At 37.5% G+C, this 133,771-nt stretch overlaps 1 protein-coding gene across 24 annotated transcripts; it reads right to left on the minus strand.

The window, feature by feature from the left end:
• Positions 1-32,103: 32,103 nt before the first annotated feature.
• On the minus strand, positions 32,104-117,976 carry EPB41L2 (erythrocyte membrane protein band 4.1 like 2). Of its 24 annotated transcripts, none has more exons than XM_087886993.1 (22): positions 117,769-117,902; positions 90,638-91,077; positions 87,564-87,755; positions 78,648-78,752; positions 74,482-74,524; positions 71,202-71,277; positions 70,171-70,389; positions 68,941-69,028; positions 66,752-66,904; positions 64,266-64,363; positions 56,067-56,239; positions 53,599-53,756; positions 52,277-52,342; positions 49,564-49,596; positions 46,781-46,927; positions 41,838-41,891; positions 41,083-41,622; positions 39,842-39,964; positions 38,776-38,868; positions 36,929-37,009; positions 35,398-35,503; positions 32,104-33,515 (listed from the first exon to the last, which is right to left on the minus strand). In XM_087886993.1, exons 2-21 carry the CDS (start codon positions 91,061-91,063, stop codon positions 35,399-35,401), a joined length of 2,973 nt encoding a protein of 990 aa, XP_087743119.1. In that variant the 5' UTR covers positions 91,064-91,077; positions 117,769-117,902; the 3' UTR covers positions 32,104-33,515; position 35,398. The 24 variants fall into 24 exon arrangements, with proteins under 24 accessions (XP_087743119.1, XP_087743123.1, XP_087743127.1 ...); XM_087886997.1 differs by having other exon boundaries at positions 117,563-117,805; XM_087887001.1 differs by lacking the exon at positions 117,769-117,902 and adding an exon at positions 117,045-117,326.
• Positions 117,977-133,771: the final 15,795 nt, after the last annotated feature.

Raw genomic sequence — 133,771 nt, forward strand, 5'->3', positions numbered from 1 at the left:
CAAACTTCCGGTAGGCCTGTTTTTGGCCCTCCCCAAGCCTCCGCGCACACCATGCAATTACCTGCATTCAAAATGGGCTGCGTGGGGACTCCTGGGAGGGGAGGGGCAGGGTGGGTGGAGCCAGCCAGGAGTAGGATTTGGGAGTTCTCTGAACTGCACAGAATCTTAGCTAGAGGTTCTCCCGAACCCCTGTTAACCCCCAGCAGCCCATCCCTGATCTAAGCAATACGGAAAAGGTTGGTCTTTTGTTCCTGAGGGCCTCTGCAGGTCAATGTAAACTTTGTAGCAATAGTTCAGCTTTATAGAAACAAAATACTAATGTTTATACCTTGCAACTCAAAGAAATTTTTAAAAAAACAGGGTGGGGAAAATTTGTTTTGCAGTACTATGAGCAGTGGGTAGTACAGCAAGGACAACATGTTTCATCCAGCTTCTGCAGATATCAATAGTGTCCCCTGGGAGATCCAAGGACTAAACAGAGTTTGTGTTGAGGTAGTCTATTTACTATTTATAGGGCTCTCATCGAGTGGCTTGCAGGTATAAATATGCTATCTACTGTATCAGCATTTTTGAGTTATTCCTGATGTAGTGTAACCAATGCTCTGGAATCTGCTTTTAGTCCCAATTTGTTTGCAAATCTCTGTTTTTGTGTTAGTATTGCCACAAATAACAAAGCTTTTTCTCTGTTTTCTATTGTTTGCCCCTCTGTGATTAAAAATAAATAGATAAATGTTTTCTCTAACAGTGAAGAAAACTGTCTTCTGTGATACTTCTTTGCAATGTAAAGCAACACTATTTGGGTATTTATTTAAGCAACAAGGAACATTCTTTAGATATAAGCCAACAGAGACAATTACTGGAAATCTTGGAGCCCACTGTGAGCAATTAGCACTGTATTTTATAGATAAATTTTTTTGCACCCATGCCAGCTTGGATAAAACGTTTATGAAGTCAAAGATTGATGCAGCCAGAATGACTGTCTGGTAATGTTACAGATTCTTTTCAGTTTTTGTAGCCCGAGGATATAGACAAGCTGCTTGTTCTATTCCAAATCAATGTAGTAGAAATATTTAATCTCCAGAATCTAAATAACTCATAAACTTTAGCATTCAATCCTCGGAATGAATAATTTTAAGCCTTTGGAGGGGGATTGGGAGAAAAAAAAAATAAGAATCCAGAAGGCAGATACCATTTATATTTATTTATTTAAATTTATTTATATTTCATGTTTCTGAACTGCCCATCTCCCTCAATATTAAATATGCCAATATTAAAGATTTCTGAGTTTTTTTCCCCCTTCTGGGCATGTGCACATGTAAATATTTGTGTGTATAATCTGTGTTATTCTTTCAGTGCATGTACATAATTCCAGTTGGATTTTATTTTTATTTTACCGAACTAGGGTTGCCAGGTCTGCTTCCAAAAAATAGTGGATAAGTGGGGGGGGGGGGGGTTAAGTAGTAAAAAAATAAAAAAAAATTACAATTAATTTATATATTTTCTTACAAACATTTTAACACGTATTAAAATAATCACTTCAAAACTTTACTTAAAATTCAAAACATCAAATATATTATAATAATATGTAAAATATTAAATTACATTTTACTTTGCTGTCATGTGTATTTTTTATTTGACTGCGCAGCTTTGATCAATTCTTCGTGTTTAAGGAATAATTCTTTAATTTCAGTACAACATTGAGAAATATTTAAAAATATACAAAGTTCACTTCGAACTGATACAAGCAGTCAGTTACGTTCGTCAGTCCACAAATTTCCCATGACGCTGAAAATTCGTTCAACGTTTGTATTTGATACCGGAATTGATGCACAATACTGGAACAGTTTCAGTAAACTCGGAGCTGGCTCTTTCTTGAAAAAGTACGTCCACTTATCAAGGGATGAATCGCCCTGCAGATGAACATAAACTTCTTCTAAGGCAGAAATTTCATCTAAGAGAGTGTTGGGTGGAAGTTCTTCTCGCCATGGTGATAATAACCAGACGTTCGTCATTTCTTCTAAAGTTGGAGGATTATTGCGATCAATTAGATTGAAACAACTTAGTGTCTCATATACTGAATCGGTGAAGTTATACCACTTTTCTAGGTACGCAATGGCTCTTTGATACACGTTGATAGCTTCTTTCTTGAACTTTTGCATGGCATTCTCAGGCAAATGTTTTTTACGTAAGGCAAATAAAACTTTCATTCCCAAAAACTGCTCATCGTATCTTTTTTGCAAAGAATCACGCAGCTTACACATGATAATGTGAAGATCACATGCAAGAATTTTCTTGCTTTCCAGCTTCAGTAGGGTGTCTTGCATTATTGACATGAAGAAGTGCGTGAAATATAAATACAATTCTGAAATTGTTGGTTCATCGTCCTTTGTGAGTTCATTTTCCTGATCAGAAATTAGATTCCAGATAACCTTATGGCACTCATCAGATCCAAGAGAAATAAAATACGATTTTAGAGGTATCCAGTTTAAAAGAAGTCTTTCGACCGCTTTAAACAAACTTAACCAACGTGTTGGAACATGGCGCAAAACTTTATGGAATTCTGACTCGCAAAACTCAAAAAATGATTTCAACTCTTCTCGTTTCTTCACAGAATTCGAAAATTCGGCAAAAACCTTCAGCACTACATTTTCGATATCAAAAGATAACTGCTTTAATGCCTTTTTTGCGCTGTTGTGTAAAATGTGATTATTGCAATGAGCATTCGATCTTTGTCTCATTCTAACTTATGAAAAAAAAGTCAAAACACGATTCTCCTATCCTTATTCTCTTAGACTGTACAGCTTTAGATTACGTACCATTTCATAATAAAGCTTTTGAATAAAAAAAATGTCCACTATTTTGTGAAAAAGAATAGTGAACATAATGTGAAAAAAGTGGACTGTCCGCTCAAATAGCGGACACCTGGCAACCCTTTACTGAACTGATCTCAGGGACCAAGGGAAGTATGTGTGGTGGATGGGAAGAAAGAGGATAAGGTTGTAATAGCTTTGAAGTTTCTTTTCCATGAGTTGTCTTATCACAGGTCACATTGGTTTTATCATGTCCCCTCAGAGTGCATCAATGTTCAGAAAAACATGGCTGCCACGCTTTCTATGGTGCCTCCAGTGTTGGGGGGTTTGTTATAGGAAGAATCAAAGATGTCTGCAAGATTTGGTCAGAAAAGTCAAAACAGCATCCATGCTGGTATGATCAAAGTCTTAACATTTTAACTTTTGGACAAGCCAGATAAAAAATACTAAGTATAGCACTGGTGGGTTTCAAATTTTTTTACTACCAGTTCTGTGGGTGTGGCTTGGTGGATATGGCATGGTTTGGTGGGCATGGCAGGGAAGAATACTGTAAAATCTCCATTCCCACCCCACTCCAGGGAAAGGATACTGTAAAATCTCCATTTCCACCCCACTCCAGGGGAAGGATACTGTAAAATCTCCATTCCCATCCCACTCCAGGAGAAGGATACTGCAAAATCCCCATTTCTTCCTGATCAGCTGGGATTTGGGAGGCAAATAGATGTGGGCGGGGCCAGTCAGAGGTGGTATTTACCAGTTCTCTGAACTACTCAAAATTTCTGCTACCGCAGTAGTAAAATCTAAAATTTGTTACTACCAGTTCTGTGGGCGTGGCTTGATGGGGGGTAATGTGACTGGGTGGGCGTGGCCAACTTTTTTTTTTTTTTACTTTTAAAACCATTTTTTCTACACCAAAGAGGTTGTAAAAAAATTGCTTTTAAAAGCCTCTTACGATCCTAGCTGAGCCGTGCGATCGCCAGAGGCTTTTTTTTTTTTACTTTTAAAAGCATTTTTTCAGCCGAAGAGGTTGTAGAAAAAATGCTTTTAAAAATTAAAAAAAAGCCTCTGATGATTGCGCGTCTCAGCTGTGCAAGTGGGGGGGGCAGGGATTTTTGCTACCAGTTCTCTGAACCACCCGCCGCCATCACTACCGGATCGGGCGATCCAGTCTGAACCGGGAGCATTTCACCCCTGTGCTTACCGGTTCTCCAGAACTGGTCAGAACCTGCTGAATACCACCTCTGAAGTATAGAAGGAAGACCTGATGCAAATGGACACACAGCAGGTAGCAGCATTCAGCCACAGTTCTGTGAAAGCTTCCTTCAAGCACTTGGAGGCCCTGTTTACTCTTCATACTTCTACACATCACATTAAGGCAGCTAAAATTTGGCAGCAGCTTTGCTGGAATCCTTCCCATATTTTTTTCCTCTGTCATCTCATTGAGGACTTGGGGTATACTGTCATTAAAACTATCATTAAAAAGTGTGTGTCTGAGGGGCAAAAGCACAATGACAGTAAGGAACAACAAAAATCCCCTTAAGTGCTCATTAATGCTTACCATATGTACGGTACACCAAAGGTTCTTTGCTGCTTCACAGAACAAACAGCAACTAAAAGGAAGTTGCAGAGCTTCGTCTCATTTGGCTCATAGCCAACTGTTTTCAGGCTGCATCAACACAGTTTTCATTCACTTCAGTTGCCATCGGTAATTAAGTAAGCAAACCAGAGATTAAAACAAGCTTTAGTACTAGAAATTCTGAAATTGGAGCGAGAGGTGGGTGATGGCAGATGGGCAGGGTTCCCGTGCCCCCTCCTTGCTCCTTTCTTCCATGAGTGGGGAAGAGTGTTCCCCACAGATGTTGGCAAGCTGGAGTAGGTGGCTCAGTGGCTAAGAAACTGAGCTTGTCAATCAGAAAGGTAGGCAGTTCGGTGGTTCGAATCCCTAGTATAGGTCTCCTGCGTCAGCAGGGGGTTGGACTAGATGACCTCCAAGGTCCCTTCCAACTCTGTTACTGTTAAATAAATAAGAGATAACAGGAGACTCGTCTTCATGTGAGCATAACAAAGCTGTGAACTTCAGTATCTCATCCTCTACATGCAGTCCTTGACGTACAACAGTTTGTTTGGTGATCGTTCGAAGTTACAGCAGCACTGAAAAAAGCGACTTAGGACTATTTTTCACACGTACGACTATTGCAGCATTCCCATGGTCACATGTAAAAAAGATGCTTGGCAATTGACTCATATTTATGACCTGTTGCAGTTCGGGTCAAGTGATTCCCTTTTGTGACCTTCTGACAAGCAAAGTCAATGGGGAAGCCAGATTCACTTAACAACCGTGTTACTAACCTAACAACTACAGTGATTCACTTAAGAACTCTGCAGTGGTGGGTTTCACATTATAATAATAATAATAATAACTTTATTGTCATTGTATGTGTATACACAATATACCCATACAACAAAATTCACTTAACACCCAAAGACCCACCACAATTCCCCACCCCTAAACCATCCAAACATCCACACAACAGACCAAGTAATGCTGTCCAACAGCTCACTGATGGTGGCTCACTGATGTTACTACCAGTTCACCGCACGTGCTTGCCTTCCACACATGCGCCCAGCCTTCCATGCATGTGCTTTTCTCTCATTCACCCCTTCTGCGCATGCGCCCAGCCTCAAAAACATTCCTAAATAGGATGACATAGAGCCGGGGCGGGTGGGCGGACTCACTTGCGATTTCTGCTACCGGTTTGGGCAAACCGGTCTGAACCGGCTGTATACCACCTCTGCAACTATGGCAAGTGGAGCAAAACTCACTTGACAACTGTCTTGTTTAGCAAGAGAAATTTTGCTCAGTTGTGGCCATAGGTCAAAGACTATCTATGGCTATTGAAAACTGTAAACCTGTAATATGGGACTATCAAATGACATACATGCCAACACGTCAAAGAGTTGTTTTCCCTAAACTCTCACTTAAAGGTAGACCACCCACTTGCATAAGTGCAGCCTCTCCAAATGTTCACCGACTAATCGAAAGGATCTTGTATGAATGGAAAAGGAAAGCCAAGAGAGACAGGAGGGATTGAATGAAACTTAAATGCTCAGTTTTTAATAGCAGCCATTCTTATGATGCAGTTAAAGACAAATTGGAGGATAGATGATAATGAGAAATTGCAGTACTTTTGGAAAGCAGGCGCCTCAATTCCCATATGGAAAATGTAGAATCCATATGAATCCATTGCTCCAACTGGAAAGGGAATCATTTGACACAAAAGGAGAACAGCTTGCTTTCCCCCATCACTCCATAACATCTGGCAACAGCTGGTTGGAGTGTCAGGTCAAGGCCTTAATCACATTTTTTTCTGATCCTTGCAAAGGCAGATGGCAATGATTTTATCTGGGATCTCCTTCACGCAAAGTGTTTGTTCCCCTGAAAGCTATAATCCTTGCAGGACGGCACTGCAGATGGTCTACATTTTTATCTACAGATACAGAGTCTCTATATTTTTAAGCCATGATACTGCATGCAGGAAGGACTAAAAAGGTTAAGCATGCAGGAAGGACTAAAAAGGTTGGAGTAAATTGTGTGAAGAATATCCACTTCCTTAGCCAAATGCTCACAAGGCTAAATGGATGAGCTAACAGAGGGGTCAGCAACCTTAAACACTCGAGCCACAAAGGTCCTAACCGGAAGCTCCCCATTTAATTCTGGAGCTGCCCAGAAGTCTGGTTCCCCCACCATAGAGTCTGCCCCTAGTGTGGTGTCCTTTTTCCTCTACCTATCCTAACCAAAAGCCCTATCAATTGTGGAGCCAACCAGAAAACCTGCCCCTTGCCATAGAGTGTCCTCCTATGGTGCGCTGTGCTCCCCCCCACCAACCAGAAGCTCCTCTCAAAATTGTGGTGCCGACCAGCGACAGGGAGCTGCAGCAGAGGGATGAAAGAGCCACATGCGGCTCCAGAGCCACGGGTTGCTGACCCTTGAACTAACACATTCTATGAGGTGCAGTCCTAGATCTTTGCAGAAGGTGGCTCATGGTGCACTCATAGGCTGTTGCACTTAACAGACTAATCACTCGATATGCAAGACGACTAAGAAACAGGGAATGCTGTATGGTAATGGATGTCATGATCTAGCAATCTTCAAAAACAATACTTTCTTGCCAGTGGTGAGTTGCTACCAGTTCACCCCGGATCGGGCAAACCGGTAGAGGTGGTGGCAGAAGGCTTTGCCCACCCTCCTGGATGCTTCTGTGAATGTGCAGAAGCTTCTACACATGCGCAGAAATGTTGTGTGCGCATGCACCCACGAGCAAACCAGTAGCGACGGGTTTTGAAACCTGCCCCTGTTTCTTGCATAGGAAGAAGAAACCAGCACTTTCGAACTCCCAGTTTCTCTCAGTGAGGGAGGAAAAGGCTACCAGTTGAACCAATTTATCAGAATTTATCAGATTAAGCAGGTAGGAAAGGAATGCATGGGTTGAGCTTGAGCTCTTATGTATCTTGCTTAAGGATCCATTAACCTTTGGAACTCCAGTGAAGTAACAAGATCTTTCACAAACACCTGGCAAAGAAGTTAAGCTTCTTTAACTGTGGACAAATGAGGACTCTTTCATAAGTATTATGCAAACTATTCAAAAGATTTGTCATATCAGGATCTTGAGCTTTTTCAAAATGATGAAAATGGCATCATCGTAACACCCTTTCTTACGTCCACTAGTCAATACATGTTCCTTTGGCTCACCATTTCAGAGATATTTCCTTACCTTAAAAAGAGAAATAGTATGACCCCCTATTAGGCCAAAATCAATGGAAGCAACAGAAACGTCTGGCTTCCTGCTAGTTTCCCTATTGAATTTCCTTGTGGGAAGCTGGACAGAAGTATCAGAAATCTCCATTCCCTTCCCAATCCATGGGGTCACAGGGGTGAGAAGCAGAGGTGGGTTGCCCCCGGTTTGCACCGGTTCTATAGAACCAGTAGTAAAATCTGCGGGAGGCTCCACCCACTGACCCCGACGTCATCAAAACACTTCTGACAGTCGCCGCTGCGAACCGGTAGCAAAGGTAAGTAGAACCCACCCCTGGTGAGAAGTGCCATACTGGTCTAGGATGGCACAAGGGGGAGTAGCATGGGTTGGGAAGTATGCCTGAGGGTGCCTGGGAATGCATAAGAGGCATCATGCAGGTCATAAGTGGTATATGGCATGGCAGCGCAGGATGGGAAGATGTCTGGGGTTGCTCAAGTTGTGTTGCATGGGTTGTGGGGGGTGCACTGGAGGGGTGCAAGTGAGGGTGGTATGTGAGGGTGCACAAGAAGCGTTGCACAGGTTGGGAAAGGTGAATGGGGGTGATGCAAGGTGGGAAAGACCAGTGGTGAAATCCAAATTTTTTTACTACTGGTTCTATGGGTATGGCTTGGTGGGCATGGTGTGGCTTGGTGGGCGTGGCAGGGGAAGGATACTGCAAAATCTCCATTCCCATCCCACTCCAGGGGAAGGATACTGCAAAATCCCCATTCCCTCCCTACTCCTGGGGGAAGGATATTGCAAAATCTCCAATCCCACCCCACTCTGGGGCCAGCCAGAGGTGGTATTTGCCGGTTCTCTGAACTACACAAAATTTCCACTTCCGGTTCTCCGAACTACTCAAAATTTCTGCTACCAGTTCTCCAGAACCTGTCAGAACCTGCTGGATTTCACCCCTGGATAAGACAAATGACTGTATTGGGGATGACAATTCGTAGGATTCCTTCCTTCATCTTCCTCCCACTTGCTCCCTCCCTTCTTTTCTTCTTCCCTACTCTTCCCTTTCCAGTAAGTACCGTAGCTACAGCTGGAAGGGGGAGAGAGAGCAAGGGACTGTGAGACTGCCTGGGAAACTGCCACGGAACATTGAAAATAAAGATAGTGTGACCAAGCCAGCAGCAGCACAGTAGCAGCCAATAGCACTGAAGCAGCCACAACTTCCCCAAACTTAATTTCTTAGGGAATCATGGGTCCTGGATTTCGGATACATTTTGTAAATTATAAGGTGACCAACTTTTTTACAATGAGAAGGAGGACATATGCTTGTGGGGTGTGTCATATTTCGGTAAGAAATAAACAAAGCCAATTGTGTGCGGTGCACTCTTGCACACGACGCACTCTCTCAAAACAACTCTGTGCGGAGTGCATGCGTCTCATAATCGCACCGCGCCGCACTGTACCAAGGCTTGACAAATCGTCATGTCAAATACAAATACGTCACATCACATGCAACGGATCGGCTTGGCATCGATTGAATACGGTCAAATACGGAGATTTACAGATTAGTCTTCAAATATGGAAAAGGAGGACATGTAGGAAGACACTTTTCGAGAGAGGACAGAACTTACAAAAGAAGGACTGTCCTCCCTAGGACAGTCGATTGGGAGGACGATTGCTCACCTTATAAATTAGTCCACAAACGGAAAATTGTTGCCATGTTATGCACCATTTTGCCCAGTTAAAGGTCATGATGAGATATTCAGTAGCATGTAGATGAGATGTCATAACACATATACAAACACTGTAGGCAAGGCTCACAAGTTGCTTTGGAAGCTGCTCCTAGCCAACTCTTGCAGTGAAACAAAATGGCTGTGCAAGAAACCACAAGTGATCATGGATAGAAGTCACTAGAGTTTATTAGCAACAGGCCAAATGAATCGACCTGTTTACTGTTTTATCTCTGCTACAGAGAGAAAAAATTCCTGCTAATTTCACCAAGAGATGAGTCAGCGCATTTTGCTTATTATTTATTGGCTTGTTAGCTTCAAAAGGGGAAAAAACAGTTCTTTGTGCTTCTAAACAAGGAGCAGATATTGGGATTTCATACAATTGCAAGCCTCTAGCAAATAATATTTGATTACCAGGAAACTCATCTTGTGCCAAAGTGGAACTGCACCTTTGTCTAATAACCTTTTTTTTTTTCCAGACAGAACAAGTGTGTTTCTACCCATCTATCACCCATCAGAATGGCTGAAAAATGCTAGTATTTCTTTCAGGAAAAAAACCTCACCCTTCCCAACATTCTTAATCTTTAGGAAAACTTTAGGAAAAACTGGTGAGCCTCTGGCAGTGGTGAAATCCATTTTTTTTTGCTACCAGTTCTATGGGCATGGCTTGGTGGGTGTGGCTTGGTGGGTGTGGCTTGGTGGGCATGGCAGGGGAAGGATACTGCAAAATCTCCATTCCCTCCCCATTCCTGGGAGAAGGATATTGCAAAATCTCCATTCCCACCCTACTCTGGGCCCAGCCAGAGATGGTATTTGCCGGTTCTCCGAACTACTCAAAATTTCTGCTACCAGTCCTCCGATCTGCTCAAAATTTCTGCTACCGGTTCTCCAGAACCTGTCAGAACCTGCTAGATTTCACCCCTGGCCTCTGGCCTATTTTCCGGTCTTTCACTTTGCCAACGTGGACTGGGAAAATATCTCAAGAGGATTCTTTGAGCTCACTTTTTTAATGCAAGGAGCTGATTGGAAGGAGGAGGACAAAGGTTGTGTAACCTTTGATGGAGCATCTTGAATTCTTCATTAGGAAGACGAAATAAGTTGGAGATATTGCTCAGGGGAGATCGCGACTTAATTAGCTCAGAAAGGGCAATGCTGTGAGGCTTAATTTAGAACTGCTCTTTGTAAAGTGTGCTGAGACTGCGCTGACCGTGACAATGGCTCTTTGCTTTGGAAAACACAAGTGATTTCTTCAAAGGTTTTCCCCTTTGGGAGGATCCCAAGGATTCTCTGGCTTCCACTTTCTTATCATAAGCAGCATTTCCAAGCACCCTAGAAATCGTAAAAAAATACACTAAGGGAAAGCCTCAGGAAGCAGTCCATGCATTCCTTCTAGTGGTTTATTTCTATTATAGAGAGCCAAAGCATAATTTTGCCAGAAACCACACCTGTTATCGAGTTCTGATGACTCATAAGAAGCTTCTCAGTGGAATTATGCCCAGAGATTCTGAAGGAATCCTGATTTGAAAAACAAATCTTGCCGCTGACCCATGATGCACTATTATTTCCAGAAACAACATTTATCTACCCTATTGGAGACCAGCCTTGGATTAAGTCCAAGTTCAACTGATGCCTAGAACATGTCTTTTATGAATACTTTGGTGTGAGTGGAGCCAAAATATGCAATCTGGTTTGTAAAGTTGAGGCATCGGGGCTTTAAAGGAATAAAAATAACGCCTTGGCTGGTAAATGCCTAAGGAATAATTTTTATCTCTTCAAATTTAAAAAAAAAAAAAAAAACATTCTCCCTCCAAAAATAGGGATTACCCCAGTGTTGGAGTGAAGCTTTTGATAGGCAGAGGGAAGTATGACTCATCATTGTGTTTTGATACATTTTAAAAATACAGCAAATGGCTCAGTTTATATTTTGTGCCAGAATAGTCTATCTGGCGTTGCATATTGTGTAAATGGCCAGGAATTGGTCTTTGGCTTCCCAATAGCGGTACATAAATATAATCACAAGATAATAAATCTTCATGGTAAGAGAATATCTTTTCCATTTTTGGCAAAAGGAAAGAAGTACCTTCCTCACATCCTGCTGACTCCATCAGGCCCCTTCTTTAGGGCTCACTTGTCCTGCCTCAGCCATGAGGTTTGCCCACAAACCTAGAATATGCAGGCAGAGAGTAAAATAAGTTTAAATAAAGTGAAGGCAGATAATGCCGGCACAGAAGGCACAAGGCAAGATGCGTCAAAGTCCAAACCGGGTCAGAGTCCAAAAAAAAACAAGGCAAAGGCCCAAGACAGAATTAAAGAGCTAGATACAGGAATGTGTAAAGTACAGAGATTGCTTCCAGCATTGGGCTCTTCTCAAAAGTGGTAAATTCTATACAAAACCTTTAAGGCAGTGGTGAAATCCAATTCTTTTACTACTGGTTCTATGGGCGTGGCTTGGTGGGCGTGGCAGGGGAAGGATACTGCAAAATCCCCATTCCCTCCCCACTCCTGGGGGAAGGATATTGCAAAATTTCCATTCCTACCCCACTCTGGGGCCAGCCAGAAGTGGTATTTGCCGGTTCTCCGAACTACTCAAAATTTCCGCTACTGATTCTTTGAACTGCTCAAAATTTCCACTACCGGTTTTCCAGAACCTGTCAGAACCTGCTGCATTACACCCCTGCTTCAAGGGTTTACCTCCAGCACAACTAGTATGACTAGAAGAGGGGTGTCAAACTCGATTTCATTGAGGGCCACATCAGGGTTGTGTTTGATCTTGGGGGGATGGGTGTATCCAGAGTGGGCATGGCCAGCTTGATGTCACTCATTCTCATTCATTCTCCAATCTGGGGCTTTATGTTGGGCATGATTCAGGGCATTCTTTGGTTTCTCAGGTCTGCCTGGTCCTCCTCATTTTCAGCAGACTATGATCTGCTCTGTTATTTTCCTTTTAATGCAGTGGCCCATTTCATCTATCATCTCTTTTGACCTTTGACCTATCTACCATTAATGTCAGCAATTTAAAGAGCCCTGGACTAATATAGGGACCGCTACAGAGGCAATCAGTTCAGTTCTCCTATGACTCATCTCAACATATGTTTGACTAACTTTTAAAGGATGACATTTAGCTCCACTTTTTTTATATTTTTGCTGAACTTCCTAACTTGGTTAAACTAATACGGACGGCTGGGTAAAATCCCTGTTTACTTCCACAGGCTTTGTGCCTAATCTCAGCTACAGCTGCTAAACAAATAGTATTTCCCTTAAGGCATCCCTAACAAGCCCCAGAATTTTAAAATGTCAAAACCTGGCACAAACGAGGTACACTCAGGAACAAAAAATAAATTAAGGAAGCCAGCGCAGTCTGTCAAGATGAAGACGACACCCTGAACATCTGAAAACAGCAGAGAAAGCAAAACCGTAAAAGCTTCAACAGCGTTACTTTTCCATAAAGAAAGGTGGGGGATGGCAAAAGACTTCCTCCCTCCTGAAGAAAATGAGCAATAGGAAAGATCAGGATACAGGTAGTCCTTGACTTACAACCATTCCTTTAGCAACCATTCAAAGATGCAAGGGCACTGAAAAAAAAAAAGGGAACTCAATCCTTGCGCTTATGACCATCTCAACATGATCCGAGTTTGGACACTTGGCAACCAACATGGATGTACGATGTTTGCAGCTCCCCAGGGCCACGTGATCACAATTTGCCACCTTCACAGCTGGTTTCCAACAAGCAAAGTCAACGAGGTAGGGGTGGGGGTGTAGGTTTATTGGGATTTGCTTAATTACATGATTCACTTAACAACTTCAAGGATTCACTCAACAATTGTGGCAAAAAAGGTCATAAAGTTGGATGAAATTCTGGTTGTAAATCGAGGACTATTTGTACTTTCTAATCTGCCCTCTAAAACAGGGGTTGCTGACCCCCGGACTGTGGCCCAGTATCGGGCTGCAGCTCGTTCAGAACTGGGCCACATAAGCAGTGGACAAGCACGGGCGCAGCTCCACCTGCATGAGTGAGGATGTGGGACAGGGGTGGGTTCTAAAAATTTTTACTACCGGTTTTGTGGGCGTGGCTTATTTTGTGGGCGTGGCTTATTTTGTGGGCGTGGCTTGATGGTCATGTGACAATTCTTTAGGATTTAGCAGAGGTGCTGGTCTACCAGGCTTTTAATTGCTTGCAGAGCTGTACCGGTCTACCCATTTGTTTTTGGAGGCACTGGTCTACCCATTTATTTTTGCAGGCACCGGTCTACTCATTTATTTTTGGAGGCACTGGTCTACCACCACACTACCTTTTAACACTGATCAGCTGTAGGGCAGCTCTTTGAAGCCCTGCGGCAAGAGTTTAAACAGTTTTTTTCCTTCAAGCCGATCAGCTGGGACTCAGGAGGCAGCAATAGATTGGGGGTAGGGCCAAATTAAAGGTAAGAATAACACAGGGGGGGCAGGGGGGTATGGGGGGGCAGAACGGTTCGGTGACATCATATCGTCACCACTACCGGCTCGGCGGGACCGGGCAGAACCGGGAGGAACCCACCACTGGTGTGGGAGCATATACGGATGCAAAGCTCCATTTGCGCAAGTGGTGTGCATGTGAGCTTGCCACTTGCGCAAATGGAGCTGCGTGTGCACTTGCCGCTGCTCACGCAGAACCATCCTCTCTCTCTACCACCGCTGCCAATCCATAAAGATGGGAAGGTTGGAGACCTCTGCTCTAAAACACTGAAAAGTGATTTGCTAATACACTGATGGGCAAGGCCTGAAAATGAAAGAGGGGTTCTATGCTCTACACAGATACCTGCTCTGGATGCCTGTCTGTCCACAGAAGCTTATTAGTACCGAAACTATCCATAGTAGAAGGAGTGGGGGGTTTGGTGGGAGGTTTGGTTTGGGGTGGGGGAGAAGAGGAGATTAGAAATGCATGCGTCTCTTGTTGTCAATCATTTAGAAAAATGCCTGAAGCTCTAGTCTAAAGGCATGGATACTAACCTATATAGCAGCAGCAGTAGTAGCAACAGCAGGCTTGTTTTATTAGCAGCAACTTTTTATCACCAAGCAGTTTTCAGTTTGATCCCTTGTTGCATGACTAGTTGGCACTTGTGCTTCTGTCTAAATCCACTATGCCTGCCAGCACCCTTCTTAGAATGCCCCTCTTTGGAAGATGCTTACTAGCACAACTCCTTTAATTGCATTTTAATTGCATTTCCTGGACTATTTAAAGTTTTTTTTAAAAAAAATTACTAACTTGGTATTGTTCTGTGTGTAGCCTTTATCAATCGAAAACTGGACTACTTGCTTCCAATAATGTGACAAAAAAAGACAGGAAAGAAACTTGCTGATGCCCCTTGTTCAGGGGTGGGTTCTACTTACCTTTACTACCGGTTTGCAATGGGATTGTGTGCGCGCGTGCCTTGCTTCTGCACATGCGCAGAAGTTTCTGCACATGCGCAGATCGCTGATGACAACATCCAGGGCAGTGGGCGGGGCCTCCCACCAGTTTTACTACCAGTTCTTGCAAACCGGTCCTAACCGGGGGCAACCCACCGTTGCCCTTGTTAAATTGGGAGAAATATCAAAACTCTTTCTGGAAAGAGTCAATTTGGTAACAGTTAACACTGCAGGGTGGTGAGATAATGTGGGCAAAGCCCTAAAGAGGGATCCACTCATAGTGGTAAGATGCAGCTGCAGGATGGGGGGAGGAAGAAGGAAGAAAGGTTGGCCGCAGTTTGATCATGCATTGTGACGCTGAGTTGGAGAGCCCTGAAGAAAATCTCAGAAAAGATATTCTCAAGCAAATATGATCTGGCAGCATTTCACCTGGTTCCAAATGAAAGAGGAAGAGAGAAAATTTTACAATGAGGATGTTTCTTTCATCTTTACTCCTTGCCCCATTTCTAGTCAAATACCATGCTTATGGACAATCATGGGAGTTGTCATCCAAGCACACCTGGTTGGGAAAATCTATTCCATGATTTCTCTTCTTTGCTTGTTCTGGTTTAGGTTTAAATGGCTTTAAATGTTTTAAAATACCAATCAAATACTAATTGCTATGGTGGTGAAGTAGTTAGAATGCAGTATTGCAAGCTAACTCACTGCTCACTGCTAGGAGTTTGATCCTGACTGGCTCAAAGTTAACTCAGCCTTCCATCCTTCCCAGATCAGTAAACTGAGGACCCAGGGACAATATGCTGACTCTGTAAACCACTTAGAGAGAGCTGTAAAACACTGTGAAGTGGTATATAAGTCTAAGTGCCATTGCTATTGCTAATTGCCATATTTTGATACAATTGATCATAGTATCTTTCTGGATCGTCTCAGAGGATTGGGAGTTGGTGACACAGTGCACCTCCCAGTGGCTTTTGGTGAGATGGGCAACTATATGAATTTGACTAATAATTAAATACATAGAATAAAGTAACGTACGTTGTGATGATATTAAACTGAAATACAATTACAATTACAAAGCATAAAAATGAATAAAACAGTCCTAATAAAAATATTTGGAGACTTATAAATGTAGCATGGAAGGAGTCCACTAGATGGAGGTGGATTTTCCACCTTCCTTTGAAGAATTCCCATCCTCTGTTACTATTATCTGCTTCTCAGCAGGATCCCTGATCCTGAGCAGAGTAGCAATTTGGGAAGCTAGAATAGTGCCTGTGTCTATGCACTCAACTGACTCCAACTGACAATCACTTAAATGTGCACCAGCCATGTGTGATAGCAGCCAAAAAAGCCAATGTCAAGTTTCCAAAAGATGCCCTAATTAATTCATGAGCCATGATCCAAACTTCAAAGGAAATATAGTCATTTATTAGGAGCAACATTCCGGCAATACTGGGATGTAGTTAGGACTGACCCTACCTAGATTTATGTTCCCCTATGACCCTGTCTATCCCCTCCTCTCTGGCCATGTCATAAATCACATTCTCCAATTAACCACTTTGGCTGGCTGTGAAACCTAACGCCCTCCTTCTGATTGCGGCCAGAAAGAATGTATGGAATTCACTTCAGTTCTCCCTCCCTCCTGCTCATGGCAACTTGAAAGCTTTGCAAGTTGACAGCCAATGCATTCTAGATTGCATTAACAGAGGGACAGAATCAAGATCACATGGAGTATTAATACTGCTTTATAAAGCCTTAGTAATACCACACTTAGAATACTGCATTCAGGTTTGGTCATAAAAAAAGATGTAGTGACTCTGGAACAAGTGCAGAAAAGAGCCACAAAGATGGTTAGGGGGCTGGTGATTAAAATACACAAAGAACAGTTGCAGACATTGAGTTTGTCTAGTCTAGTGAAAAGAAGGACTAGGGGTGACAGGATAGCAGTATTTCAATATTTCAATATCTCCACAAAGAAGAGTGGGCCAACCTATTTTTCCAAAGCACCAGAAGGCAGGACAAGAAAAAATGGATGGAAACTAATCAAGGAGACAAGCAACCTAGAACTTAGAAAAAACTTCCTAACAGTGAGAACAACTAACCAGTGAAACAGCTTGCCTTCAGAAGTTGTGGGTGCTCCATTACTGGATTTTAAGAAGAGTCTGAACAGCCACTTGTCTTGAATGGTATAGGATCTCCTGCTTGATCAGAGGATTGGATCAAGGTCCCTTCCAACTCTGTTATTCTCTTAATTCCATTACTTTCTGTTATTTATAATGGTTTGGTGCAAATAAGGTGCAAAAGCCTTCCCTTAGAATCTACTGTTTTACTCAGCTTAAACCTCCAATATGAGTGGGGTTCCAAAAGAAACCAAGACTGAGGTTTTATCATTTATTATTATAAATAATATTGAATTGAGGATGAAAAATAGGATGAGGCTCAAAATAGAGCCTTTCCTGTTGGGGAAAGATTACGAACAGGCAGACAACAGAATCTCATTGTGATGCAGAACTATAGTACTAAGGGGTTGAAATGTGATAAATTAAATTAGCATTTACAAGAAATGAATGGCATGCCATGATGAATGCCAAATGCCATTTATTATTTCCTGTCACATTACACCTGCAATCGGTAAGTGTCAGAAGGTATTTAATTCACCATGGCTAATAATTGAGTGAACTACAGCATTTATATCAAACTTGGCCCTAGCAAGAGTTTCAAGGGTTTAAGGGTTTTGACCTCAGTTTCAGTCAAGAAACAGACTCCAACATATTTAAATCAAGCCCTCTTGGGTCACTGGGGGTCCACAAATATTACCCCCACCAGGTTCTGACAGGTTCTGGAGAACCAGTAGCGGAAATTTTGAGTAGTTTGGAAAACCAGCAAATATCACCTCTGGCTGGCCCCAGAGTGGGATGGGAATGGAGATTTTTAGGTATCCTTCCCCTGCCATGCCCACCAAGCCATGTCCACAGAACCGGTAGTAAAAAAAATTGAATTCCACCACTGATCCCAACCCTAACTATACTTTCCTTTTGTATTGCCCTTTGCAAGTTTAAAAGAAGGTAGTTGCTCTCAGCTGCTATGAGATTTGTTGCAGAGCACAAACTGTTGGATTATGTCAAATCCTCTCCCCATCCTAGAAATCAATATTGTTGGCAGAAGCAAATTAAACATGAGAAATCTCAGGTTCATTGCACAGAGCAACTCTCTGCGCGCAAGAATGTAGAATGTCACTTCACTTATTATTTGGCTGAGTCACATACATATTCTACACTAATAGAATGGGGTATTCTATTTCGATAATTATTCAGATTGCTTTCCTTACACCTTGTGTCACAGCTTCTTTATTTTAGCTCAGAAGAATAATATTATGTTGAATTCTATATAGATGCTTGTGATAGTTTCCAATTTATTTCTTTTCCAGTTTTGAGGCTGTCTGACTCCTTAATAGCTCTGGGCTGCTTACAAATAAAACAAATATTGTACATATAAAAAGGAAGCACATCCAACTGAAAGCACAGTGCAACCAGTCACAAAACCAAAGGCAGCTAAAGGGGATTCCATATTCATCCTATTCCAAAATTTCTGGCAACAACTGTTTTTAATGTCTTAAAGGAAGAGGATGCAACATATGTTTGAACATAATTTTTAAGCACTTCTATATAATTGAGAATATTGAATGACATTATAATCTCTAACAGACATTATATGTTGACAGCTACAAAATATTTCAACCAGAAATCTGTATGGCTCCAATTCTAATGTTGTGAAAATATTTGAAAACATTTCAAATGTTGGGAGTAGAATGGTTGGTTGTTGTTGTTGTTGTTTTGTTTGTTTTGGGGGGGGGACAGGGAAAGAAGCACAAATACACAGAGCCTCTACATTTAATGAGAGAGGGGGCGGGAGGGAGAGGGGAGGGAGAGGGAGGGAGGGAGAGATCTCGATCTCAGGAATGTTTTTAATGAGGCCATAAAAGTTAATCAGATAAATAGTAACTATCATTACTATGAAAAAGTAAAATGTCCCTCACTACCACAAAGTTCATTAAGACTGCTGTTAGACATAATAGTTACCCCATATGCTTTAATTGGATATCTGCTAATACAAATTTGTGTAATCCCAAATCTAAGCTTTAAAAAAAGTTTTCATTACTTAGAATATGTATTTTTTTTTACAAATTTAACAACATCTGGTTGTAATTTTTCCCAGGTTGTTATACATTTGTCCCTCTTTTTTATTAATCTAAGCCGGTTTACATTCCAGCAAGTACTTTAAATGCCATACTGTACTTTCTTGGAGTCAAAATATTTCTCAAGGTCATTTTCCCAGGGTGAAAAAAAACTTAACACTGTGGTAAGCCTAACAAAGAGGAAAGACATAAAGAAGAAAAGATTTAACTATGTTCCAATGAAGCAATCCTTTACTGAAACTTGACCCTAATACAGATAGCTATCCTAATTCTTACTCTAGCTCTTAATCCCAATGGTATCATAAACCTAAAGCAACCAATAACTATTCAACTGCTTAAGCTTTGAATCAAACATTGCATACTAATTGCCAGCTAACTGGAAAGATGGGAGAACTTTCCTGCAAGACCTATTCTTCTAAGGACTCCTGAAGAAGATTCTTAATAGACTGCCATCAGCCAGGCTGAACATCCCGACTCCCTGTAATCCCATGTTTTATCAAACTTCTCCTAACCTGAGAAAGTCCAGACATCTTTAAGATTGGCATCTTAAAGTTGCCAAGTTTGAGATCTGAATTCTGAATTTCCCAGCTAGCATGTTTCTGAAACTTATCAACTTTAGTGTGGACTTGACTGAAGAATTCCAAGATTCTAAAATTTGCAAAGTTTGAGAAATATCGCTCCAATTTATCCAGCTGGATAGTTTTTCTTACCAGACATCTCTTCCTTCAGGCCAACTCTAGAAAAATGGAAAGAAAAATGTTTTGGATCTTCTTGTCCAGAAATAAAAATTTAACAACTCTTCTGCCAGCTCTGAAATATCGGGGATATCTTTAAAGCCGTGAAAAATTAAATGAGGTGGATCTTTTTTAAAGCCAATGGAGCCAAATCTCCAGTTATAAAAAGTTCATTAAGGAAATAGAAATATAGGAAAACCTAAGGGGAAAAAAAACAAAAATCACACAATTCAGAGGTCCAAATAAAATCAATACATCCAGCCTAATTTAATTTAGTACCGTCTGCTTGACTACAATCTTGGGATCGAGCACCTAGTCAGAGTTCATTGCAGGGTGGATACCTGGGAAAAGTTAATTTGGACCTACTGCTTAGTGTTAATAGGCTTTCTTTACTTCTTCTGTCTTGAGCCAGTATCTTCAGTTTGCATGTGAAAGTAGAACTTTGTGGGGAAACTAACAATGGCTCATCCAATGCTGACGACCTATCTTGAGTTAGCAAATAACAAATTATTTAGCAATTGAATCCATTTTCTTATGAGTCCAGATGGAAAGATAATGGTGCAGGTTATTCTGTTATATAAAGAGAAAACAATGTATGAATTTCATCCATTCAGGCTTCTCAGCATGGATCAGCTTATCAAATGCTTTAAGGGGCATTGTTGTGCTGCACAAAAAACTAGGATGTTCTTGTATTGTCCAAACTACATAACAGTACTTACTGTCGTATACATCTTCATTATATAAATATTTTAAAATCCTAAAATTGTTACATACTATATTATAGAAATGGGGACACAGTGGCTCAGTGGCTAAGACGCTGAGCTTGTTGATCGAAAGGTTGGCAGTTCAGCGGTTTGAATCCCTAGTGCCATGTAACGGGGTGAGCTCCTGTTACTTGTTCCAGGTTCTGCAGTTCGAAAGCACATAAAAATGCAAGTAGAAATGACAAACATCTCCTCGACTATACTTAAGGCAGGAAAGAAAACCACCTCCAATCCTACAAAAAGTGCAAGTAGAAAAATTGGGGCCACCTTTGGTGGGAAGGTAACAGTGTTCTATGCGCCTTTGGCATTTAGTCATGCCAGCCACATGACCATGGAGACGTCTTTGGACAGCACTGGCTCTTCGGCTTTGAAATGGAGATGAGCACCATTTCAGTATAGAAAGTGTTTCCCCTAAAGAATTTGCATGATGTAGGTAGAGAGACGTCAGCAAAAATAGCAGATGTAAGAGATGAATGCAACAAAAGCAGAATGCAGACAGACCAAACATGAGCAAATACAATTACATTTCTATAGGCATAACATCAACTCAATAAGTGTCTAAAGTGATGCACCACTTGTATACTGAAAGACACGAACACCATATAAAGTAAGAAAGGCAAGTTCAAAAAATACATTGTCACTAAAATACACCCATGAAGGAAACCAAGTAAAATTTCTTGCTAGGTGTTCTGTCCTCACTACACGTTAGTCTGTGTGCAGCTTGACATGCAGCTAAAGCCACCTGTCCTCCAATAAAACAGACCGTGTACATAGATCTGGATGCTTTATTGAAAGAACAGGATATGGTGAAACTGGGGAAAATAGGAATACATACAATGAAAACCAAATACAAGATAGGCAGTATTGAGTTACTGCTGAACATAACAATTAATAAATACAAGTCATCTAAATCTCACCAGTGATGCTGTTTGTGTGGGATATGGATTTGTCCTTGAATGACCATGTGCCAAGGATTAAGATGGATTCTTCTTTGTGCTTCTGCCTTCTTTCTCCAAATGCTGAAAGAAATGGAGTTTGGCTTCCCAGCATGCACTCGTTTGAGAGTGCAGGCTGATGAGTAAATGGATTGGGTCAGCTTCAGACAATTGGTATTTGTCTCTCTGGCCACTACATGAGGCTAGAGAGCAACAACAGTATATAAAAGTTATATGCTGGGGCATTACACTAGATGTGCAATTTTGAGCAAGAAAGTAATTGTTTTTGACATGACACAGTAATATTGAGTTCCATAGCCATCTAACAGAACAAAATAAAAAATTCATGAATAGGGTATTTATTTTGTCATATATATTAAGCCAGTTGCTTAGTAAAACATGTCATTGACAAGATGTTTTTGATTTGTCACTTCTGTCAGCACAGCAACATTAATATTACAAATACATAGAGCATGTGGGATCCATAAAGGAAGCTTGTCACTCTATAAGCAATCAATTGCCTGATCTCTCATTCTGATTTTCATTTGATCAAGTTCAGTCTTCCGTTGCTTTCCTTGCTTACAGGCACCTTACAGTTTAGAAAGTTCAGCAGCAATCCTTAGGGAACTTGTTTTTATGCTTTATTTGGTTGTGAATAGCCAAATAAAGGAGCTTCAAGAGTAATTAGAACAATGCAGAGCATTTGTATTAATTATGTGGAAACTAATTTTTAAATCTGTTTAAATCTGTTCTGTATCTGGATATGTCAATATATTTTAATATTTTTATTTGATTCTCGTTGAAGAAAATGCAATGTAAATAAAAGAGTTTATTTAGCTCAGAATCAAAAGCACTGTAATTAGAGCAGAATAACATGAAGGAACAAGTTGATACATCATCATATCTGTTCCTGAACATAGCAGAAGAGATGAACAAGAGACACCAAGCAGAGTTCAGTGCTCAATGAATTTGTTGGCATTTTATGTATGATTAAATTTAACTTTTAAGGGGTGGGGGAAACAATCCTAAGACTTTTATCTTTCTGTTTACATCACTAGTTCTATTTAAACATCCAAAACATTATTTTGGATGGTAACCCCACTTTCTTTGGCAGTACCATGCTTCAGAATTTCTTAGAGGCAGTCAGTGATAGCACCTGATCCCGAAATATTATACCATATTTCTGGAAACAGAATGAGAGATAAGAAATAGCAACGTTCACCCCTTAACTGTGCAGAAAGATAGCTCTCAGCACATAGCAATGTAAGGCAAGTGCCAAAAACCCATCTTATATAAAATAATACTCTCATATTAACTGTCTTGATTATAATAAATGATCAGGGCAGAAGATATCCAAAAAACGATTGACCTCAGAAAAGAAAACAAGAGCCTCTTCTTTCAGTCTAGTTTAGTTAGACCATCAGAGTAATTCCAACATGCTGTTTTAAACTTTGCACTGAGTAACTCTGTAACTAAGTGGCCGTCTTATTAGGAATTGCAGGATTGTATAAACAAAACAAAGTCCAGAAAAGGGGAAATGTAATAAGGACCGAGCAAAGGCTCTTCGGCAGAAGCAAGGATTATCAGGGAACGCAAACACATGAAGACGGTGGTTTGGTAGGCCTACGTTTAAAAAGCTGCTCGTGTTTGCTAGGCCATGGGATATACTCTAGGAGTGTTTCTGAGCAAGGTGCCTGGCTGGTTTCTTTTCACTGGAATCTTCCTGCCCGTAACTTTACTTCTGTTACTGCTCATTGCCTACCTCCGGATCAAGCTGAAAGAAGGTAAGTCAGTCACCATTGCGGGAGTCTGAAAGGTGAGCAAGAAGCAGTGGTGGGTTGTTCCTGGTTCTGTCAGATTCTTGCGAACCGGTAGTAAAAGCGGAGGGAGGCTCCGCCCACCTGCCCGGATGTCATAATGGATGATCTGCGCATGCGCAGAAGCGTGCGCATGCTCCCGTTGCGAACCGGTAGTAAAGGTAAATAGAACCTACCCCTGGCAAGAAGGCAGCAATATCATAATATAGAAGGCTTTGCTATAAAGTTATATATCAATTACGATCGAATAGTTCAAATTGCCTGTTTGAAATGCTAAATACCCACTATCTTACTTGTAGTTGTGCTGAATACATTCCAACATAGAGTAGCTGTTCTGATAAGGTATGCTGATACATACAATGCCTTCATACCTGACTGCTGGGACTCGTGGTTGGAATTGATGGAAGTTGGAAGAGTGTTTGATGAAAAAAATAGTTTATCCATCTTCAAACATGGGGTGAAATGTACTTACCTTTCCTATTGGTTTGCTGATGTGCACGTGCCGCGTGCGCCGTCATCTGCGCATGCGCAGATGGTCAAAACCGGGACATGACAACGTCCTGGTTTGGGGGGGCGGGGCCTCCCACTGCCGGTGCTACCGGTTCGCCGAACTACCCGCCACTGGCGCTACCGGCTCCCACGAGCCGGATAGAGCTGGCAGCATTTCAAACTATCTTTTTCGAACCCTTCGCCTCATGTCCACTTTGTGTTTCGAGATCTACCAAAAGAATTTGACTATCATAATGTGCAAAGTGTTTTTCTGAGATGTGAAAGTCATTATTTCTTTCATGTATTTCTATTCTATGCTTCATCTTAGCCCCTAAAGCCAAAAAGTAATCTAATCACAACTGTTCCCATTGTTTAAGATGGGAACTATGATAGACATATTATAATTCTACTTATAATAGGCATTGTGGAACTTTTATCTAAGCTGCCTCCAATGCACTAATAAAAATGTTTTTCTTTAATAAGTTAAATATTCAAGTTATATTTTATCGGAAGGGTTCTCTACTTAATTGTGTCTAATTGGCCTTCTTGGCACTCAACACCTGCAAATATTTTTATTCTTTTCAGTGAACAAGCAATTGTCTCTGGCCAATAATCCGACAGATGCTGTCCTCCAGTACTATGCCAAATGCAGCAAATTGAGGAATTCAAAAAGAAAGCAAGATCATCAGTAAGAAGATGACAATTTCTTTAGAGAATGTCACTTTGGATGATAGGTTCAACTTCAGCTATTTACTGGAAAAATTCAACTGCAGCTTACTGTTATTTAAAACCCAGGAAAGATATTCCGTTGATGTGGATAAGAAAAAGATAAAAAAGAAACCATTATTTAAAATGACTTTTAGTTATTTTGCTTCTTCTGATGCGGCCACAGCTTTTTGAACCTAATTCAGAAAATAGCTTCATGTTCTCTCAGGGGGAAAAATAAAACTTCTCACAAGATAGAAGCATTCGAGTTTTATTCTGTTTTTCCGTATTTTGAAATATTTGCAATTGTGGTAAGAAATAGAAATAAATGAAATGTTTTTATACAGCATAAACTGCTCTTATACAAAACACTATGAGATGACAATAAAAAAATAAAAACATCAAACTCTGCTGCTTTCTTCTGTCTGATGCTTTAGTCTTTATCTTGCTTAGGTCTAATGAATTGATTTTGGCTTTTGTTGCAAAGTATTGACTTTCTTGGTTACATAGACTTTGTGGTAGAGCTTTTTTTAATACAAATACAAATACTTGCTGTCATTGGGGGTTGGGGAGGAAGCAAATATTTCTCCTCCAAATCAGTTCTTGCAGCTCAGGCAGTTGTGACTCAGTTGGATACTTCTGATAAAAAGGAAACTATACAAGTTGTTGATTTACAGAATTATTGAGTCTACATAAACTACAGAAAATTTATGAGAGTCAGTGTAATGTATTAGCCCGAATATTGGAGTAGTAAGAGGTATGGGTATAAAATCTCACAAACTAAGCAGCCAAAGGGACTATTACATGTTGAGAATGGCCAGTCACAAACTGTTAAAAGGGGAAATTCTTGATTATTTTACGTCAGGCGTGTCAAACTGGCGGCCTGCAGGCCGGATGCGTCACGCACAGGCCACACCCACTCCAGCTCCACAAAGGCAAGAAATGTCACGATACGCCATTTGACGTGATCGAGTTTGACACCTGTGCTTTACATCTTTTCCATCTCCTTTTTTGATTTAATTGAAAGACTTATCCCCAAAAGGAAGTGGATCACGAAGCCCAGCAGGCACAAAAGCAATTCAGCTACCAGCCTTAATTTAAATTATGAGAACCAACAAAATAATGGTCCATGGGTTTTAAATATTTTGCTAAATACATAACTAAGGGGACTCATTTTTCAAGCCGGAGCATCTGAAATTAAAAATAATGGATTTCAACAGCAGGAGCTTCTATAGGATCTACCACATTCATCAAAATGATGAAAGTCATTTTATGCTGTCACCATACAAGTTGCTCCATTTTTCTCCATGCAAAGTGACAACATGACACAGTGTTCACACAGAAGCATTGGAACTTGCACTGTATCAGCATAGCATTATTTTCATCATTTGCATACCCTGCCTTGGATGCCAGCAAGTAATAGTTGAGGCATCAGCAAAGAAGAGTCGGAATAGAGTATGGATATGTAGAGAATCAGGGCCTATTTTTTGTCTTAGGGCACAGGTGTCAAACTCACAGCATCACGTTGCTGTCACGTGACATTTCACGACTTTTTTCCCCTTCGTGGAGCTGGGGTGGGCATGGCCTGTATGTGAGGCATCCGGCCTGCGGGCCGCCAGTTTGACACCCATCTTAGGGGGAATTCTTACCAATCCTAAGTGGGCTTGCTTTCTAATCAGGGAATGTGTGTTGCTAACCCAGTAAACTCAGTAACCTCACATAAGGTAGGCCCCAAGGCCTTTTTTGCAGCTCAAGACCACCTCCAAGAATTACCTTGAGATAAGAGAGCGGCCTACAAATTTTATAAATAAATACTGTATTTTTCGGAGTATAAGACACATCTTTCCCCCCCCTAAAGGGGGGTGAAAATTTAGGTGCGTCTTATACACTGCATGTAGCCCCGCCCACCCACTGGCCCCCACCCTTTGGCCTCTGCCTCGCAGCAGTTACTTCCTTGCAAGCAAACAGCAAGAAAAAACAGCTCCTTTCAGCTTCAGCACAGGCTAATTAGCACAAGTTGATTGGATCGGCCTCCTGACTCTCAGCTGATTTGCTCTCAGCTGTTTTGCACAGGGCTCTGCTGCTTGCTGCAAAGAGGTAAATTGCTGGAGCAGATTTTTTTTCCCTTGTGCTAATCTAGCTATGCTGAAAACGAAAATGAAAGTAAAGCAGGCTGTTTGCTGCATCGAGGCAAAATTGCTCAGAGGCAGAGACAGAGGGAGATTTCTTTTTCTTCTTTTCCTCACCAAAAAAGGTAGGTGCGTCTTATACTCCGGTGCGTCTTATACTCTGAAAAATACGGTAAGTTACTACTAGTAACTATTGATGATGTATTTTCCTGTCATTTTGAGGATGTAGATACACGAAAATTCTGGCCTGAAAATAAACTTTCATTTTAAAAAAGATACATATTTGTTATTATAGTTTCAGGTTTTTTTTTTTAAAAAAACCAATAATTACTGAAAAAGAACAGGAAAAATGCTTACCATTGCATTATCATTCCACCAACTGCAGCTCTTAGATCCACAAAATTGTTAGATTTATCACGAAGCTGAACAAATGATGTATAGCCTTGAGTGTTTTGGAAGAAATCCTTTTCAATCTGGGTTATGGCCTGGCTTGGGACTGGCTAGCCTGATAGATGACTTATTGTTGGAGAGAAAGAAGGGAGAAAGAAAGGTAATTTTACTCTACTGATTTGCTTTGTAGCTCAGCAGCTTTTGATAGTGTATACTACACTATTTCCTGGACCATCTGTGCGAGTTGGGAATTGTGAAAGAACTATGCTAGATGGATTCCAATCCTATTTGAAAGGAAATTTTCAGAGAAGAGCATTTTTTGACCATGTCTCTGCTCCCTGACTGCTGAGATGCCATAATGTTCTATTTTGCTCTCAGTGCAGTTTAATATCTACATGAAGTATAAGGGAGCAGACATCAGCAACAGAATTCTGCAGTAGCATCCTATACAGACTATCTGGCATACAGGTTAAACTCTGTTGAAGTAAGTGCACTGGCTAACAATTAGCTACCAAACCAGGTTTACCTTGGGCATGTAAACAGTCTCTTGAGAGATCACTTGAGAGATCATTTCCCCCAATAGAGTCCTGCACAATCAGTAAGATTAAAAGGCAATCTGCTGCATTTGCTGTGATTTAGAGCCTACAATCTTGTAGTCTCTTGTCCTCTTTGTAGTAGTACCATCTGTATAGATTACTTCCCTTGGTATCTGTGAGGTGCTTATTACTATTTAATAATTTTAATTCTAGTATTTGTACATTGCTTTAAAACTAGGGAGTATCCAGGTTAAAAATCATCCTAATCCACAAAAACTCATTCTGAGTACTGTAAATGTAAGAATGCAGGACATAGGGTTCTAGAATTTAGCAAAGTGAATTCATGGTTCACTGCAGCCTGTTTTAAGCAACCAAAACACAGGTTATATCCCTGAGTGTGACTGCTTGGAAAACTTTGGAATACAATTGAGAATATACTAGAGAACGCAAGATGGGGAAGTAGAATCCAGTCAGTCAGTCAGTGCAGTGTGGGGACCAGTTCATGAATTACTGATGTCAGATGTACATATTAGATAAAAAATTAAAGGGGGAAGATATTTAAGAGAATTTAAAAGATTTTATTTTGTTTTATTAATAACAGCAGGTTTGTTTTGAAGGTAGCTCATGTCAGAATTTGAAAATAAAGCCAATGGATATACTGGAACATTTGGTTATTCTTTGGAGGATTCTTTACAATGAGTAAGAAGCTACTGTTAATAACAGAGTTTGGAGAAACACATGGCTCAGAATAATGTAGGGAGTAAAGAGAAGGACCTATACTGTCCCTGAACTTGTTTAACTTACACTGATTGTAAGAATGGTGGTGTGGGCGAGCGGGCTGCTCAAATTGCCAGCACCTGTGTTGCTTCTGGCCCTTCTCTTTAAGCCCTTTTCTGTGTGGCTACACAGCAGTTGCCTATAAAAGCTTTGCTGTGAAACAGCTGAGGGTGTGTGCTGAGAGGAGTGGCGGAAGGGGGAGAAATGTTTGTGTGTGGAAGTGAAGAAGTAGCTGCAGCCAGAAAAGGATGTTTCCAATAGCAATACTCACAATGAGTAGGAATAGCAGCAGTAATAGGAAGAGTGGGGAAGAGTGAGTAGTGACTATAGTAGTATGTGAATGCTTGTGTGTGTTGTCTAGGGACCTGTGCTGTTGTTGGCTGTCTTGTGGCTTGAGCACACCTAATTGTGTGTAGTTTTTTTTAAAAAAATCCTATGACAAAGTAGTGGCAGTGGTGGCATGTCCCAAAAGGCGTGGGATGCACTGGTGAAATCCATTTTTTTTACTACCAGTTTGTGGGTGTGGCTTGGTGGGCGTGGCAGGGGAAGGATACTGCAAAATCTCTATTCCCACTCCACTCCAGGGGAAGGATACTGCAAAATCTCCATTCCCACCCCATTCTGGAGCCAGCCAGAGGTGGTATTTGCGGGTTCTCCGAACTACTCAAAATTTCCGCTACCGGTTCTCCAGAACCTGTCAGAACCTGCTGGATTTCACGCCTGGTGGGATGGGATACCCAAACCTTAGCTGCAGGAAGTGAGATTGGCCCTTGCAGAGTTCAGACTTTGCAATAGCCAACAATCCTGGCTGCAGAAACCGGACCTCTCACTAGAGCCTGCACCAAACAGGAATGGAAAAAGTAGGAGCAGGTTCTCCCTTAAAAGAGATAATTATTTTGGTAGAGACAGATATCTACCCTAGCCAAAGAAAAGGTAGACCAGGCAGAAAAATGGCTAACCTCAGATATCATTGCAGGAATGTTGAAACAACAGCAAATGAAAAGGCCCTTTTAAAAAGAAAGCTTTTGAAGGGAGACTGAAAATACAGGCTGGAATGGGAAGAGTGAAAGGGAGGCAAGGAGGGAAGAGTGTCCACTCACCAGGATGGGGGGGGGGACATTCACCTCACCTCTAGGGTTTTCAGAACATACAAAGAAGAGAGAGGGTCCCAAAGATATCAAAATCCCTAGGTTAACAGAAGAGGAAGATACAGAAAGCTTTGTCATGCTTGAAAGAGTTACTACCTCTTCTAAATGGACTGTGAATGGGTGGCCAGATTAGCCCTATGTTTATCAGGAAATGCTCTCTTTTAACAGTCTTTCAACCAGGGGAGTAATGTATAGGATTGCTTCTTTAATATGATAATCCAAGTATTATATAACTCCTTACACCTATAGGCAGAGGATTAGGAACTACACAGATGACGAACAGGAAGGGATTCATGTATTGTGGGGAAGATGGGAAGACCTAGGTAGGAAATAGTTGAGGCCAGAAGAAAGAAGCAAAGAAAAATTGGGAGAAGTAATTTTAAAACAGTTTCTACATGTACTCCCTACCAAAATGAGATTTTGGGTGTAAGAGCACCACCCAGAAACAGGTCAAAGGGCAGCAAAAAAATCAGAAGAGGTTTGGAAGACATAGCAGAAAGAACAAGAAAGCCTGTTTCAGAAAGTAGAAAGAATTAAGATCTGGAAAGGTTAAAGAAGAAAGGTCTAAAGAAGCCTTTAGCCCCTACTCAAATGAAAGGAAGGCCTTTGATAAAAGATTACATTTAATGATGATGTCTGTATATTTATGTTTTTAAATTGGCTGTACACTGCCCCGAGTCCTTCGGGAGAAGGGCGGTATATAAATAAAATTAACATTAACAACATTAACATTAACCCACGCTGTGTGTGAAGCCAATATTGAAATGGCCTAATTTTAACCAACCCTTTGTCCTACAAATAGACATATCTAACGGGTTTAGGCATAGTGCTCACCATAAATCATGAAGGGATGGACAATCCTGTAATTTATCTCTCTAAGAAGCTCCTCCCAAGAGAACAAAAATACAGCACCATTGAAAAAAGAAGCCTGTGCACTAAAATGGGCAATCAATACTCTACGTGTATATTTATGGGGTTGGGAAGTCATTGTAATACCCATCAACCACTTACTTGGCTGAAACAAATGAAAGATACCAATTCACAGCTAACCCAAATGGTGTCTCACATTACAACCTTGCCAGTTCAGTATCGTATATCAAGATATGGACAGCAAAATGTCATTGCTGATTTCCTACCATGGCATAGAAAAGACACAGAAATAAATGGCATTAGCCCCATTAAAAACACAGGGTTGATTTTTTTTTTTTTTAATTAAAAGATGAGGTATGTGGTAGGGTGTTTAAACAATTTCTGTGCTGCTTCTGTCTCTTCTCTTTAACCCACCTCCCCAGTGTCAGCACGACAGATGCCTATAAAAGCTATGCTGTGAAACAGCTGAGAATGTTGGGAAGAGGTGTTTGTTGGAAGTAGAGAGGCCGGAAAGAGATGTTTTCTCTAGCAGTATTTATGAGGAGTAGGAATAGCAGAAGAGCGAGTAGTATTGAGTAATAGTATGTGTGTTGTCTAGGGAGCTGTGCTGGTCTGAGTTGTTTGTTTCTTGAGCCGACCAAGCTAGGTATAGTTTAAAAGAAACTGGCAGGCAGAATTGAAACTTGGAATCAAATTTGGAGGTTAGACACTAATGAAATATGCAGAATATGCTATTTTATTATCTGAAAATAAAAATGATTCAGAAGAGCTCATTGTGAAAGTAAAAATGGGAAATGAAAAATCTGGGCTAATATTAAATAACAAGACAACAATTGTCAACCAGCATGCTTAGTGAACCCACAATGAAGAAAACAGACACTTATGAGGTTTTTTTTTTGTGTTCAGCAACAAAAATGGGTATAAAGCATTAAAAATGAGATTAGTCCTAGGGAAGAACGCAATTTACAAATTTAAACAAGGTAATGAAGGCTAAGGACATTGCCATGACAACAAAAATCAGAGTAATTAAAGCAATGGCTTTTCCAGTAGCTGTACAGTATATGGCTGTTGAGTAATAAGATACATGTCTTTAAATTATGGCTTTTAGAGTCTGTTAAGTCAGTTGCTAACAGAGCAATGGATTGGGAGAAACATATTTTGGTCATGTGATATCAGCAGGTGATAATTAGAAAAAGATATTTTCCAAATATCCTTTGAGGGAAGCATAAAAAGGGAAGGGAAATACATAAAATTCGAGTGGACCAAAGACATTATTGGAATGTCACTGAAAAAGATGTGGATCATCACATGGGACAGGACTGACACAGTTGGCAATCACCAAGTTCTGACTCAAAAGTTTGTAACTCATAAACAAGCCGTGTTCTTTCATTACTTCATTATTTGAATTGTATTTCTTAGAATTGCTCCCACCTATAATCTGAATTAATGTAGCCCACTTGTTTCAATGAACTAATAAATTCTTCATAGTTCTTCTTTAGTCATGTTATTTTGTTTATAAAAATAACTTTCATGGAAACAAATGGTATAAATACTACGTAACACTAACTGTAAAACATCAATATTTTCAACAGGTCCGCTGCATGTTTGAGATCTGAGAATGGAAATCAGAGGTAGAGTGTCGCCGACACACTAGTGACATTTCAGTCCAAATCTTTTGGTTTTTGGAAAAACTGACAAGAGCCACAAAGGCGATAGAGTGGGCCACAACTCCATTTTCCCACTTTTAAGTGATCCTCTGAGAGTCAGAAAATTATTTTCTCTAAATATTAGAAAGGACAAAAGCAAAGCACTTGAGATATGTATTTAAGTATGTAAGAATATGTTCCTATGAAGTTTTTTTTTAATCCCAACACAACATCAACACTAAGTTATGTTGATAGGTTTACATTATTTTTAATGTCAAATATTAAAAGCAGAGAAACATTTAGAGAATAAAGAAACTTTATTTTATAACAGTATTATGCAAGCAAAATATCACTTAATACAACTTCAAGCTGCTATAAATTTAATATGGCATCTTAACTATACAGTTCATATGGTGAACAATGGAGAAAAATGGATATAGTCAACAGGTTTTCATAGAGACCTCCTCAGTAGCAGGCACCACTGATAATGGGCCTAAGGCCATACCCTTGGTTCCTTCTGGTTCTCAAAACCTGTTCCTATTATTAGGCAAGCTACTTAAACAATAACTGCTCAACAAATGTCAGTTATAACAGGAGTTAATGAGTTTTTATTAGGGCTGGGCAGCACTTAAGATTCAAAGACAAAAAGGCACTTCAAAGAGTCCGAGAGAGAGACCGTCTATGGTGCTGGACTGCAACTCTTTAAGTGAGATATGTCTATTCCTGGGATCATACAGACAAACCTATGGAAAAATCTTGCTTTGTTAAGGAGTTGCAGAGAGATATTCTGCATGCTGCTTTCAGTGTGTGCTCTGAAACACTTTCTGCATTTGGATCAGAAGCGCTGCCAGCCCTGGTTTTTTTAGGCAAAGCAACCTTTTTCTGCAGATACATTTATATAATGGGAGTATCTGACATTTAGCATACTAAGAGGAAAGCGTTAAGTTTTAAGCTGCCTAAATTTGCTGGAAGGACAGAGCAAAGTCCTTCCAACTGTGGAATGTTGCAGACCCCTATAGGTCTCTCTCTGAAGGGACTGGCTGAGGACAGTGAAGTGCAAACAAAAGGCTACTTGAACAGTGGTTGGTCAGTAGAAATATTTTTTTTTATAACTAAAACATCGCTTCTATATGATATCAGCACCAGTTCCCTCAAAAAATAGGAGATCATCAGAATAAACAATTTTTTTTATATAGGAATCTATATAAAATCATACAGATTTTCAGTTTACTTTCCCTGCCAAGCTATAAGAACATTTTGTATTTTTTAATAAAAAGAATATTTTTCTTGTATTGTTTGATATTTATCTGAAAAAGTAAAATTTTTCCAGTTAAGTCTTTGAGACATTTTTGAAAAGTCTATATCTAAATTAGTCAGGGTTCCTTTTCCCTGCATATTAAAATTGCTTAAGTAAACAGTGCTTTCTAAATATTTTTGCTTACTTTCATGCAAACAAGAAATCAGTTATACAAAAATAGCCGGGAATTGAACACAAAAAAAATTCTCTATACCTCATTTAAAAAAAAATCCAAGAATGTTAAAAATCAGTTATAAAAACAAAGACATACATTAAAAACTGTAAGGTTGGTAATTCGGTCTAGAGAAGTTTGGTCCCTGTGGTGAGGCTTGGTGAATTCAGTGAAAGACTGGCTGGGATATCAACTTGGAATTATTTAAGTTCTTCATAGTCTCAAAGCATTCTTCAGAAATCTAAAGAAGCAAGCAATTTAATACAATTATTGTTATAAATCTTAAACTATATTAAAACATTTTTTACTAAATTGCCTTTTTTCCTCTTTTAAAAACAGTTTTCCTTTCCAAGGCCTCATGCAATATTTTTCCAATAAATTTCGGACTATAATTGGTCCAACCACCATTGAACTGGAGATGGACAGAACCTGCTACTTTATTCTATAATTAAAAATAGCAGTATTATACTTAAGAGTGTAGAACCTAAAACCCATCTATTGTTAAAAGTCCTCTTTAGATAACTCCTACTTTTGGAAATATCTCCTGTTTGTTTTATTTATTTTTAAAATTATTTGCTGCCAATCTGGCCTCAAGTTACTAAAGCAACCACTAGTCAAATGGTAAATTTCCTCTCATCACCAATGTATCGCAAAATAGAATATAGGATATGAAAATTAAAATCACTAGGTATAACATAATTTTTAAGGTAGGCATGCCCAGTTCTGCCTGGCTTAAAGTCAGAGACAAAGTCAGGTATTACATGTTACTACCTCTTTCCACATCTGGGTAATTTTGGAAAAGCTGTGGTGGGAACAGAGAGACTTGATTTCTGCCAATCTAGACCACAAATTGCTTTGAAATCTGGGAATCTCTCAAGGTGCTGTCATACTAATCCACAATTCTAAGGACAGGAATATAATGGATACTTCCCTGACATCCAAATATAGTTGTGACTTCAAGGCAGGATCAAGAGCTTTTTACTACTTAATTTATAGTAAAGTCAATAATCAGAATAGGATGCAAGAGGTAATGCTTTGCCTCTGTTATGCAGAAAATTGGTAATATTTTTTTTTAGTATTATCTACATTAAAATTCAAGGCTTGCAATTTAGAAAACACAAAGTTAGCATAAAGCTCCACGTTTCCATCAAGATCACTGGTAACGCTGGAATACAGTATACTGTTCTTATACTGTTCTAGCTTATGAATATTCAATTTGATATGTCAAAATTATTTGAAAATCCATATTATTAATTCACTTAAAGCATTTACATGCCATTTAAAAAAGGCATGTTGTTGACTCTAATAATGCAAAACTTTCTTACCACACATTGGATTTTTTTTTTTTAAATGTTGAATACCATCTGAAGGTTAGTTCCAAAAGTTTACGAGCTGTGTGATAAATAGTCATACACAGGAAAACCTGCCTAGTTATTATTAAAAAGGCCTGTGTGGCTTTCACATGAAGGATAATGCTTTCTAAGAGCTGTGTTATTTAGGACGATGGTAAAAACATGATTCTTTCATCAGAAGTTTGTTGATTATTCTAATGATCATTTTAAACTGATTATTTTTACATTTTTACATTTTCTTTGTTGCTGTGAATGCTGGAGTAAACACACAAAGTATTATGATATATATAATGTGTCTATGATACACACACACACACACACATATATATATATAGTTTAAGTAGGATTTAAATCTTCCTGGATAAAGAAAACAAAAAATACTATAAGTTGGAACAGAAGATTGCATGATATCTTCATGGACAAATATTTAATATACCACTAGGTGGCATCAAATATTTTGATAGTATTCTCAATAGACAGGGTTTTTTTTGCCATTTCTCCATGTTTTGATACTGCAAACTGCCTCCATACCTTTTCCCTTTTTCTCTCCTGTATGCGTTTCCTGAACCATTCTTTTTTTTTTTTTTTTAAAGGAAAAATACAATCACTGCAAAATCAGAAGATCCATTTACCTACCATAAGGAGTATGCAAGTTGAGGTTTTCATATGGCTGGTATCAACAATCAGCATTTCTAAAGCGGTTATGAAGAATTTTTCCTACAACTGTTATATCAACGATTTCTGTATACATTATGGGCTGAAGATTCATACCTTAATGGCCTTCCTCTTCAAGTTCACTCTCCTTATGCACCACTACTCTTGTTACAGACATGTCAGGGTGCTGCTCTTTGGCTTCCTTAATGGCTTGTGCCAATGCCTGCAATGCCAGAAAAATGGACTAATTATATGGCAAATTAAAGTTAACAGAGTTTAATGTGTAATGGCTAGCAAAGCTTTAATGCTTATCTTCCTGGAACAATTTAAATTAAATATTAAACTAAGCATATCATTCCCGTAATAAAACAACCAACTGTAGAACAAAAAAAACTTTTAAAGTGTTATATTGAAAGCTATAAATACAGTACATTTATAAATTTGCTGAATGATATCAAATGTTTTAAAGTATTAAAAATTGTACTTTCCAATATGCCTTGTTCTAATGTTTACCCTGTTTTTCCTACTTGAGCTGATCTACAATCTCAGACTAATGAAATACAGTTTAGCAAACAAATGGCAATTGGAAGAGTTAAATGTTTTTTTCTTGTTCATCATTTCTACTCTATAATTTTGTCCTTCTTTCTCCAATTTGTGCTAATGTGGTAAACTGCAGAATTTGGAAAATGTGTTCCAGAACACTAGACAATAATTTGACTCTAAAATTTTACTTATTGGTGTGGAAAAGGTCAGCAATCTCCACATAAACCCTAACCCTAAGCCAAGATTAATAACTACTTTCTATATATAGTTACCCTAAACTTCAGCTGAAAAAAATGCAAAAACAAACCCTAAGGAACAGCTCAAAGAAATATACGGATGGATATTTTTTTTTTCTCTGCCTGACATTTCTTTAGCAATAAATTTTTCAAAATGCATGGAAACAAAAAGAATACAACTGTATAAATAATGATTCCTATTTAAAGGTCTATCCCAGAAACAATGACCGGCATACTACTGAAAAAAGCACCCATGTATTTTACACACACACACACACACACACCACACACACACACACACACACTCTAAACATTTATGGATTAAATTCATACAAATGCATAGGTCCAACGGTAAAATTACTTTACAATGTCATAATTTTATAGACTCCTAAATAGAGATGATAATTTTAAATGTTATTAAAACAAACATGTCTGACTTTTTCAAATTCCCCAGCCATACTGAGCATGTGTTGGGAAGGATATCCCTCAGATCTAATGCTAAGCAGTTCTGCCATTTCATTTCAAGCTTCAAGAAGAGATTGAATTTGTCACATCCAAATCTCAGATTAAATTTATTTGGAGGCCTTGATACATTACCATGAAGAAGTTAAAATTAAATCCTGGTTACATTTATTTATGAAGAGTTTAATAAGGACATGCTATGAGTTTAATGAACATTCATTATTTTTTTTTGTTTTTCTTTTATCTACAATAATCAATATTTTTGTAAACAAAGCATTTTGCAAGTTAAATATTTTAACTATTGTTCATGTTATCATAAATTCCAATTCTTATACCTTATATGTATTCTTAAATCTTCCTTTCCTCCATATATAATTCCTTCATTATAAGCATTCATTTTGTCTCACCTGATCATGATCAAGATCTGCATCTCCCGTGATAACAATACGCTTTTCGATTCTGGTTTCTGACACACCATCTTTTACCATCTACAGGTTTCACCAGAAAAGGTTTATTTAATGCTATAAAGCTGTGAATTTACTTGACAAATATTGCAATGAAAAAGATATTTAACAGCAATCTATCTGTGCAAAATTAGAAGAGCTACAACACACACTTCAAATGCCGTTGGGAGTAAAGTTAATGCATTGTCACTTCTAGATTAATATTCCTGCTATCTAAAACTGTTTCTGCTACAAGTGCATTTTATTGATAACTGCAGTCATTCCTAACCTCTCTTCACCACACCCTCCTCTGAATATTAGGGAAAAAGATGGCTACAGAACTGTTAATGGTATGTTAAAATGTCCAGGTGAAAAAGGGTTTGGAACCATTTTGATATTTTACCAGCCTATCATTTAAAAAGCAGAATTAAAAATGTGAATTAAAATAGTTCTTGCCTAGAAAATTTAATTGTGCCAAAATCAGGGCATCCAACACTTCTGTCTTCACTAGCCAAATAAAAATAGGCCTCATAGATGAAGAGATAAAAATAGGTTTTTGCCGCCATCCCATCAACTTGTGGCTATTTGTTTGATCACTGGCTTCATTTGATTCATATTTTTATCAAGGACAGAGGAGGGAAGGGGAATTCTGTTCAAAGGTGAGCTTGAAACCCTTTCTGAGATGGAAACCCATAAAAGAGGGACAGATTGGGCTCTTGAGCTATATATACCATTCCCTATGCCAGATTAGAAAGAGCTTTTTTTCTACCAGTTGCCTAGTTTTTATTAAGTTATTTGGAAATTAACATTTCCTAGAAAGTTCAGAAACAGTAAAATAGTTGGGGACGGGGGAGGCAAAAAAAATAATCTACTCTACTTTAAGATAGTCAGCAAAGTTCCATCGTTGCAGAGCTTTTGGAATACTCTTCTGTAAATTCTTGATTGGCTGCAACTTTTACAGAATTTTTATCAACTAATCTATAGGAGCATGGCGGCTCACATGACTAGGAGACTGGGTTGGAGGTTAGCAAGCATGAGTTCAAGACCCGAGTGCTGTTGTGGGGCAGATGAGCTCCTGTCCTTCCCTCCAGCTCCTGCCAGGGACAGGAAAGCCTCCAACTGGGCATCCTCCAGGCAAAGCTGATGTCATTGGTTAATTCTTTCAACCCCACAAGTGCCATGGTGCTTCTGATATGAGTGTGATACAATCAACTTGCTCTGTTGCTCATTAAATATTATTTCACTTTTTATTTCTGACACAGGTCCATACTTTTATTAAGTTAATATATTATTTTGTATGTTACTTTTGTTGTGCAGTATCTATAGAAATATTTGCTAAAATACTAAAAAAAGGAAACGCCTTAGCAAGAACTATGTTTCTTAGCATACAGTAACATACAAAACTATAAAGAATCTTCCAAAACTAGTATTCATGCATGAGAAGCCAACTACACAACCCATCTCTAACCAAGCCAATTACTATTAAAATAAATATTCTTTATGGAAGCATAAACGTATCACAGTGAGCAAAAATGCTTATGTAAATGATTACTGGCTTCATGCATTCTCTTATAATAGCATATTAAAGCAAATTTGATGCTTTATTTACATGAAAATGCAAATATGGCTTCCAACTCCAGTTAGGAAAAGAACAAGGACCATTACGAACTTAGATGCCCCCAAAGCAGGAGGAATCAAATAGAAGCAATTAAACTTGTTCATATAAACCAGAATTATAAAGCTCAGAGACTCAGAAAAAAAACTGAGTGACAAAAAACTTCAACACTCTTAAATTATTTCTTTTCTCCTACCTTAGTAATATGTGTAGTTGTGGTAGTAGAGACCGATTCTGATGTGATTGTCTGCGCACTCAACAACATACCAGCATCACCACCATCATCAAACTACATAGGCAAGAAAAGCACACTGATTAAAAATTAAATAAAAACACAAATTTATGATTTTTTAAAGCAGAATCAGTCTGGTAAGAAATCAAATGCTGCCTCTCATCAACTAGACTGCATTCAAGCACAGTGTCTGCTTATATCCTGATTATGAAAGCAATGCCATTTCTTCTTTGTGACCTGAGTAGTAAACAGTATGATTTTCTGACAGAAAAATATCCAATTCCAATCCTTTTCAATTTGTGAGGCCTAAGATATCAATGTGTAGTTGATTTATTTCATCTTTCATTATGTTGAGCTTTCCCATGTTTGTGCTTCTTCTATTTCATGATTGCTCAATAGTTCTCTTTGCAGAGAATTCAGGTATTATTTCCTGTTAGGTAAAATCAATGATTAGCTATCCCGAAGACTTGAATTCATCAGTGTCATTGAACAACACAAATACTCCAAAATACCGTCAACAGATACTCCTGGCATACACTCTGGACATTTTTTGTGCATGTTTTTTCAGGCACATCCCACCACTACCACTACCACCACTATGAGGCAGCATAGCAGGAACTTGAGGAGGAATGATTCTATAGAAGAGTTCAATTTATCAAGGAACAGAACAAATATGTCTTGTGCTGGGGATATACGAAGAGGGAAGCGCTTATAGCGAGTAATGTAATGTAAAGATAGGCTGGTGACAGGGCTTACAAACAGGACAGTAATGTTGCAAATGTACTAGGCATCCCGATTTGTTTAGACAGGCTAATGCACAGTGTATGGAAGAAATCAGTAAATGTGATATAACTTATTCTGTCATCTATATAGGATAAAAAGCAATTATTTCTCTCAAACATTTGGGAAGTATATGGAAAGAAAGCCATGACTGTTGTAATCACAACTGTTGTGATTTCTATCTTCTTAAATTCTTATCTAGATAGGCAGCATTCATTAAATGTAGCTATTTTAATTTAAATATCTGTACCTGAGGAGATTCATAGGTGATTGTTTTAGTCTCTGTCTGAACAATTGGGACTTCTTTGGTGGATATTTCAGTTCTTTGTGAAGCATCTGAAATCGTCACCATCTCAGTTTTAATAAGTGGAGGCTAGTGTTCAGAAAATACAGAAGGCTATATTCAAAAGTCATGAAACAGTGAAGTATACAGCATATAGACTACAACCAAGCTTGACATGAGAAAATAATGGTTATTGTAAAGATATCTTCTATTTTTAAAAGTCAAATCTTAACACCAGGTGCACAATCCGGACAAACAATAGTATCAATAACCTACCTATAAAACATTTTCAAACTATATTAGTAGATATTCCATTCTATATTAATGGATAATGTTAGCTTATTAAGGAAAAAATATGTCCAAGTTCTTTAAATATGTAACTCCAAAAATACCTTAAACAAGAATGAAGAACAGAATAAATCAGGCATTGTTTGGCTTTTCAATATACCAGTAATGCCTGACCAGGGATGGTCAAGTAAAATCTACTAAAGATGACATTCAGTTATGAATCTATGCTGCTTAATCCCTGCACCTCCATATACTCAGATTTAGCCGATTGGCACTATTGTTTTTTTGACAAGAATGCTCACTACACCTATTATGTGTAATACGATACTTTAAGTTGTTTTACTCCCTATCATTCACTATAATTTGACTGTATATTTTGGACTCAGAAAACTTTGATTTATCACCTATTGTAATAAAGTCATTACGGATCTGCTAAATGATATAAAATAATGAGAAGTGTAAATGCAAACAGCAATAATCTGATAATTATCACATCAATGATGCTTTATGAAGCACAAATATCCATGTACGAGTGAAGTGACATTGTGCCAAGCTTTAAACAGTAACTTTTCACAAATGTTTAGAAAATTTTGTGTTTTAAGAGATAAATATCATATTAAACATGCTGGCTGTTTTTGCCATACACCTTATAAAGCTTCATATTTTGTCATGAAAGATCAATCAACTAAATGTTTGAAGACTCATAAAGCATGCAAACAGAAGAGGAACACGAGAAACTTAAAAAAAGAGAAAAAAAAGATGATATAATCCCAAACAAATTCCTTCTGAGAGAAATGAAAAATTTGACTCGCCCAATCTGCAATATTATGAAATCTGAATAAGATAGAGAAGAAGAAAGGCAGAAATATTTGACCCTATGATGAAGACACCTCTGGGTCACTTCCTCTTCTACCATTTACCTCTGAGCAACAAATTAATTGTGGTGAAACATCAATGTCAATATGCAATGCTTCTCCATTTAGTTTGGGTAGATCTTCCTCCTTTTCTTCTTTCAGGTCTTCATCATCCAATCTTCTTAACTTTTCTGATGTGTTTATGGAAGCTTCATTTGTTTGGACCAGAGCTTCAGTCAACTGCTTGTGCTCAATTGCTGTTTGAATTGGATTGACTTCTTCTGAAAATTTAACACAAACTTCTGCTGTTGAGCTCTGTTCTTCCTCTTTGGTAGTTTCATTTTCTTCCAATTCTTCTTTTATAGTATCTTGTATAATCTGCTGGTGTGGCTGATACTCTCCTACTTCATCTTCACTTTCACTACTGCTGCTATTGGATGACAGTGATGAAGAGTCTTTTTTTGCTAGATGTTCCATCTTCTGACTTTCCCCACCACCACAGACAAATGGCATTTTCCCCCTGTTGGTATCATCTGTGACTATTGTCTCTGCTATCCCAACCTCTGCCTGTTTCTTCTCCACTATGTCCAGAGTCTCATGTGAACTCTGCACAAAACAAATGGGTGAGAAAAAACAAAAAGTAGAACACATGAATAAACAAAATAACGAACATAAAACTAAAGGATAGGTGGGTCAGGTCATATGAAGAGCAAAGATGACTTGCAATTGTTAAATGAAAAAAACACAATAACAAACAAAGAAAAGACAAAAGAAGATTTTGAAATGTAAAAGCTCAATGGACTATGGCAATATATTAGAACCTTAATAGTCCTGCTGGTTCCAATGGAAGGTTCTTCTGTTTGGAAAGTAAATTTCTGTGAAACAAAAAAGCAATTGGAAGAGATATAAATACATTTTACACTCAACTGACACAAACATCTGCCTTTACATTTTACAACAGCACAGAGGGGCTGACTATACATTCATACATTTATGGGGCAACTTCGTTAGATCACAAACAAGAACATTGAAAATATATATAAAAAAACTTGGGCTGTTGATTCTGCCAGGGCTTCATTATGGGTTATGTTAAACACCAATATAAAATATCTCTCTCTCTCTCTCTCCCTCTCCCTCTCTCTCTCTCTCTCTCTCTCACACACACACACACTCAAATAGTGGTATTAAAATACTATTTCTCTCATAAATAACAAAAGCCAAACCATCCAAGCTAATGCTAACCAGTACAGACTTCATTCAGTCAAATCAAAGAATTGTTCATAAATTTCATACATGTACACACAGTATTAGTTTCTAGTTAACTGATAGGGACTTCTGACTATGTTGCTACAACTACCAAAATATTCATATTTCAGTGAAAGTAACAAGATTTCCTAAATTAATATAATGTAGAAACTATAGAGCTAATGTAGCTCTAAAGAAATGTGAAATTTGTCCATAACAATACTGCATCAGGTGAAATTTATTTAATAATAGAAGCATAAAGCAATATGACTAGAACATAATAATGATTTCCTGCTATACAGAAACTGACATTAATTGTTAACATAAACATCTTTTATGACCTATGCCACAGGTCATACGGTATAGACAAATTAGTTAACAGAGCTTAAAAGCTAAATGATATAGAGATATGAGCAAATAGAAAAATTGCATTTTTGTTCAATCTAGCACAGCATGTGTGACATAATAGGGAATTTTGGTTTTAACAAGTATAAAGTTTGATATAGTTGACGTTTATGGGTTTTTTCAAGGCATTATATGTGTGTGTTTATATCTATGTATACACACAAATAGTGAAAAAGAATTTTTAAGATCTACCTCCAAGAAACAGATTTCTGGTAAAATATTTTACATTACTATTCTTTGCTCTACAAAACATATTGCATTTAATATTTCATTAGATTTTTTTTTTAAAAAAAAAATGTAAGTGCCTGTTGTCTAGTCATCTATTCTCAAGGCATTTGGGGAGGTAACTCTGAAATAGCACTGATGGAAAAAGCCCACCATGCAAATGTATTCAGCATATTTTGGTTCCCATTGAACATTTAAGCTTTTCAAAGTAATTTCAGCTTACATATCTTTTAAAATATGATAGGACATTGAATTTATTGGACATAAGCATTTATCTGACATGTTAAAAATTGCCCATCCACCCATCCACAACTCTATGTTTTGATTTGGGAAAAGGAAATGTGTAAGAGCACCTCAGGTAATAGCTGAGAGATGGATGAGGCAGAGTGTTTTTCAGAAGGTACATTATCTTTCCCAACAGCGCCCTCTGCTGTCCACGAGAAAGCTGAAGTGAAGGCAGATTTCATGCTAGTGGAAAACCCCTCTTTACTAAATAAAATGGATGCTATCTCCTCTTCTAGGCTCTAGACAAGTTAGAAAGTGGAAATCAACAAATTAACACTAGAAGACAGAAGTCAGCTGAAAGAAAGAAAAAGACAAAGAAACGGAAATAAAAGGGAAAGATCATGCAAGAAGAGAAATACATAGAATGGTATATTCAAATGTGTTTTCCTAAAGATAGAAATTATTTTACTTCTATACAAAAATATATTTTAAAGTTAATTCAATATTTGCCATTGCTTTTAATCCTCTTCTATTTTTAAAACTATAAATTTCAAACCAAAGCACCCTGACATGGCATGTCCATTAAAATTTGATCACATTTTCAATTCCCCCCATCTATTAGTTGAATTTGTTTAATAAATTTACTCTCATTGTAATATTAATACTACAGTAGGTTCAACAATGAATGTGTGTAATAAACTTGCATAATCAATATGAACCAAATGATTTTATTTTGCTTACTTCTGCAGTTTTACTTAAAATTTTTACCATTTTGCATATATGTACAACACCTCAATATGGAAGATGGACAGTAAGCTGGAGTTAGTTTGTAACACGAATACAGTTGAACTAATGCTAAGTTTTGATAGTCTCTTTAATTATTTTTGAATAAAAAGATTTGCATATATAAAAGAACAAGTTGGATCAAATAGGAGCATTTATCAAACAACTGTAGTCTGTTTCAAAGTACAGCAAAAAAAGTACCTTAAGATATTTGGATAGTCCTTGAAAGAAAGAATTACAGTTTCTGAAGGGGAGGGGGGTAAAACCACAATTTTCTTTAAAAAAATATTTAAGTACTACAAAACATATAACTTCTTTTGTAAAGCTTTAACTTCATTTTCTTAAGGCTGGAAAAGGTCTACATTTACATTTATTGATTAAACTTAGTATATTTGCCATACACCAAAATTTCTCAGTATGTCTAATAGTGATATGTTTAAAATTAAAGTATATCTTGATCAAGATTATATTACAGCATCTTAACATTGCTCTAACAGGTTATTGTAATATTTACTTTTCCTGAAAAGATCCTGTGCTTTCAAATAGGCAAAAGCAGTATGAAATAATTACTGATGTTGCCTCACTTTAATATGCCCCATTTATTTGTGTTTGTGTGTGTGTGTGTGTGTGTGTGCATGCATGCAATTAGTCTCTCTCTCTCTATCTCTCTCTCTCTCTCTCACACACACACACACACACAGAGAGAGACTTTATAGCAATAGCAATGATAAAATTCAGGAATAAGATTGATCAAATGTGTTATTTATTTATTTATTAAAATTTTATGCTGTCCATCTTCCCTATAAGGTAACTCTGGGAGGCCTACAAGTAAAAAATAATGAACATATTAAAACATTAAAACTACATAGATTAAGATTTTAAAAACGATACTGAAACCAGAACTAAGAGATAGACAAGATGTAGCATAAGAAACTGAAATAGGAACATTGTCCAACTACATATAACATATAACATTCATGTGCATAGAGTAAAAGACAAGAAAAAGAAAAGAGTGAATTAGAAGCAGATCCTTCAGTTTGTAAACTTTATAGATTTTAGGTAAACTAAGTAAATCTGTTTAAATATGACACATTTTAATACTACAAATAAATTCTAGCCTATGTGAATGAAAATGTATATGAAGGCTAACACTAGTATAGTTATCTCATTAAATGGGTGCCATTAAATGAACTACTACAACATTAGAATTATATTCACTTTCTGCTCAGTAATTTGGTATGTACCCAGATGAAGAAATATAGAACATTATTATTAAGGAAATCCAGATTACTGGAGTTTATGTAATTTTTGCAAAATTATTCCATCACATATATTCTATCACATATGCTGTGCTAGGCAATAGTGGATGAAAATGCTGTTCAGAATACCAAAGATAGTTCATCAAGGACTTTGAGTTTGGGGGAAAAAACAAGTATTCTTCAAACTTAAAAGAACTGCCACTGTGCTGGGGATAGCTTGTTAAAGTTTAAATTGAATATCTACTTAGGAAATTGCTATCTGCAGCTAGAGGGGGAAAAAACAAGACATTGAACAATTAAGTACAGTAATAACAACAGATAACAAGGCCCCAGATGCTTAGAAGTATAGGAATAAAAGATTGTAGGCAGCCTCATTTACCATTCCTTTGTGCTCTTCTGTCAACCAGTAGACCCTTTAGTCCATTCCTATTCCACTGAAGGCATATTCCCATTGCTCTTAGTTTACATTCATTGTGGGAAATTTGTATTCTTTTTTCCAAATCAACATGGAAGAAGAGAGTCAAAGAGCTTTACAAAGGGTCAACCCACAAGTAGAGTACCTCTCAGAAACACAGGCATTGAAATGTATGCAATTTTTGTATTCAAAATCCACAGAAATGTCAAACAAGAATGTCCAGCAAAATGCCGACACAACAGTGAAAAACAGTGTCTTGTCAACTAGCTAAAAAACTTATATGCTATCTTACATGAGAAGCTACATGCTACTTTTCCCAGAATATTCAAGATATGAATGACTGATCTCACTATGTATAGGATATCATTTACACTATACAAACATATCAAATTTATTTTATGAATTTATAACATTGCACTAATATTTTACAGAAAAATGACAAAAAAACTCTAAGTCTCCCAGTGCTTATATATTTTATAATGAAGTCCTGGTCAAATCAAGAGGATAACCCCAAAGTCAACAATTTCAGAACTTCAACGTTCACACAGTTTGAAACTGTATTAGAAAAATGCTATAAAAATATTTGGTTCAAAATTCAAATTCCACTAATCTATACTCAAGTTGATACCAATCTCCAACAAGAATCTCTAAATGCCAACTTATTAAAAGAATATATGTATTTCAAAGTACCCTTCTAAGTTGGTATTCTTATTTTCTACTCAATTGTTAACTATGTTCCCTAATTGAATAGCGAAGGTATTATACTAAAGTTCCATAGATACCCTTAATGCTATTATGTTTCAAGATCTTCTAATATTATAAATCCCTGATACTCTGACTACATTGCATTCTTCAGCAATTTTAAACGTATTAGTTTGTGAGATGGAGAGAAAACGCTGTAAATTATGCTTCTCCCGTAGTTTCCTTTTTCTGATAGATTGCCATTTATTGTAAACAGTGAACCAACAAAGTTACTTAAAATATGATTAGAACTGCACTATTATTCTAATGAGTTATGACCAATAACTTCAACTCTGGTTTCCTTACAATTTGTGAACAAAGCAAAACATGCACACAAAGTTAATAAGTATTAGCTGAAAATAAATCTCACATTAGCAATGAAGAGACGGTTCTTATTTTTCTTATTAATATGAAATAATACATATTGCTTATTATGGAATGCTGACAAGGGTCTTTAATGACATACCCCTTGTGCTTGTAGAGTTAGAGGTGTGATACGCCGTTTTTCCCATTCATTGGGGCGTGGCTCAGGAGTGGATTCCATAAAATTGCGCTTGAGTTCACTAATGCTAGCCTGATGCTTCAGTAATTCATCCTGAGTCTTATCCAGTTCCTACCAATGTGTAATGTAAAAAGAGCAGGGAATTCATACAACAAAGACAATTTTTAAAAAAACACCATGAAAAGTGCCTAATGTATGAAAATATAACAGCAGTTTATCAGGTAAAAAATATTCATTATACCTTTTTTCAGGAAAATAAATACCTTGTTTTTATTTCCATTATAATGTTGAAAATCATGTAATACACATATTTCAAATAAAATAAAAATTTGGTGTTGCTGTACTACTAGCATATTTTAAAGTTTTTATGCATCATGATGTAATCTGCTGCAAAACTGTGGTGAAATGTAGCCTGGATTCCCAGGAGCGAGGGGCTGCATTCTAGAGAACCAAGATACAGTGAAGTTAAGATAGTTTGGTTGAGAGAAAGAGGGTCACGGCAGGTCTTCCTTAGAAGGTTTAATAAAGCAAGTAATTGGTTGAGAAAATGTATGCCTATATGTGAGGAACAATACAAGAATCTCTTAAAAGTAACCCTGCATGTCTTTCTTGGGTTTTGGAACCTGACAAAAACACAGTAACTTGGGCAGGTGGCTGCCAGAGGCTTTGTGCTACCTACTAGAACGAAATAAATTCTACAACTATGAGGAACTGGTGTTTACACAACAAATGAATTGCTGCAGTGAATCTGCATATTCTAAGCTTTCTTACAAGTGTTACCTTGTAATTATAATTGCCTTTGTTATAAATTATAGAATCAGACGATTCATTTTTACATCAGCAAAGCATGCATCATATACATCACTAAGAAAGGGACTGGGAATTAGAGTAGCTTGGCTTAGCTATCAGAGTAAGAGCCAGAATATGCTCTTGCTACAACAGGATCTTTATCAATGAATTTGCATTTATGTGCAGGAATACAATCCACTATAAAAAAAAAAGTAAAATAATTCATTTGGAAATATTTGCTGGAGGAACCATAATCTTTCCTTGTCTGCCAATGAATTTACTAGGAGGAAGCAGAAAATTCCATTATTATCTTTTTTAATAGAACAAAATATAGCTTAATGAAAACAGATGACTTTGTCATCCACCTATTGAGCTTTCAGATGAATTATTTCAAGTATAAACCTGACTTCTGCAGTTCCTTCTAAATGTTATGTCATTGTTAATGACACATGAAAGGGGAGGGACAAAAGCTACTCTGCAATTAATCTGCAAATTAATTTATAAAACAAATGAAATAGTAAGGAATTGGACTGATTAATTTAATTAAACTGGGAAATAACATTCTGTTCTTTTATATTATCCTTGTGGTGATAAAGCTAAGAGGATACATAGTAGGGAAGACTGAGAAAACTAATATACTATGTATGTTAAGGAAAAAAGAAAAACAGATTCAGGATTATGCTGCTGAGAGAGAACATTAAAACAGCAAGTAGAGAAAATATTTTCCCACAGTTTTGGGGAAACTGGACGCTTTGTGCTGCTATTTGTATAAACAAAAATCTTATTTGACATGATTCAAGCATAGCAATCTATGACAAGATAAACTATATAAATAGAAAAATTTTGGGGGACAATAGAAATTTTAATGGGAATCTAAAAAATGGAAAACAATTTGAATTTATCACAACTTGTCTCAATATAATATTTAAAAAAAATAATTTTAAGATTAGGCACTTTTCTTGGATTTGTTCAATGCAATGTTATGCAATAATCTCAACAATGTTTTGGTAAAATTACGCCAATATATATTAAATTATCAGAAGCTGCCAGAAAGCAACAGAACATGTTAGTAAGGTTACTGTAAATCTACAGGCCTATACATTATATATCTACCTATCTCTGAGATATCCTAAATTTAATATTGGAAATAGCCCCATCTGGATGATACATTTTTTTAATTTACAAATTATTTTGCCGAAAGAATCTACACCTACAATTTCATCTTCAAACCCTTGGCAATCGGTACCTCTTGGTATCACAAAAATTAACTGATAGTATTATAAAATTAAACTTACAATGCTTTAAAAAGTTTGGTATGTTGCCCACAAATAACTTAGAAAGAGAACTCAGAATTTCTGTTCTAACTTGAAAGCCACATTTTCTCTATTCTTATACTTCCAGTCAGGTATAGGAAGTGTTGTAACATATTGAAAGTTCTGGGTGGTGCCTCTAGAAAGTCATAGACATTTCTAAAAAGACCTATTTCTTAACATCTAAACAGGGCCATGTTCCACTTGCCACTGCAGAGTATTTTTAACAGCTGAAAATGTAGCTCATTTTACAGAATTACCAAAATAGAACATGCATGTTCAAGTTGAACATCTCCATGCATTTCATGCATTGTGCCCAGAGCAGCCTGCAAGTGATTTCCCATCTCGTGCAGCCTAGCAGCCCATGAGAACAAAAATAACTCCTTTAATTATACAGACCTCCAACATTAAATTGCTATGTCTGACATAAATATTTTCCCCATTTACTCTCAAGGAATAAATCTGTAAAATTAAAGCACATACACAGACATAAAAGAGAACAAGGGGGGGAAAAAAAGCCCATAATCATCAAAAAGGCCAAAAAAGTACTTTAAAATTCAATAAACAGGGCTTTGAAATTAAATACAGAAGGGCACCATGCAAACATAAACTATAGAAGCTTCAAACACTAATAATGCAGTCAGCAACCTTCTTGTGAATTTCGTCCTCTTCCATTTCCGTCTATGTAGTGGAATCACCCAGAGATCAACAAAAAATGAGAATTAGAGGAAGCTAAGTGTATTAAACCACTAGTCATCTACCTACAGTAGCAATGGCTGAAATGGAAATTCTGTCATTCTACAGCCAGAACTCTGTATTAGTAGATTTTTCTCCATAACTTCAAAGGAGTTGTAAAAACAGGATAGTTTGAAAAAATAAGTTTTTGAGTTTTGAACTTTCTGAGTTTGAATAAGCTATTTTAATTATAATATAATTAGAATAAAGTCTGCTGTCTATGCTCAGTAAAATGGTCTTTCAGGATTTTCTTTGTTTTGCTAAAAATGTTTGATATCAACAGAGATCATTCAAAGAACACAGCATAGTCCAGATAAAATTGATAAATTAGATCTTGGTACATATATAATATCAAACTCAGGTTAAGATTTTAACTTGCAGCTCTCCCACCCATCATACTTTTCAATACATTATTTTATCTTCAATACTTATTTATCTATTATCTATTACTATTAATATCTATTTATCTAGATATGTGCAAAATGTTTCAAATTCAAACTACTTCAGCATGGTGTAGCTGTCCATTTTTTTTAGCATGAAGCTCATTGTTGCATTGAATTTTAAAAGTATTTTAAGTGCTGGATATATTTCCAAAATGGTTGAAATAGATCATCTGCCTCTCATAATTGGGTTTTCAAGTCATTCTGAATGCGAAACATTTTGCCTACTTCTTGCATAAGCCAATAATGGAAATTACTATTTACAACTGGTTGGCAGTCCTTAGGTCCAATTGATCTGCATTAGCAGTAAGACAAGACATTACTGGAGTAGATAAATAATGAGACTGAAAATACGCAAATACACAGCTCACTCATATTAATACCGACGGATGGTTTGTTGTTAAGCATTGAATCATTTCTCCCCTTGCCACAATCAAAAGAGGGCATCTGGAATCTCTTGCTAACCTATAGCATTTTGTATTCTAAAAATCTGATAATTAATCTTACTGATTTAGAGTCTGTTCAGGATAACACTGGACAGAAAATTTAAATCCAAGACTTTAAATAAAGACTTGTAGAGCAATTATAACCAGAAAAAAATTCAGAAGGTTTAACAATGTTTAATTGCCTTCTGAGGAATTTATTGATTTTGTATGACCCATGTTGGAGAAGTTGGAGTGGGGCCAATGTAAACATCAGAGCAGAGATAGCACAGGTATGGCCCTTTCACTTATGAAATATTATTCAAATATAATGCCAAATGCAACTGATGACAAGTTATCTTCAGCAAGATTAGCATGTTTAACATTTGCCCATATCAAAGAGATATATATTTATGTGCTCTTCAGTAAAGTTAAATTCCCCCAAGCCCCCCAAAAATATTGTTTCACATTCTGGTTAGCATTGAAATATAGTTCTAAAATAGGGCCTGCTTTAAATGTACTATATACAGAATTCAAGACTATTCTCTCAGTTCTTCTGGCCCAAGAGTTATATTTTATATGAGTGGCACACAAGATGAAATACAGGATGGATTCATGATTAATTTTTTGTTTCATTAATATTTAATTAAATATAAGTATATTTAATAAGTCTGCTTTTCAAAAGGTTTAAGAAGTTCTAACAAGTTTGCTTTTCAATGGGTTTAATAAATTCTAATAAGCTTCTAGAGTTTTGGAAAACTAGGAAGCCATGACTAAAGTTTCAAAAGTCAAATGCAGCTTTGCCATGATGTGACAAAAAGAAAATCAGAATTAGCTATTGAATTACTAACCCGTGACCCTTGTTGAACAATTCCCCAAATCAGTTTTAAAAATTGTTTGTGTACAACACAGTTTCACAGAACTTGCTTTGAAGTTGGTTTGTATTGGCAAACCCTAACTAAGATTGTGGTTTATTATGAGAGAAAATAAATGCTTCCAGCCTCCTCTTATATCTATGCTGGAGGAAGGGATAGCACACAAACTTGTATAAAGCCTTGTTCTAATCATAATACACAACTGCTTATTGTTACATTTGAACAAAGCCTTTTGAGCATTTGTCAAAATGAGACACTAGTATCTAAAAGAAAGAGGCAGAAATATCTAACAGAAATAGGGAGGAAAGAACACATATTAAAATAAATCAGTTCAATTATTTTTCATATGACTAAGGAATGCTTAACAATTTACAGAATATTATGTCTAAAGACTAATTGCTTGTTTCAGAAGTTGTATGTTTCATTTTTGGGAATGCCTTGACCTAATCAATTTTGGAAGAGATATGCCATAAGAATAGCACCTAAGTGCATAGATTTGTATGGACTTGATTGCTACAAGCATGAAGCAAAGCTTCAATGTAAAAAGAGTTTATTTAATTCAGGGGTGTGCAATCTGAGGCCCACTAGTAGCCTAAGATTGCATTTCTGAAATCTGGTAGCCAGTGCAATTTTTTATTTATGAGATCCTAAATATACCAGGAAACATCTTAATGTAGCTTGTGTTCTAAAACTTCTCTAAGAATAGTGTCAAGTAAACCATACTATTTGTCTACTTTTTAATACTGCAGAATTTATATAGATGATTATGTATCAATAGATGGCACTAAACACACAGCCACCTTGGCCTCATTCTAGAAATACAGATTACCTCTGAATATGTATTAGCAAATTTATGTACAAAAGACAATTAGGCAACAAAGTTACACACCTTCTCTTCCTTTGCTTTGTCTATTAGAGTAGCGCCATTAAAAACATTCAGAGAAGTTGCTTTAGGCTCCAGGTTGCAAAGTAACAGAAGGATAGGAAGGGACAATGTGAGTGAATAAGGAACTGATTAGAAAGTAAGGAGAAATGACACAAATAATGCGAAAGAGAGACAGAAATGAGAGAGAAGTACCAGAAAGATACTGCTGAACACGAAGTGGGAGGAAGGAGATGTACATTTCTGTAAAACTAGGAGATCCAACACAGCTAACCTTATCAAACCATGCATGGAAACTAAAGAAAACCATTTTCTCAAACTAAATACTGTAGATACAGCATCTTCATTTTCAGTAATTTTATCAGCTTCTCTGTCTATTGCAAGAAGAAAAAAATGCCCCCCTCCCAAGGCTTACAAGCTAGTAGCTGGTAAATGATTTATCTTCATTTCTATTGCATTCTGGATTTTCAGCCACAGGACTGAGAGTTCCTGCTCTCCATGCAGGTTTCCTAAGGTTACTATAATCTAAAATATCTAAAAGCATGTTTTAGAAGCATTTCATGAATATCAATTAAGTTCGAGGAACAGGATGAAAGGGAATGAATGAAAGGTGAAAGCTGATGCATAAATGCATAAAATACAGAGTGAAGGGGGAGAGGAGAAAAGCGAAATGGGAGGAGTATAGTGGTAGAGAAAGTCTAATCTTAGATGCAGACATGACCATAATATAAAAGTGTATTTGTAAGCAGAAAGAAAGCGTGGAGAAGGGGGAAGGGAGAAAGTTGTTAGTGAGAATTTTTACTCAAAAATAGGATAAGCAGTACTGTTAGGATATGAATGTATAAACATTTATAAAACCCCATTTGTTATCTAATTAAACAACATACAATCCAAACATTTGGATTATGTAATCTCAAACAGCTTTTTGTTGTCTGTAAAGAGCAGTGTAAATGGAAACAGACAGACATTCAAAGCTTTAGCAGAAGGGGAGACGGCAGCACAAGAACACACAATGCTTCTTGAAAAATTTCCAGATTTTAAGTCACTCTTACAAAGCAGTTAAATATTTAGAATTGTGAATGTTTAATCATTAAAGTACACACATTTACTATTCCAACAGTTACTCAATGGTTTTGAACCCTAAGAGGCAGATCATGATCTGATCTCGTTATGTCAGTCAGTATACGAGTCCACACCTTCTCCTACATAGGGTTCTAAGTTATAAAAACAGCTATAGAAGTTGAAGCTACAATAAAACTACTACAACTTAGATAGCATTCCAATTTAATATTATTTCTACAAAATAAGACTGTTTTCAGCAATCATACCTTTCCATCTTCTAATTGTGACATTTTAGCAATGCCTCCATCCACATCTCTGCCTTCCTCGTCTTTAAACTTGTGCTGTCCAGCTGTTTCAAAGGTCCTCTCACCAGCAGCAACAGAAAAGTCCTTTAGCAGACTCTGGTCTACAATGCCTACTGGAGCTGCAAAAATATTTTTTTAAAAAAAAAATCCCCTATTAGTTTTCAGATGAATTCTGACTTGTTTCCTTTAAAAACAAACAAGCATTCCACCAGAATAAGTGGGTACATCAGGATTCAGACTCTCTGGTGGTCAAAAGCAACTGTAGGAGGTCATATTTTTTATAAACCTGGTTAGTCTTGGATGGTTAACTGGGAGTTAATGTCAAAGCTCACTCTGGGCTTTCTTCTTCATTTGGCCTGTGCCCCAACAAGGCAACTGTTGTTCTACAAATCTGATTTAGACTTTGATATAGAACGCAGTAAGACAGTATTACAATAAAATTACAATAATGTTTGACTATAAGCAAATGTTACAGAATATAAATATCACTAGATACATGTTATATAGGTAAAATATAAAAACAAACTATATTTATAGAAGCATGTTACAGTTGCAGTATTTATAACATGTCCTACTATTTCTGCATATTTATGCATATGCATGCATAAGATGAAAACTGCTCTATAAATTAATATTACCGTATTTTCCAGCGTATAAGACGACTTTTTAACACATGAACATCTTCTCAAAAGTCGGGGGTCGTCTTATACACCGGGTGTCGTTCTCCTGTAACCAGGCAGACCAGCCCGAAAGGCTCTGACGAGCCTTAAATGGCTCTGGCGATCCCAGCTCTGACGATCCCAGCTCTGACAATCCCAGCTGAGTTCCCTGCAACTTAGCTGGGATCGCCAGAAACCATGTAAAAGGAAAAAAGTTTTTTCCCTTTTACTCTGACGATCCAAGCTCTGACGATCCCAGCTGAGTTCCCTGCAACTCAGCTGGGATCGCCAGAACCATGGCTCTGACGGTCCCAGCTCTGACGGTCGATCCCAGCTCTGACGATCCCAGCTGAGTTCCCTGCAATCAAGCAAGCAGGGAGTTGTGGACTTCAACTCCCAGAATTCCTCAGCCAGCAAAGCAAACCTGGCTGAGGAATTCTGGGAGTTGAAGTCTACAAGTCTTAAAGTTGCCAAGGTTGGAGACCCCTGTTCTATTGGGTAAGTTTTTTTCCCCTTTGGGAGCTTTAAAAAAAATAGTCAATTGGGGTTTTTTTAGTTGTTCTTTTTTAGATCTAGCCATTTAAAGTTCAGGAAGTTTTAAATTTAGCTTTCATATAACAATAAAAATAAAATAAAATAAAATAATATTTGTGCAGCTTTCTGAGATTTAGTGTGTTTCTGTAGTGATTCACTCTAACTACACAAACACACAAAATCTCACAAAGCTGTATGTGGAATTTTGTGTGTGTAAAGTGTGAAAGTTGGTTTTTTGGACTTTTTGTGGCTGTGTGAGGTTCCTGCTTGTTGCAGGGACCATTTTGGGTCTAGCACAGCTGCTTTTACATTGTGGGTGAGCCAGTTGTGTTGTGTGTGTGTAGAGTGTGAAAGTTTTTTGGGGGGCTTTTTGTGGCTGTGTGAGGTTCCTGCTTGTTGCAGGGGCCATTTTGGGACTAGCACAACTGCTTTTACATTGTAGGTGAGCCAGTTGATGTTTTTTAATTTTTATTTGGTGTGCTTTGGAAGAGGGGTGGTCTTATATGGCGAGTATAGCCCAAACCCTATATTTTAACAGGAAAAGTTGGGGGTCGTCTTATACGCCCAGTCGTCTTATACGCCGGAAAATACGGTAGGTAAGCTTTTGATTTACTGCTGAATGTTCTAGTCCAATGTCTAATGCTCCTCACACAAATGGCAGTTTATGAACTACTGCCTGTGGTATGTTTGGTCAATCCATACATAGAACAAAAATAAATTAATCTGGGCCATATTCTCCAATTAATTTTGATTTTTTTATTTTTTTTTTGGCTTTAATTTATATGCTGCCCTTCTCCGGAGACTCAGGGCGGCTTACAATGCGTTAAGCAATAGCCTTCATACTTTTGTATATTTATACAAAGTCAGCTTATTGCTCCCACAATCTGGGTCCTCAATCCACCTTTTTGAATTTGGATGAGATACTTGGCTTTAAATAAACTATGGACAAATAGTTTGACATTTACAGTTCTGCAAAAGGAACTAGCAACAATTTCTACGGAGCAGTTCTTCAATACATTTTTAAATCCAATCCAATCTATTATATACTGAAAAAAGTAGCATTTCTACTGAAAAAGTAGCATTTCTATCTTAAAAAACAGGTTTGGCAAGACCTTTGAAAAATGTACTTACTTCATGAAAGCTAAAGGACAAACAGGGTTATCACTATTCCAATGTATAAGATTCTTTTATAAGTAATAAATAAGAAAGTCACTATAGTTTCTGTCCAGCTCTTACCACCATCAAGACTCCTGGAGATTCGTTTGCTTGAGGTCCGTTCAAAGTATGGGGCAGGTCTATCTATGAGATTGCTAGCCTGGCGTGTTTGTGCTTGGGTACGTCCACTGTAACGGAACTTGGAGCCCAGTGTCAGAAATTTGGCTTTTGGAGGCTGTTCTGGTGATACAAGCCTACAACCATGAAAAAATGAACAAGGTCATTTCCAGACTGTAAAAGGATAGTCACTAAACACAATACTTCCTTTTTTCTTTAATAAATTATATCAACTGATTTCTAGGAATTATAAAAGTCTGTACATTTCTGAAAATATTCCCTTCTTTAATATTGTCTTTTGTCCATATGTCATATTTTATTTTTTTTATGACAAGGATGACATTTTATTATAAAGTACCTGCCAAAAATTGTAATTCATCTGCTGAGAGCAAGATTTCGAATGCTTTTAAGCCATGGAATGAAAGGAAAAGAAAGGAAAATAATGAAAGGAAAACACTGGAACCCCAGATCAAGACAAAGCTAGAGTGAAAAAACTGGCAGCATATGAGTGAATTTCTCCCCTTAGGTCTCTTATAGAATCTATCAGGTTTTTGTGGAAATCTAGAATTACATGAGACATAGTTTCAAAAACCTTGTGCTAGAACAGTATTTTTCAAAATTGGCAATTTTAAGATATGTGGACTTCAGCTCCCAGAATTCTCCAGCCAGCATCCTAGAGGATTATGAAACACAGACAAAAAATATTTTCCAATGGCAGTCTTCATATTTTAGAGCAGGGGTATCAAATTCAAGGCCAAAGGTCCGGGTTCCAGCTCATGGGTAGCTTAGATCTGGCCCGTGGGGCTGCCCTGGAAACAGCAAAGGACTGGCTCTCAGAGCCTCTTCCAGCGAAAACAGAGCTGGGGAGGGCTGTGTGCGGCCCTCCCGCGCTCCGTTTTCGCTGGCAGAGGTTTGCAGGAGACCATTACAGCCAAAAACGGAGCTTGTGAGAGCCATGGGCGGCACTCCCAAGCTTCATTTTTCCTGGCAGATAGTTGCAGGAGGCCGTCGCAGCTGAAAATGGAGCTTGCGAGGGCTGCAGGTGGCACTTCCAACACTCCTTTTGCTGGCAGAGGGTTGCAGGAGGCCGTTGCAGCTGAAACAGAGCTTGGGAGCCCATTTCCACTGCAGAGCGCTCTAGCCACCACAGGCGCCCCCGACATGAGTGAAATCAAGCTGGTCACCCCCAGCCTGGCCATGCCCATACTGGCCCCCCAAGGTCAAACACAAACCTGATGTGGCACTCAATGAAATTGAGTTTGACACCCATTTTAGAGAATGGACTGAGTGGTCATACAGTTTCTTTTCTACCACATTCCCTATTTTTCTATATTCAATTTCTTGTTCCTAGCAAGAATCCTAGGACTTAAGTACAGTACAAGGCTATTTTAGTATTACAGAGAAAGTATGTTTTAGAAGGTCTGTATTTAAATGTATAAAAGGTAATCAAGTGAGAGAAGAAAATAAGAGGCAAACTCTAACCCTAACTATCATGAAGGAAGTTGACACTCTTGGATTAAGCCATTTAAATTAATGACAGTTGGAACTGCTGCATTCTTTTGCATGCCAGCTCCTCAGAAGCATACCATGAATATACATCATTCGTTGGAAAATGTAATATGAATTACTATTTATTTCAAAGACACCTGCATAAAATCTTTGAGTTTAAATGAAACTAATGCCAGTAACAAAACAGTATTTTTTAATCCCCTCTCCTCAGAGACTGCTCTTATTTGGTGCTACAGTATTCAAGGAGCACATGAAGATGAAAGTTGTCTTAATCATAATTATTATAGTTTACATGCCATTTCATTGGAAGACCATGAGGCTTATAAAAAATAAGAATACAATTGTAATTAATCTAATGGCCACCATTTGCAGACAACATGATCTTAACAGTCTAAAAATGCATTTCTGAAGGATCATTTTGTTATGGCTCCCTATCAATGTAATAAGGATAGTTTCATTCAAATATCTTGGGAGTAAGTTATTCCCAAGAAAGAGGATCATTGCTGAATACACTTGAGCCTGGGCCCCCTGAAGATAGCACTCCTTCCATGGTAGAACTATCAAGTTCACACTCCCATCTTGCACTAAACAACCATATTCAATTCAGAGAAGGCAGCCGCAGGGGTATCCCAGTCCTGAACCATTTCAGATTTAAAGATGACAACCAGCACCTTAACTGGCAGCAATAATAGTATTATATGGGTAAATCTTAGAACAGACATAATTACACTAGCTGAAACTTCAAGGATGATCTTTAGAGTTAATCCCATGAAAACGCATTGCAGTAATCCTCTGCTGTGAAGTAACACAGGCATGAGTGACTGTGAGTAAAGCCTCTTGATTCAAGAAAGGCCACAACTGGCACACATTATAACTCTGAGATTGTGGGAATTCGGGTGGGGAACAAGCTTCAGCTCAACCCTAGCAAGACTGAGTGGCTTCTGGGCCCTTAGGTTCTGGGGGCTTACCATTTCTGAAGCTGGATGTGTTGCACTACCCCAAGCAAACTGTGCACAATTTAAGGAATTTTCTGGACACATGATTCCTACTTAAAGAAGAGTTAGCAATCATGGCCCAGATACCTTTGCACAGCTTCATGTTATATACCACTTGTACCTGTTCCTGAACTGGGAGGTTCTACTCTCATGTAGGCCCTCATCAGCTCCCAAATGGATTACCTTAAGTGGGGCTGCCCTTGAAAAACATCCAGAAGCTTCAGTGCATATTAAGCCTATGCTCCATGAGCTGCATTGTGTGCCAGTCTGCTTCCAGCTTCAATTTAAGGTGCTGGTTATAAAGACCTAAATGTCATGGGGCTCGGTTATTTTTGAGACTACTTCTCCTCTGTTACATCTACCCATCTCATCATGGCAAGCAGAAAGGGCAGGTTATGGCTCACATCAATTAAGGAATATCATCTGACAGAACTCTGGAGGAGAGCCTTTTCTGCCACAGTGCCTGTCTTTTGGAATATCCTCCCCTGGAGGTTAGACTCGCCCCAACCTTGTTTACCCTTTGAAATGCTCTAAAAATATGGTTGTGTCAATGGGCTGGGATCTGGTTATAGTTTGGAGACTGCTAGCTGTTTATATTGATTGATCCATAACTTGTACTTGCCTGCTTTCTGGGTTTTCGGTTTCAATTTTGGTTTTTAATTAGGCTTTTTATTTGATTTTAAAGGCTGCTGGGTTTTTACTGCTTTCCTGAATTTTACTGATTGTGTTCTTTGGTTGTTTTTAACTGTGTGAACTGAGTCACAAATGTGAGATGGGTGGCTATACAAATTGAATAAATAAATCCTGTTTCGTTGTTACTGTTACTTTTTTACGTGAACCTCATTAATAGAGCTGGACAGTAATACAAACTCCAATAAATAAATAACAAACTAAATGAATAAATAACATATACTGTAGTATCCCATACACAGCCTATTTCATCCAGGGCAATCCAAAGTTGTCAACAGTTTTATAAAATAGTTGGATTAAATGATGATTACTCAAGGACGACATGTTATTACCATCACCTCTTTCAAGATGGAGGGCATGTACCACTATCTACATCCAGTTCCTATCAGTTCCCTGGCTGCTTTCACCAACTGGTAGAGCAAGGAACTAATCAACAGATTGCTATACTAACTATGCAGATGACACTGCCTTATTTTCTTAGCTGGCATATGCTGAAAACAATCCAGATAATTCCAGAAATAAACTTGTTATCTCAGCTGGATTTGCCCAGCTGGTGTCTTACTCCAAGTTAATATGAGTGATTTTAGTCACAGCAATGGCCTAGTAGATCATTTTCCAGTTTTATTTTTTTATATTTTTTATTTTTTTCTAAAAGAAATTATGAGTTTAATACTGTTAGATCAAGATTTGAACTTCTTTGGATTTTCTGCATAATGGCTTCAGTTATAAGAAGGCAATATAAAATAGTGGGGGACCTAGAACAATTGGCATTGTTAGAAACAAGCTTTTGTCTCTATTCAGAGTAAGAATGAAAAATGCTTGGGTGTTTCTTTATATAAGATGTTCAATGTGAAAATGTCACCAAAAAAATAAATAAAAAATATCACTACAGAAAAACCAGAAATTTTAAAGACATTAATTTTCAATTCATTAACCAACAAAGAACACTGTTCAGTTAAAAAAACCCAAAAATCTACATTAGCTGAAGATAACTAATATAGTACTTTAAAGACAAGACTTTGTATTGCTTGTAGGAAAGGTCATTAGAAAATGATTGGGCCATCACAGAAAAAGTCCTTGAAATCTCACAGGTTGTCACAGAAAACAGGCATAAAAATCTGCATGGAGGGGAAATTAAGAGTAGTTCCTGTTTGGTTGGGTGACCATAATAACTACCATAGATACTAAGCTTTCATTAAGAACACTTTTGTTACATATACAGCTTGAGATAGGACACACACTATGCATTTATTTTATTAAAAAGTTAACCACTTCCAACATTTTGCTGGTGTGTGTACATTTAAAAAAATGCATACAAGGCTCCAAAACAGACTGTAACACTGATGCAGTTTATTAACTGCTAAACTCCTACAAATTCTTAGTTTCTCTTTGATTTTAGAACACATTTTTCTTAATGCAGGCTTCAAACTAAAGCAAAGTGTAATTTGGTGCTTCAGAATTAAATTTGGTACAATTGAATCACAATTGTTAGTGGCTTTATAGATAAGTATCTGGCATGTCCACAAGTGAGAGAAGCTCTTCCTAGGCCATTCCATTGATATCCCTGATCCCATCAGCAGCCTTATCCATCTTCGCTTGCTAATCATTGCCTCGTGGAAAGTCATTTTTACATCATCTAGGACAATGGTGGGTTGCCCCCGATTCGAACCCGTTCTATAGAACCAATAGTAAATCCGGAGGGAGCTCCATCCACTGACCCCAACATCATCAGAACGCTTCTGCGCATGTGTGCGGCCCCATTGTGAACCGGTAGTAAAGATGAGTAGAGCCCACCCCTGATCTAGGACCAAAGTAGTTTATTTAGGGCTATAAAATCTTAAAATCTTCGCAGGTTCTGAAATACAACTCTGAGCAGCCCCTGCCAGCTAAATATGTGGTATGATGAAAGTTGTAATTCAATAGCATCTAAAGTTAGAAAACCAAGATTTCTGCCCTAATATGTTGTAGCAGTAAGACTCCTATTATGAACATTTCTTTATGTATTGTCTGGAAAGCAGTTTCTACAGGTAGATTGCACACTAGTATCAGTAAGCTTATACCTCATGTTAATTATTTTCAGGGGGAAAAAGATTAGAACTGATATACAGATTTTTAAGGATTATAATCCAAAGCATTAATCAGTCACTAGATTGAATACAGATAGTCCTCACCAATTGCTGTGTTCAGTGACTGAAATTACAACGGTTCTGAAAAAAATATAAGTTCAAGAGTAATGCCTACATTTACAACCTATGCAGCATCTCTCATGCATGTGACCACCATTGCGTTCAGTGCTATCCTGTGCCTGACTTGTTTTTTCCTCCTTGCAGAGCAAAGATTGAGAGGATGGGATTACAACAGAGTAAGAAGGCATGCATTGAAAGCAATGTAGTGGCATTGGCAGTTGTGAGCATGTCACAATTCCCCATAATGTGCCGGCTTATTCTCTTATAATCCCTTACTCCAAGCTCTCTGATCCGCAAGAGGGAGAAGGAAAAAACATCAATTTCTGTAGGCAATCTCACCTGTTCCTGACCCTGCAAAACAGAGAGATTGGAGAGTGGGAAATAAATCAGGATGTTTGCATAATATGCTGGCATCAGTGCACTACTTCCAATGTGCATTCCACATCATGTGCCTCTTTACTCTCTTGTAATTCCTTACCCTCCAATGAAAATAAATACAAACATTAATTTACTTCTTACTAATTATCCCATTGCTGCGATGAGCATTCCAAAACAAACAAAAACTGAAAGTGTGAAACTGATTAGTCTGGTCAATTTTGTGAAAGTTCTCCCAGCACCTCTAGAGTGACCTCCAATTTGGAGTTGGGGGACGGGGATGGACAAATGAAAGCACAGTCCAATCACATGATTTTCCTCCTAGCGATCACTTCATTTAGTGATGGAGTTGTTGGTCGCAATTTTGTCAGTAAGCCACAATTTAACTAGGATTAATGTAATCTTTAGCATTAATATAATCCTAAAGATCTTTTATACTATTAAAAATGTAGATTCAGGCACAAAATGGGCCATTCTGGAAAAAGGTATGCAATCTCAGAAGGACATATTTTCAATCCAGAATTCAAGTAATATGTAAGTATAATGTAACAGCTATAAAAACTACCTGATAATAAACGGAATGCAAAATAAATTATTTAGGATCCGTTAGATCTGTTAAAGCCTCATAAAGAGCATCAACTTCTCTTCCATACCAAGTCATTTCTTGCAGAGCCTTGCTTCTTTCCAATAAAAGATTACCAATGTTTCCAAAGGGAAGAAAATCATTCTAGAATATTTTTCTGACAAATTTCAAGTCTGTCAATGCCATAATTAAAATGGTGATGCCAGAAGATACTAATACATGACAATAAGTTTTCTGCATTTTGTGCAGTTCACTCTTCTTTTTCCTATGTTAGGGTTTTTTTCTGTCTTCCACCTCTAATAAAACTTTGTTGATTTCTGGATTATTCTTGTATAAGGATTGAATCAAAAAATCTTTAGCATTAATGCTTTCAAGATCCCAGTATTTTCTGCCACCTTGAGCAGGCTTTTAAATACAACACAATGATATTCTAATCAACAGAATGCACAAATGCAGATACTGATTTTTATTTGCACACAGCTGGAGTTGCAATCACCCAGCACCATTCAATTTTCCTCCCCAGTGAAATCATTTTCAGGAATGAATGAAAACAGAGCCCCATATGCTGGGCAGTTTGATATCGATAGGCATGCTCTTTCAGATAACCTTGGCTTAAACCACTTAAGGTTTTAGAGGCTAAAACTAGCTCCTTAAGTTAGAATGAAAACAACCTAACTCCTGTAGAACAGATGTAGCAAATAAGCTTAACATGATCACTTAGCTCCTACAAACACATGTGTTGCATTTTGTGCTTCGGAGTTGTTGATCATATATAACGGCAGTCTTCCATAAAATGTATAATCAAACCCCAATGATTTAAATTGCAAGCAGGCTATAGAGTGTAAATGTGAATGATTTTAATTATTAATTAAAAGTAAAAGTAAACTGGACAAGCTAGCATTTTTAGGTAAGAAAAGGTAAGAAAAACAAATAGCAGGTAAAATTGAATTCCCAGTAGAAGGGAAAAGAAGCCTGAGATAAATCTAGTTCTTGAGTCCAATCATTTGTCTGCTGAAGCTTTCACTGGAAAGCAAAAAGTAGACGTGGTTTGCAGGTCAAAAAGCCAATGAACAGCAGCAGCACTTTCTGTCTGCAGGGAGAACTGGAATAATAAGGCAGTATTGTTTTCCCTCAAAATTCTTTCTATGGCAAATTCCCTCTAACAAAATATTCTATATTACCATAGCTAAGTTATTGCAGCCTACATTTTATCAACGGAAGCATAGAGGATCTACTATAATGAAGGCAAACAATACTGAAGAAATGTGGCTTAAAGATGGGAGAATATTAGGATTCAAAACAAAAATCTATTTTTACCAGAACCCTTTCATTCTATTTATTGAGTCATTTATTGTCTATTTTTTACTACTGATGCCCTAGGTATCTATCAATATGTTACAGATTGCCTAGCATAAACATTTTGCAAACAACCATGATGGGGCCCATTGTATCATATTACAGATGACTAAAGAAATAATCAATTTATCATTTATTGTATCATAACAATATTTTAGGAGAAAAATCCAGCATATAGCTTGAGGAAAAAAGCTAGGGGCCTTTTGTTTTGTTATTTTTAATAGGTTCGCAAAACAAAGAATTTTACACTATTAATACCATGTCATGATAGACCAAGGAAATAAATTAGAACCAAATCAAACTACATATGGGACACACACAACTGAAAGGTACTTATAAGGAATGTGTATTTTGTCACAGGCTAAAAGAAAGCTCATTTATCAAAAGCTCTTTTCATATTTAAAACTTCCTCAAGAACATAAAAGCCATTGAAATCCCATAACCCACTAATTAAAAATGTAAATTTTACCTATAAAAAGTATGATGCTCCACACAAACCTTCCATAACCGTTTTGCAGCCCTATGATTTGGCAGCTTAAAGCCAATAGTACTCTCAAACTGTTCCAGCTGAAAAAAATGAATACAATCAGATTAATACAATTTTTGAATACTGTTTGCGCTAAATCTCTCTGACCGGTCGCAGTCTGTGTTGGCAGGAGGGCAGAAATCGACTTCAAGACACCTTATTTGTGGGGTGCCGCAGTGGTCGGTCCTCTCACCTCTTCTGTTCAACATTTATGTGAAGCCGCTGGGTGAGCTCATCCCTGGTTTTGGGGTGCAGTGCCATATTTACGCTGATGATACTCAGCTGTACATCTCCACCCCAGACCACCCCAATGATGTCCTTGCAGTGATGTCCCGGTGCCTCGAAGCCGTGTGGATCTGGATGGGGAGAAACAGGCTCCGACTCAACCCTTCCAAGACCGAGTGGCTGTGGCTGCCGGCGTCCCGATATAGCCAGCTGATACCACTGCTGACTATTGGGGGCGAGTCATTGGCCCCCACGGAAAGGGCTCGCAACTTAGGTGTCCTCCTGGACACGCGGCTGACTTTAGAAGAGCATATGACAGCCGTGTTAGCATTTGATTTCATTTACTCTTAAACTTAATGTAATCATTTTCAGTCACTTGGTGCTGTTAAGGTGTTACAGTTAAGGTGCTGGCCTAGAAACCAAGAGAGTTCTAGGCCTGGTAACTTTGGGCCAGTCCAATCCACTCTTAGTCCAATCCACTTCACACAGTTGTTGTTGTTGTGGGGAAAAGAGGCAGGAGTATTGGATATGTTCACTGCCTTGAGTTAAAATATAAAAATCATCATCATCACCATCATTGTCACCATAATCTGTTAGAATGCAATTTAATTAACAACTCTAAACCAGAGGCTCAAATGCCTCATTCAGAGGCTACAATTCAAACATAATGTAAACATGTAGTCCTCGAGTTACGAATGTAATGGAGCCTTCCGATTCCATTTGTAACCCGAGGATTTATGGGAGTGAATCTCGTACCCTGAACAAGATCACTCCTTCCTTTTGCCCATGCATTCGCTAATTGAATGTGAGGCTCATTAAGTACACATGAGGTATTTCAGGGTGGGAAAGGCCATAGGTGGCCTACTGATGGAACAGGCCACCTGCCTAAGATCACCCAAGACCTCCCTGACCCACTGAAATACCTCATGCTCCCCACAATTGCTTCCCCTCCCCAACCTGCCGCACCAGTCACTTACTTTGTGAAGATCTAGCAAGTAGTCTCCTTGTAGGTTGCCGACCAAAATGGAGTTTCTGAGGGCCAGATCTCCCCCCCCCCCGGAGGCTCCATTTTGGCCTGCAATGGGCCGGAGGAAGCCTGCGGAGGGCTGAACGGAACGTTGGAGGACTGGATCTGCCCCTCAGAAGCTCCATTTAGGCTAGCAATGTGCAGGACAAATGCTGCATAGCCTCTGCGATTGTTCGAAAGAGGGAACAACTACTGTGGTGCTGCAAGATTCGTAGTTTCACAAATGCTAGGGGACACTTATCGCGTAAATTCAAATGTTCACTAAGGGAACGTTCGTAACCTGGGGATTACAGATGAATAAACGCTTTCTTGGAAGTTTTTTCCATAACATTTATGGAAAAGCTATTTCTAAACAAGACAAAATTACTGCAAAGTAGGAACTGGTTTGACATAATTAAGAATGAAAATGATAGTGTCTCTATTTCCTACTATAGTTAATGTTCAGGAAAAAACATGCATTCATTTTTGTATAATTAAGCTTTGCACTGATTTAATGAGACATCTGGGTAAGTGTCAAAAAGCAAGTCTACAATTGATTAGATTCCATACTAATTAATTTGTAGGACAATTTTTTTGAATGGCATTTGGAATCTTTTTAATTGCTTATGAATTATTAGTGAGCACCAGTGGTGAAATTCAACCGACTCTATCCAGATAGTGCGATCCGGTAGCGCCAGGAGGTTCCGCCCACCCATCATCACGTCCTGTTTTTGACCCTCTGTGCATGTGCAGAAGGCTCTGGCAATGTGTGGAGGAGGCGCGCACGCTCACATTTGCGAACCGGTAGCGAAGGTAAGTGAATACCACCCTTGGTAAGCACCAAATGCTTTAAAAACATATCTTACTGTTGATTACTTATGGATCCGAACTGTGTATGATTCTGAAATATGAAGCAACAAGAAAACAAAATAATCTAGAAATATCAAAGTGTTGGAGATTATGCTTTTAGACATATTCAATATGGAGAACATCTCAGGAACACCATGCGCCAGCTGAAAGAAGCCTTTGCGTAGCTATGGCTGCTTTGCATTATGGCTCTTCAACAGATCTAGTATGATTTAAAAAAAAAAAAAAAACACTTTACCAGGCAGACACATATCACACTATGAACTATTGAACTACCTGACATGTGTTCATACAATTTCTGATATGTAAATCATGATATCCATGTACTTACTTCAGTTGGTCTGATTTTAATATAGAAATTACTGCGTTTATAAGAAATCTTCAAAATTTTGGGCCATGCAAAACGATTTATCCGAAGTCTGTCTTTGTAAATGAGTAGCCCATTGGCACAAACCCCCAACATGATATCCACACCTTCAGAATCCTATCAAATTAAGAATGAAAGCAATTTCAATCTGATTACAGTAGGAATACACACAGGCAGGCAGACAATGAAGCAGCAGGAGTAGAGAAGATTATCTTAAAAGACATGGAAATTTAGCTGAGCAACAATACTGAATCTAAGAAAATACTTCAGAAGTGGACAGATAGGCAGTTGATAATGAAGGAAATATTGTAAAATTATGTCATTGCCTTGTTATGTAAAGTTGGATATACTAACTGAATATCAAAACAGTACACAGAAGATAGAAATCCGTCATATGAATGGAAACAAAACACTTTAATAAGCTTTAATGATCAATAATCCACAATATATTGTTTACTCCATCCAATTTTGTAGTATGCAAGATTGTACTTAATATTTCAAGTCATTAACTATCCAAATATTTGGCTAGTAGTCTTCTTATTAGTAGAGGAGACCTATCCTGTTTTAAAACGAAAGCATGGGAGAACCCAAGTTTTTTATAATAAATATTTTACAATAAAGTATTTTATAGATGCAATTTTGAGGGGAAAAGCAAACATATACACACTCCTATATGCTAAAAGTTGTGTACAATACTTTCTCTGTGGAATTTTCATTCATCCCACCTACTTTTCCAGATCATTTTGGAACGTTCACTACTTTCCCATTTCCTCCATTGTACTAACTGTAGCAATATGCTTATAACAATAAGGAAAAGTTCCTAGTTGTGAAATTGCCAGCACGATAGTCTTTTGAATGGTCCTTTATTTATTTATTTATTTATTAAATTTATATACCGCCCTATTCCTGAGGGACTCAGGGCGGTGAACAGCGAACGATAAAAATACATGTAATACAAACATAAAAAAAAAAAAACCACCAATTAAAATATACTAACTTTTAAATGTACTGGGTGAATAGCAACTTCACAAATATTCCTTTAGAGCACGGGCGAAATCTACCTACCCTCCCTACCGGTTCGGAAGTGTGCATGTCACAAGCAATAACAGGTTACTTCCTGATTAAAACCAGGAATAACGACGTCCGGGTGGGTGGGCAGAGGCTCGCACTGCCACAGCTACTGGTTCTCCGAACCACCTGCCATCACCACTACTGGTTCGCCCGAACTAGTGTGAACCAGTAGCATTTCACCCCTGCTTTAGAGCAAGTGCCCAGATTTTTTTTCTTTTCTTTTTTTAAAATGGCAATGGGCTAATAAAAGCTCTGGCTACATAAACTGGCAATTTGTTTTCTTTGCTGGGTAAGAAGAGGATGAAATAGACGTTTTTCAATGACTTGCTGGAAAAGGCTCTGATTCAGTAGAACTTTCGCCAGCAAATTGGCGAGAAAAAAAAAAACACTGATTAAAGTATTGGCATCCCCTACCTGATCTCAAAATTCCAAAACCTGTAATAGTAAATGTACTATTTACTATTTACATAGCTGATTTACAGAATCTGGGACTAGAAATGGTGTTATCTGCAAATAGTATCACTTCTCTCTTCCCTATTACAGAAGCAGCAGCATTGGGGAAAGGTAATTTCTCCCCAATAGTATGATCATGGAAGAAGCAGCAATTCTGCATTTGCTTGTATATGTTGGCAGAGAGAATGTATAAGGGAGAATGTGACAAGAGAATGGTGTTCAGAAGATTAGCTCTTGATTAAAACAAGCCTAAACGAGCATAAAATGACATATATGCAATGAAAATGTTAAAAACATGTACTATGGGTTTCAAATTATTCTCCAAAATATCCCTGTTTTTCAAGCAGAAGAAATAGAATATATCAAGGATTACATCTCTGATAAAGGATGGATTTAGGCTGATTCACACATCTGCCAGGAATTCTACTTCCCGTATTCTAATCACATATCTACTTCCCGTATTCTAATCAAATCCCCTTTCAGATTGATTTAGCGCCAGCAACACCACTTTCTTCCTTTCCTCACAAACAACAATACCATGCATATTGAACAATAGGTATTTTTAAGTACATGAATCTATTACATTTTCTAAATAAAATTTTATTTTCTATAGAAATGTTGACTAATACCTTAGCATGATGTAAATCCACTCCATACATGGATAGCCGCTTGGCATTTTCTATGAATTGGGAATCTGCCTGTGCTGGAGTCAAACCCCTGCAAATATTTAGAAAAGAAATATTAAAAATCAATATTAAGTTATGTTGTGTTCTTATTAGTATATAAAAACATAACCCTTGCTACTCAGACCATAGTCTATTTAAGCCAGTATTTTGTTTCTAGATATGGCCAGTTTTTGCAAGGGGTAGCACTGCTTTGAATCCCATCCATTTTAAACATCTCAAACATTGTATTATTCATGCTGAAGGAGAGTCCATTTTCAAATATAATCGTTTCCAGTCTTTGCATTTGTGAAAACTACCAAAACATACTGGAGTAGAAACACACTTGGAACAGGCATGCCAAAAAAAAGTATTACATCAATATCTGATAGTTGGTTACCAACATTTTGATAATTTTAAACGCTCAAACAATAAAGGGAAATGCCCTGCTGTTTTTCGAGCATCTACTTTTTAAGCAAGAAAAAAAGAACCAAACTTGCTCTTGAGGGATTCAAACTGCATTATCTCTCAAGATGAAGAATAGCCAGGGCTACTGCTTTTATGAAAATCCTAATGAAATAATAAAGATGTTTGCCTCAAACAGTACTCCCTGCATTATTGAACATCTTTTTTATACTGTTGAGCTTCTTTGTAATCAAGAGGGGCGGGGGAGAAATCCCTAGTTTCTAGTCATCTTTGTTTTAAAATTTCCAAATAGTACTCAGAAATAATTTCATAACCATATGGAAGCTGAAAAATATCTTGCATTTTTAAATTCCTGTGTTCCTATGAACTTTTTTCCATGTTTTATTGTTGTGCTTACTTGTATCCTGCAAATTAAAACTTTGTTACCACTGGTTCGTAACTGCAGATTTGCCCTCTGGGAAATATTATGGGATCTTTCTCCCAAAACGTTATTCTAACGCTAATTTTCTTCTCTCCCCTTGTTTTTACTTCTTCAGTGAATGACTGAAGTTTATTATTTTCATTATTTTTTCCTTTCTCTCCTTATTTATTTGTATGCTATTAATAACAATCTCTTGATTAATTTACCTATTTATGAGGGAGTGGCAGGGTTATATTACATAATGCCTGACTACAGCCTAGGGTTATATCTTTTGTTTTTAATTGCATGAGCATTATCTGCCACAAGCAAACAAAAATACATACAAATGAATTACTTGGAACATGACGCACCTGTGTGTCTTGTGTAATTCTACTACTTTATCCTCCAACTCTTTTGTCTGGTTAGGTGCAAACTGGAATTCTTGTATGTAACCACTATCATGCTCCTCAGGATCAAAGTCACCTAGTTCAGCTTGTAAAGTATATGAACCAAGCAGAGCATGGGTCACAAAAGAGCATGGTAGACGTCCAGAAGCAATATCCTGACGAAGCTGCAAACAAAGGAAGTACCTAGGAAAAAGAACATTGATAATTGTCTGACAAATTTTATTTATTTGTTTGTTTCTTTTTATTCTATTCCCTTTATTACTATACATGTAAATCAAGTTAGCGAAGATTCATAATACTGCTTCCTTTTATTTTCCCCACAAAAGGCTTAATATTTTTCTCTATTTTTAACACTTTAAAAATCTACATCAAAAGCAATCTGCAAACACAGAAATTATTTATTATAAAAAGGTTATATTTTAATAACTGTAAAAAAAAAACCCAAATACAACCTATTTCTCATATAAAGCTGGAAATTACCGGTATACTATCAGTGAAGTCTTACTGCAATTATTCTGACTACTAGTTTTTAAGTAGTATACTTTTTAAAACTACACACACACACACACACACACACACACACACACACACACACACACACACTTTTAACCATAACCATAGAAATGTGAGAGTTACAATAGTATTTCCTCCCTGACTTGCCCGGGTTATGATCTATGTTTTGAATATCTACAGTGGATTCAATATTGTTGCTTTTCTGGTTTAACTTATTCTTCTTTTTTCAACAAAAAAAAATTGCCATTAGACAATTAGTTTTTCTTAAATGACATTTATCTGCAGTAATTATTTGTATATACATTTCTATACTAGATTTATGAAAAATACTACAAATCAAACACAGAGGAAAGCAATAGCAGCTAATAGCTTTTTTTGAATTTGGCCATTTTCTTTAGGCTTATGAAATGTAATATTTTACAGATTTTCCAAGAGACCCTAAATAATGTAGGATTTCCATTCAATAATGCTTAATAGCATACCTGGTGATTTCTTCTGTTAATTGTGAAGGGTCAGGTGGGTAAAACTTCACATTAAAGGTGAACTGCCATGGCAAATCTACATTTAACACATTCCCCAGAGAATACATGGGAGAAAAAATGAAAACATTCAAAGTAAACATTATTTTTATCCACAAATAGGAAAAAATGTAGACACTAAGGATGGGAGAGAAACTCTTTTGTAATACTAACATATTAGTAAAATTACTAATATGTCAGATTTTAAATTGTTTTGCCCATACCATTTGAGATTAATGCATCTCCCTGTGTCTGAGGTCTGTATCGAATCCTTGTATTTCTCTCAAACTATTTTGCATGAAAGTATTCTTCCCCCCACCCCCCTCCAAAGTCTTAAAGCCTGTCCTGGAAATACCACTGGAAGGTATTGAAATAAAAAGTTAAGCCATGTGGGATCTTCATCTTTACTGCTGCAATTCATCTAAAACACTGAAATATTTTGAAGCCCAATTTCTATTTTCTTAATTTCTTGCATGCTGGTACTGTATATATTTTTTTTATTAATAGATTTATATCAATAGATATATAGCTATATGGGTATTACTGATATTTATATAATTGGAATAATTAAAAGTATGGAAAGTATGGAAACTTTTGAATTTTTGGGAGTGTATAAAAAAGCATCAGATGTGATTTATGAAAATTAACTTATTGTCCTGGCACCTCTGCAAATTCCTTTAACTCCTTCTTAGTATAGCTGGCTGAGTAAGAAGTGTTTGAGAGAGTCAAAATCATATAATCTGAAAATAGATTTAAAAGCTATGTTTTACCTCCCATTTTCATCCCACAAATCTGATTACTGGATCTAAATGCTGTTGCCAGCACTTCTATGGCTAGGTTGGATAACAAAGGGGCTAAAAAGCAACACTGTTGGTACCTCTTAAATTTGTAATGGGATCTGAATCATAACTATTAAGTCTTATCTGAACTTTAGTTGGTCCATAAATATATATTTATATGTAATTAATACAAATTTATATTTAATTAATATTTGTTTTAAAAATTGTATTTCTAGAGAATCAAAACTTTTAATATATCTAAATAACAAATAGCTAGGGAAGATTAATTTTACTATACTGCATAATGTTTAATAATTTATTGATGGGATAGATGTATTTCAACTTGAAATAAAGACAAATTGATCCATAAGAATAATTTTACCTATAATCAGTTGATTAGCTAACAGTTTAGTGTACAGTTTACAGTCCATGTTAAGAAATGAAATGGACCTATATGGTGCCAAACCCTAGAAATTTTTGCCCAATTTAAGAAAATCTTATGACAATCCATCAGAGCCAGGAGAAATAGAAAAAGGAGATTCCATAAATTGGATGTCTTCTGCAGCCAATTCTGAAAATGTTAGCCTATTTCAAGATTGATTTTTCTTGGTGATTGATTATTTGAGGAATTGTTAAAAAAAAGTTAGAATTGTTCACTTATACCTTTGGTTTTTACCAAGGGCATATGGGAGGACATTGTAGTTGAAGGTCATCTCTAAAACAGAATATTATCAGAGAGGAAAACCATTGCTAATGATTAAATGAAGCCAATTTCATTCACTTCTCCCTCCACCTCTCCATATTTTTATGCCTATTTTTTATTTTTATTTTTCTAAATTGTATATATTTCATTATTTTTCAGTAATATTTGTTCTAATAATGCAAATACTTTAAAAATATTTGATTGATCTGTCTAAGGTTCCTGTATTGATAATGATCTGTACAGATGCAGAACAACAATGTTTTGCAACAATGAATTGTTAAAACTCCGAAGCTGCTACACAAGCAAATCATTAAAACAGACTGTACAGGTGGCACCCATTTGCAGCGCTTCTGTTCCAGATGAACAACAGTGGATAATGAGGCTGTGAAACAAGTACTATAAACATGCACAAAAGCCTTTTCATCAGTTTCCACATGCATAAATATACAAAAAGGAGGCAAAAAGCATGGACAACAAGGGACACTGTACATATTGTTTATTTGTCTGTATAACACCTTGTGAGCAGTCTCATAACTCTTACAAAATGCTCACAAAAAAACAAAAACAAAACCTAAAATATACCATGAAAGAAATGTATTTAGCCAAAGGTAAGGTAACAGGCAACTTGATCAGTATGTTCCAAACACAAGAGTTACAAAGGAGGATAAAAATTTCTTGCGTTCTTTATATGAAAATCAAAATAGGATTAACAGACATTGTATTATTAATACCAGATTAGATTATGCAGTTTTACCAAATGATTTTAGGAGTATTGTGCCAGACTGATAAAGTATTTGCATCTGTTCACTTTTCAAAAGCCTGATTTTTCTAAGAACCTTTCTAACAGATGACTTGGAAAGTTCACCAGAACCTAATACTGTACTATACTGATAAAGATTTATTCTAACTCTTCTTATTCTAGAAAGACCTAGATCATTTAACACTGCGTACACTGAAGAAGATTTCTATAGTAACAATCTTAATTTTAACATCCTTATAAATACAGTAAATACAGTATTGTAAACTTCTGAAATTTTAATTATATTATTTATTTATTATTATTATTATTTATTTATTTTTGCTTTAATTTATATGCCACCCTTCTCCGGAGACTCAGGGACGCTTACAATGCGTTAAGCTTTATTATAAACGTTTTATTTAAAATGCAACATTACATAAGAAGGTTTGACAAAATTAAGTGTGCAAACTCAGCCTTAAAGCATAGAAGGGAGACATCTGTTCTTCGTATTTAGGCAATAAAAACAAAGAAAAAGAAAAACTCAGGATTTCAGCCCCATTTTTACACCCCACCAAAGGAGTTAGCTCCCTTCCATTCATAGAGGGGAGCTGAAATCCTTTAGCAGGCAGCTGTTTCAGCCATCCCCCAGAAACAAGAGGAAGCTGAAATCCGAATCCAGTGGCTGGAAGATAACTAGTTCAGCTCCATTTCTGAACCCTACCGAAAAAGTTCAGCTCCCAGCAATGAGAAGGATTTTTTTGGGAATCCAGCAAGAAAGATCGCAAGTGGCAATCACATGATCGTGCAGACTTAGCAACCAGTTGTGAGAACAGGTTGCCAAGCATCCCGATCACAATCACATGGGGGTTATTGATGCAACATTATGTGACAACCAGAAATACTTTACAGGCTGCAAATCACCCTTCCTGAGGTCATTGTAATTCTAGATTATTGTTAAATGAACAGACATATATCAAGAACTATCTGTAGTATGACAATAAGAGATATGACCAGAGCACTTACTGCGAATTTGCTTCTTGATTTCCTTTGAAGTATCAAGCCAATTCTAAAAAAAAGAAATGACATATAATGAGAAATATAATATTTAATGTGTGTTTTATAGTGTAACTATTATTGATTTATTCAAAATCAGTATATAATATTCCTAGAATTTTTCATCTATCAATTTCTAAACTGCCTCAACCACTGAAGAAAGTTTGGGCTTATAATGTAAGCCTTACATGTTAAGATTTAAACAGCTACAGAAGTAATAAAATAAAAAAACTGATAGTAATAGATGTCCCCACATCTTGGAAAATTCAGCAACTGAAAACTATTGTTAACAATAAACAATAAACTGCCAGTGAGTAAATCAATGAACCCTTCCTATCTCTATTAGAAGAGTCACACTTCTACGGCTTTAAACATCTCAACAGCACCGGGGTCATACGAAGCTAAGGGGAAATGATATTTCACATGATAATACAGCTACATAGAAGACATGGAGTAGCCCCACAGTGAGAGGGGTGGCAAATAAATTTAACAAAATAAATAAATATTGCCTAGGTCTCACAAAATCACAATGCTTTATAATTGGGATATGAAATGTGCCAACCCTTACAGATTTTATTGAACAGGAAGAGATGACAAGAGAAAGACTGCCCTGCAGATAACCAAGTCCTAGGCGAATCAGTGCTCAATAAGAGACAATATGTTGAACTGCACCCAGAAACCGGCTAGTGTCTTCTGTAGCTTGTAGAGTAGAAATGTTACATGGACAAAAAAGGAACATCCATAACTACTTGTGTAGCCACATTCCAGTTATGGTATCTGAGTAGTCTCCAGGGGAAGCACCATATAGAACATTTCACAGGATTCGAGGATGAAGTGATTACGGTATGAGTGACTGTGAGAATGGCCTGCCAAGGATACAATTGTCACACAAGATAAGTTTGTTCAAAGGCCTTCCTGGCCATTACTGTCATTTGCTCTCTGAGCTAGGATCTGAGAATCCAGGAGGGCTCCGAGAAAGATCACAATTTAAATTGAATTACATCTTTTTTTTTAACTTTCCTTTATGTTAATTTTTTCATTCATTAAAAAAAATGTCCAATTTCCATATACTTCAATACTTATCAATGGTAGGCTCTGAGTATTCAAAATAGTTATCTTTCATTTTGCAAAAGTAAAAGATTTCTATTTGCTATACAATTATAAAATGTTCCTGAAACTAATAAGATAATAGTCAGACAACTGACTATATTGTTCAAATTCTCTCTGTGTAATTTTTGGGAGACACACAGTTTTTTGAAATAAGTCATAGACTGATGAGGCAGTTTTAAACTTATATGCAGGCAGAGGTATCTATAGGATCTAAAACTTCCATCATTTTGACTTATTTAAGATGTTCATGTTGATGAAAGCAGTGTTGTGCTGATGCTTTTTTATTGTCCCCTCCTTTCCAGTGTGATTTAGATATGAATAAGGAATAATTTTTATCTTGGATAAGTTGCTAAGCAAGAAAGATGACTTTTCCTCTTTCCCTCAGGATAGGATATGCACATCAAAGATAGAAACAAGGAGATAAATTTGCAAACCAGATGGAAAACTCAGAGACTGATGTTCTCTGTGCCTATATTAACTGACAATGTAAAATTATTATCTATATATACAAGCAAACTATTTGCTTTTTTACTGAAGACTATGAAATGAAAATGAGATATCTCTCATATTTTCCTGTCAGTGGCTTTCTCTCTAGCTGAGGATTGCTAGTGAGCTGGCTGTTTGTTCACAAACTCTTTCTCCTTCATAAATCACTGTCTTTTCTGAGCAAGTGAAAGGGCATAAAAATGTTTTTAAAAAAGAAAGAAACACAAAGACCTCAAGTGTCTACAACATTTTTTCAAAGATATTAGATTTTATGGTCATAAAAGATAATTTAATTGCTTCTTCAAATATGCAGATAATATGAGAGAATTTCCTTTTAGATTAAATTGCCCTCTACTGTTTTCCTCCTTATAAATTATTTTTCTACAGATACTGTTTTTTCTGTGCTAGTTCATGAAAATAACAGTGCCAGACTTAGCCATGTAAGTGTTCTGATGTTCAGTCTGTCTGTAAATATAGAATGCCAATTAAAATTAGAATAAAATATATTTAATCCTTTACAAAGCAGAAAAGCTAGCTTTCACAATTAATTATTCATGTATAAGATACTTTTTTTCTATGAAAACATTTGATACACAGGTTTTTCTTGCAAATAAATTAAAAATACCTTCTTATTGCCTTCTGAATACTAGTAAAATCCTCATACCGTCTACTTCCTAAGACTGTACAAGCTTAAAGGAATCCAGCCAACATGACAACATGTTATCCCAGGTACTAGGATAGACTCTAGATAGTCACAGGAAAAGTTCAACCTCTTGCAAATTTGAGCCACTTTGTTGACAAAGTACTGTGAAAAACTGTCAAAGCTGCCAAGTAGAAGATAACACTCTCCCAAACTGGGAGATGCCACCCTAAACAAGCCAATCGGGAAACAGCTCATCAACCGCTTCAGTTACTATCACAATGTAGGTCTAAATCTGAACTTGTACTCAGTCAGATTTACTGTCACTTTGTCTCTTGGAGCTCCTTAATAAACCAAGGAGACAGTCAGAATTAATAAGAAAGAGAGGCTACTTAGAAGCAAACTCATTAAAGCTTCCTGTACCCAGTCGTTCATTATAAAAGCAACAGAACTGGCTGCCAAATTGTTGAGATATTCCCTAAGTGTCTTTGGAAATCTCTCTAGATCCACCTGAGACCGTCTATTGTATTAGATTTGTTTGCCCATTGGAGGGCATAGTTAACAGTCAATTTTATTTGAACCAGGAAATCACCTGACTACAGCCAAAGGGTCAAGGTAATTAATATCATTTTTATCCAGATTGTTAATTATCTGATCTTAGATGAACACAAGATCATTTGTATATGATTTGTATAACACAAGTATATGACCATTTATATACATTGGAGTATTATATTTACATAAGATCTAGTATACAACCATTTACATATATTGGGGTGAAGATTACAAGTGGTCACTATTGCATTTACAAATTCCTGAGCCTTCCTGGAAGCCTAGAATGAGGTCACCCAACAAATAATAGGAGAGCAACACTGGCCCTAAGACTTGATCTATAAACTCAGCAAGAGATCCTACCAAGCAATCTTTGTCTTCTAAGGAAACAAAGAGATAATAAAGTTCTTATATCATTTCTGCAGTCAAAAACTGATGAGAAATGGAATCACATCTTTTGACATATATAGCAATGACAGGGGCAGACTCCTAAACAGAGCATAGTATAAGCATAAGACTCCTCTGTATGATATAAACTACAGGACTAGAACTGTACAGATCTGATCCTTGCCTCCTTATCTATTGTACAAATCATCACTTAACCAAACTGAACTCCAATACTTCAGGAAAACATGAAGGATATTTCTTATGTCTCATCTTCTGTTAAATGAAATTATATATTTCTGTGTAATGAACAACTGGTTCTTTTCTGCAGCCAAAGTTAAACATGTTCATCTACCAGACCTTATATGCAAGTTCACCCCCATAAGACAAGATTATTAGTGAGTGTTGCATTCTAATTAATTGTTCAAACAATGATGATGTTATTTATTGCAAATGTATTTTTAAAAGAAAAGTGAAAATTGAAGTTCAAATGCTTTAAGTCAACATTCTCTCCTTCAGCTGATCATATCCATACAGCATCTAGTCTAGGGATCCCCAACCCCCAGGCCATGGATCAGTATCGGTCTGTGGCTTGTTAGGAACCGGGCTGCACGGATGGAGCTGAGCGGCAAGCAAGTGAGCGAAACTTGATCTGTATTTAGAGCCGCATCACCACCTTAGCTCCACCTCAGATCATCAGGTATTAGACTCTCATAGAACCACAAACCCTACTGTAAACTGCACACGCAAGTGTTTCAGGTTGTGTGCTCCTCCTCCACCCCCCTTGATGGAAAAATTGCTCAGTTCAAAATATGACAGCAAGAGATAGCATTATAGTCACCCCCTTTTCTGCTCAGAAATCTGGGCTCCAGACTATAAAAGACTTAAAGTTCAGTAATACATTTCCATATATTACAAAAGTTCTGTGTCTTTTAGATGTCATTCTTACACATTTAATACATACCTTCTGATCTGTATGGTCTTGGAATAACAAGCCAAAATAGTCCCTTTCCAGTAGGTTAAGATGCTCACATACTTTGTCAAACAACACCTGCCCTTTTGCTTTTTTCTAGGAAAAAATAGGATAAATCAATGAAACATTTATATGCTAAATATGTTTTATTTTAAAACACATCAATACCAAAGAAAATGGTCTCACCTGAATGTTCATTTTATGATCGTTGCGACGACATTCTTTGATGAGCACTCAGTAAAATCCAATCGAAGTGAAGATGACCCATAAGTAAAGAATGTCGGAGCAACGATGCATGAAAACTACTATGTATTTGTTATCAATGGTTTCAATTTGCTGTTTCAGAAAATAAATAAAAAGAGAATAGATGCTTCATACCCAGCACATAGGAAAGCACTAATTAAAACCAATGGAGGGGAGATATTTATTTAGGTAACTGAAATTTAAGTAGGACAAATGAAAAATCAGCAGTAATTCTTAAAATCCTGAAATACTGGGGTATATTTAGGAATCATCAATGTCTCTTAAAATCTTTTTTTAAAAAGGAATCAAATATTTGTTTGTCATCTGAGTCTTTGCTGTATCAAATACAGATAGTCCTCAACTTATGATTATCACTTACCAACTGTTCGAAGTTACAACGGGACAACAAAAAGTACTTACAATCCAGATTTCTGAGTACTGCACACCTCCATGGTCATGAGACAGCATTTCAGGGACTTTTGCTACATACTCAGCCTTGAATTATTGATATCTTGGTAAATAGCACAAGCCTCATTATTTTTGCTCTTTGCTTTAAACATTAGACTTATGAAAGTCTAATGGTTTTGATTTAAATATTTAAAACAACTGTTAGCCATCAATGTACTGTTGTCTAATGTTAGATTTATAATGAAGAAATATAACACTTAAGTGATTTATAGAATCTTATTTCAGTTCATTCGTTTTCTTTTTCTTTTTGCATTAAATATAACCTTCAGATGCACTTACAACCACATAGCCTCAATAAAACTTGAATCAATTAGAAGATAATAAAAGTTAATAGAATGATTCAGAGTGGCTAAGTGAAACATGAAAGAACCAACATTTTTCAAGTCACTTTAACAAAGATACTTCCCCAACTACATAAAAATAAAAAGAATAACTAAAACGTTAACATTTTAAAGAATATAGGATATAAGATACTGATAAAATAAATTATCAGAAATAACTGCTTTGATTGATATGAATTTTGATATTTCCATGTGACACAGAATGTCAGAGAAAACTATTACTGTTTTAAATAATTTGGGGCAGCAAAAATACACAACAAGCAAATAGATAACATGTCAAAAGGTTTGTTGAAAGGTTTGTTCTTTTTTCTGCATCGAATATTGTATATAATTTTATTAATAGTAAATTAATAATTAGTACTATTAAATAGTAATATTTATTAATTATTAATATTAATGAGATGCAGCACGATATAATTATAAACATCCAAAGGAGAAAATTTAGGGCATTCAAAGTACTGTAGTTTGATTTGAATTAATAAATGAGAACAGACAACTTGCCTTTCTGGCTTTTCAAGATTTGTTGAAACATTGAAATAGTGTCTGCTACTGGCAGAATTCAAGAGGTGCAGTATGGTGCCTTTCATTTTCAAGCAAGTCCTACATCCCTATTTGGCTATTTATGGCATTTAAAAAGCCATAATGTGACATTTCTGAGACCTGGCAACTGAAAGGCATTTTTGCAATTGCTTATCACGCAGATTTTAGTAGACGCCACTGCAATTCCAGAGAAGTCCCTTCGAGTGCCTATGTGTAGGCTCTTGCAACACTAAAGTTATTGTGCCTGACAGTCAGAGACAGAAAGCTCTAAACTGAACGAATTATCTATGCTGTTGAGCTATGTGCTACACAGTAGTTGTGAGAAACACTGTACAAATACAAAGGACAAGGGAAAAAAGGTATGCAATAAAACTACCAAGCTCAATAAAAGCATTGTTTGTTGTCCAAAAGAAATCAAAGCACATTCATACCGAACTGAACTGCTCAATTTATATTCAGCATTTACAATTTTAACTGGATCATTCAGTTTTATCTCATCAGCTGAAACACAAGGAATAATGCAAATAAACCCCCCTGCACCGCAAAACTATTTCTAATAATATACTCAGGTACAATGTGTGTGTGTAGTTTTTTAACTTGTATTTACTGCTCAAGAGATTTTACCTGTCACCTTAAGCAGGACTTTAAAATGTAATAACAAATAAATCCAAGAAATTAAATAACCTAGTCCAAATTGGGTTAAATATGTAGAAAGTTCCAGTTTAGACTTGTATTGAAAAAAGGTCATCTATGTGCCAAACATATTAAATTGAAATAAGTTTTCTTTCTTATGTAAAAAAAACTTGAAAAAGGATTAGAAAGGAGTGAAATATTTTTGGCTATAAAGTTAGCTATCACACAATCACATAAGTCATGTACTGTTGTTGTTGTTGTTATTATTATGATACTTCCTACTGAATTTACAGCTGCTAAATCTTCAGTGTCCAGAAGATAATCATAGAGTACATAACCAGTTAAATCTTGTATTCTTATTTTGTGCTCCTGGTGCTACATTTTTGCCTTCCAAATACTATTTAAGATTCTAGTAAGTAAAACCCTGGATATTTTCCATTTCACTATAAATACAATTTTGCCAAATGACTCTCAGCAATTATAAAATCCAATTTGCCACCCAATTTTACTTAATATGATTACTCAAACTTAGGTTTCAAAAACATCATTTTACTTGGCAGGTTACCATTCAAAAACTCTCCTATATAAGCAAAAATTCTATAAAGTACATGCATTGTATGACCATTATAATCTTGGGTAGTATTTAGTTAACAGTATTTTGTTGAAAGTACATTAAAAAATGTTACTTTTGTTGAAGATTTTGTTAGAACAATCCAAAGAAAATGTACTCATGCTGAGAAAATATTGATCTTAAATCTATCATCTAAAAACTGATTTATAGCAAAATATTTAAATAAATAAATTCTCTTTAATCGGATCAATGAGCCATCATGGACTAGTATCATGGACTAGCAAAATGACAATGTTTAGCAGAAAAGTAGCATAAACTGAATTCTAACTGCTGGAAGCTTCTCAGTCGTATTTTGTATTAAAAGATCAATGTGAAAAACTCTGTCAGAAGGGATGTTTTACATATAGCTTTAGTCTATCTCAAGTTTAAAATGAAAATAAAACAAGTATGTTATTTCATTTTACATTATTATAGCTATGTTTCTAAATTTAACACTATATATTCATCATTGCCAAATCTTTTTTACAGAAAGCTCAGTTTGAGACAAGAAAAATACTTGGAATAATTTAAATAGAGTTTATAAGTTTTAAACTATAAATAAAAAAAATTATTTTAGCATTTTGCTGGAACACAATAAGATTGATTGAACAACCTTCATGTTTAAAAACATACTTGATATAGCTTATTATGGCCAGGAAATCACTGGCAAATTGTAAGACATATGGTACTTGAGCATTTAATTTTTTATAAGATAGCAAGTGCAGTCTTGCACTTCAATCAAGCAAACTACAAAATCCTTGAAACAGTTATGTCATGCCCAATATACTTCAGTTGTTCAGACGTGCATAAAATATAGCCATGCAGTCGTATTTAAATGTCCTTGTCATAACATTTTAATTAGAACAGAATGCCCTGTGTAGAATGCTCTAATGAAAATTGTATTTGCTTTGGAAAGAGTTTTTACAATACGTTGGTTGCCTAGATCTCATTATGGCATTTTTTAGACTTGATAGTTATATGATTGGGTGCCTAAAATGAACTATAATAAAGCTTGTACATAATCTCAAACATATATTTAGATATTTTAATTTAATGAATAAAGGTGCAGTTACTGGATTTAGTATTTTCTACTTATTAACAAATACCATACCCTGTGTTCTACTAAATTGCAAATAGCCAAAAATATAGAGCAATGAAAATATTAAACGTTAACCTCTTTCATAAGACTGAAAGTAATTCCTCTTTCATAAGACTGAAAGTTATTCATCTATAAGAAGGAAGCAGGGGCAGAGAGAAAGCCGGAAATAGTCTGAAACATATTTGTGAAGGTGCAGCATTCTTGTATTTATATATCGATATAATAAATATATATAGAGAGAGATATGTCATATATATGACTTGGCTGCAACTCTTCTTTTTAACATTCAAATATTTCATAGCAGTCAGAGACAAAATAAGTTCCTTAATTTGGACAAATATACCTACAACATATCCATAAAGGGAAAGTGATAGAGATAAACACAATAGGTTACATAGATTTCTCAGACAAGTCATAAATGTCAAGTGTCAATGTTAACATTTTACAAGAAGGTTATTCTAGTGTTGAAATGTGGCCTAATTCAACCATTTGAGCTGCATCTGCTGCCTTATTAATTTTGGTTAATAAACTTTGGTTAAAGTTTGTTTTAAACTTTAAAAAGAAAACATCTTATGTCTTGCATAGCAAGACAAATATAGATTTTTTTTCATTTTTATAAAGAACATTTTGATCGCAACATCTGTGGTTGATCTGCCATTTTTTAAAGAATATTGTAACATTTTCACTTCTTTTTCCTTGGTTTAAAGTGACATATACATTGGTTTCTTCAAATAAATCAGCACATTTTCCATAGTTTGTCCTTGTCCTTTATGTATAGTAAGAGCTAAGCATGACTGTATTGATAAATACAATTATTGGAATCATGACAATGTTATTACTTGATGACATATTTTGTGAGATGGGCGGCATATTTATTATTTAATTTATTTTAAAATATGACACCGAGATGACAATTGAACATCTTCAATAGCTGTGCATTATCAGGTACCACCCATTGAAAAGTTATAGTTCAACTCTATCCTGCTTCAGATCCTTCATATTCTTCCATTTCTGAAGACCATCTCCTGCAACGAGGATACAAATTTTATGCTCATTGAATGGCTTTGGCTATCTCCTACTGCATGTACCGTTTTTCTAAACAGAGTTTCTACTGCAATATGTCCTTCAATACCAATTTATGCAGCTCTGTATCTTCATTTGAGTCTGGTATTTTGGCTTGCACAAATGTTATCATAATCTTGGGGTCTTGGCTTGGATGCTTCATCAGGCCAGTGTAGAGTACAAATGAGACAGACCTTGTTTTTGGTATTCCAAACTTAGCATGTCCTAAGGATCCATAAAGCAAATTTAAATAAATGTAATTTGCTGGTTGGGATCTGGCATTAAATGCCTGATTGAATTATGGATTTGCCCTTGAAAAGACCCAGAAGGATTCCATTCATTCCACATTGTAAGGATTTTTTATGGCACCAAACAATGTCATTTGAAAAAGGCAGTTGTACTGTCTGATGTTCTTCCAGACTTTGCTATATAAACTGAGGAGTTCATTAGGTAGAGGTTACAAATTGCCCCATCCTGACCTTTTCTTTCATATAGCAAAAATGGGTTTCTCCAGTAAACAAGAACATATGACAAGATGTCCTTGTCATATGTTCATGGCATCAATATCAGCGGAAATAATACAATGTGCAAGTTGTGCATTTTGCCTTGTTCTTTTTCTGTTGAGATTTTTGTTGTTGGTAGTTGTCCTGAATGGAGAGATCCAGTAATGGCCTCTTGAGAAGGGAATATACTATCAACTATTCCAAGGCTGGAGGAATTACACCCTACCTCAAAAACGATAATAACACTGCATGAAATTATCCGTTGGTCATCTCCCAAGCCACCCTGATAACTCAGGAGAGCCCAGAATTTAACAATCATGTGGTTGAACTAGCAGATTAAAGAACCTTATCCATGTGCTCAGTGTTACAAAACTGAATTCAGTCCAGATGACTTTACAAATTTGTGCTATGGGCAACTCAACTTGTGGCTTGGACTGCCAAGTCAAATTCCAAATCCAAGTGACTACCAAAAAGCATTAATACTCCTCACTGTGGTCCCGTAGATGGTTCTGTGGCAGAAAAAAATGCTGATTTAACATGTACAACAATTTTAGTATTAGAAGTTGAAGAGTTCTACATGGGCATGTGAATGTTCCCAACACAAAGAATATGGCTTGACTGATGATTAGTGAAGCAGGTTTTATAAGTATAGCAGAAAAGAGATTTCTTTACAACTTAGGGACAGGAAAGTCATATTAGTAGGTGAATTTTTTAAAAAAGCAAATGTTCTGTATCTATGTACCAGGGAAGGAAAGGCAAAAGGAACGAAATACAGATTAACAATTTTTTAGACAAAAAAAATTCTAAAATGATGGACACAGATCTAAAGTAATCCTTCTATCCAGACCCAACTGCCTCATTATGATCAGTAGATCATGAAGTGTTAAAGAGCCGGTGCCATTGGATTTGGACCTCCCACAAATACATCCTGGCACTACTGATTCATGAGTCAATTCAGTATCCAATTCTTTCCCAAAGCCCTGCAGAACAGCCAAAGGAAGAAAGAGGTAAAATTTTCATAAAGGGTGTCATAATAGGAAGCCCACCCTTGGGATCCCTGATGACATTACCGGGATGGGGGGGAGGTACACAACGCATGGCAAATAATCCCTTCTTGATATTAATAGATGAGCAAATTTCCCTCCTTCTCTGCACACAGCTTTCCTTTGAGAATCTAAACTAATCCTACTCTCGGCTCTTATCAGCAAAATTAGTACAAATTTTGTTTTTTGTTTTTTTTTAGTTAGCAAAACAATGTGGTAGAAAACAGATATGTCACATAATGTACAATTGGAAGCACTTAAAGTTTCTAAACAGGGTGGATTTGATTTAAATCAAGGCAATTTAAATCATGATTTAAATCACTAGTAAAATGGCTTGATTTCAAATAACTCGCTTTAAATTATAATTTTTAAAGAGCAACTGTCATCTCTGTCCCACAGGGCTCCTCCTCTGACCCGCTGTTGACTCACCAACAGTCCCAATATTGCAGAATATACAGGCTCATGCTACATAACTGAGTTCCATTTCATGCTGAATGAAGTAAATTATTAATGTATCTTAAATAGAAAACTATCTTTAGATAGATTTTTACTCCAAAAGAATTTTATTAAAATAAAAAAATCTGATTTAAATTTTTAAAAAATCCGATTTTTTGATTCTTTTAAAAAAATCAATTTTTATCCACCTTATTTCTAAATATATTGATGCGTTAATCAACGATTAAAACGAATAATACAAAAAGTAACTTTGCCCACTTTGTTCAACTGTAAATAGAATGCCAGATAAATTCCACAGCGTAGTATTCCTGCTGATTTCTGACTATTTAGGGATCAAGGAAAGGCTGCCTTGATATCAGTTAAATCCAGTGAGCAAGCATTGTCTTCCTGACGGAAGATGGCCCAAACTACACCTATTGCAAGTTGAAAACAACCCACAGTAAATCATTTGCAATGCTTAGAATCTTATAGAACTGACACTAATCTCTATGAATAATTTAAAAAATTCTGTCCTCTTCTATAACAATTGTTCACATACCCAATGCCATCAGGAATTGTGAACCCTGCATAAGTTTCTGCAATTCTAACATGCAAGGAAAAGCAAAATATATTTAATAAGGGCTGTGAAACAGTCATTGGTAAGGCTTTCTTGTGAATTTCAGATGGCTGGTAAAAATGTTCCTCTATAGGAAATAAAAAACTATTACTGCTGACATGAGATTCATTATAAACCTTTATTCTGATTTTAATAAATTAATAAATTCAGGTACATACCTATGTCTCAAAAACCTGTTTTATAAATTACATATGAGCATCTTCTACAAAAATGCATGTCAAACTCAAATGAAAGAACTGATTATTAATCAGTTGTACAATATAATAAACATTTGAATTTCAAAGATAATTGCTATTCTTCTCCAAAAGTATATAGTTTAACATTCAAAACAGGTTCAGTGCCAAAGAAATTGAAGGTAGCTGGTATAATACCAGGTTTCAAAGAGACCTAGCAAGATCTGGAAAGGAAATTATAGTCCTGCCACTTTAACATCTGCTTTATGCCACTTGACAGAAGTGGTAATCAAAGAAAAAATAAATAGGTTCATAGAATAAGCTTAGTTGAAGAAAAATCAGCATAAACAAATCCTAATTCATCAACCTTTCAGAGTTTTCTAAGAAAACAATAGGACCTGGATGGAGGTGACCCTGCTGTTACGGTATACTTGGATTTTCAAATGTGTTTAACAAAGTTCTTCATCAATGTTTCTGAAACTTAGTGGTCATAAGATAAGAAGAAATGCTTTTTATGGATTGCTAATTGGATAAAAATACAAAACAGCGACTAAATGGGTAACTTTTTAATAGAAGGACATAAGAATATTCTTGGAGCCAGTGATTTTTAAGATTTTGGCTTATGAATAAATGACAAATGGGGTATTTATCATGGGTTAAATGCTACTGACTTCTGGATAATATTAAGCATCATAAGAACCAAATGACTATGAAGAAAGTCCTAAAGATTCTTTTCTTGATTTGGTAAATGTTTACCAAATGACAAGTACAGTTTAAGTAAACAAAGTGATGCACACTAGGGCAAAAACCCTAAATTCATACAGGAGGACTGAACTGTTTGTAAGTAATCAGAAAAAATGCTTTTGGGGATATAGTGGATGGCTAAATTAATATTGTTGACAACTATTACAAAAAAAATTTCCATGCTATGGATCATTAGGAAAAAAACCACAGAAAATTAAAATTCTAACACTGAAATGATTTTATATAAATCTATTTTGCATTGGGATGCTGTATATTATTAACATATAACACATTACATGTTTTAGTCCTCATTTCTATAAAAGTATTGTACTTACTTCCTCTTAGAGAAAAAAATAAATAAAGCTCACCAGCTTACCTCAAGGTCACAACTGTATTCTGTGCCATCCAAAAGCACTACTTTAGCCTGTACTATCCTGATCTTCTTAGGAGTTTTTTGAAGCATTCTTTCTATTTTGATTTCACTTGTTTGCACCTCTTTTGTCTCTCTTTTCCGATCTTCTGTGTTCTCAGTAGCTTCAGAAACAATTTCTTTGTCTTCTTTATCAGACTGTGCAAGGAAATGTATATTACCATACAATAATATTATAGTTACAGAATTTAAATTTAATCAAACACACACACACACATTCAAATTACAATAGCAGATAATCATTAAGATATACATATATCTGTTTTCTCTATCATTTTGCTCAGAGAAAATACAAATTGTCTACAGAAAAAACTTGCAGGAGGCATCAAGCATGCGTCACTAACGATAAAACAATTTTTTTTCATATTTCAGGCAAGTAAAAAAACATAGACAGAATCAGGACAGATATTCTGAGATGCTATTGCATGAAAGGAGAGGAGAGTGGCCACAAAGAACCTAAAGATATGATAAAATGGTGCTTCGACTTCTTTTTAAAGTTCAGTTAGGTCTCAATATTCTGAAATACAAATGTGTCTCACTAGTGCACATACAGTCCAGACTGAGAGTTCTGAAACAGCTTCCATTGAAAATGGGGCTGCTGTGGCTTGAGACAAGCATGTGACTTTCCATGTTCATATACTGGCTAAAATCAATTTTTTATCCGTCAGCCTCGCTCTTTCTTTAACAATGATTTACAATCAACTTAGAAAAAAACCTCATAACAAAGAAACCATATGATAGTATGTTTTAATCTATGCTGTATGAGATCTATGGAGTCCTTAAATAACTCAGACATGGAACTGCAATTCAACCTAGCAACTGTCCCTTTAGACTACCAATCTTAGAGAACAAATCTCTAGGACACTTAGTTAACCTGTTATGTTGAGACCTTGGCTTACCCGACTATAAGAAAAAGAATTATTTCTTTTGTTGGAGGGCAAACAGAAGCAAAGGTATTACAAGTGGAAACACACACTTAAGTTTGTTCATCTGAAAATAATATCTAGTTACAAGTCTAGTTTCATTTTGTCTTTCCTCATCATTTCTACATCTTTGCCAGAATCCGAATCATTGAATACTCTATGCAAACAAGTAAATACATTTCCTTCTTTAAGAATAAAAAAAACTTATCTATACAGCTAGCCTATTCTGCTTCAAGCAGCAACTACCTGTAGGCTTCCCAGTAGTCACAAATGTGTTATGAATGCAAAAGACTTTACAATAAAGGGAGCCACAAATGTTGCTACCTATCATACATATTGCATCATTTAAGCAAGTTACTTAACATCTGTTTTCATATGTTTGAAAAATAAATTATATAAATTAGGAAGACCTGAACCAGGCAAAATTGGCTATAGAGGGAGGGGGAGGACCTGAGCAAAAGGAATTACAAGGAGAAAAAGCAAGGATGATGCAACCTGAATATGTTTTTCATTGTTGTAACCGGCTTGCAGATTAAAGGTTGTGGAAAACTGAATCATATTAATACATTACTATGAGAAAGAATCCCTAGTGCCGCGTAATAGGGTCAGCTCCCATTACTTGTCCCAGCTTCTGCCAACCTAGCAGTTCAAAAGCACATACAAAATGCAAGTAGAAAAATAGGGACCACCTTTGGTGGGAAGGTAATAGTGTTCCGTGCGCCTTTGGCGATTAGTCATGCCGGCCACATGACCATGGAGACGTCTTCGGACAGCACTGGCTCTTTGGCTTTGAAATGGAGATGAGCACTGCCCCCTAGAGTTGGGAACGACTAACACATATGTGCAAGGGGAACCTTTACCTTTTTATGAGAAAGAAACTGATTGAAAAATGAAACGATCTTCATCTGGTTTGAAATTAAAAAATGTACCCAAAGTTACAGTGTTTGAAAACAAAACAAAACTGAAAAGCATTTTACTTACCTACCCAAATCCTGGAGAAAATTTACCTACATTGTCTCTAAGAATGACACCAACTTGATGGCAATACAGGTAGTTTTCGCTTAACTGCCACGATTGGAATCTTGGTCATTGAAAGAAGCAGTCATTAAGCAATATGTCACATGACCACTTCACTCAGTGGCCAAAAATCTCATCATATTCAGTTGAAGTTATTAAGCAATTTTGTGGGTTTTTAAGCAGAAAAAGTCTCAGATAAGAAGCATGGATTGCCTCTCATTTCTGGGGAATGGTTGAAAAAGGCCCATCCCGAAATCCAAGGAGGATTTTGGCACAGAACATCTGCAGTATGAGACATTTACAGCCAGCTGCTAGAAACAAGAGGGAGTCCTTTTGTCTTGGGGCTGGCTGAGAAAGATCTGTCCTGAAATCCAAGCAGGATTTTGGCACGCCTCGTGCTGCAAACACTCTGTGCCAAAATCCTTGGATTTCAGGACAGACCTTTTTCAGACAGCTTTCAGAAACCAATGGAGACCTGTTATCAACCTACACAACAACCCACAACATTGCACAGTATTACTTGTCTTACTGTTTCTTATTTAAAAGTAAAGCTTTCCCCTGTACCGTCATGCCTCATGCTAGGGGGCAGTGCTCATCTCTATTTCCTAGTCAAGGCAGCCAGCATTGTCTGAAGACATTTCCAGGGTCATGTGGCCAGCATGACTATATGCCGAAGGTGCATGCAACACAGCGCTCGGGTCTTGAACCGGGGCTGTCAGCTTTCCAGCTAACAAGCTCAGTATCTTTAACTGCTGAGCCCTTACAATCCCTTAGTTTCTTATTTAATCATCAGCAAACAAGAAAAACCTGTATTCTAGTTTATAAAGATTAGGTAAATTTCAAGGCCTTTTAAAATAGTACAATAGCTAGATTTTGCTGAATCTGAAGTAACAAAATTATAATATTTGGTTAGGTAGAAATGAACAGTATGATTCACTGCCAAATCAAAATACACCTCAGAATGAATGGTATTAACTCATATTAACAAAAGAAAACGTAACATAACAGTAGCCACAACAATGCTGAGGCCACTAAAGTGTGATTCCTAAAGTTTGTTTTGTTTTTCTTTCTAGGATGTACCTGTGACTCAACATGTTTTTCTTCCTTATCACTACCCACTTCAGCTTCTTGAAGATTCTCAGAAATGTCCTCTAATTTTCCTTTAGATTGAGCTTCTTCTTCTGAAAGATGACCTTCTCCTTCCTCCACTGCTGTCTCTTCTTCTGATGCTAGATGCTCTCTTTTCTTAGTTTCATCTTTGGGTTCTGATATGCTGTATGATTTTTGTTTCTTAAGCCAGGGAGGGATAAAACGAGAAATGCCCTTTCCTCCTGAGCTTTTAGGGCTCTTTTGGGTAGCTGCAGTTGGAAGGACAGGAGAACCTTCTTCTATTTGTTTCTGATCTTCTTGACTTTCTGGTGCATCTCCAGCATTTTCACTTCCTGTGTTAGTCCTCAGATTCTCTGATTCTTTTACTTCACTATCTGAACCACCTTCAGTCGTCATTATCACTGGTTGCCCTACAAAGATACAATATATTTTTTTTGTTTAGAACATTTTTTAAACATATGAATTTTTGGTAATTCCAACCAATTGATATAGGCCTCTAGATAAAGTACAATATCAAAAGCTCAATTTTGGGTTACTGAATCGTTTTGGTAAAAATGCAAAAAATATGCTGCAAAGTACTAGCATGATGTATAGGTAATGAAAGTTGATAATAATGCAGAAAGTAGCTAATATGTACACATGTACTATATATTTCACATTTTAAAAGATTAATATCAAATATGTGTCATCAGATGCACCAGTTTTTTAATCCCTACAAATATAATTAGAAGCTGTTTATATGCATTTCCTCAAATACTGTTTAAGTAACATATTTTATTCTTCCACCTGGAACATCATCCTTACTAGGAAAAATGTTAACTGAACTCAGTGGGACTCATTTCCAAGTAGACATGTATAGAATTATACTAGCAGTGAAGTCTAAAAGGCATTTACTGTGGGTCGTTTTCACTTTCAATTTTATTGCAGTTAATACTGGAAATTACAAAATGACACAAAATATTAAAATATTGGAAATATTAAAGGGGATCCTTAAAGAATGGAACCATAAATTAGTAATCACAATATCAACTTTGTCAGTAATGGGGTCTAATTCTGTGGACAGACCACATCTAAACGATGTTAATGAAGGAATGACAGACGTGGAATAAAATAAGATGTAACGATGTATTTACCATTTCTTAGGAATTCACTACATTTTAGTAAAAATGTTGGTGTATCACTATACCATTTTTTGCAACTCTGAACTACAGAGTATATCATTTCAAAGTGAATAGAATAGAATAGAATAGAATAGAATAGAATAGAATAGAATAGAATAGAATAGAATAGAATAGAATAGAATAAACAGAGTTGGAGGTCTTCTAGTCCAACCCTCTGCTTAGGCAGGAAACCTTATACCATTTCTGACAAATGGTTAACCAATCTCTTCTTAAAAACTTCCAGTGTTGGAGCATTTACAACTTCTGGAGACAATTGTTCCACTGATTAATTGTTCTAACTGTCAGGAAATTTCTCCTTAGTTCTAGGCTGCTTCTCTCCTTGATTAGTTTCCACCATTGCTTCTTGTCCTGCCCTCAGGTGCTTTGGAGAATAGCTTGATTCCCTCTTCTTTGTGGCAGCCCCTGAGATATTGGAACACTGCTATCATGTCAACCCTAGTCGTTCTTTTCATCAAACTAGACATACCCAATTCCAGTATCTGTTCTTTATATGTTTTGCCTATAATTACAAAATGACACAAAAAACACAAAAAGGTATGGTTTTGAACTACACTATTTGATTTATTCCAGGATAAACAATTTGACCACTCATTACTCATATTAAAACTGTGTATATAAACTTGGACTATTAGTCAAAAACACACTTTTATTTTGCAACAGACTGGAATCAATTCATGCTTTCCTATTACTGAAAATTCTATTTCAAAGGTTTTTGACATATTGATTTATTTAATTTCTACAGCAGAAGTTATATACGGTTTTGGGGAAATCAAACCAGTATATTCAATCAGTGGTTTGCAAGTCTTAGATACTACAAATGATGCAATTGTAAGATGAAAATCCAGTCTCTATTATGAGTAAGAGTAGTCCTATCCAAGCCCCAAATTTGCTGGAGAATTCAACCTTAACAGAAAATAGAAAATGTTTTCTATTCCTTTCATTCTATCATAAATATGTATGAAATAACCTTGCTTCCATTTATCTAATCTCAAAAGAAAACATGAAACAAAACAAACAAAAACAATTAATCATGGCATGTCTAGTTACCAGACAAATCTGCTGCTGTTTGGATCTATTACTGATATATTACTATTATTGGATCAGTTACTGAAATGTACACAAATTTGTTCTCAGAATTCAAAGCAAATAATTATGTAAATATTCTTAACCTATAGCATATGCAAACTCAAAAGAACTAGTTTCTAATCTTTCTAGAAGCAACAGTTCTGCCTGTTAAGGAATGCTGGCTGGCATAGACTAGGAGACATATCTTCTCTGACATAGCCCTTGGCCTCTGGAACATTCTCTCTTGAGAACTGACAATGACCCCAAACTGCTGGACTTTTGGAAGCCGGTTGTAAGTTGTTGCAGTCATAAAATCAAAGTATTCAAGTGATCATTGTGGTCATTAAGTGAATCATGTGGTTGTTAAGCAAACAGCACAGCTGTTAAGCAAACACATTCTTTAAATGGGTTTTTTGCTGGAAACTGACAAAAAGTGGACCAAAAATCCTCATAAATTGTGATTATAAAGGTGAGCCATTTGCTAAGTCCTCAAAATGTAGTTATATGATTGTGGGGGTAAACGTTTTACAATGGCCGGAACTGCAGAGAGATTATACATTATGCCAGGCCTTCAAGGTAATCCAGTAATTGCATACAGATAATCCTTGATCTACAACTATTCATTCAGCGGCTGTTTAAGTTGCAACAGTGCTGAATGAAGGGATTTACAACTGATCTCTGAAGTTGCAACCACTGCAATACATGATCAAAATTTGGGTCCTTGGCAACCCGTCCACATTAATGACTACAGTGGGGCTTCAATTCTTTTAGCCATCTTGCACAGCAGCACTCCTTGGTAGGGTTGGGCTGAAGTAGAGTCAGCTAGCTGCCACTGACTGTACTTCATCCCCATACTGCCACTGAGAAATAATGTTTCAAGTCCCATATCACAGCCAGCCAGCACAAGAGCACAGCACAAAACCCCATTTGCCCCTGTCATCCAGTGCTCTATAGCCCTGCCACACCCTGTACCTAGAGATCAGGGTAGCACAAAAATAGTATAGGACAGAGTAAATCTATACAATTGTCCATGATTGTTGTTCCGCCCCTTGGTATGATGAATTTCTTTCTGCTTTGAATGCCCAAGGGTTCAGGTTTCATTCTTGTCTTCTTCAAGCACTACTAGGAAAGAATCCAGTTTGAAACTATGGGAAGCAACTCTATCTATATACACCAATACTGATATAAAGTGAGTGGGTTTGATCTAACTGGGTATAAAACAGCACTCTAAAACAGCAGCCCCCAACTTTTTGGGCACCAGGGACTGGTTCAGTGGAGAGAGGTTTTTCTGTGGACCGGAGGGCACGTGGTTTTGAGTGCTACCTGCTTCCCACGGATGGGGTTTCACTTGTTTGTGTGGCCCGGTTTTTGGCATGCCGCAACGTGGTGCCGAGGCGACTGAGGGTTGGGGACCCCTGCTCTAAAACATGTCATGACCCTAATTAAACATGTGATCCTTTTCCTAATAAATGATGTAAAGTTATTCAACAAATGAAAAAGATACAGCTGCAAAAATCTCTCTAACATTTTGAGACTGTTTTATTGTATTTCTCTATGCAACATAGTCAAACGAAGAAAGCAGACTTAAAAGAATGGATTATCACATCCTACACAGAAATCCTCTAACTCTGGAAAAATTCTTGTGGACAATAATAATGAAGGAATTATTGTATCATCAAATGATTCAAGTAAAAAACATATTTCCAAGATAAAATATCTGAAAGAGGCAATAATGTGGAATGGAACATTACAAAAAAAAAGTTAATGTACTTTATTTTTCTGAAGAAAAAACAGTACTTTACAGTACTTTACTTAACAGTAATGAATTATGTTAATTTTAAAGACTATGAGACAAGTTGTCACTTTTACATTTTAGTGCTTTCCGTGTGATTCATACATAGAAATCTAGTATCTACTGTATACTACTAATCAAACAGTAAATCTTCTAATGCAGATTATTAATGTCTAGTTGGCATAGGGAAAAAAATCTTACTCCATACTAATTCCTAAAAAAATATACAAAATTGTGTACTCATTCTCCTTATTTACTGAGAAACTTCATTTGTCTGTCATGACAAATCTAAAGTACAAAGAAACTTAATGTTGCCGCATGAAAATAGCTGTGGAATCTGGCATGAGGAAAATACCAGAGCAAATGGGTTTGATGAGTCATTTCCCACTTCTTTTTGACCTTAAGTTCATTCAGTTCACTGATGTTTTTAGTTTTTCTCTCAGTTGCTATTTCTGTTTGTTGACTTACATTCAGAGGTAATCAGGGACATGTTGGGATTTGCTCAATTGTAACAGAGTTACATCGCATATGTTTATTTGTATGCATAGCATATACAACTTCGGCTAATATACATATTTTTCTTGGTCTGTACTTGCTTTGGACATAGAATTTTCCTTTACTCTGAAAATAATGATTCTTTTGCCTTTAGCAAACCTTTGCTGATGGCCTAGAAAATTTTTATTTGCTACAGTTGGATAATTTGAGGTGTTAATTACAAATCTAACAGAATGCTTTATGAATTTGAGTGTTTCCTGGAGAAAGGGATACATTGGGAAGCAAATAGAATTTCAGTATGGCAAAGGCAGAGGGCCAAAATATGATTTAGATGAAACCTATCAAAATTCTTGAGTATTTAAGAATTGCTAATATATTTTTGTAATGACAGATAACCTGGACACAGATTTTCAATCATTTAAAATAAGTCATAAACCAGAATTGTAACAAAATAAGAGCATATAAAGATTAAAATGAGATTCTTGTTTAATTTCCCAAGCACTGCCATTTAATCTACATTACAGGAAATCCTTGATTTACAACAGTTCATTTAGTGACCGTTTGAAGTTACAACATCATTGAAAAAAGTGACTTATGACCTTTTATCGCACTTACCACCGTTGCTGAATCCCTATAGTCATGTGATCAAAATTCAGATGCTCGGCAACTGGCTCATATTTTTGACAGTTGCAGTGTCCAGGGGTCATGTGATCCCCTTTGATAAGCAAAGACAGATTCAGTTAACAACCATGTTACTAACTTAACAACTGCAGTAATTCATTTTACAACTGCAGCAAAAAAAGTTGTAAAATGAGGCAAATGTCTCTTAACAAATGTCTCACTTAGCAATATAAATTTTGGGCTTAATTGTGGTTGTAAGTCGAGGACTACCTGTACTCATTTAGATTGAGATCCTTGGTCTTGCTTCTTTTCATATAACTAAATTGACTTAAACTAATTCATAACTTAGTACAGTATTGCAATCCTATGTAAATTTTGTATCTCCTGAATTGTACTATACACAAGCCGCCCTGAGTCTTCGGAGAGGGGCGGCATACAAATTGAATTAATAAATAAATAATAAGAGATGTTTTGCATATTGTTTTTAAATTAGAAATGCAGCTTTATGAAACCCCATACTGTTGCTTAAATATTACTAGAACAACATATATAGACTTTTACATATATATTCTCTTGTCACCAACCAATATAAGATAGAGCCATGAGCAGACAAGTCTTTCTGGTACCCTGTTTCCCTGAAAATAAGACCCAACCGGAAAATAAGTCCTAGCATGATTTTTCAGGATGCTCGTAACATAAGCCCTACCCCCAAAATAAGCCCCAGTTAAGATTGTCAGTCAGATGGGTACATTTAGTACCGCATTTCCCCAAAAATAAGACCTAAACAGAAAATAAGCCCTAAAGCATCTTTTGGAGCAAAAATCAATATAAGATCTTATTTTTGGGGAAACAGGGTATTAGTGATTACTCCATAAGCATTAAGCAACTCTCATTCAGTGAATGATTATTATAGAGATCAAATCTAATCAGACAGTGATATTAAAAATTCTTTTGTGCTTTGTTTTTTATTCTATGCTAGTTTAGTGAATTGTGCTAAGTGGGAAGAATACTGCCCCCTCTACAGTATTCTCCTATAGAAACAGAAGCATACCATACATATTTTTAATCCTATTTGAAAGACAATTGCATTATGTCTGGCCAATTCATTGAAATGGTTTCAGGAATTTTACAAAAGTAAGGTATCAGTTCACCGACTGTCACATAGAACAAAATACATGTTTTGTATTTATAAGATAAATGCATTTAAAGCAATTTCTCAAACACAACAGAAGAAAATAATAGAAAAACATTTTTAAAAATATATCTTATAACAAGTACTAAAACAAAACAAAGATGCCTCTGATCATTACGTCCATTTTATCCTAGCCTAGACAATGAAGTGTTAAACCTGTTGTCATAAGCTTCTTTACCAGCTAGTCATTCTGAATAAAAACATCACTGTAAAGAATTAGTGGAATCGGCATGTTGGATAGAGTACAAAGGAGAGAGGACAAATGAAAAAGTGTTTGAATGTACTTTCATATCATGTAGGATATTTCATTAAAAGGAAAAGATATTAAATATAAGATGTAGTTTAAACTTGCTAACTATAAACTGTCAAGTAAGATACCTTAACTTGAATCAGAGAATAAAATATAGATGGTCAACATAAAGGCTAATATTGAGGGCTAGGAAAACTAACAATTTCATCAGTCATCTAAAAGGCAGTAAACAGGCTGATTAAAATCTCAAACATATTATCAAAATATGGATCTATGGATATTATCTATGGATAATATAGATAATATCCATAGATCCAAAATATTATCTATGGATCCTAATGGATTTGAGATTTTGTTACACAAAACATTTGGTAAGCATAATTTCTACTAAATTAGATCCTTTCCATGCCCAAAAGAAAAAGTTAATGACCATGTATAGTATATTATTCATAAATCTACACACCATCCCACAGGAATGAGAAACTTTTAGTTCTATAAATGGTATGATCCTGTAAATGGTATTTAGCCAAATCCTAATTGTCTGAGGCACAATCAGCATTTAAAGCAGTGTTTCTCAACCTCAGCAATTTGAAGATGTGTGGATTTCAATCCACAGAATTCTCAAGTCCACACATCTTCAAGTTGCCGATGTTAAGAAACATTGGGTTAGAGATTCTAAGAGTTGAAACTGCAACATTTGGTGGGCCACAGATTTCCCACCACTGCAGTAAATATTAATTCCTAGAATACCAAAAACTAAAAATGTGGTGCCGCTTTATGGTGTTGCTCTATCTTTCTGCATGTTTTAAATGTACAACGTCTCCCTTCTCCAGAAGCCAAAGCTCCTGCATCTTCTGAAGCACAACTTTTGAAGGATTTTAATGTCCCTCAAATATAGTTCAAATTTGCAGTATTTCCTAATCTGTTTCCTTCTCTTGCTCTACTACAACTCCCATGACAGCTAGCCAGCATGGCTGTTGGCCAGCACAGCTGCAAGGCAAAAAGGCTGAAAGAATGTAAGGTCAAACTCAAGCTCAGAGGAGACTGTGGTGGTGAATTAAGTTTCTGACCAAAAGGGTCAAGAACAATCTGTTATGTTTAACATGAGATAGGACTAGAAAGGTACTTCATAGTTTGATTTATGGTGACTCTTACATATTGTGTACAACCTACACATGTACTTTATATTCAGGTACAAAATAAGAAGAGTAAAGAAAGGACACCATGTTTTTTCAAAGTGAGAAATGCAAATTTCATAACACTACTGTGTTAAAACTGAACTCTTATGGGGGATATGTAAAAATACCACCTCCCAGAAAAAGAACCCTTATTAAGATGACTATTTTTATGGACTACCTTTCCTTAACAGTTGTTAAATAGACCCCAATGGCTGGGTTATGCATAGAACCCATTATTGCTTAATTTGAAGCATGAACCACAGCCGCAGGTCTTTTCTAAAGATAAGCAGCAACAATCCAAACCTCCAAAAATACATCCCTCTTAAACCACTTAAATGCCTACAAATACTCATGTTATTCTCTTCATTTCAACAAAGCTACAGGTATATGAATCTTGCTTCCTTACATTTGCCTCTAGCTCATATTTGTTATCGCTGCTGTTTTATTTATTTTTTTACTACAGGTAGTCCTCAACTTACCACAATTGAGCCATAAAGTTAGCTTGCCAAGTGAGAAATTTGTTAAGTGAGTTTTATCCCATTTTATGACTTTTCTTGCCACATTTGTTAAGTGAATCACTGCAATGCTTAAATTAGTAACACCGTTGTTAAGTGAATCTGGTTTCCCCATTGACTTTGCTTGTCAGAAGGTTGCAAAAGATGATCACATAACCCTGGGATATTGCAACATTCATAAATGTGAGTCAATTGTCAAGTATCCAAATGTAAATCATATGAACATGGGATGCTGCATCAGTCATAAGTTTGAAAAATGATCGTCACTTTTTTCAGTGCCGTTGTAACTTCAAACGGTCACTAAGCGAACTGTTGTAAGTCAAGGACTACGTATGGTTCATCAGTTAATTACTAGTCCCATGCCAAAAGTCATACCACTTTAGTAATATTACCACGCCAAAATTTCAGACAATTTTGGTCCCAGTATATTAACCCTACCTCTGAAAAGAGAATGGTTTTCATTTGGAGTCAACTCTCTGTGGAGTAGCCTTCTCTTAGAATAAGGTTGGAGGTTTATATTAATTTTTTATAATTTATTCTTTTAATAAAGGTATTTTTAAAATATTTTTATGATTGTTTTATGTATCTGTGATTTTATTCAGTTGTTGAATACCCTTATATAGTCACTATTATGTACACTAATAGAGTTGCTACTAGTGAGATGGGTGGCTATATAAATATGATAAATGAATAAATAAAGGTTTGCCCCATTTCTTTTAACATTCTACATTAGAAGCTACTCAAGATGGAGTTTTTCTGAAGAGGATATGGTAGGTAGTTTGTTGTATCCATTTTTATTTTGGAGGATTGTGATTATGTATATTTTAAAACATTCCCCATGTATAGTATAAACTTTAATACTTCCACAGTAACAACTACTCTGAATTAGTTGTTTCTATTTTTATTTTATATTTTTACTATGAAAGTATTAAAGTTTATGGGGGATATTTTATTGTGTATCATAAACGGCTATAACAAATGTTATTTTATTGAAAAATAATTTCTATGCTAGAAACAAAAAATCGAATTAAAGAACAAACTATGAAATAACATGGTTAAACTATGTTTTGTCCAAAAACAGCAAAGATCAACACATGGTTTTTAATTCTAATGCAACGCATTTGGAGAGTCATAATTAAAATTGCAATCCCCCTTTTCAGGCAAAATTACTGTTGAAAGTCAAACAGAATGTTTCTAATCACATTCCGAAGGCTTACTAGAAAATAGAAACAATGCAATCTATGATGCAAACCAAACAACAGTATATGAAAAATGTCTTAAGAAGCCTTACAAGGTTATTTACATTTTACCCTGCCTTAAATAGGCATATATTAAATAGGCATAAGTAAATAAATCTATTTTCTTTTGCAACTATTAAAACAAATTATTTTATCATTAATTTTTTAATCCTTCCCGACTGTCAAGTGTTTTTTTTTGATATCTCAGCCATACCCAGCCATTTTCAAAGTGCAAAAACTCAATCTCATCTCATGAATATGAAAAATTCATTACAATCCTTGACTTGCAGTCATAATGGAGCCTGCCCATTAAATCATGAAGCAGGTTACTCACATGACCAATCCTATTTTATTATCTTTTTTGTGGTAGTTATTAAGCAAATCTGTGGTCATGAAACAAACCCACTGTTTGCTATGGGGCATTTTTGCCAAAACCAAAAGCCAGTTTACAACAAATGTGGTCATGTGACCACACGACATTGCAAAAGGCTGTAAATCAGGGCCAATTGCCCATTGTCCAAAATGTGATTACATGACTATGGGGAGGGGCTCCGGCCAGAATTGGACTGCTGCCGATTCGGACCAGTTCGGGCAAACCGGTAATTGAAACCCACGGGTGAGCCTGTCCAGGCGCTATTCCATCCTATATCGCCGTGTTTTTAAGCTATGACCATGCGCAGAAGGCCGCACGCATGTGCGCACACGCACGCTCACATTTTCTGTGCTGGGTGAACTGGTTGTTACAATTGGCAGCAGCCCACCATTGGCAGTTGGAAGACTGGAACCAGGTCATAGGTACCTTTTGGAAGGGATGTCATAACTTTGAACAGTGACTAAGTGACAGATTGTAAGTCAATGAATATCTGCATAAATTTGCTAGGCCTCTGCTACTCCTGAACAAATAACTTTCTTTCCAAGGTTGCTGCAGTTATGATCTCTATATTTTATATCCCTCATTACAAAGGGGGAAATTTCAAAATTTACATTTAGATGCACTTCTATATTTGGCTATATTGCTGCCCAATGTCTCCTCCCACCCCTCAAATCATTATGCATATTAAGAGGGGCTTTTTTTCCAAATATTATTGTCATTCCTCTAATAAGCAGATATGGCCCATATAAAGAAATAAACACTCCAAATGCTGCAGACAATTTGAATACTGAATATTTAATTAAATGCTATACAGAAGAACACATACAGTACAATACAGATTAATGGAAAAATACAGGTTTTCAAAAAATGGAATGCAGGCTGATACATTTCATATATATTTTGATCTATTTGTTTGATATCTAAAATAGTGGTGGTGGATATGCTTAAAGATTAAAAACTGCTGCTATTTAGTATTTACAGAAATAGATAAAATCATTAGTTAGAAAATCAAAATTACCAGAATTACTTTGTTGAAAATCTGGAAGACAATAAGAAAAAAATCTAAAGACTTGTGGTTTATATGCTGATTACAACAAGAACATTTATATAACACAGAAAAGGATGCAGGGAATTTTATCCTTAGATTAATGGTGTAAGCTGCTTTACTATACTGCAATGGCAGAAAAATCAATCCATCTGTTACATTTTCAAATAATCTAAAGGATGTTTTTGAGATATGGGAAGATATTTTTTATCAGACAAAAAACTATGACAAAAATTGCCTGTTTATTATACTTATATGGAAACATATCTACCGTGTTTCCCCGAAAATAAGACTGTCTCTTATATTTTTTTAAACCCTAAAATCAGCATTTGGGCTTATTGCCATGCACTCCAAAGCCCGGTTGGGCTTATTATCAGGGGATGTCTATTTTGGGGGAAAACAGGGTATTATTTCTAAAAGTTTCTGAAGTTGATATTTATAATTACATAATATTGCTACGGTACCAACCTCTCTGCTGTGTGGCTGTCTCTTCATTTGAGTTCAACTGCAGGGGAACTCTGCAGGGTTGGCAATTCCCCAGGCTTATAGTCCTGGAAGATTTCAACTTGTCTTCCCCAACAGTAGAGCCTGAAGTGGCTTAGGAGTTCATGCCCACCATGACAGCTATAGGCCTATCCCAGGTCATCCAGTGTCTCACATGGATCAATGGTCAAATACCTGATCTGGTCCTCTTCTTGCAGCAGTGGCAATATGATCTGGAATTGGGGGAGCTCCCTCTAGATCCTTTATCATGGTCACATCATGTCCTGATAACCATAAAATTCAGCCCCTGGCAACTGATAGACTTTAAAGAGTTCCCAAGAAAGCTAGGGTTGTTCTTGATGGTCTACTGCATAGTCTGACTGAAGCCTTAGTCATCACTTGTAATGAGAAGGCAGTTGTGGTTTTTGATCAGATTGTGCTCATGCAACCTCTTCCTTCCTAGGAATCTGTCACTCTCTGTGGTTTGTGGAAGAGCTGAGAGATGAAATGGGAGAATAGATACCTAGACTATTGCTGGAGGTCAATGAAGGATGAATTTGAACAAACACCAGTGACAGCCATTCTTAAGGTGTTGCTAGGGGCTGTAAGTGTGGCAAAGCATCATTACTTTTCCATCTACTTTTCCATTACTGTATTTGAGGATTGCTGCCTGGCAGTCTTGTTCCAGGTGACTTGAGCCCTTCTAGGTAAGGGGTACCTAGAGATTCATCTGCAAGCCCATACAGAGGAATTTTCAGTGCATCTGTTGGACAAAATTGCTCAAATTCATTCCCAGTTAGATGGCAGCCTTTGTGCAGGACTGAAGGAGGTGCCTGGGGATAGTCTCGTTCTCTTTTCTGAGAACATTTTGAATCTGCTCGACATGAAGAAGAGAAGAGGGCCCTTATGACAGCAAGCTCAGCCATCTGCTCATTAGATCCCTGCTCAAGGAGGGTTCGCTCCCTCCACAAGAAGTTATCACTGGCTTCCACTATACCAAGTGATATCCAACCTTCTTTTTAAGGCTTCCACTATACCAAGTGGTGTCCACCTTTTTGTGGAGATGGCGGTTGTGCAGCAGCTTCAACAGATCCTTGATGAAGTGGATTATATGGACCTCTTCCAGTCAGGTTTCAGGCCCAGACATGGGACAGAAATGGCAATGATTACATTTTTGGATGATTTTTGGCAGGAGAAGAATGAGGGTAGTGCATCCATCCTGGCTCTATTTGATCTCTTGGCGGATTTCAACATCATTGACCAGGGTAACCTTCTGGATTGGTACCAGGGATTGGGAATGGATACAACTGTATTGTTCTGGTTCTCTTCCTTCCTACAGGGCTAACACCAATTGGTCTTTCCTTAGTCCTTCATTTGTGGAATGCCACAGAGATCAGTGCTGTTTCCATTCCTGTTAAATATCTACATGAAAACACAGGAGGACAACATCATCCTTTCCAATGGTTAGATATCTGATATTTTCTTCTGATGTTTTCAATGGATTGATGGTATTTTTAAAAGAAATATATAAAATCAAGTTTTAAACTAAGTATAGTACTTGCTATTCCAATACTAAACCAATTGAGGAATGCTGGTCAGATTTTCTTATTAATCTTTCAAAGCAACATTTCTTGAGAATGTGCTTGAAAATTACTTTAACTAAAAGTGCAGTATTGTACAAAGTAAATATTGTGAGTACAGAAACTCACTTTTTTTTTTTTACCAAAAGACCTCCCAAGATCACATTGCACCAAGCAGTTTACATGAAGGCTATTTTAAATCTTGACTATAGCACAGGAATGAAATTTCTCAGAGGATGTCTCAGGGTTGCTGAAAAATGGGAACTCTTCTGAACTTAGCTTCCAATAATATTTAGAGCCTTTCTAAAACCTTGCAAGACAGGCAGGAACTTCCATCTCTGATCAGCTGCTATTCAGAGATAAGAATTTTAGGAAAAGGAAATAATTATCTATCTGTTGCCCATATTTCCTATAGATTATGAGAAATTTATGAAGATTCTCTGGATTCAATCATTCATCCAATAATGAATCTGTCTAATAGAGCCTTGGTAGTACAGTAGTCTAAAGCACCCTGTTATTAACCCAGCTGCCTGCAATTACTGCTGGTTCGAATCTCTCCAAGGCTCAAGGTTGACTCAGCCTTCCATCCTTTCTAAGGTGGGTAAATTGAGGACCCAGTTTGTGGGGGCAATAAGCTGACTTTGTATAAATATACAAAAGTATGAAGGCTATTGCTTAACGCATTGTAAACCGCCCTGAGTCTCCGGAGAAAGGCGGCATATAAATCAAATTAAAAAAAAAAATAGTTTTATCATTGAACCCATATTTTATTATTTTATTAATGGATTATCTCTAGGCTTCACTGGATGGTTTACTGAATTCAAATACAATATGTAACTTATTAGGTAATTATGATCATGTCTGAAACCTCTTTTTAGGAAAGGTTGTTATAAAAGTAGCGAACAACAGATTCAGTTGTGGACGAAATGTATCTAGTCAATTTTTAGTCAGGATTCAGGCCTAGATGTGGTGCTCAAATCACACTGATCACTCTTGTCGATGATGTGTAGTAGGTATGGGATAATGACACTAATATTCTCCTAAACCTATTGAATGCCTGTGGCTATTGGTTTCACCGTTTATGGCATCCTCCTAAACAGATTTTTGGAAATGAAGTATTGATTTCCAATGTTTCCATTTCCTCATAACAGGGAAGTCTCAGTCAATGGTAATTTGGGTGAAGAGATCATGCCCTGGCCTAAAGGATACTCGGATTGAGATGTCAGTTCTTTAAACCCTCACTCTTCCTATTCAACTTGGAAGTAGCTTTGAAGATAACTTTTCTCTTTGAAGCAACTCCCTGGGATTTGGGGGGGGGGGGGAATGGAAGATAGCCAGGTACCAACACTACATTCATGATATTTACTTATACATCTCAATTCCAGGCTGAATAGGAGATCCAATAAAAGCTCTAATCGGATGCCTGAGGGTTATGATCTGGGTGAGGAAGAACAGGATCAGGTTTAATTCTAGAAAACAGAGTGACCGTGGGCGTAAAAAACATTCCAGTTCGAGAGATAATAAATCCTTGCTTCTGGATCACATTTCCTCATGAGGTGATGGTTTGTAATCTGAGAGTTTTCTAACTCACAGTTCAGGCTCAAAGAGCAAGTAGCAGGTGTGGCTAAGAAGGCTTTTGCACAGCTACATCTGGTGCATCAATAACGACCATTCTTGGATTTCAGGCCCTGGTTTTCAGTTATGCCTTAATTAACTCACATTTAGCAAGTTGTTGTACATATGGTTGCCTTTTAAGAGTATCCAGAAACTTCAAATGGTCAAGAATTCAGCTACTGGTGTTATGGTAGGAGCTTCTACATCTTTACATCACAAACTATTTCTGGATACAATTGAAGGTGATGGTTGTCACCCTCTACAAGCCCAATAAAATTAAAAAAGATAGGTTCCCTCCAAGTCACTTCTCTTAAAGACTAGTAAGGGGCCATGTATTCTCCCTGCAGCTCATTCATTGGAGCAATGTACCTCTCAAGATCAAATCCCATGCTATTGGGTTTTAGGGCAGTTATCAAGAGAGTTCTGGAAGTGGAACTTTGAGTAATGTGCCTCCATTATGGATTTTGGCATGATGCTGGATTGTTCCTCTGTGTCTATGTTACTATAAATGCAATTATCATAGCAAATCATTTTGATTTTAACATTCTTATTATAAGAGGATTAACCAAACAGATTTCTTCAGAATTGAAGCAGCATATAAACCTAGGAAATAAATATGTCTACATCAGTCCCCCAAATCAATTAAATCATCAATTCTGTCAAATGGGACATAGCCTGCAATAGTCCAGCATTATTTATTTGTGACCAGCCCATATTTATTTATTTATTGGTTCGATTTATATGCTGCCCTTCTCCGGAGACTCAGGGTGGCTTACAATGCATTAAGCAATAGCCTTCATACTATACCTGCTTAGTAGGGCTTTCGCCCCCCCCCCAAAGCGGTGTTCTTTTTTAATACAAAGTCAGCTTATTGCCCCCACAATCCGGGTCCTCATTTTACCTACCTCGAAAGGATGGAAGGCTGAGTCAACCTTGATATTGGCTATTGTTCATTTCTGCATTACTATCTAAGTGTTTATTAACATGCTCCTTAATCTGCTCAAAAACCTTGCACAGCACAGAAATCAAACTGACAGGTCTGCAATTTTCTGTCCCTTCTGCTTTTTGCACATGTGAAGATTTGTTCTCCTCCAGTCTTTTGGAATTTTGTCAGTTCTCCATGAGTTCTTAACCAGTACAAATAGCAATAGCATTTAGATTTATATACTGCTTCACAATGCTTTATAGCCCTCTCTAAGTGGTTTACAGAATCAGCATCACAGAGGTTTGTGCTAACCTCTGCTAATTCTTTCAAAATCTTAGGATACATTTCATCTGGCCTGGGAGACTTTAATTCATTTGAATTAGCTAAGTATTTTTTAATCTTTCTTTGACCATCTTAAATTGCAATCCCCCCCCTTCTCTAGAGACATAATAATGGCCACCTAGGAGTTTGTTTTCCCCTAAGGAAAGATAACTATAAAATATAAGACAAGACATTCTGCCTTGTCACCTGTTACCAATTTATGCTTTCTTCTATCAATAGAACAAACAGCCTATTTACCTTTCTTTTGGTTTCTTTCATAATTAAAAACTTGAGAAGACTTTCTTGTTGTTTGGGTTATCTCATAAAAGCTTCAGTTCAGTTCTGCATTTTAGTTGTTCTATCATTTCTAGAAACTGCCTTGTATCTTCCTTTTGTAATATATCTCTCCTTCCATTTCCTATAGATGCCTCTTTCCCTTTTCAGCATTTCAGAAACTCTGGTGAATATCAACATGGTGTCCTTAGATGGCTTATATTTTCCTTCTAGAAAGAATTGTTTGCAATTGTGCAATATCTCAATGCAAAATATCTAAATTTTCAGGTTTTCCCAAACTTGTCAAACATTTTTCACATTAAGGAATTCAAGCAATGGTATGTATTCTTATCTTCTTTTAAGTTCATCTAAACTACTACTATACTGAAATCCATCATATCAATTTGCTATTATTCCTGACCTTGAAATTGTGAAAGATAACATAATTACTTTTTTCCAAAGTTCCAGCCAACTTTACTCCAACCAATTCTTCCCTCTTGGTAAGCACATTCCTTCTTTAGCTACAAATAATTAAAAATTGCAAAAATGAAACATGTATTCAGTGGTCACAGCTATATTGGTTTTAGGTGAATACAGGTTATACAGGTAGTCCTCGACTTAACAACCATTTGTTTAGTGATTATTTGAAGTTACAATGGCACTGGAAAAAGTGGCCGATGACCGTTTTTCATACTTATCACTGTTGCAGCATCCCCATGGCAACATTATCAAAATGTGTACCCTTGGCAACGGTGTTTATGATGGTTGCGGTGTCCCTAGGTCACCTTCTGCGACCTTCTGAAAAGCAAAGTCAATGGAGTCAATGGAGAAGCCAGATTCACTTAACAACAATGTTATTAAGAACTGCAGTGATTCATTTAACAACTCTGGGAAGAAAGGTCATACAATCGGCAAAATTCACTTAATGTCTTGCTTAGTAATAGAATCTTTGGGCTCAATTGTGGTCATAAGCTGAAGACTACCTGTAATGTACATTCTGTGGCAGTATGTTAAGGATTTTAGTTGAATTGTAACTGTCAAGAGTATTTCAGGAGTTAAATCAAAAGTTTTCTCAAAAACAAAGTATTAGCTTGAAAAACTAACTAAATCCTGGAGCAAAATCTATAAAGTAGACAACAATAGTCAGAATCTTTGAAAAAATTTAACAGGCCTATATTTTATTTTATATAGAGTAAAGCAACGTTTCTGCTTGAAAATGGTGACACCTAAAATGTAAACTAAAATGCTTTCAAATTCCTCATTTATAACTTACTCATGAGTATATATATTGGTATATGCTGGTTACATTTAACATTATTTAAGTAAATAGCCATTAATACAACCTGACACTCTTGATTCTCCCTTATCCTCATACCACAAACTTTTTCTGAGGGTTATTCTGTCTAGTTGATCAGAATATTTAAAGATACAAAATAACAGAATAACAGAGCTGGAAGAGTCCTTGGAGGTCTTCTAGTCTTCTAGTCCAACCACCTGCTCAAGCAGGAAATCCTATAACATTTTAGACAAATGGTTGTCCAATCTCTTCTTAAAAACCTCCAATGTTGGACAACCCTTAACTTCTGGAGGCAAGTTTTTCCACTGATTAATTGTTCCAACTGTCAGGAAATCTCTTCTTAGAAATTTCTATGTTGGTTCCGTTTTTGATTAATTTCCATCCATTACTTCTTGTTCTGCCTTCAGGTGCTTTGGAGAATAGATTGATCCCTCTTCTTTGTAGCAGCCCCTTAGATACTGGTATTTGAACACTCCTATCATGTCATTCCTAATCCCTTCTTTTCATTAAACTAGAGATACCTAATTCCTGCAACGATTCTTTATATGTTTTAACCTCCAGTCCCCTAATCATCCCCTAATCATTTTTGTTGTTCTCTGCACTTCTTCTAGAGTTTCAAAATCCTTTTTTATATCATGGCAACCAAAACTGGATGCAATATTCAACTTCTCAGGGTATTATAAAGTGGTATTAACACTTCACATGATCTTGATTCTATTCCTCTGTTAATGCAGGCTAGAACTCTGATGGCTTTTTGGCAGCTGCAGCACACTGCTGGCTCAAATTTAAGTGAAATGTCTACTAGGACTTCAAGATTAAAATCAAAATGAAACTATCAGATGAAATACTAGATCAAAAATTAATTTAAGATGCTATTAACTTTAACTATTAGTCTGTTCACATTTTCATATAAAGTTATTCCAGAAATGAATATTTCATTTTAAAGTTTAAGCCTTAATATGTTTCAGGTTATGCTTCCTTTTCTTAATATCAATAACTGTTGGACTGCATCTTCAATTTTATTCTCAATTGTGTTAAAACTGGTAAGTACATATGTTAAATATTACACTTCCACTTCTTCAAGAACAATTTACTTGATATAAACAAAAAAGAAAAAATGTTTATCAATGTTAGAATGTTGATTTCCTTAAATTTGAGGCAATATTACTGTGAATTTAGTATCTGGCCATTTTCAAAAGTGTTCATTTAATTTATAACACTATCACACTACAAATGTAAAGATACAGTATAAATCAAATCAAATTTCTCCAAGAAAGTTTTGCAATCTAATGAATATTATGTTTTCCTAAGCATACTTTCTCAACATGGTCATCTACATCCATGTTTCTGCTGGATCTGAACAAAATAAATTCCTAAAATTTTGGTAAGATGTAAATGCCTGATAAATTACTTTCAGTAAAGCCTGTTCAATCATGTGCTTAGTTATTTTTTCTTTGATTGAAATACAACTTCATGGATCTTTTTAAAGATTGGTCACTCATTACCAATAGCAATAAAGCTATTCAGAGAGACATAATAGCAATAACACTTATATACCATTCCATAAATTCTTTACATCACTGTCTGATCTAACATTGTTTACATTGCTTACTCAGTATTATCATTGTTATTCAGATTGCTTACTAAACATACACATTTTCATTAAAAATGAATGTATTACAAACTACTACTGATAAATATGTAAAGGAAAACTTGTAAATCTGTACTTGAATTTTTCTTTTTGCATTGCAAATTTTTCCATTTAGGGGTTATTTTCCATTAAAATTTGAATAAAATTGCAAAATAAATAAATGGGACAAGCAGATTCCGTTATTCATATTGCTATAGAACTGGTAACCATGCAACTCTTAGCATTTGTACACACTAACTGCCAACATTTAGTATTTCTAATCATCCAACACAATTCTTTGATAAACAACAATAGTTGTCACCCCAAAAGGAACCATTAGTTTTTTTCATGTCTACAGAACTAACCCAGCATCACCTCAGGAGGAACCTGCCCTGGGTTCCTTTTGAATTACATGCAATTATGAGTTATTTACTGAAAAAAATGTGCATGCAACAGTGATGAATATACAAAGGTTTTGGATTTAAATATATAAAAAGAATGACTAGTTATTAGATACTTAACCTACACATACAATATAAAACTACAATAGTTCTTGACTTTCATTTAGTGACCATTCAAAGTTACAGTGGCACTGAAAAAATGACAATTTTTCACACTTAACAACCACTGTATCATCTCCATGATCATATGATCAAAATTTGGATGCTTGCCAACTGGTTCATATTTTTGATGGTTGCAATATCCCAGGGTCATGATCTTTTGTGATCTTCTGACAAGCAAAGTCAACGGAGATGCCAGATTCACTTAACAACCATGTTACTCATTAACAACTGCAGTGATGCACTTAACAATTGTGACAAGAAAGGTCCCAAACATCACTAGCAAATATTTCTCTTAGCAACATAAATGTTGGGCTCAATTGTGGTCATAAATTTAGGACTACCTATATTTCAAATTCAATGAAAGATAGTAAACTTTTGTGAAGTTAGTTACCATGTTGTTTTTGAATGGGCCAACTTGACATACAAGAAATTTTTGCTACACCACAACATAGTTTTCTTTGAGAAAGCATGTTGTGATAGTCCAGCCACTGTGATCTGTATACCATGTAAACCATGATGACTTGCTCAACTAATTGTGGTTAAAACTTTGCTCATCATTATGCATTTTAATACACAAGAATGCAGTTCTTTTATGCTATACAGCTTTGACAAAACACTAGATTTCAAGATTCATTTTATTTCATACCAGCAATAAAACACTTTGATTTTATGACAAAACAAATACAAATATTTTGTACCAGTTGAGAAAAACAGAACAGCTGCTTTCAATAGAATCCAACAGCTAGTCATGGGTTCTGATTCTCTGAATATGTTAAAGCAACTAGACATCCATCTGTCAGAGATATTTTAATTTAGACTCCTGCATTGAGTAGGGAAGTAGTATACTTGATGGTTCAGCAACGAGTTTCCAAATTGCAAAAAACTCTATTTTAGTGAAATTGAGGATATCACCTAGCTAAAATTATCATTCCATGAATGAAGACTCCTACACCAAGAAGAATAACAAAGTGCTTTTAGCTAGCTCCCCCTTCCTTCCTGATTTTTTTAATGCAAACACAAGTTGTAATCCATAACCAGTTTATTTAAATACACAGCAGCTTACATCTATGCGTTCCACGAATGTGCACTGTCATCAGTTTCAACATTTGCTGAATAAAGAAAAAGAATCACAATATGTTAGTAGCATATCTCAAGTGTTTTTAAAAAAACTACTTACGCAAGACAAAGGAAACAAACCATCAACAGGAAACAAAAGAACAGCTTTCTGATCATACAGCACTATGCTGACAAGTATGATGCTGCCATTTGGAATACATATGAAAAGGCAAAGGTTAGATTGCAGGCCTACTACTAGGTTTCCTGAAAATCAGATTCAATCTACTTCAAATTATATTTTTTAAAAATCCCTAACATTGCTTTGCGTATATATAAAGATAACTGGTGACAGATTTCTCCATTATCTTTCCTTAGAAGATACTTCAAGCAATGCAACATGTGGATTGCCAGTTACGTAGCAAGACATATCTTCCACTTTCACCCATCCATAGCCTAAATCTTCTCTAGGTGAACTCTCTAGATATCAAGAACAATTATACCCAATGTGGAATGTTATTCTAGCAGAAGACTACCATGGAAACAGAAGAGTACCCTGAAATAGGATAACTCAGCAATAGACTTCAAATTAGAATACCAAGGTTTACATTTCCTTATCAATTCCAAAATAACACATGATGATGTTAAACCACTTACTTTTGTAGCACACAACCTATTAGGAGTTAGGCACCTAAGTCCCGAATTTGAAGCAAAGGAGATGTACTTAAAACTATTTGAAGAGACTATGATAAGTGGCCAATGAATGAGTTGATGCAATATCCATGAGCAAGAATATTAATATTTAAAGCCACATTTTTATTTTAACACTATTTTAAAATAACTTGATTCATGGGAAGAGATGGATTGGATGAATTTTTGTTATATTTAATATCAATAATTTATTTAAACAAAGTGAAAAGTAATTCAAGATAACCCATATAAATAGGTAGTTGTCCACTTGCTGAAGAAAGTACTATGTGGCAAAAACATTTGGTCCATGCATTATCATTTATTCCCAAGGTAGCAAAAATAGCAAATAGCTAATAAAAAATATCAGGTAATCAGATGTCATAGAAGAAGCATGCAATTTATAGTATTTAGATCAAATGTCTTGTCCTGAGTTCAACTTTAGAACAATTTATCATTAGAGCAACTTGGTCCAATCTTACCAGAAGCAGTTCAATATTTCAACTTCACAATGTTTTATACCTATATCTCTAATGTGAAATCTGCTTCTCTGTGGCCTCACATATGGAAAGGGCTGTATTTGCCAAGACTATAAACAAATTGAAACATGTCTAAGTTTTGAGAAATTTTAGAATCATTGTATATAAATAATCCAAATGAATAATAAATTGATTTTGTAATTGGTATTATATTTAATATATTCTAAGATATACTGTTATATAAAACTATTCTGTAAATTATATTTATACAGCACATCACATAATTAATAGCAACAGGTTCAACAGGATTATTTCCTAAATTATAAACCAGTACAAATTATAGAAGATATACAATACTGCCTCACTATTAACAATATCCTCTTATAACAAAGGCCACAAGCTAAACTTAGTTGAACCTACTTCAACCAAGCAATGAGCTTGAATACTGTATACTACCTTTTCTTAGAAAAACAGTTTTTACATTAACTTTGAAGAAGTTTAATCAGTAGGCAGAACTAGATCGCACTATATTCTAGTAGAATAAACTTCCCAGTTTCTAAATTTAAAACATTCTGTGGGACCTAGAACTATAAGCACAGCTTTGTTGAAGCCTTTTTGATATATAGGTAGTCCTTGACTTACAACAACTGAGTCCAAAATTTCTGTTGCTAAATGAAACAGCTGTTAAGTGAATTTTGCCCCATTTTAAGACCTTTCTTACCACAGTTGTTAAGTGAATCACTGCAGTTGTTAAGCAAAGATAGTAGATTTCTAGAATATTTTTCTTTTTTCTTTCAAATGTCAGGAAAATATAGTAGGAAAATTAAAGTATAACAATACAATATGACCAGATAGGTTGCAGCAACTAGGTAATTCTGGATGACATTGAAAGACCACCAAATTAGGTTAGGAAGACTAATCAGCATCCTGGGAAAAGCCAATAACAAAACACTTTCGTATAACTGCCAAGAAAATGACATAGATTTGTCCATGCAGTTACCCAGGATCAAGCTCAACTTGAATATTTATTTTTTAATATAGTAAGCTAAAGCAGAATAAAAATTTAAATGAATTAAATTCATTTTTAAAAGATGGGAGGGGAAACAAGAAAAACATGGAAACTATTCATGCAACATTCATATAGAGAAGTACTTATGAAAAGGTAGATCTTCATTAACGATCTTAAAGACACCACTATAAATGCCTCACTAATATCAGAATAGACTGCATTCCATGTGCTAAAAGTAAAAAGGCCCATCCAAAGTTTTGCCAGATGGAACTCTGTGGTTCTCAGCACATGAACGTTAGCCGTTTTCTTCTCAAACTAGAAGAATCAAAGACATTTCTCCTAAAGCATAAAAGAACCAAACTTCTCTTGGGTTTTAAAAGAAACATGCCATTTCAGTAAAGTTGAATAAAAAGAACAAAAATGCTTATTTCAGAATTACGCCTACACGTAATTCTACACGTACGCTTATAAGGGAGGCATCCTTTTTTGCTCATTACACTTTTCATTGTCTTTGTATATAAACAGGGAAAGCAGGACAATTAAAGCAAACAGTCTCAAAAGGAGTGGCATGTTATTCCTCCTCTTCAAACAATGGAAGGTAATGTGTTTACTTTTCCTAACCTGGCAAGCAATCATACATCTCAAATCAGGTAATTACTCCAAATACTTCTGATAGTCCAATCGTAACCAACCCCTCCCCCCCATCTGTAGACCTGGAAGAATGTTTTAGTGGTTCTGTTGAAGATACTAGTAGAGGAACGGAAGAACAAAGTCAAGGACCAATCATCAAGGAGAAAATCTATGTCGTCAGGAAGAGTTGACACTGACTTGATGGCACATACGGTAATCAATATGTTGCAGATATTGAAGGAAATTCAGTACTATAAAATTTAGAAATAATTCCTAGAAATACTCTTTTATGAGAGAGATTTTAAAAACCTCTATAAATTAGCGGTATTTTTGCTGTTTACATGTGCAACAGCTCATGTTACATCTGGACATTATTAACTTTTCAGAAATTTGGAAATATTATTATAAAACCTGCATTAACTGAAATATACTTCTCAATTTTTCTCTGTTCTATTATCTAGTTACGTCTTTGTACTGTATGTTTGCTAAATTTCAACCAATTCCCAGGAGAGGGGACAAAATTGCTCATAATTATTGCTGCACAGGTTGCTTATGTTCAAAAGTTATTACCATGATTGTTTAATAATCAAATCATTTCACCCCAAAACAATTTTGAAATCATTTTACTTAAGATTGTTTTATTTCCAGTATGTTCTAAGCTTATTCCAAAAACTACTGATCAACAACTTGAACTAAATTTCAAACCACTAACTATACTGAGATAATATGTTCATTAAAATAATTGAAAGTTTACAAAGCAATTCTATGATCAAAGTTTCAAAAACTTTTAATTAGACAAGATGAACAAAAATTCAGAAAAAAGGGTGTGGCAAAGAAATATAGATCGTATTCAAGCCACATCTGTACCATTCTTACATAACATATCCGTAGATATGTACATTGGGCCTTTTCCAGGACAGAAAATTGGTTAAATTACAGAAAAATGTTCTCAAAGCATGCTGAAAAAAGCAAAGAAGAAAAACATAAAGACAAAATCCTTTGTATCATACTTTTGTACCTGTTAGAGTATGTCACAATAGAAAGATATCAGTTCAGTTTATCCTTTGAGATTCAAAACTGAAGCCAATCTAGACAGAGCTCTGTTGAAATAAAAGAAAGTTATTATCTATATTTCCACCATCCTTAATAGTTCCCTAGCCACTTTCTCTCTTTTTCATCAACAAGTTATCCAGAAACAATGCTTCCCCATAACATTACAAAATAAACAAGTCACAGCTTTCCTATTCCATCCATTCCATTTTCTCATACCATACAATATCCTAGCCTGGAATATCCTGCAGGAATGAAAAACAATTAGCTAGGTAAGATTAAAAGATGGGACATAATATTCATAGGTCTTCACTCTTCAAAGTATGAAGCTAACATCTTCATCAGGTTAAGCCCAACTCTTGGTGACTTCAGTCGTCTCCATCTTACCTACCCTATATTCTCCATCTCACCTACCCTAAACCAGAATTATCACTTTAACCTTTAATGCAGAGATTGTGCATACAATTCTGAGTGATCATTTCTCTTATGTACATGTCCTCCTACTGATTCAGATTTATGTTAGCATAATCTAATACCAAATGTGTCCTCCTAATATTCATTTTTAAATTTAATAAATTAAATTTACGATTTTACAAGTGCCACTACTTTGGAGAGAAGAACAAGGTTTTTTTTTCTTTTGTCCTATCAAATGTTCAATAGAAAAATCCTGAATAAAGCTTGTTGTATAATGCCACCCTCTCAATATTTAGATTAACAGGACAAAAAGAAAAATCTTACAATCTTCATTTAAAAATATCATTATAAGAGTGCTATTGTGGGGTTTTAGATTTTTAAAGAGAATCACTGATGCATAATTATGAGGATGGTAGATATAGAATTGGAGAGGCCCAATTTAAAGCACACCTTCACCCAAAGCGTTCTGGATATATTTTCTCAGTCCAATTTACCTCATAGGGTTTCTGTTGTGAAAAAAACCAGGAGAGAGAGCACTACCTACTGTACACTGTCTTCGGCTGCTGCAGACTAGATAGGATATAAGCCTCACAAATATTGTAATATTTTCCAAAACTGTTAGAATCATCATCATTTTTCAATAACTTAAATATGATTCATACCCTAGCTGCATTCATAAAATACTCCTGCCTTCCCTCTTAAACAATTTTTTTAATGGTGATCTTGCCCTGTGGTTTTTCCCCCCCCAAAACGAACCACAGCAGCTGTCTCCAATGTGTAAAAACAGAATTGACAGATCTCCCCCTTTCCCACTTTTAGCGGCTTCCCTAATAAATTATGATCCCGAGATTTTGTGGGCGAACTTCCAAAAAAGTGTAGCCGCTGTTCATTCTCACACTCGCCCCAGGGCGCACTTTGGGTGTTGAGCACGCACGCACGCACGCACGCACGCACACACACAGACACACGGCAAGGTGTAAAAAAGGAGGGAGATTTCAACCAGCGCCAGCTCCAGGATGCAGCTTAACTAAAGGAAGTTTCCGATGGCGCAGGAGATTGATTCTTTTTCTCTTTCTTTCTTTCTTTCTTTCTTTCTTTCTTTCTTTCTTTCTCTTCCTCCATCTTTTTCTTTCTCTTTCTCTCTCTTTTTTCTTCCCCCTCTTTCTCTCTCCCTCCCTTTCTTTCTTTCTCTCGCCCTCTCTTTCTTTCTTTCTCTCTCTTCGTCCCTTTTTTTCTTTCTTTCTATCTCTCCCTCCCTCCCTTTCTTTCTCTCTCTCTCTCTTCCTCCCTTTTTCTTTCTCTCTCCCTCCCTTTCTTTCTTTCTCTCGCCCTCTTTCTTTTTCTCTCTCTCTTCGTCCCTCCCTTTCTCTCTCTTTTTCTTTCTTTCTGTTTTTGCAACTGGCACTGAAGGCGCCGCTCCCAACCTCTGCGCGAAAGAAACGTCTCCGGGCCGTCGGCGCATCTCTACATCTCACTCCACCGACCGCTACGCAACTCGTCAAGAACTCGGCTCGAAAGTTTCGGGCTCGTCGCCCGTCCGTCCGTCCGCCCCCTCTCGCTAGACCGCGTCCCCTTCTTCCATCCCACGAAAAAGAGAGAAACGGATTTCCCCGAGGCCGAGCGGACAAGCGCCTTCCTAGCGGAACTGCTGCAGCCCCCACTCTTCTTCCTCTCCCTCAGCCCGACAGGCGGACTTTCGCGGAGGCGGAGGCGCCACCGATTCGAACTACATCACCGATCTGGCCCAGAGGACGAGGAGGCGACCGGCGGGTGGGGGGGAAAAAGCGGGTGGGGGGAGGCGGAGAGCAGAGCAAGAAGCAGCGCTGGCCACATGCCCCACCGAGCCGATCTAAGTCTGGGGCTGAAAATGAACAGGAGCCGCACCTCCCGGCAGAGGCAGTAACCGCTGCCCAGGGAGCAGAACCGACAGACCTCCACTCACCTCCGGCGCCCGAAGAAGGAAGGGGAAGCCCAGCGCCTTCTGCGCTCCGCCTCTCCCGCTCGCTCGGTGCCCCGCTGCCTGCCTCACACGCCTTCCCCCGCTCCGAGCCCCCAAGGGGGAGGAAAAGGCGCCTGACGCCGAGCCCCGCGCTCAGCCCGCCAACAGGCACAACTCGCTCCCGGCTACGCGCGCTGAGCGCTCCCTACCTGCCTTCCTCCGGCTCGTCCCCGCGCACCGTCTCCCTCAGTCTGACTCAAAATTGAAATTCCCTGGCCGGGGCCGTCAGCCCCACCCCAGTCCTAAACTGCCTCCGCCTGGAACCACGCCCCCTTGGCGCCTCTAAGCCAATCAAAGACCTGGGACAGCTCGACTCCACCTATGTCCTCTTGGGGAGTTTTTTTTCCCTGGCCCGTCAATCACAAGCATGGCCAGTTGCCTGCCTCCCTCCTGCTTTTTCTAGCCACGCCCAGCAATCGCCAGACTTGAAGTTTGAAGAACTGCGCCTTCGGGCCCGCGGGGCGCGCGCTTCTCTTCGCGTTAAATGTTTTCTGCTCTGGGGACGAGAAATGCAAAGGGGGGGAGATAAGCTGCCCTAAGTGAATTGGCAATTTAAAATATTGCAGTGGTTCCTTTTTTCCCTGCCAAATCGTTTGTTGCAATTTTAGGCGGGAGACAAATCCGGGATGCAGCGCGATAACTGAGTTTTCTTTGGTCAGGAGCTTTTTAATGTCGCTGATGTCATCCATCGCGTCCCATGTGCATTGCCCTCGGGATGATTAAAAACGCAGCCGTGTGAGATACTTGCACCAAATGGGGACCAAGCAGAAATATTTGTTAGCTCGCTTAATATTTTTTTAGTTTTATTAGTTCCGGGGCGCCATCCCAATTGCTAGGATTCGAAATGATTCCCCAAATTCAATTAATTTTAATATAATAATGACCCACATTTTATAAGCTGCCCTTTCTGGGCTCTGGTATCTTGAAATCCAGGCAATAAATAAGATATCCTTTACTGACACTTTTTTTCACTGTGAACACACTGGTACACATCAAAAAATAATCAAAAGTGTTTTTCTGAATAAAAGGAAAGTTTGGACTTGCTATATTTCTAAGATAAAGGAGATGAGGCAGTGCGTCTTATTAAAAGGGCTTGTCAGTTTGAACTACACCAATCTCTGATGGGTGCAGGAGGACACAGGATTCTCCATGGGACTTTTCTGATGGACAAGGCAATTCTGGATATAACCTGGTGCCATGATTTAGAAATAGCCACAACCAGCACATTTGAATTGTATGTAGAATATTGGTAATATGTAGATCTAAGAATAAATATAATTCTACAATAGCAAATTTCCCTAGCTCCAAATTTTGGATCAGTTGTAGTTTCCATTTTGAATTCAACGATAGCCCTATGTAGAATAGGGTGAAATAGTCCAGTTCTGTGGGGATCAGAGCATGTCCCTTGAACATCTTGGTCCAAAACAGGCCATAAGTGACACACCAATTGGAGCTGAGCAAAGGTACCATGGCTTGCACCAATCAGTCGCCGATGCTCAAGTCACAGACAAGCATTGTGGGGGGGGGAGGGGGAGAATGCAACCCTATCATACTGTTGGAGTCATAATTCTTTCTTGGTAGGAATTATTTGAACTCATTTCTCCTCACACAGGTTCCTTTCACTTCTGGACACCAATTTGGACTTCCATAGCATCCACAAATTGTCTAGGATGGCAATAAACAAGTTGACTAATTAACAGTTAACAGATAAACAGATCTGTTAACTGATATACCTCACCTCTGATTGACAAGTTAGTATCAAATAGATGTTAAGTAACAAAGGACCTAGAGCCAGGGTCTGAATCACCCCCCTCTGGAATGGCTGAAGCTCAACTTCCCAACTTCTACAACAATTTCATCCCGTGCCTTGCTCCCTTCGTATTCCAAAAATCTACCAAATGTGGACAGAGGTGCCTGCCAAATTGTTGGGAAAATCCCCAAGTCCATCTGGATTGATCTTATTTATTTATTCATTCATTCATTCATTCATTCATTCATTCATTCATTCCATTTAACTTTAAAATTATTTATATCATATATATTAAAAAAAAAAATTCACTGTTCACTGTTCCCCCATAGCATTTACATCTATGCTCTTTTGCAAAATCTTTGAATACTGGCCCAATAGTCAACAATTATTTTCTGCTTAGTATAAATGTGTAAGTATATAGATACACATGGATAGCTATTTGCTTTTCACATAACTAAAGGATTAAAATAATAAATCATGTATCAATCACCCAAAATGATGAAATAAATTGATGTGAAGTTGGGAGAATAAAACAAATTCAATTACATAGTTTAACTTTACCACCTAAAATTATGAACTCCCCTTTTGATATTACAAAACTCTTAAGTCCTAGCACCATGGTCATGGATGTGGGATAATGATTCATGCAGTCCAACATCTGGCAGGTTAAGCTTGCCTGTGGCCTTAAAGAAATCAACACAATCCATTTATATTGTTTGTTTGTTTGTTTGTTTGTTTTATTAAATTTGTATACCACCCTTCTCCCGAAGGACTCAGGGCGGTGAACAGCCAAAATTAAAATACATACAGTAGAAAAATTAAAATAAATTAAAACAGAATTAAATCAGTTTGGCTTCCCTAAATTTTTTAAAACCCTTTACCCATAAAATAGCCCATTAAAATTTTAAGCCAGCCTGGATTGCTGGAATAAGAAGGTCTTCAATGCTCGATGGAAAGTACGGAGATCCGGGATCAGTCGTATTCCTGCGGGTAGCTCATTCCAGAGGGCGGGTGCCCCCACAGAGAAGGCTCTCCCCCTGGGGGTCGTCAGTCGACATTGCTTGACCGACGGCACCCTGAGGAGACCCTCTCTGTGTGAGCGGATTGGCCGGTGGGATGTTATCGGTGGCAGAAGGTAGTCTTGTAAGTATCCGGGCCCTAAGCCATGGAGCGCTTTAAAGATGAAAACCAATACCTTGAAGCGCACCCGGAAGACCACCGGGAGCCAGTGCAGCTTGCACAGGAGAGGTGTTACATGGGAGCACCATGTCGCCCCCATAATTACCCGCGCGGCTGCATTCTGGACCAGCTGGAGCCTCCGGTGCTCCTCAAGGGGAGCCCCATGTAGAGAGCATTGCAGTAGTCCAGGCGAGAGGTGACGAGGGCATGAGTGACCATGCATAAGGAGTCCCGATCCAGAAAGGGACACAACTGGCGTATCAGGCGAACCTGATAAAAAGTCCCCCTGGCCACGGCCATCATATGCTCTTCTAAAGACAGCAGTGCATCCAGGAGGACGCCCAAGTTACTAGCCCTCTCCGTGGGGGCCAATGACTCGCTCCCAATAGCCAGCGATGGCACCAGCTGGCTATATCAGGACGCCGGCAGCCACAGCCACTCAGTCTTGGAGGGATTGAGTCGGAGCCTGTTCCTCCCCATCCAGACCCGCACGGCCTCCAGGCACCGGGACATCACTTCAAGGGCATCGCACCCCAAATCCACGGATGATCTCACCCAGCGGCTTCACATAAATGTTGAACAGGAGAGGTGAGAGGACCGACCCTTGCGGCACCCCACAAACAAGGTGCTTCAAGGTCGACCTCTGCTCCCCAGCCAACAGGGACTGCGACCAGTCGGAGAGATAGGAGGAGAACCACCGTAAAACGGTGCCTCCCATTCCCAACCCCTCCAGCCGGTGCAGCATGATACCATGGTCGATGGTATCAAAAGCCGCTGAGAGATCTAATAAGACCAGAACAGAGGAACATCCCCTGTCCCGAGCCCTCCAGAGATCATCAACCAACGCGACCAATGCCGTTTCCATGCTGTACCCAGGCCTGAAGCTGGACTGAAACGGATCCAGATAGACAGTTTCATCCAGGTACTGTGGGAGCTGTCGCGCAACCACACTCTCAACAACCTTCACCACAAAGCGAAGGTTGGAGACAGGACGGTAATTTGCCAAAACAGCCAGATCCAGAGAAGGCTTCTTGAGGAGAGGCCTCACCACCGCCTCTTTCAAGGTGGGAGGTAAGAAACCCTCACTCAGAGAAGCGTTTATAATCCTCTGGAGCCAGCCTCATGTAACCTCCCAGGTAGCCAGCACCAGCCAGGAGGGACACGGGTCCAATAAACATGTGGTTACGTTCAACCTCCCCAGCATCCTGTCCACGTCCTCGGGAATCACAGGATCAAACTTCTCCCAGATAATATTCTCAAGACCCGCCTCGGACACCTCGCCTGAACCCACCCAGTCAGAGTCCAGGCCGTCCTGAGCGATTTTATCATGCAGATAATGCGCAAAATCCTCAGCACGCCCTTGCAAGGGGTCTTCCCGCACTCCCAGATGGAGAAGGGAGCGGGTCACCCTAAACAGGGCAGCTGGGCGATTATCTGCTGACGCGATAAGAGCGGAAAAGTAATTACACTTTGCCGCTTTTATCGCCACTAAGTAGGTCTTGATATAAGACCTCACTAGTGCTCGGTCAGATCCTGAATGACTAGCCCTCCAACTACTCTCTAGGTATCTTTTCCGGCGCTTCATCTCCCTCAGCATCTCGGAGAACCAAGGAGCTGGGCTGATTCGGCGCCAGGTCAGAGACCGCAAAGGCACGACCTGATCTAAAGCACCAGCGGCCGCCCTATCCCAGGCGGCCACCAGGTCTTCCATCGAGTCATGAGCCAGAGTCTCAGGGAATGGCCCAAGCTCCATTTGGAACCTATCAGGCGCCTGGGGTGGAACCACCTAGTCAGTTCCGCCTCCCTGCGGTGGGGTGTAGCGGTCAGGAAGTCAAGTCTAAGGAGAGAATGGTCTGACCATGACAAGGGTTCGATGACTATGTCCCCTGTATCTAGACCATTCAGCCACTGACTAGAGACAAAAATCAAGTCCAGAGTGTGTCCTCCTGTGTGAGTAGGGCCATGAATTAACTGGGTCAGGTCCATGGCTGTCATGGAAGCCATGAACTCCCAAGCCACCTCCGACGTTTCACCGATGGATGGCAGGTTGAAATCCCCCATGACCAAAAGCCTGGGGGTATCAACCGCCACCCCGGCTATGACGTTGAGGAGCTCGGGCAGGGCCGCTGCCATGCAGCAGGGAGCCAGGTATGCAATCAGCAAGCCCACCTGCATCCCATGGCCCCACTTCACAAGGAGAGACTCACATCCGGCTATCTGAGGTACAGTGGCCTCCCTAGGATCGAGGCCTTCCTTTACAATAACCGCCACTCCCCCACCCCTACCCTGGGCCCTCGGCTGATGAAATGCACAGAAACCCGGTGGGCACATCTCAACGAGGGGGATCCCCCTCCTGGCCCAACCAGGTCTCTGTAATACTGCCAAGTCCACTCCCCCCTCCTGAATCAGCTCACAGATGAGGGGGTCTTTGTTAACCATGGACCTGGCACTGTACAGCATCAGCCTAAGACCGGGGCTCTGAGACTCTGGACAACCCAGGGAACGAGGTGAGCATTGGGGGCCGGAGCACATCACTGCTCGAAGACAGCGGGCACGTGCCCCCACAACACGATGTGGCCCCCTGCTCCCACCATATCTGCCCCTCCCACCGACAGTCCTGATGGAATAGCCCTCCTCCATACCAACACTAACCCCCTCCACTCCCCGCTCCGCAACTCCCCTAACAAGACCCTGTGCTGGGCCTGGCCCCCCCTAACAAATCACCCTCCCTCTCCTTCGCCAAACAACCCTCCCCCCCAAAAAAAAACCCTTAAAAGATTAACTAGTAACAGTTTTAAAAAAAACCCTCAGCCCCCTCTTCGCCGCATGCCATTAAAATGGGGATGTGTCACACATCAGTTAAGAATTAAGTCAGTTTCATTTTACTTGATGGGCCTTCCAAAATGTCATTTCTCATACCAATTTTCAAACTGAATAGCACGATACCTCCTATGGTGCTAAGCATAGTAATTCTTAGTTAACCAAACCATTGCTATGTTTGAACCATAGAAGAGCAAAGCAATTACTTCTCAACAGCGTAGTTCTTGGCAAGATTTGCACTTGCAGTTGAGTCAACACAGCTTATGTGTTTTCTCCACATTTCTGTTTTCTCTAGGGTTTAGAAAATCTCAGAAAGAATGGGAAGAATGTTCTCCAACACTGACCCAGCAGCAACAGCAACTTTTGCCTTTAAACATTGTGAAGCTCTGAAGATGCATAGGAGACATGCAAGCCAGTTCCTCTTTCACTCTGATGCTATAATGGCTTTTAATGATTTTAATGACACTAGCCTCAGCAGGTTTAATTAACACCGTGTTATAAACAACTGGAGCTATGAGCCCCTTCTCTCAATTAAGCCTCCCAAGCATATTGTCACTAGCAAGATGTTTTCCTGGACAAAACAAAACCAAATAGAGAAGGAAGCATTTTGCAGGTCTCTTCTTCCCCATTTTTCCTTAACCAGTTGTCTTAATAGTTGGAGAAACTTGGTATCTAACATTCCTTCCATTACATGCACAGATTTTGACTCCGTTCTGATACTTCTCATGTTTTTAAAGCCATTTGTCTTGGCTGAAAATGTGACCCACTGACACAGGCTTGTATAAAGAGAAAAGAAAAACCTCGGCAGAAAGTAAACAGTCTAGCTGTCAGCAATGTTGGTTTAAACAACAATGCTGTCTCCTTGCTCCGTCATGCTTTTCACTTATGCTTTGACAAAGAGGAATTTATGAGCTTTAAGCAACCTTTTAAGGGGCATTGCTTCCTTACAGCCCTCAGTGCCAAAAATTAAACTGTAGGTCCATAAAAAGTTTAAACAGTTAATTCATTCTGGGAGTATCTATTTCCAAATGGGGTTAATGGTCAGAATCTTGAACTAGAAATTTTTAGCTATTGTTTGCTGCTGCTTTCTATTTTTTCTCCATTTTTTATTTTGGTAATGATGCAACAACAGTTTGGATTTTAATAACTGCATTTTTGTGTTTCCATAGAATAAAAAGGCCATGGGAGGAAATGAGGAAAAGTTAACCGTGGCACAAATTCATAAAGTTCTCAAAATAATCTATTTAGAGAAAAGAGGAACTTAAAACAACTACACCTCTGAGAATCTTTTTCTGGAAGCAAACATTGGTTTCCAACACACTCTGCTGCAGTTTGGTGGAATGGCAGCTAAAATATGACTTTAACAAGTATTTATGTTGTCCGTTATTTTGATTTCTGTCATGGGTTCCAGATTCAAGGGAATTATATACTGTATATTACATAAATTAACAGAGGTATTTAGAAGGAACAAGCAAGCATAATTTTATCAGGAATACATACGAGAACATCAACATTTTCCCTCAAGTCTGCCAATCATCCCATTGTCTTTTCCCTGAATGATTAACTGGATAGGACTTCGATAAAATTTCTTCCCTGTTCCTGCTAAGTAGAGGATTCCAATTCCATATTAATGGGCACCTATCTAGCCTTACCGATACTGAATTGGTAATATCTCAGTGGAGATGTGAAAGTCATTAGCAGGAAGGTGCTAACAACATCCAAGGATGTACTAATTCCGTTCTACTGCCATTTGTAATGATCATAATGGCTAGCCTCTTCTTCCAGCTAACAGGTTGGGCCTTCCACAGCATTATATTTCTGGATGGCATCAAATCTAACTAAGCAGAAGTGTACAGTATTTTTGAGGTAGAACCCCCATAGGGTAATGCTTCCCACCTCCGGGTCATTTTAATTTTCTTTCTGCTTGCATTAATGCCATTACCTACTGTCTAATCAATGTCTGCACATTAGCTTGGTTTGGAAGCTGCATATTTAAATAGCTTCATTAAATCATCTGTGAGCGTTTAACATTTATTACTCGAATGAAAGGTGGCTGATAATATCTACAGCAAGTCTCCTTAATTGAAAAAAGATAAAAATCTATTGTATCCTAAGCCATGAAGAGAAACATGGGGCCCACACTCTTAAAATATTGTTTAAAATTGTTTTACTTTGAAGAACAAGCAAGAATGGCACTTGCAAGTGTAAATTGAAGGAGGTGACAGGTCATAAGCTCCCCCAGGACCAGCCCCCCACCAAGCCAACCACTGACATCAGCTCCTGTAAGTAGGGAAGCAGGGACCAACAAAGGAAAACACCACCTGAGACTCAGATGCCTGTAACTCCTGCTCCTGCCCCCTCCCAAGCTAGATGTAATAGTATGTGGGAATAACCTTGGGAGACAGGAGGAGGAGTTGCAGACTGGACAAGTGGCGTATAAAAGCTCACAAGAGAGGAAGTGGGGAAAGCATTTCAGAAGGGACCCTCTCTCGTTTTCTGGAGAGATAGGAAAGGGGGGGGGAATATTTTCAGTCTTGCAAGATTCTGTTAATGTAATGATATAATAAAGGCAGAGTTAGTACTCGTGGTTATGCCCCTGGCCTGGACTACCTTGAAGGAGTCTGACAATTTGCCACGGCCAACTTGCCACAGCCAACTCACCGCAGGACAAGAGTTTACACTAATATCAAAGAATTGGTGGAATAGAGTCATTAAAGAAAGGATGCAAAAGGAGAGACAGAATGAAATGTGAATGGCAAAAATTAAAATATTTTTTCTTTATTTTAGATAATTAAATAGGATTGTTAAAATTGTCCCATGGTGAGTTTTCCCATGGCGAGTTGCAGAGGTGATATTCAACAGGTTCTGATCAGTTCTGGAAAACCGGTAGTGAAAATTTTGAGTAGTTCGGAGAACCGGTAAATACCACCTCTGACTGGCCCCGCCCCCATCTATTCTCTGCCTCCCGAGTCCCAGCTGATCGGGAGGAAAGGGGGATTTTGCAGTAACCTTCCCCTGGAGTGGGATGGGAATGGAGATTTTACAGTATCCTTCCCCTGCCATGCCTACCAAGCCATGCCATGCCCACAGAACTGGTAGTAAAAAAAATTTGAATCCGAGTCTGGCGAGTTGGCCATGGCAAGTTGTCCCACAATGAGTTGGCCGTGGTGAGTTGGCCATGGCAAGTTCTCCCATTCCCACCTCGAAAGACTAATACTATACCGTAGTATGAACCAGCTACATGGTCAGAAAACTACAGAGAGAAAGAAGTGAGAAGGTTCAACTTGTGTCTCGCTTCTTGCCTCTTCATTGCTATGCTTGCTTTCTCTGTCCATCGTTGTAAGAATGATGGCCTGATCTAACTTAGTCTAGTCAATTTGCATTTGGGGAAAAAAAGTAACCTTTCTACCCATGGGCATCCACAAGGGGTGGGGGACGGAATCCGCAATCTGGCATTCTCAATTTCACAACTGAATCCCCACCCCTTTTACCTGTGAGCATGTACAAAAGAGGCAGGACTTTGATTGCAATACCAAGCCTGCAATTCTTGCAGATTATGAAACACTTACCCAAACTCCACTGTTCCATCCATATGGAAAGGTTTTCAATAGGAAACTGGAAAAATAGTCCTGAGACAGAGTCAATTTCATGAGCTATGGCAAGTGATGTTACATTGAGGATGAATAGCTCTGATACCTCCAGTATGAGGCACACTGTGAGTAGATAACTGAGAATGTGATAAAGGAGAGTCTTCACAGATGAGACATGAAAGTTTGCATGAAAGTTTAAATTGAAGCTATGAACAGGCACAATACAGACGTATGAGTAGTTCCATTACTTACAGTAGTAGTTCCATCTAGAGATGGATAAGTATCCATCTTATCCCTTTTATGTCTAGTCTGGCAAGTTGTTGCTATCTATGACCAATGAAGAACAGTAATAACCAAAACATTCATCTAGGGAGGTCATTCAGTGTAACAGATGTTCAAGATTTCATACAGATGTTTTGTCCTCAGTTTTCTATATAGCAACTAAAAATGGTGGAAATATGTTTTTTGTTTTGTACTCAGTCTGCTATATGTAGACTTTTTGGGATATTTGTTAATTGCCTGCAGATTATCCTACACCTCCCTCCCCGCCTTCCCCCAAGCCAACAAGTTTACATCCAGGATAGCACCTCCATTTGGCTTTCCTTCAGATAAAGTCTCATCTCAACTTTCAATTAAATATTCCATTGCCTTTGAAATACCGTAGCATATTGCAAGCAACATTTTGAAAGGCAAATAGTAGTCAGAAGTGGGGCAGCAGGCATCTGTCACATACCTGGCCTGGATTAAAAGCATATTTCAAAACAAGCCCTTAAAGCTGCTTTTGCTTCAAAATAAAAGCAGTTAATTTAATATCCACTTTTGACAGTGCAAATATCTAATGGAGGTGTGGCTAAAACCAAATGGGAAAACAGGTTTGTTGGCTACAAATATTGTTTTGTTCTCTTTTGATATTCATGAAACATTTGCTTTTCCAGTCAACTTTTATTTTGCAGTTCAGTTATTTTCAGCTTAATTCATTGCAATCCTCCTCTTTTAACACATAAATAAAACCTAATTTAAACAGAAAGGAAACATTGTTTGATCTTACTTATTCTTACCTAAAATAATACTGTTTTACATAATACAGTATATTAGATACTACATAGATCTTTCTATTTTTATAAATAAACAAGGAAATATTTTTCACACCCTGCACAAATTGCTTTGATTAGGAGATGAAAGACTATCTAAAATTCGGTTCAATTGTATTTTGTTCATTGTGTGTCTGGTATAGTTTACCTGTTGTCATTGGTAACTTTACAGCTATCATGAACTAACCAAATAATATTTCTGAATTCACCTGCACTGATTTGGCTCTGACTTGATAATCCTTGAAATATCATTTAAGTGGTTCCTTACATTATTAAGGATTAGCATGTAAAGTTCCACTACAGTATACAAATTTCCAGTTTGAATAGTGAAATTATTTTTTTCTTGTTCTTAATCAGATGGCATATAAAATCGGATGGCATATAAATTTAATAACTAAATATTGTTATGAATGGAAAAACAAAATGCTTTAACAGCTGTAACAAGTAAAAGTTACCCCCCTCATATGCTTAGCCCAGGCTAAAAAAACCTCCTAGATCCTGTACAGATGTTTGTATTAAATAGAGTATATACATGTAGCAGTTAAAGTACAGGCTATTAAAGTACAGGTTCAAAACTGCCTGTACTTTAACTGCTACATGTATACAAAGCTTGTAATGTTCACATTTATTTCCAATATAATTTCATTTTTGCAAAAGATATACACAAAATTAAAAATATGTGCAAATATACAAAAAACCATTGTACTGGTCGTGGTATAATCATTGTATGAAGTATTTTTGGTCATTGTACGAACTTCTTAAACTGTATTCAATGAACTTCATACTGTATTTCATCAACCTTGTAGGCACCACTTATTTGAAATTATAGGGAAGAGAAAATATAGCAGATGAAAATATTGCCTGCAACTCAAATCTGACTCCTTTATTATTATTTTTTATTTATGTTATTAAATAGAATTTCACCTTAGATGTTGGTCTTTTATTATTCCATTGAGGAAAGCCCAGCAGTCTTTGTCAAACATAATTATGCTCTCGGCAAAGCTTGTCCTATTTATCTGTGATGCTTCTAATGCAACCCCTTGAAATATTTAATACGTATCTATCACTAGTCTTGTTATTTTACTGTGCCACTAATCACAGACTTTGAAATGAACAGTATGTAAGTGGCATAATGTATTCCTAGTTATCTTTATAAAATAATCCACAAACCTTATGATTCTTTCATTAGTTGTTTAGTTATTCGTATTTTAATAGATATAGATGTATTTCAAGCTCAGAATGAAAAAGAAACCATAAATTAGAGCGTTAAAATGAAAAGACACAAAAGCAAGTTTTTTGTTTTGTTTTTTTAGTACAAAACAGTTTGAAATTCCATTCTTTATAAGTTGGGATCTCTCACATATCAGCTGCAATCTTATTTGAGAGTCAGTACAATTGAGTTCAGAGATCATAACACATTGGTTTGCACAAACTGGATTATGCTGAAAGTCAAATAAACAAGACTTTTTCTGGGAGCAAGATCCAATGTTGTAAAAGCAGATGTTCACATCAGTAACAGGATTTTGTGCTCATACTTCCTGTCTTGAAAAGAAATTGCTCCAGACGTCCTCAAGTCCTCCAGAAATAGAATCTCAGATGATAATACAGAAAGCAACATACTGGGAATCTTTTATTCCATTGATGCAGTAGACCAAAAGTTCCATCAATGGAAACTGAGTACTAGATTATCCACATAATATGTTGGTATTAACATATAACACTTTGCATCTTTCTTAAAAATCAGAAACTTAGATTTATTACATGTTATAGATTTGTTTCTCCTTTATTCTAAAAGTGTCATCTGTATATTAACCTAAAGTGACAAACAAACCTCATCTAATGACTTCATAAATACATTAAATAACAAAGAAGACAGCACAGGTGCCTTTGATACGCCATACTGGAGCAGCCAAGGGTTACAGCTCTGGTCCCTCATGATTACATGCTATAACTGCCCATCCAGAAGATGTTAGTTATGTTCGAGGATCGTGCCCAATAACTCCATAGACAAATTCTTAATGTATCAAATATTGTTTATTAATTAAGCATCTTATCGTTACAGGTACAAGTCTGGAACTGAGGCAGGATCGCATGGCTGATCCTTAAGTACCCCCGGGGCGTGGCTAAAGTAAGGAGGGGTCACTGGGTTAGGGTGGACCTTGGGGGTTGGCTTGCCCAGCCCCCCTGCTTCTAGCTCTGGATCAGAGGCAAGGCATTTATTCATGACAAAACCCCCTCTAAATGCCTGGCCGAGATATTTTTGTGTGTTATGTACTTGAGTTGTTTTTTTCAAGAGGACTCCTAATTTTGATGTGAGATACGTGTGCTGTTTATTTTGTAACGGCTTTGTTAGGATGTCTGCTGTTTGTTCTTCCGTGTCACAGTGTATAACCTCCACAAAACCTATGTTCACGAATTGCCTGACATGCTTGTACTTTATGTCGATATGCCTCGACCTTTGACCCACTGCTTCAGCCTTAGATATTTCCATGGCGGCTTTATTGTCCTCGTGCATGATGATGGGGTAGCTCGGCTCGGCCCATATGTCAGCGAGCAGGTCATCAGACCAGACCAGGTTGTTGGCGGCTTTGGACAAACAGATATATTCAGCCTCCGTGGTGGATGTGGCTACCAAGTCTTGCTTGCCTGTATACCAATGAACTGGACTGTTGTTTAGGAAAAATATGTAACCCGAAGTGCTCTTCCTGCACTTCACGTCCCCAGCCCAGTCAGCGTCAGCATAGCACGTGAGTGTGGGTGCTTTGGTGTTCTCGGGTTCTAATGACAGGCAGGCCTCGGAAGTTTGCTTTAAATACCTTAATACCCTTTTGATGGCCTCCCAGTGGTACACGGTGGGCTTACCCACGTGTCTTGACAGCAAATTGACTGGCAATGCGATGTCTGGTCTGGTCCAGTTCGCAATGTACAGTAGGGAGCCTATGGTGGATCTGTATAAAGTGTTGTCCTTGAACGCCTCAGCCTCATTATACATGTCCTTCAAGAAGTCTGGCTGCATTGGCGTTTCACACCCCTTGGCGTTTGTCATGCTGCATTTATGTATTAGTTCTAAAATTTTATCCTTCTGTGACAGCTGAAAACCCTTGCCTGTTTTCGTGATCTGCACCCCCAAGTATTTGTCTACCTTGCCCAATATTTTTAGTGTAAAATGTTTTCCCAGCTCACTGGCGAAGTTATTACATTTGCTGGCTTGATCACCGATATACAATATATCGTCTACGTATATCAAAACATATTCGAGGGAGTTGTCTGACTTCTTGGTGAAGAAGCAGTTGTCGGCTGAAGTGGCTGAGAATCCCATGGATTTCAATGTCTTGGATAGGCACTCATACCAACGTTTCCCTGACTGTTTGAGTCCATACAAGCTCCGGTTTAAAATCCAGGTTTCCCCCTTTTTGGTGCTTTGGCTGGGTGGCGCTCTCACGTATATCTCTTTGTCGAGCTCAGCGTGCAGGTAAGCGGTTTGCACGTCGAATTGGTGCACCTCCAGCCCCAGCAGTGATGCGACCACTAGTGCACATTTCACGCTCTCGGCCCTGACTGTGGGGGAGTACGTTTCCGTGTAGTCATCAGGGTATTTCTGGGCGAATCCCTGAGCCACCAGTCTTGCTTTGTAGAGCACTTTGTTTCCCTCTAGAGTCTTAACCTTGTAGACCCACCTAGTGCCTATGGTTGTCTTTCCTGTTGGGACTTTAGAGGGAGTGTATACTTTTAGTTCCCTCAGGCTGTCCATTTCCCTTTCCATGACTTGTTCCCATTTCTCTCTCTCCTCATTTGGTAACCCCAGTACGTCCTCATATGTGTTGGGGGTTAGTTGGTTATTGTGTAGGGATAGTATGTAGTCCCCTAACCTTTCTGGCCTTTTGCCCCTGTTTGTCCTGACTGGTCTGTCAGGAGGTGTCTCTGTGTCATGCATGTACCTAGCTTCTCTCTTGGTGAGTGAGTCTACTTTAATGAGCGGGTGGTTTTCCTTCCATCCCTTCACTGGTATTTCCTGTCCCCTGGGTTTGTTCTTTCTCTGTTCAGTGTCCCTCCCTGCTTGGTGTTTCATTTCCTTTTGATCATCCCCTGGTCCGTCCTTGTTAAGGGACACCTCGTTGAGGTGTATTTTGGACCAGTTAGCGTTTTCGTGAAAAACAGCTGTTCGTGATATCACGAAATTGTTGCTGTTGTCTATGAACCTGTATCCCTTCGTCCCCGGTTCATAGCCCATGAACCTCAGCCTCCTGGATACCCTGTCCCCCTTACGCCTGAGTTGCTTGGGTATGTGCACATCTGCTGTGACCCCGAATATGTGTAAGTGTGACACCTGTGGTTTCCTTTGGTACATTAATTCATATGGGGTTTTATTTAGTACGCTGGACCACAGTCTATTTAGAGTATAATTCGAATAAATGAGTGCTTCGGACCAGAAATGCTGCCCTAGGCCGGCATCATCTAGCGCGCACCTCATCATGGTCTGTAGCGTTCCGTTTTTTCGTTCCGCCACGCCATTTTGAAAAGCGGAAAACGGAGAAGTCGTGTAGTGGACCATCCCGCGTGCTTTTAACCATCGCGAGAAGTCGCTTGATAAGAATTCAGACCCCCGGTCTGTCATTATTTGCCTGATTTTGGTGTTGTGTTGTGTCTCCACCCTCGCATAGAATTCCTTAAATTTTTGAAATACCTCATTTTTGTGTTTTAGGGTGTACACGAAGCCATAGCGGCTGAAGTCATCCACTATGGTCAGGAAGTACCTCTTCCTGTACTTGATGGAGGGCCTTAGTGGCCCCACTAGGTCCATATGTACAAGTTGGAAAATCGAATTAGTTGTGCGTACTGACTTCTTGGGCCTTGGTTTGGTTTTTAATTTGGAGCCCTTACAAATAGAACACTCGAGATAGTTCTCACAATCCTTTATTTTTACACCTTCAGAGCATTCCAACATTTTCTGCACTACGGGGAAACTAATGTGTCCTAGTTTCCTGTGTAATAGGTGGGCACAGTTGTCATGCATTGGTTTCCCTATCATTGGTTTCTCCTTCCTAGGTGTCCCCTGTTCACTGGGCTCATTGGTGGTGTGTGTGTGCTCAACCCCCTCTACTTCCTTACTTGCGTTGCCTGTGCTATTGGAGCTAACCCCTCGGTGGTTGTTTACTTCTGGCTGTGTGCTCTTGGTTGGGCGGAAGAATGGTAGTTCCCCACTGACTACTACTTTCCCTATCCCTTTACCCCCTCTGGTTACCTGTGTCTTTCCTTCTTTGAAAGTCACCTCGACATTGTTATCCTTGCTTAGTTTTAGGGTGGCAAGGATATTATATGGTATATTTGGCACTAGAAGTACTCCCCGTACCATACCTATTCCTGGTACGTATGCATTCCCTTTGCCTGTTACTTGTACATTATTCTGGTTAGCTACTTTCACTACAAAACTTTCTCCTGTGAAAGAGGTTAGTAGGTTGCGATCATGTGTGGTGTGGTTTGTGGCTCCTGAGTCCAGCAGCCATGTGCCTTCCTCCCTGTCTTGGCCTACGTGTTGTGCTTGATCCCCTATGCCGTACAGTGATCCAGTGTGGCTCTCCCTGGAACTGTCCCTGTGGTCTCTCCTGTCTCTAGGGCTAGGTGAATCCCTACGCCTGTGCCTGACCTCTGGTGAGCGTCCGCTAGTGTGTCTTGTCCTTTGCTCTGGTCTATCTCTCCTATGCATCCTGTCCCCTGTATTTTT

The sequence above is a fragment of the Pantherophis guttatus genome, chromosome 1 (genome assembly GCF_059756535.1).
Source record: "Pantherophis guttatus breed Tessera chromosome 1, ASM5975653v1, whole genome shotgun sequence".
In the NCBI taxonomy this organism is placed as follows: domain Eukaryota; kingdom Metazoa; phylum Chordata; class Lepidosauria; order Squamata; family Colubridae; genus Pantherophis; species Pantherophis guttatus.

Coding starts and splice junctions, on each gene's coding strand:
- EPB41L2 (XM_087886993.1), bottom strand. CDS start 91,063: ATGACGACTGAAGGTGGTTCAGATAGTGAAGTAAAAGAATCAGAGAAT. Junction 56,240..64,265: donor GAGCATCATACTTTTTATAG/GTAAAATTTACA, acceptor TCATGGTTGTAG/GCTTGTATCACCAGAACAGC. Junction 41,892..46,780: donor TAACTCTACAAGCACAAGGG/GTATGTCATTAA, acceptor TTTGTTTCACAG/AAATTTACTTTCCAAACAGA.